Source organism: Ranitomeya imitator, chromosome 6 (genome assembly GCF_032444005.1).
Source record: "Ranitomeya imitator isolate aRanImi1 chromosome 6, aRanImi1.pri, whole genome shotgun sequence".
Lineage (NCBI taxonomy): Eukaryota > Metazoa > Chordata > Amphibia > Anura > Dendrobatidae > Ranitomeya > Ranitomeya imitator.
Window position 1 is genome coordinate 483,363,271 of NC_091287.1, and position 126,422 is coordinate 483,489,692.

A 126,422-nucleotide genomic window follows, 5' to 3' on the forward strand; every position below is an offset into this window, starting at 1 on the left:
GGAGAGGCTGGGGAATAGCGGGGAGACAGGTAGATTAGTCGGGCAGCAGAGTGTAGGATGGATTGGAGCGGTGCCAGAGTGCTAGAGGGGAGTCCAGAGAGTAGGAGGTTGCAGTAGTCGAGGCGGGAGATGATAAGGGCATGCACTAGCGTTTTTGCGGTGTCGCGGTCAAGGAAAGCACGGGAAATATTTTTGAGTTTGAGACGGCAGGAGGAGGCAAGGGCTTGGATATGTGGCTTGAAAGAGAGGGCAGAGTCGAGGATCACCCCGAGGCACCGGGCGTGTGGGACTGGGGAAAGTGAGCAGCCATTGACATTGATGGATAGGTCTGGTGGAAGGGTAGAGTGAGATGGGGGAAAGATGATGAATTCTGTTTTGTCCATGTTCAGTTGTAGAAAGCGTAATGCCCACTATGTGCCTGCATACATTAATAACGCCAACTATGTGCCTCCATACATTAATAATGCCCACTATGTGCGTGCATGCATTAATAATGCCCACTATGTGCCTCCATACATTAATAATGCCCACTATGTGATTCCATACATTAATAACGCCAGCTATGTGCCTCCATACATTAATAATGCCCACTATGTGCCTCCATACATTAATAATGCCCACTATGTGCCTCCATACATTAATAATGCCCACTATGTGCCTCCATACACTAATAATGCCCACTATGTGCCTCCATATTAGTGCCCCCTTTGTTCTATATAATAATACTCTTCCTCTCCTAGTGATTTCATGCCTCGTCTAAGTCAGTACTCACATTCCCACGATGAGGGACGGAGTACTTTCTGCAGTTTGTGGCTCGGCATAGGTGGCACGATGAAGTCCTGTGTCGTCTTCCATACACCCCTCACCCCTCGTAGGCCACAAGTCATAAGTAGCTTTTAACTTACCAGAGTAAGTAGTGGAGCGAGAAAACAGAGGCTCTGCTCGGCCACAGGCTTCAGCTGTATCTGCATCCTTAGGACCCATCTCAAGATGTATATACCGTTTGGGTAACCGGACTGGCCCCGTCTCCTCCAGTTACACTCACAGCCATACACTCAATGGCTGTGACTTTATTACACTTCTTGGTACTATAGTACAATGTTTTGTACACATTTATGAAGGAATAACCCCCAGAATGGTTTAATATCCCAAAATCTACAGGCAGAATGGTGGCTCCCTAGAGCAGCTCGTATTAAAAGATGGAATGTTTTCAGTTCTATGACTTATTTATTCTTCCCGTAGGCCTGCTAGACGAAGACAACCAGTGGATGACCCAGATAAACAGACTTCAGAAACTAATTGACAGACTGGAGAAGAAGGTATTGAAATACAATGCTGAGCTTTTCTTCCTCTAAAATGTGGTTACCTTTTCTAGTTCCTAGTACCTTGCCCATTCCCTTCCCGATGCCCTACTGTTCCCGAGCTTTGTGCCTAGCATCACACTGATACTAAAGATTCTGTCTGAAAGGAACTACAGATAATATGGGACAACACCTCTCCTTTGTCTGCAATGGGAGAAGGTAATCTCATATAATATGGTTCCTTCCATTATAAACCTTGGCCGGTGTGTAGACTAAAGGATAAGAGACAGTGACATTGCTGGTATCCGCCACTAGGGGCACCTGCCCTATTGCCTAGGTAATTGCCACATTGATTTGTATCTCCACACCAGGTCTAAGGGGTAAGGTTTCTCCTTGTGGAGAGTGACATACCAGCTTTGGCTTGTCAAGGTAAGGAGGCTTATTCGCCGTGCAATGCTCCTCTGGGAAATTTAATATGCAAATTGCATCTTCAGAGAAAAAGAGGACTTAAACTCTATAGCGCCACCTGTTGGAAGTAGCGATCCTACAAGTCACAATCAAGCCTTTAACGAGTCGTGCAATATGACTTAGGATAAAAGCCAAATCAGTATCTCAATTCGCAGACACGGTGTTTCTCTGCGAATTGAGATACTGATTTGGCTCTGATCCTAAGTCATATTGCACGACTCGTTAAAGGGTTGATTGTGACGTGTAGGATCGCTACTTCCAATAGGTGGAGCTATAGAGTTCAAGTCCTCTTTTTCTCTGAAGAGGCAATTTGCATATTATATCTCCATACAAGTGATCCAAGTATCTTCAGTGTCCACCTACACCCCTGATTAGATCTATCACATGGGTGATTCAACTTGGTGAACACAGATCTGATATATCACCTGCATCGTGTCTATTTATTGCAAATATCTACCAAAACTAATATGACCCTAAAGGGGGTAACAGTTATGATTTGTCTTTTGCACCTTTGTATTTATGAAAATATTAATATTCCAGTGCTTCTTTATATCTTCTAAATCCAGAGGTCAATTTACATGCAGCAGATTTGGTATAACAATTTTTGTCACTGTTCTGTTCCTCTGAATTCGTCTCGCAGAAATCTGTGAACCCCATACGGATAAATGGAACAGACATTTCTCCAACAAGTCTGCCTCTGCCATGTGTGAATAAACATTTATGGGGAGGACAGAAGCTTTGGGGCTGCCAACACCCTTCATAAGATAATTAAAGGGTTCGTCAACTACTCGGACAACCCCTTCTCAATCTGTAGGTTTCCTCCTATTAAAATACCAACACTTATACTCACCTCCGGTGTCGGCACCGTTTCACCAGTGTCAGCACTGGCTCTCTCAGTGATTGTGTAACATTGTGACGTCATGCAAACTCTGAGGCCTGTCAGCATCTGCTTCACTCTCCCCGCTTCCTGCTTTAAACGCATCACATACATCTGGAGGAAGAGAGAACAGCTTCCTTCAGATGTAAGCAATTTGTCTGAAGGCGGGGAGAGTGAATCGGCTGCTGACTGGCAGCAGGGTTTGCGTAACGTCACAATGTTACACAATCACTGAGAGAGCCAGTGCTGACTGCTCACACTGGTGAAATGGTGCCGCCACCGGAAGAGAGTATATGTGCTGTTATTTTTAAAGGAGGAAACATTCAGATTGAGAAGTGTTTGTCCAAGTAGAGGACAACCCCTTTTAAAAAACCCTAATGATCTCTTCTCTGCGTGAATACTCAGGGCCCTAGAATGGCAATTCTATTAGAACACTATATGGCACCATAACCAGGACAAAAGTATCCAGTGTTTGCTCTTATTTTATTCCCACTGCTCCCCTTAGTATTGTTTATTTATTTTTTAATATTTAATCTGCTATACGGTTTTATTTTGTCCTAATTTTTTTGGTATTTCCTAAGGGGGCGTGGCTCACAGTGTAATAATACAAAGCAGCCTAAAGACACGCCCCCAGAGAATTATGTAAGCCACGCCTCCCTTGGAAAACACCATTGAAATTAGTACTAAATAAAAAGGCCCCATATCTCTGGAACCGTATGGCGGATTTAACAAATAAAAAAAAATCAAGCGGAATAACGCAAAATGGAATACTCCAGGGAAAAGCCGGAATGAAATAAAACTAAAACTTGCCACTTTTGATCTCGTGACAGGCCATCTTTACAGGACACCTGAGTGTAGAATATATCCCCCCAATCTCTGTCCTTAGGGACATCACCAGTCAATATATGTATGTGATGCATACGCCTGTAATCTCTCACTTTAGTCGTGGTTCTCTCTTTTGCTTGTAATGGAGTTCACCTATCCCAGATACATGCTAAATTTAAGTGAATTTCATAAGAAATCATATAAACTGTATTTAAGATTTATCCACACTAGCGCAGGGATAAATAGAGATCTTACCTATAGCTACCAATTACGTTCCTGTTCTTATTTTTCAAAGAACCATTAAAAAATAAGAGCTGGAATCTGATTGGTTACAGAGGGTACCATTAGAAAATAAGAGCTGGAATCTGATTGGTTACAGAGGGTGCCTGCTCCACTTTTACCTTGCCCTCATTTTGATACATGGTCACCTCCCCACCATTATATACCTAATAGTGTTCTGTTACCTGTACCTTTCTAAAACTATTTCTGTATTTTGCTGTTTTATTAAGGATTTAAAACTGGAACCCCTGGAAGAAGAAATCTTAGAGGGAAGCACAAAATCGGTAAGAAATTCAATGATATTTGTTTTCACAGCAGAGTGCTCAGCATCAAACGGGAAAAGCTTCTAAATGTGACATTTTCAACAATCGACAGCAAGTTTTACCATTATAAAAAAGTTTTTGTTTTTTTTCACTTTTCTGCAAAATTTATCTAAAAGTACACTTTCTTTTTTGTCACTAGGAAACTAAAGGGAAGGAATTAAAATATATATATATAAATGCTAATCTGCAAAATTGTAGCTGTGACACTAACCTTGAGTGTCAGATGTAATATGTCAGCATGTAAGGGCTCGTGCAGACGACCACATTATATAGTTTAAACCAGAAGTTTGCATATATAAAAAGACACATCTGCATGTTTTTCTCAATATCTGACATGAAATCAGAATAAACCTTTCCAGTTTTAGGTCAATTAGGATTACCATAATTATTAATATTTGCCAAATTCCAGAATAATGAGAGAGAGAGAATGTATTAAGGCACTTTTATTACTTACTGCAAAAGTTTACATACACTATGATTACTATGCCTTTAAACAATTCTGGACTGCCCATATGATGATGTCATGTGTTTGGAAGCTTCTGATATTTTTTTTGGCAACATCTGAGTTAATTAGTGACACACTTTTGGATGTATTTCAATGCACACCTGAAACACACTGCTTCTTTATGTAGTATCATGGGAAAGTCTAAAGAAATCAGCCAAGATATCAGCAAGAGAATTGTGGACTTGCAAAAGTCTAGCTCATCCGTGGGTACATTTTCAAGATACCTGAATGTGCCTCTTTCCTCTTTACAGTTATATGCAAGAACAAACAAAATGGGAATACCCAACCATCATACTGGTCAGGAAGGAGATGGGTTCTGTGTCCCAGAGATGAATGTGCTTTGGTCTGACAGGTGCATATCAACCCAAGGACAACAGCAAAAGACCTTGTGAATATGATGGCAGACGCTGGTAAGATTGCGTCAATATCCACAGTGAAACGAGTACTGTACCAACATGGGCTGAAAGGCCACTCTGCCAGGAAGAAGTCGTTACTCCAAAAGAAACATTAAAAAGCCAGATTAATGCACACAGGAAAAAAGACCTTAATTTTTGGAGACATGTTGTGTGGTCTGCTGAAACTAAAATTGAAATTTGTGGGCATAATGACCATCGTTACGTTTGGAGGAAAAAGAGAGAAACTAGAAGCCTAAGAAAACCATCCCAACTGAGAAACACGGGGGGTGGCAGCATCATGTTGTTGGGTTGTTTTGCTGCACTAGAGACTGGTGCACTTCACAAAATAGATGGTATCATGAGAAAAGAAGATTATGTGGCAAATACTGAAGAAACATCTCAAGATATCAGACAGGAAGTTAAAGCTTGGGCGGAAATGAATCTTCCAAATTGACAATGACCTGAAGCATACTGCCAAAATGGTAGCAAAGTGGCTTAAGGATAACAAAGTGAATGTTCTGGAGTGGCCATCACAAAGCCCTGATCTGAAAAGGCAGATGCGAGTAATGTGATCTACACACCTGGATCAGTTACACCAGTGTTGTCAGGAGGAATGGGCCCAACTTACGACCAACTATTGAGAGAAGCTTGTGGAAGAACATCCCAAACGTGTGACCCAAGTCATTCAGTTTAAGGGCAATGGTACCAAATACTAATGAAATGTACAGTGGGGCAAAAAAGTATTTAGTCAGTCAGCAATAGTGCAAGTTCCACCACTTAAAAAGATGAGAGGCGTCTGTAATTTACATCATAGGTAGACCTCAACTCTGGGAGACAAACTGAGATAAAAAAATCCAGAAAATCACATTGTCTGTTTTTTTAACATTTTATTTGCATATTATGGTGGAAAATAAGTATTTGGTCAGAAACAAACAATCAAGATTTCTGGCTCTCACAGACCTGTAACTTCTTCTTTAGGAGTCTCCTCTTTCCTCCACTCATTACCTGTAGTAATGGCACCTGTTTAAACTTGTTATCAGTATAAATAGACACCTGTGCACACCCTCAAACAGTCTGACTCCAAACTCCACTATGGTGAAGACCAAAGAGCTGTCAAAGGACACCAGAAACAAAATTGTAGCCCTGCACCAGGCTGGGAAGACTGAATCTGCAATAGCCAACCAGCTTGGAGTGAAGAAATCAACAGTGGGAGCAATAATTAGAAAATGGAAGACATACAAGACCACTGATAATCTCCCTCGATCTGGGGCTCCACGCAAAATCCCACCCCGTGGGGTCAGAATGATCACAAGAACGGTGAGCAAAAATCCCAGAACCACGCGGGGGGACCTAGTGAATGAACTGCAGAGAACTGGGACCAATGTAACAAGGCCTACCATAAGTAACACACTACGCCACCATGGACTCAGATCCTGCAGTGCCAGACGTGTCCCACTGCTTAAGCCAGTACATGTCCAGGCCCGTCTGAAGTTTGCTAGAGAGCATTTGGATGATCCAGAGGAGTTTTGGGAGAATGTCCTATGGTCTGATGAAACCAAACTGGAACTGTTTGGTAGAAACACAACTTGTCGTGTTTGGAGGAAAAAGAATACTGAGTTGCATCCATCAAACACCATACCTACTGTAAAGCATGGTGGTGGAAACATCATGCTTTGGGGCTGTTTCTCTGCAAAGGGGTCAGGACGACTGATCCGGGTACATGAAAGAATGAATGGGGCCATGTATCGTGAGATTTTGAGTGCAAACCTCCTTCCATCAGCAAGGGCATTGAAGATGAAACGTGGCTGGGTCTTTCAACATGACAATGATCCAAAGCACACCGCCAGGGCAACGAAGGAGTGGCTTCGTAAGAAGCATTTCAAGGTCCTTGAGTGGCCTAGCCAGTCTCCAGATCTCAACCCTATAGAAAACCTTTGGAGGGAGTTGAAAGTCCGTGTTGCCAAGCGAAAAGCCAAAAACATCACTGCTCTAGAGGAGATCTGCATGGAGGAATGGGCCAACATACCAACAACAGTGTGTGGCAACCTTGTGAAGACTTACAGAAAACGTTTGACCTCTGTCATTGCCAACAAAGGATATATTACAAAGTATTGAGATGAAATTTTGTTTCTGACCAAATACTTATTTTCCACCATAATGTGCAAATAAAATGTTAAAAAAACAGACAATGTGATTTTCTGGATTTTTTTTTCTCAGTTTGTCTCCCATAGTTGAGGTCTACCTATGATGTAAATTACAGACGCCTCTCATCTTTTTAAGTGGTGGAACTTGCACTATTGCTGACTGACTAAATACTTTTTTGCCCCACTGTATCTAAACTTTTGACTTTGCAGTAAGTAATAAAAATGCTTTAAAACATTTTCTCTCTCGTTATTCTGGCATTTGGAAAATATTAATAATTATTAATTAATCCTAATTGATCTAAAATGGGAAAGGTTTATTCTGATTTCATGTCAGATATTGAGAAAAACATGCAGATGTGTCTTTTTATATAGTGTATGGAAACAAATGGTTTCTACTGTAGGTCTGAGAAAACATGATATCGCCTTCGGACCAATGTTATTCTATGGGGCTTTGCACATTTCCAATTTTTTTTACTCAGACAGAGCTAGAATCTGTGCGGAGAAAAAAATTGCAGCATGTCAGAGTTTGATCTGATATTCGGACTGCACTCTGCCATGCAAGTCAATGAGTCCATGGGAAAAATAAGACGGCGCTCGGATGACACCTGAGTGCTCCATGGAGTGAAAGAATGGAGGAGATGGAGACTTTTTTTGTCCATCTTCTCCTTATCTGAGAGAAGAGGATAACACTATGATCACACTTTCTGTGTTTTTGGACAAACTGAAGATTCAGTAACATGGTGGGGACACTGGCTCGCAGTGTAGAATATATGGGGTATTCCATGGTAAGAGGGGTATGATACAGATAACATTAGTTAGGCTTATAGACCAAGTTTTTTTTTAGAAAAAGTTTTAATGTATAAACCATGGGTGTAAGGGAGGGATGGGTAGGCTTTTATTAAAGGGAGTCTGTCACCCCCAAAATGCCTTTTAGACTACAGTAACTATACAATTAAGTAGAGGACTTCATTTTTTCTAACCTAAACAAGACCAACTTTTCCAACCTTTCATCATATCGGAGGTCTATTCACATTACCTATTACAACGTGCTGGAAAACAGGAGAAAAATGATGGGAAACAAAAAACTTTATCTTGACATTATTTTTTGAGCTTTGAATTTATGGTCTAAAAAAAGTGACCTAGTAACACCGACCTGTAATTTATTAGCCCCCTTTGGGCTAAATTCAGATGTCCGAATGCAGTTGGATTTTCACAGACTGTCAAAGTGGAGAAACTTTTTTTTAGTCGCGAAAAAATTGATGCACTTGAAGTCTGACCAAATAATAGGGACATTTTTCTCATACGTGAGAAAATCAGACGTCAGAATGAGCCATTAGGGGACATGAAACACCTGTGATTGTTCTATATGCCACAATATAGTATTAATGCAGCATATAGAGATAATGGCATTCTCCTATAAAGCCTAGAAGCCTAGTAACAGACTGGGCTTCCTATGAGGACTAAGATGGCAGCCATGGAGGCCTTCCACAGTACCTCACATGTCAGAACTAGGGATAAGTGGACCCGTGGATGTTCGGGTTTGGACGTACTTTAGTCCAAAGTTCGGTTTGGGTACAAGAACTTGACCTGAACCCCAGAGAAGTCAATAGTGACCCAAACTTTTGTGGCGTAAAATGGCTATAGTAAGGGCTAGGGGGCTGCAAAAGAAAGCAATATGTGGGTAAGAGCAGGACAATTGCCCTGCAGACAAATATTCAAAGGAAAATGACTTAAAATAACATAGAATAAAAAATAATAATCTGGAACCAAGAAGTCCAAGTGGAGCAGTGCCTCGTGTTTCGTACACTGTACTTGCTAATGAATAAATAAATGATGTGGGGTCCCCCCAATTTTTAATATCCGCTAAGGCAAAGCAGACAGCTGTGGGCTGACATTAATAGACCGGGAAGGTTCATGGATATTGGCCCCTTCCCAGCTTAATAAGTCCTCAGCCACCTTAGAAAAGGAGCATCCATTAGATATGCCAATTCTGATGCTTCGTTACAGCTATTCCCAGTTGCCCTGGTGCTTTGGCAATCAGGGCAATGGTTTTGGGGTTGATGTCAGCAGCTGGCGCTGACGTCAAGCCTAGGGGTTAGTAAATTTGAGGCGTCTATCAAAGTTGCAAGAAGTGGGCCTGTGTGATTTCACATGCCAAGGATGAATTCTGGTCCCAGTCCGGACCTGCTGCAATCTCTCCATATGTAGTATCAGATCGAGAGGAAGAGCACAGCTGGGGGGACCCCAATGCCTCGGACTCATACGGCCATTTTTGTGTGTTCATATAAACCAAACGTATCAGAAGCAGGCTTTCTTAACAGTCCTGGGGCATCTGCCATGCATGAACGGCTGATGTGCCCACTATGTGTATGGATGAGGCTTAGGAGAGGACAGCGATCCATACCCTACATTGACAGACCTGCTTTAATGGGTTAACATGAATGTGTTGCAGCCTTTGGAGAGTAATTCAGCTGAAAAATACCCAAAGCTGCCAAGACTGAGAAACCTGCACCGTGCTGACACAGAAACAACATAAGATACCACTGCCATACACGAAACCGTGGTCAGTTCTGCAGAAGCTCTGATCAACGGAAGTTTAACCCTCTGGATGCCTCCATGGCAGTCCCCCTCCCTCCATGACAAAATCACTGCAGGTTCTGGTCCTCGAGAGAGAAAAAAAATGAAAACTCATCCCACACAAAAGAAAATAATAATGTCAAAACAAACTTTTGGTTATTTTGCCTTCCCAACAAAATGATCAGATGATCCCAACTATAGCACCAATAAAAACTACATCTCATATCATAAAAAAAAAACGACAAGCCCTTGTACAGCTTCATCAATGGAAAATTAAAGATTAAAAGGGGTTTTCCACTGTCAGGATAGTTGTGTTTCCAGGTGCAGTTCATTGAAGGAAAAAAAAAAGAGTTTTCTCCCCTCATCCTCCGCCGCCGCTGCTCCAAGTGTCCATCATTGTCTTCTTTGCATGTTGTACATGGTTTCTTAGATAAACGCTTTGAAACACCTTTTCTAGGGTTCTCTCATTATTTTTCCTCTTTCCACCATGTCTTGAAATTTCCATGAATAACCAAATTGTTTATAATATTTCAAACTTTTCCCGTGGTCTTTGGAGATAATTTTGAGCAGTTTTAGACTGCTTGTGCTTGGTGATAAAAGCATTTCCAGTCTGCTGGGAAAGCAATCTTGACTTTGCCATTGTGGACAAGGAACATGAACTAAAACATATCTTCTTAAGCGTTAAAGCCACCATTCATAGTCTATTTAAAGTAATGTGAGCACTGACAAGGTGGGGACACACGAGTCTCATTTTTTAGAATTCACACGTTAGTTTGATTGTTACTTCAAACTGAACAAATGGTGACATTGTGTCCTGACATTGTTTCCAATTTTGTATTCTTTTTTTTTTCTGCCAAGTTTGTATTGTGTCATTTTTGTGTTTTTCTGAACACATGAGTTTATATACAATACATGGTAAAAAAAAGTTTTGTTTTCTTTTAGTTTGCTGCCTCGCTGCGGTCTTCAGTCCTGGTTATAGATACAAGTATAACCATACTGTATGTAGTTTCACCAAACGTGCACTCATATGGCTAATCAAGGGTTTCCTAACAGATCTAATCTATGAATCAAAACACTGGACTTTTTTTTTTTGCTGTGGTCTTTGTGTGCAAGAGATGAAAAGTCAGGGGCAGAGGCAAGAAGTAGAAACCTCCAGAGGATGAATAGTTGCAGGAGATCCGTGACCTTTTCAGAATTTGTGCTGGAGTTGTTCTCTCTGCTTCACCTTTGATGTTTTGTTCTTTAAATGTATTATGTTCAAATGTCAACTTATTTCTCCTTCACATATAAGAAAAACCATTATGTTTAGTATTCTGCACAACCAATCCCCAGAAATTCAACATTATTTGGACATGGAAATCACTTTCTCAGGCTGGTTTCACGCATTCTGATATTTATGGTACCGGAAAAAACAGTAGCGGAGATAAGTGTCTGTGTGTGTGTAATAATTGCGGCACATGTGTGGCAACCATGTGCCACATCAGTACCACACGTACTGGTGCCAGGGGAACAGTGGTACAGTTAGCGATGTTCCTCGGCGCCGGGTGCTGAAGACAGCTTGCATCATTCTCCCCTGCTCTTCCAGCGATCAGAGGAGAATGATGAGAGTTATATTCAATGGATAACAGCTAGAGCAGGAGGTGGCTAATAGGACTATTACTCCCATCAGCCTATACCTGCTGCCACAAATAACAGTGAAAGCAGGCATGGCTGATGGGAGTATTCATCAGCTGCATGGGCAATAAATATATAAATAAATTACAAAAATGGGGTGGGTTCCCCTGTATTTTTACAGCTGCTATTTTTAGGCTGTGGTGGGGCACGATCCATGGGCCTCTTACCAGCCTGAGAATACTAGCCCCCACCTGTCTGCTTTAGCAAGACTGGTTGTCAAAAATGGGGGAGACCCCATGCTGTTTCTTTAAATAATTTATTTAAATAAAAAAAAGCTTGGGGGCCCCTCTGTTATTTATAAACAGCCTTGCTAACACTGACAGCCAAAGGTCACAGTCCGCAGCTGTCAGTTTTGCCTGGCTGGTTATAAAATTACAGGGGAACCTATGCAGATTTATTTATTTATACTCCCATCAGCCTCCGCTTGCTCTCACTGTTATTAGTGGCAGCAGGTGTAGGCTAATGGGAGTAGTAGTCTCATCAGCCGCCGCCTGCTCTCACTGTTATTAGTGGCAGCAGGTGTAGGCTAATGGGAGTAGTAGTTTCATCAGCCGGCCCCTGTTCTCGCTGTTATCAGTTGCCGCCTGTTCTCGATGTCATCAGTTGATTATTACTCTCAACATTCTCCCCTTCTCATGCTGATCACTGGCAGAGCAGGGGAAAATGAAGAGAGCCGTCTTCGGCACCTGGCCCAGGGGAACAGTGCTTACTGTATCACTGCTTCCCAGGTGTCGGTATGTTTCACACTGATGACACACGGATGTCACATGTGTGTAGGTGTGCGGGACGTTTTGCATCCTGCGCTGTTAAAAAACGGACATGTGAGCATGTTTTTGCCCATGGATACACGGTCCGTGGAAACACACTGACATGTGCACAGATCCTTTCCCTTGAATGGGTCTATGCGTGTAACTGTCTCCGGTACTTGTGAAAACTGTCACCCCACATACTGGACATAGTGACGTCTGAAAGGGTTCTTAAGGTGATTAGTTTTTCTTATTTTAGAACTCTTCTTGTACAAGGGGTACCAGCTCACAACATGACCTATTGTTTAAATCATGTTTTTATAAATATACTGTATGTATAAACATTCTTGATAATCTTTTTTTTTTCATATCACCATCTTGCAATTTTCAAACTAAGGCTAATATTATCCTCCTACTTCCTGCTCTTTTCAGCAACTCCTTAGATGCAAGCATTAGACTTTAGACCCTATTGAGTTGCATTGAATTACAAACAGAGGTAATTGTGCAGGGAGGGTGAGGAGGTGAGCTGTAACCATCACCAATTGTGAGTGGTGTTATGTACTACATATAGAAATGTTACCTTTCATTGTAATCTGTCTATGATGGTAATGAGACTCCTGAAAAAAATTCCTGAAAAATCTCCTGAAAAACATATTAGTCTAATATGTCTAGGAGACTTTGTGTTTTTCCCTTTCATTTTTTTCTTCTCCTTCTTCCAAAAGCGATAACTTTTTTTATTTTTCTATCCACATAGACAGTATTGGAGCATACAGTACATTGAAAAAGACATTTCCTATGAAGTCCACCCACATGACTGAGCTTCATAGGAGGACAACGATGGGGGCGACAGAGGTGGCCCGACTTCCACAAAAACCCATCAGTTCTCTGCAATCCTACACATGATAGGCTATGCTGTTCACATGCCTTTTTTATTTTTTATTTGCAAACGGAGTGGTCTGCCCCAAAACACAGTGATAAGTCTATGGGTCCATGAAAAAATTACACAGCGCACGGACGCCATCTTATTTGCATCTTAATACCGTGCGACATTCATATTTGTTCCATAGAAGATGCTTCAGAAACCTTTTCACGTGCTATAAAAATAGATGAAACTGCTGGTAAAAATGAACCAAACGCTGATGAAAATTTCAACCATAACACTCAGTATCAGTCTTCTTTGTGAACGAGCAAAATCACCGACTGATTGAATCGTAAGACAGTCATCAGTGACCATTATCTGAGACACCAACACTATATTATTACAGAGACCTCCCAGGATTAGAAAAAGGTGTCTACTACTTCCAGCAACAGCGCCCCTTTTGTCAGTGGGTTGTGCTCGGTATTGCAGCTCATCCCCGTTTACGTGCATAGCCTTTAGATCTATTTCCAATCTAGAACAAAACTTCTGAACATTAGAATTGTCCTATATTATTCAGTCCCTAATAGACATGTCAGTGTCAGAACAATCATCCTCCTCTTTCTCATTTGTGAGTGAACTGTGAAAAAGATATAAAAATATATCAAATAAACGGAGTAGCGCCCAGTCTTATAACAAACGATCATTTAAAATTTAAGAGAACCTAGCGGATTTTTCATGCTCCAAAGAATTTCCGACATCAGATGTCCATGTGTCGGCGAGGCACATGGAATTTATCCTCCGATCCCTTTGCCCTGTGTGATTAGCGGCTCGTTCTTTATATGATTGTGAAATGATGTCAATCTTTTTCCAATTCCTTAGCACATAATGATTGTTCAGCGGCAGCTCTCTGTGATAACCGAGGAGCTGGAAGAATTCCGTCTTTCCCTAAAACACTATGTGGAGTCTGTTAACAGTGAGACAGGATGTTTGCAGTTAAGTATTGTGCGTCTGTCACCTGTGATCTTAGCATCTGTATAATGAATTTCCACCATTACCAGTAATTAAATTGGGATAGAACGAAGGTTTTAAAGGGAATCTGTCAGTAGGTTTTTGATACGTACACTGAGAGCAGCAAAATGTAGGGGCAGAGACTCTGATTTTAGTCATGTGTCACTTACTAAGCTGTTTCAGTAAAATTAGTGTTTTATCAGCAGGAGATTATCAATACAGGACTAGCTGCCTGGTGCCACCTAGTCCTTCTTCTCTGGATAACCCTGCCCACACCACTTATTAGCAGCTGTCAATGTACATGGAAAGCTGCCATTCAGTGGTGTGAATTGGGTTTTACAGGCCTTGGTTGGTGTGCCTTATACACATCACTGGAATCAGGGTCTCAGCACCTATATCATGCTGTTCTCAGAATACGTAGCAAAAACCTGTTGACAGATTTCCTTTAGGTAATGTAGGACGACGATGTTTTTAAGACCAGTTGAACCTTTTACTATAAAGTATTTAGAAACTCAATAGCTTTTTATAGTACTAGTAAGATAAAGTGGCAGCACCATGAAAAGGTGCATCTATGCTGACACCACATAAACTGCGGGACAATCACGGTACTTTTGAAAACCAGGGATAGCCACAGTGTCCTCCATAAAATTGCAACCATAGTAACCCCTCATAACATTAATAGCTACAGTGCCCTCCATAAAATTGCAACCATAGTAAGCCCTCATAACATTGATAGCCACAGTGCCCTCCATAAAATTGCAACCATAGTAAGCCCTCATAACATTGATAGCCACAGTGCCCTCCATAAAATTACAACCATAGTAAGCCCTCATAACATTGATAGCCACAGTGCCCTCCATAAAATTGCAACCATAGTAACCCCTCATAACATTGATAGCCACAGTGCCCTCCATAAAATTGCAACCATAGTAACCCCTCATAACATTAATAGCTACAGTGCCCTCCATAAAATTGCAACCATAGTAAGCCCTCATAACATTGATAGCCACAGTGCCCTCCATAAAATTGCAACCATAGTAAGCCCTCATAACATTGATAGCCACAGTGCCCTCCATAAAATTGCAACCATAGTAACCCCTCATAACATTGATAGCCACAGTGCCCTCCATAAAATTACAACCATAGTAACCCCTCATAACATTGATAGCCACAGTGTCCTCCATAAAATTGCAACCATAGTAAGCCCTCATAACATTGATAGCCACAGTGCCCTCCATAAAATTGCAACCATAGTAACCCCTCATAACATTAATAGCTACAGTGCCCTCCATAAAATTGCAACCATAGTAAGCCCTCATAACATTGATAGCCACAGTGCCCTCCATAAAATTGCAACCATAGTAAGCCCTCATAACATTGATAGCCACAGTGCCCTCCATAAAATTACAACCATAGTAAGCCCTCATAACATTGATAGCCACAGTGCCCTCCATAAAATTGCAACCATAGTAACCCCTCATAACATTGATAGCCACAGTGCCCTCCATAAAATTACAACCATAGTAAGCCCTCATGACATTAATAGCTACAGTGCCCTCCATAAAATTGCAACCATAGTAAGCCCTCATAACATTGATAGCCACAGTGCCCTCCATAAAATTGCAACCATAGTAAGCCCTCATAACATTGATAGCCACAGTGCCCTCCATAAAATTGCAACCATAGTAACCCCTCATAACATTGATAGCCACAGTGCCCTCCATAAAATTACAACCATAGTAACCCCTCATAACATTGATAGCCACAGTGTCCTCCATAAAATTGCAACCATAGTAAGCCCTCATAACATTGATAGCCACAGTGCCCTCCATAAAATTGCAACCATAGTAACCCCTCATAACATTAATAGCTACAGTGCCCTCCATAAAATTGCAACCATAGTAAGCCCTCATAACATTGATAGCCACAGTGCCCTCCATAAAATTGCAACCATAGTAAGCCCTCATAACATTGATAGCCACAGTGCCCTCCATAAAATTGCAACCATAGTAACCCCTCATAACATTGATAGCCACAGTGCCCTCCATAAAATTGCAACCATAGTAACCCCTCATAACATTGATAGCCACAGTGCCCTCCATAAAATTACAACCATAGTAAGCCCTCATAACATTGATAGCCACAGTGCCCTCCATAAAATTGCAACCATAGTAACCCCTCATAACATTGATAGCCACAGTGCCCTCCATAAAATTACAACCATAGTAAGCCCTCATAACATTGATAGCCACAGTGCCCTCCATAAAATTGCAACCATAGTAAGCCCTCATAACATTGATAGCCACAGTGCCCTCCATAAAATTGCAACCATAGTAACCCCTCATAACATTGATAGCCACAGTGCCCTCCATAAAATTACAACCATAGTAACCCCTCATAACATTGATAGCCACAGTGCCCTCCATAAAATTACAACCATAGTAAGCCCTCATAAGACATTGATAGCCACAGTGCCCTCCATAAAATTACAACCATAGTAAGCCCTCATGACATTGATAGCCACAGTGCCCTCCATAAAATTAGAACTGTCTTGCGTAGTGTCTGTTGGCCACAAAGTTTCTAAAGATGGAAATTCATTAAAAAAAAGTTTCCGAAATAAAAATCATGCAATGCAAATTCTCCAGACATCTACAGTAAATTGCAGGCAGTTTTCCCCACGCTGCACAATTACCCATGTGAACCCAGCCCTAAACGCTATGTCCTTACCATGTATAGACAAGGGCTGGCGGTCAGTGAATGTGTTCCCCTTCTGTAAGTCAGAGTACGTACATGGGAAGCAGTCATAAACTATTGATCTGCATGAGCGACATCCAGGTATACAGGACTAAACATCCCTTTCTATCCTACAGTGTTTCCATTCAGAGGCTTTCCAACGAGTCTCGTTTTATCATCTATGAATTTTGGGAAAGCAGTAACACATGGAAGAAGTAAGTGAAGCAAGTTACTCCTATTGATATGTATGATGTGTGACATGTGGAAACGGTTGGCAAAATTCCTGTCCATCGGCCAGATCAGTGGTCTCGGACTGCTGGGCAAGAGGCTTCCATATCTCTTACCTTTTCAAAATTCCCAGCGCGGCTTTTGATTAGCCCGACTGGTGTGATGACACTGCGGTGCAACGCACACACGATGTAGTTCCAACTCCGCTGATCAAAAGCCGCAATGGGGATCCCAAAAGTTGTAAGATTCACAAGCTCCTGCCCAAGAGTCAGAGACTCTGATCCTGGAGGATGGACTGGAGGTTCGAGAATTGATCCACCCGTATCTAGTATTATAGCGTAGAGGTAATTTTAAGACTGAGCAACACAGGCCATTTTCATGGAAGTTTCATGGAAACTTGGGCTGAAAGGTGGCAGATGAGGTTTAACAATGATAAATGTAAGGTTATACACATGGGAAGAAGGAATCAATGTCACCATTACACACTGAACGGGAAACCACTGGGTAAATCTGACAGGGAGAAGGACTTGGGGATCCTAGTTAATGATAAACTTACCTGGAGCAGCCAGTGCCAGGCAGCAGCTGCCAAGGCAAACAGGATCATGGGGTGCATTAAAAGAGGTCTGGATACACATGATGAGAGCATTATACTGCCTCTGTACAAATCCCTAGTTAGACCGCACATGGAGTACTGTGTCCAGTTTTGGGCACCGGTGCTCAGGAAGGATATAATGGAACTAGAGAGAGTACAAAGGAGGGCAACAAAATTAATAAAGGGGATGGGAGAACTACAATACCCAGATAGATTAGCGAAATTAGGATTATTTAGTCTAGAAAAAAGACGACTGAGGGGCGATCTAATAACCATGTATAAGTATATAAGGGGACAATACAAATATCTCGCTGAGGATCTGTTTATACCAAGGAAGGTGACGGGCACAAGGGGGCATTCTTTGCGTCTGGAGGAGAGAAGGTTTTTCCACCAACATAGAAGAGGATTCTTTACTGTTAGGGCAGTGAGAATCTGGAATTGCTTGCCTGAGGAGGTGGTGATGGCGAACTCAGTCGAGGGGTTCAAGAGAGGCCTGGATGTCTTCCTGGAGCAGAACAATATTGTATCATACAATTAGGTTCTGTAGAAGGACGTAGATCTGAGGATTTATTATGATGGAATATAGGCTGAACTGGATGGACAAATGTCTTTTTTCGGCCTTACTAACTATGTTACTATGTTACTATGTATTAGCTTACAGTATACCTCAGGTTGTAGGATTTGTTCACACATGCATTACTGTTGCAGACGTCCCTCAGTGGAAATACCGTAGCGAAATCTGCAGTGGAAATAAATGGAAACAATCTGCATATATTTAGCACTTCCAACAAAGTAGACACTCCAGCTTATTAATCCAAAGTGGCAATAAAAGCAGAAAAATTCCTTACAAGTGGACCAGACAGGTGATTGTAAGAAAACGGCTACGCGTTTCGACCTATAGCGGTCATGAGTAAGACCGCTATAGGTCGAAACGCGTAGCCGTTTTCTTACAATCACCTGTCTGGTCCACTTGTTGTAAGGAATTTTTCTGCTTTTATTGCCACTTTCGATTAATAAAATTTGCAACTTTTTATCCATCTTGCTGGAGCTGGAGTGTCTACTTTGTTGGAAGTGCTGCTGCTGGACGTCTGGATCAGGACGGGCTCCCGTGCTCCGCTTTCGATGGTCTGGTTGGTGAGCTGGCTGCGACTTTTTTGTCGCTTTTTTTTCTTGTTGCTGTATCTGCATATATTTACATGTGGTAGTAATGGTTTACTTATACCCAATGAAATTGCCATCTTTTCTTGAAGAGATCCCATGTGCCAATTATTAGAAATCTAGAAAACACATGGAAATCAGGCAGGAAGTGCACAGGGGGAGTGTCATTGCACTTGGAAGTAAATTAAAGTGGCACACCCCCAGTGCACTTCTGGCTTGATTCGCATATGGCTGCTACACTACATTTCTCATGACTGACAAGTCAGTTCTCTGGAAAAAAGTTATTATTTTTATTCAAGGCCATTTAATATGCAAATTGGGTCCTCAGAGAAGAAGAGGACTCTATAGCGCCAACTGTTGGAAGCAGCAATCCTATCAGTCATTATTGACCTTTCACGAGTCTTCCAATATGACTTCCAAATCAGAATCTCAATTTGCAGACACGGTGTTTCGGGGTATGGACCCCTCGTCAGTGCAAAGTATGAGAACTGGTTTGGCTAGGTGAGAGGCTCATTACTTCTACATGTTAAAAAGTGCTGACTGTTCCCTTTAATGTGATCAACAAAGTCAGACAGACATCTGTCTGAGATGGTTTAGTGACTCCTACATTGAGCAGCGGCTTGGATGCGATGACCCTGGAGGTCCCTTACAACTCCAACGTTCTATGACCAAAATGCAGATTAGGTGGGAGCTAAATTGCCTATAATAAGAGTTTCATGTTTACACAGCCACCTCCAAGCCAATTACAGCAAGACATTTCAGAGGAGCAATGTTGATTTCCTGGAAACCCCAGAACTGATAACAACGATGCTGGTACCTGGTAGGTATAATTATCATCACTGCATTCGTAGATGGCAAACTCTACCACAACCCAGCTCGCTCGAGACCACCTGACTCAGAGCGGAGACCAGTTTCCTTCATTTTACTGGAAACCCTACGGAAGTTCTCTATATGAAGTTTTCTTACCTCCATTAGATGGATTGTGTGGTCAGGAAGCTACGTTCTGCACATCACAATATTATATCAAACATGGTAAAAAAAAAAAGTAGATTTTGGAATTTTCCATATTATTACTATTATTTACATAAAAAATGATGAAAACAAAGTTTTCATTGCGATTTATAAAAACAGACTATTTTCTATTGGGTAGACATTACTTTTCATCATCATCACAGGCAGGATTATAACGCAAGTTTTCCCCCCTTGGTATGTTTCCTATGTTGTAGCATTATACCCTCGAATTAAAAGAGTTGGGGGGATTTTTTTTTTACCTTCAAAGATGTAGCCATGATGTATGATTCAAAGGTGCAAAGCATTTCTTTACGGTGACACAATAAAAAACGGAGACCTTTATTGTGCATAAATATTCAACCCCCGAAAGTCAATACTGCGTGGAACCACCTTTGTTGTGTGAAATTCAGATGTACGCTTACCGAGGTATGTCTCTATATGCTTCACTGTGGGAATGGTGCTCTTGGGGTGATGGAGAATATTGGGTTTGTGCCATAGACAACATTTCCTGTGATGATCAAACAGTTCAGGTTTAGCTTCCTCTGACCAGAGGGCCTTCATCCATGTATTTGGAGAGTCTGCCATATGCGGTTTGGCAAAATCCAAATGCTTTCTTCTTACTTTCTTTAAGCAATGTTTTATCTCTGTCCACTCTTCTCTGTAGAGTGTATAGAGGCCCTGTGGACAGACACTTCCATCTCAGCTGTGGATCCTTTCAGTTACTTCAGTGTCTTAGGTGTCTTTGATGTATCCTAGGTTAATCCTTCCCTTGATTTTGGTGGGTGGACGCCTTTTGTCAGGTCATAGTTGTACCATATTCTTTCCATTCCGTTTATATTGCATTTCACGGTGCTCCATGGGATGTTCAAAGCTTGGAATATTTTATTACCCAACCATGATCTATATTTCTCCACCACTTTGTCTCTGACTTATAGAGGACTTCTTTGACTTTTGGAGGCCTTCTTGGTCTTCATATTACTTGCTTAGTGGTGTTACAGACTCCAGGACCTTTCAGAACAGGAGAATTTATAGGGACGTGATGTGCCGCTGACTGCACATGGGGGACTTTATTCAGCTAATTATGTTCCTTCTAAATAAAAATGCTTTGACCAAATCTTACTTAAAGGTTTCAAAGCAAAACTTTAACTCCTACGCTCTCATAATGTTTAGGTTGTTTTTTTTACAATATCTATAATATACATTTTTTAAAGGGAACCTGTCACCCCGTTTTTTCAAGAAGAGCTAAAAATAGCGTTAAATAGGGGCAGAGCTGTGCTTTACATTAGTGTATTTTGGAGCCTTTATTCCCCACCTATGCTGCCAAAATACCTTTGTAAAGTCGCCGTTTTGGGCTGTCACTCACGCTGGTCAGGTCATATGGGCGTGGTGACAGCGCTGTTTCTCCCCCATATCTCCATTGGTGGCGTAGTGGTGTGCACATGTCCAAGTGGCGAATCCACTGCGCAGCTTGAAGGAAAATAGCGCGATCTGCGCTATTCAGCCGCTTATCGGTGGGCGCGGCCATCTTTGCGAGGCCGCGCGTGTGCAGATGGTTCTTCTCGGCTTCCCGGGGCTTCAGGAAAATGGCCGCGGGATGCCGCGCGTGCGCAGATGGCGATCGCGGCGGCCATTTTCCTGCAGCCGAGATGCGAACACGGAGATCTGGGGGAGAAACAGCGCTGTCACCACGCCCATATGACCTGACCAGCGTGAGTGACAGCCCAAAACGGCGACTTTACAAAGGTATTTCGGCAGCATAGGTGGGGAATAAAGGCTCCAAAATATACTAATGTAAAGCACAGCTCTGCCCCTATTTAACGCTATTTTTAGCTCTTCTTGAAAAAACGGGGTGACAGGTTCCCTTTAACCTTATTCTTTAATTCCACTGTAAAAAAAAAAGACTATTTTGTCAGGACCATCTGCCATGTCCGGTCTTATTGAGCCATTAGCTCTATCCTTAGGACTCTCTTGTTTTAAGGGATTTACATGTTTGTTTGTAACCTGATTTTTGTCTCCCCTTCTTTACAGCTTCTTGGTGGGTCCTCAATAATAATTAGAGGTGCACAGCGTCCCACAGACGAGCGGTGAGGAGGACATACCCTGACATCATATATCAAGAAACCTGTACTATTGTATCTCCCCCTCTGTATCGTTTAGACAAATTACATATGTTACATACAGAAATTTGGATTAGTTCTGCATTGGTTGGATCTGCTTAAAGTATCAGGTGTTGCTTTACTCACTTCCAGAAAAAACGTAGAAACACGGTGTAAAAAAAAGTTTTGAGAGAAGTAGGAGAAGTGCAACTGAAGGCTGAGCACAAATTTTGTGAAATTTGGTGTTCTCAAGTCATTTTCACCAAGCTCCGACAAAGTGGGCAAGGCTGGGGCGTGATAGGGGCATGGCGACTGCCGCTTGATGATGAAAGGTGGCATTCATTACTCCAGCAGGGACCATGGTGAAGCGCACACTGAGGTGTACACCGCTTGTTAGATACCCCAGATTCATCAAGAGGTGTGCACTATCTCCCGTCCAATCATCAAGATCGGCGTGAAGATAAACGGTCTTGATGAATCTGGTTAATAGTTTCCTGGCGAAGTTCAACTAAGTCTTCGACAGCCAACGGCTAAGGCTTAGTCCATCAGTCCAGGTAATGTGTGGATTCTGCTTGACAAAACTATGGCAATTTGCAGTACAAGTGGATGGGGTAGTCAAAATCCCATGTACTGGACAATATCTGGATAGAAAATATAGCAAGAAATATAAAGTGTGAAATCTGCACCAAAATCTGCATATAACACATGCAGAATTTGTGGATTCCGAAAAAAAAATAGACCGCACACAGTAATGTACAACCTATGTGTGAATGCAACCTAAAGGTACAATAAAATTTTTAGTAGCTCCAGTGGCCATGTTGGTACTCTGTGGCCGCTGAACCAAAGCCCTGAAAACCTTCTCTGTCGTTATTGCAGTGCAAAGTATGCATAACATTGCTTTGGACTTACAAATTAGGCTATGTTCCCACGACGAGCTTTTTGTGAATTTTTAATATTGCAGATTATTTGCACCATTTCTGCACATTACGTAAAATATTTTACTTGCATTTATTTCAAAATAAGCAGCTTAAAAAACTCATCATGGGAACATAGCCTTACAGGATTCCGCAGGTAGTAAGAGGTTCATAGGGCTATGGTACGGGTCCTGTGGTTCTTTTTGCTCAACTTTTTAGCTCTTTAGTTTTTTTGGGAGGAGTGAGAGCGGCAGGCCACAGGATTTCATATTACTTAGGATTTTCGTTAGGACTGCTACTATAGCTTGATTGCTAAGAATCAATCAATATTTCTACAAAAAGTCTTAAGCTCCGCTTTCATGGACCGACCACCAGCACATTACGACCACCGGCACGATACGACCACAGGCACGATACGACCACCGGCACGATATGACTGCTATCGGCATATTACCGTATTATTAATCAGTGGTTGTTAGAATGGACAGGCAGATCAAAGAGGATGAAGCATATTGCTCAGGGCACCTAGGCTGCCATAGTTCTCACCAGCTGCTTGCAGGATGACATGGCACCGAGAACAATCTTTAAGGGCTCATGCAGACGTCTGTGCAACATGGCCTTAGCACAGACCTCAATGCACATGCTGGCCAAGGGACTCCTGACCCGAGTGGATTCGTATAATTCTACGAGGCTGTCACACTTCGGTCAGGAGATTTGGGGCCAGTCTGTGCATTGATGTCCGTGCTCAGGCCATGTTGCGCAGACATCGGCATGAGCCCTGATGCTGCACAAAAGATCATTCCATCCGATGAACGAGCAAGCATGTCTACATGGCAAGATAAATGTGAAACAAGCGTTTTTAACAATGCTTGCTCATGATTATCTTGCATTGAAAATGCCTTATATTACTGTGATATTGTCCATTACTGCCAGTAATATTACCACTTATGGGAAGCACATAAAATAACATCTCGCATGTGTTCCATTATAATAGATTTACACACCAGTCCTCTGAACGCTTGGCGATAAGCACTATGGGGGCAATGGCTGCCACATGTGGTCATCACCCTGCTTCACACTTACCAATGTTAAGAGATTCAGGAATGGTCAACCACAAAATCAAGCCCCAACAAGGATTTCCATAGGCATTTTCACATGTTAGGAGAAATTCTCTATAACATGAAATATCTAGTATCACAGGGTGCTGGGCAAGGTTTGTGTTATCATGTACCACAGATTACCTTCTATACAGGTCTGTGCGTTGCTAAGACATGGGGGGTGCAGATCTGACCAAAGTAGTAACCACCGCCGGTCCAGATCCGTCATTTGTGAGACTGTCGTCATATATGTTATTATATGAAAAGTTTAACAACTCGAATATCCGCTGCTGTAACTTCACTGTCATTGTGACAAGTACCCGTCGTACTGACCAACCACGGCTGACAAGTTGTTCTTCATCTTAAAGTTGTACCTTAGATCGTACAAGAGTAAACCTTCACATAATTTAGATTTAGATGTCAAATTTTAATAAAGCATTTCTTATGTTCGGTGCTTTGTAGTAATTTCTCTCGCTGTATTGTGTCATTTATTTGTAATTTGTAAAAGAAAAGGAACCAAATATTGACATGGGCCAAGTCTACCAACCGTCTTTACATCACCATTTTTTTTTTTTTGCATACTTTCTACCCAAACTTTTTGTTTGTTAGCGCCTCCCCCATTTCATATAAACTTTAGCAAGACTCTGAAAGTATGCCATAATAAATGTCATACATGACATGGAGGAAAGTTTCTTCTGATGTATTTCACATAGTAATTCTCCACCACATGCTCTAAATTCAAGGCAATAATGGAACAAAAAATAAATGAATTGCAATTTTAAAAAAAATCACACGCATGGCCACTTCTCCAGTAGGTGTCTCCAAGGGTGAAGGAGCAGCATTATCCCAATACATCACTACATGTCAGGTATACTCCTTCTTTTAGACACCAACGTACCAGTTGATTTCTCCAAGGCAAAGATGCTTCAGGAAACCCCTGGTGGTGTTTTACCTGGGAGCTCTTTTTCGAGTGGGTTCCAGGCAAAATCCACCTGAAAGACGTCATGTTCAAATACCTACAGGCTGGAATCACACGTTTCTCATGCAGTTCTTGGAGTGAGAGCGAAAATGGTTCCTGCCTTAAACCCACTCTGGACATCAAGTTGGGAGTAGGTGTATGGATCGGCCTCACACCCTGAGCCCGCATGGTACTTATCAGATAACGGCTGCCTGTCACAGCCAGGATCTGCCTCTAAGAGCCGTGGGTGAATCTGAACTGCACTCATGACTGGTATGATAACAGCATGCCGTCATGGCACCAACATGATCGCAGGCGCTGATGGTTTGTTATGGTAGCCAAAGGTATGCTGGAGACCCCTGTGCATGCCATCACATAACTCCATTGAAATCCAGCCATAATATTGGTTTTTATGGTTGTCACAACGTCACCACACGTGATCAAAATATCACATCCATCCCAAATTGATATCAATAGAAACATCTGCTCACTTTGCAAAAGATGAACCCTCTCATAGCTCTATCAACTGAAAAATGTAAATATTGAAGGTAATGGAAAATACAGATTTTCTTGATTTCTTTTGGTGTTTATTAAAGCCAGAAAGTTGTCATTTGAAATGACTGTAGTTTTGTGCCATGTCTGTGATCTGCTTTTTTTTTAATAAAAAATAAACAACTGAATGAACATCCTCCAAGGCTGGTGATTCCATAATTTTTGCCAGGGGTTGTACTAGCCTCAATAGTCTCCATGGAAGACAAGAAGCTTCGATCTTCTGATCGATTGTGCTACACACCGCAGAGGTCAGCCCTGCTCCTTGTAGCAGAAATGCTCACTTGCTAGGAGCATCAGCCACTGGGCGGCGCTTAAAGATATCCGGCACTGACAACCACAAGGGTCTCCTGCAGACCCCGGGTTGTCATGCCAAGGGGTGTGGTTTGTGACACGTGATCATGTTAAATGCAGCTGTCAGACAATTTAACACGATTCCACCCTCAGCTGTTAGGGGCACATGTCAGCTGATGAAATGAGCTGACATGTGCCTGAAAAGTTGTGGTCTCATTGCCTTGGCCCACAGCAAACAGGGAGAAGGACTTTGGATGTACCTATATGTCCAAGGTGCTAAAAAGGTTAGTGGTTTTCGAGATGTTCTTTTCCTGAAATTGTGTCCTTTTTTCTCCACTAATCCGCTTTATCATTGTGGCCAAAGAGTTCTATTTTAGCTTCATCGGTCCACAGGACTTGTTTCCAAAATGCATCAGGCTTGTTTAGATGTTCTTTTACATACTTCTAAAGATGAATTTTATGGTGAGGATACAGGAGAGGTTTTCTTCTGATGTCTCTTCCATGAAGGTCATATTTGTGCAGGTGTCTCTGGACAGTAGATCAATGTACCACAATTCAAGTCTGCTAAATCTTTCTGAAGGTCTTTTGCAGTCAAGCGGGAGTTCCGATTTGCCTCTAGCAATCCTCCTAGCAGCTCCCACTGAAATTTTGGCCTTCCAGACATTATCTTGACCTAAACTCTTCCTATTAACTGGCATTTCTTAATTACTTTTCAAACAGACGAAAAGGCAACTTGAAAACACTTTGCCATCTTGCTATAGCCGTCTTCTGCTTTGTGGGCCTCCACCATTTTCAGAGTGCTAGGCAGCTGCTTAGAAGAATCCATTGCTGTGATTTTTTGGCACAAGGTTAGAGGAGGATGGGTTTTTATAAATGTGCATGACCTGGCCTTTCTTAGCAATGATGATGAACAAGCCCTAATCCTAACAGGCTAATTAAGGTCTGAAACCGTGGTCAAAGTTATCTTAGCACACAAATCTCTAAGGGTGTCAAAAACTTTTGCATAGGCCTATTTTCCTTTTTAAAATTAAAAAAATGCAAAAAATTACAATATAGATTTTTTCCCCCTAAAATACAAAATAAATACTTTAGGCCTTTTAGAGATCATTTAATCTTCAACTTGCTTAACTGTTCACAATAAGTAATTTTGACCTGGGGTGTCCAAATTTTTACATGTCACTGTAATCACAGTCTTCTCTGCTGCAGATGTAGCAGTTATGTGAATGCTGCTCTGTATAACCCCGCTCACACCACTGATTGGCAGCTTTCTGTGTACACTGTGCATAGGCAGAAAGATGCTAATCACTGGTGGGGGCAGAGTTACACAGAACAGGAGGCACCTAGTCCTGTAGTGATGATAATCTCCTGTTGTTAAAACACTGATTTTATTGAAATTACAGCACAGATTAGTAAGTGATACATCATTGTTATCCACGTCTCTGACTCTATATCATGCTGCTCTGATTAAAAAGCAAAATCCTGCTGACAGATTCCTTAAAAAAAGTGCAACACCAGCAGGGTATATACAGAGCCTATTGGACAGCCCTGATGGAAGGCATCACAGGGTCAAAGATGGACTTTAGTTCTTACAAACACAAGGCACAGTGCACTAAGATGTATGTATATATTGAATATATGAATTTTCAACTGCATTATTGCTATAGACTATACAAATACATTTGAGGTTCTTTGTGCACTTTCTAAAGGGAATATGTCAAGACATTTTGGTGTGTAATCTGACAGCAGCATAATGTAGAGGCTGAGATCTTGATCCCAGCAGTGTACCACTTAGTATACAGGGTGCAACAGTTGTGATAGAATCAGTTATATCCCTGGTAGTCTTGTGTTATTCACGAGAGTGCAGCAGCCCATCAGGGGCCAGGGTGCGCGTCCGTCCGCTCTGGCCGGATGTAACTGACAACTACAGTAGGGAGACGCTAAGGCCATTATTTAGTGGTGAATTGTCATGGCAAACATCAGGATCAGATAATCATGATCTCAGGGTGCTCGTGGGGTTAACTAGAGTCCTCACATTCTAATCACTATTTCGGGGTCGACGTCGATTGTGACTGATGCATCTGACGTATTTTGACACATCGGAGGATGCTGGTCACATATCTCAAGTCAGTATTAAGAAGTATTGGTGGTCAATGTTTTTATTCATTGTTCAATAAAGTTTATTTTTGCATTGATTTATGGCTTTCACATCAAAATTGCAACACCCAGAATGAAAAAAAAGTGATGGGATTATGGAAATCACAGGACGGATAGACGTGTTAATGACAACAGTTTTCAAAACATCTTCACTATCGAGTAAGAGTATGAAATCCTCGCACTAACACGCCTTGGTTGTCATCAAGGAGGTTATTAATATATGTCTGAGGAATGCTTTGCCACGTTGACTGCATGCTGCCTGGGCATTTCCCAAAGAATCTCATTCCAGATGGGAGACACGTCTGGAGATGCTGCAGGCCACGGTAGCACTTTAAATCAGTCAATGATCCAAACATCATGTGCTTGACAACCATCCGTCCGTTACACTATAATCCCTCCATCATGGGGGAGTGAACAGAATAAGCACTAATAGAAAAAAGGTTTTAATATCAATAAACTTTTATTTATTTTTTTTAAAATACAGAACCAGAAATTTAAAAACAATCTAATGACCTCCGATGTGAGAGACATTCATTGCTAAAAACTCCATGAAACACATCAAAATTGAAAAATGTACTATAGTATATTAATGTGCAATACTGTTTAATAGAAGAGGAAAAAAACACCTATTCCTATTAAATCATGCTGTGTGCAACTTCATGCTGCATGAAAAGTGTCTAGGCCAAATGGATAAGGGCTGTGTATCTACATCTTTCATAGACCACCACCTGGCAACTCTGATAGCCTGTAATAGACCTGAATTAAGAGCAACAAACATCAATAAAAGCAAAGGACCGCAAATTGCAGCATGTGGAAAGTAAGCATAAAATCTCTCAATTGTACTTTCATGATGTTGTGGATTCAGTGCCGTGTCCCTTCACCCCGACGCGCGTTTCGTCCACACTTCTACAGGGGAAGTGTCGGGGAAGAGGGATAGTGGACCTTATAAATCCCTTGGGACCAATCAAAACACCACAAAGCGCCTCACGTGAGCAATTGAAACTACCTTGGAAACGCAACACGCCAAGTTCCTCAGCCACTCCCCTGGAAAGGACTCAACTCCAGTAGTTGAGCCAAAAACAAGCAGGCTGCCATGGTAACGGTTGCTATGCGCGTCAGCAAGCTCCAGTATACCGGGGACAGACAAGTCCAGAAGCAAGCAGATCAAACCAGCGCATTCTATTCCAGGCAGAATCAACTTATAGAACGGGCAAGAATAATGGCATGGTGTAAGATTTAGTAAGCAGTTTGAAAAATTAGAAAAAATAAAGTGCCCAGTGTCTATGTGCATAAATTTAAATGTGCTAAAGCAAATGTATACCAATTGTATAATGTGCAAAAGCTAAGATAACAAAACTAAGGAACATATTACTACTAATATGTCTAATTGTGATATTTGATGCTAAATATGCTAATATTGAATAAATTAAGACTACGGGATATATATAGTAACTGTAATGTGTGTAAATAATTTAGTTTTAGAGTGCTAAATGTGCTAATGCCCTAGCAATAAGACTAAAGGGGGAGCATGTATTATTACTAATGGGTTACATATTACTAATGGGTTACATAATAGAAATAATAGAAAATAACAGAATAACAGAAAAAAGCTGTACTGCCTACCCAATCTATTATATAATTGTCTAAGGGTCACTTCCGTCTTTCTGTCTGTCACGGATATTCATTGGTCGCGGCCTCTGTCTGTCAAGGAAATCCAAGTCGCTGATTGGTCGCGGCAAAACAGCCATGACCAATCAGCGACGGGCACAGTCTGGAAGAAAATGGCCACTCCTTACTCCCCGCAGTCACTGCCTGGCGCCCGCATACTCCCGTCCAGCCACCGCAAACACAGGGTTAATGCCGGCGGTAATGGACCGCGTTATGCTGCGGGTAACGCACTCCGTTACCGTCGCTATGCGGCATCAATAGTAAAAAAATGTAATGTTGACAATAATAAAAAAAACAAAAAACCTGCTATACTCACCCTCCGTAGTCCGCCGAGCCGCTCGCGCCTGCCGCCATCTTCCGTTCCAAGAGATGCATTGCGAAATTACCCAGAAGACTTAGCGGTCTCACGAGACCGCTAAGTCTTCTGGGTAATTTCGCAATGCATCCGGGAACGGAAGATGGCGGCAGCCGTGCGCCCATCGCCACAGCGCCGTTGGATCCCAGGGGTGAGTATGTAACTATTTATTTTAATTCTTTGTTTTTTTAACAGGAATATGTGCCCACACTGCTAAATACTGCGTGGGCTACATGGCTGCTATATACTACGTGGGCAGTACTATATTCTACATGGCTGCTATATACGACGTGGGCAGTACTATATACTACATGGCTACTATATACTACGTGGGCAGTACTATACACTACATGGCTGCTATATAATACGTGGACAGTACTATATACTACATGGCTGCTATATACTACGTGGACAGTACTATATACTACATGGCTACTATATACTACGTGGGCAGTACTATACACTACATGGCTGCTATATACTACGTGGACAGTATTATATACTACATGGCTGCTATATACTATGTGGATATCCAAAGGAGGAGGGAGTACCAACCAAATAATATATAGATTTTTTTATTGATAACAATTAAAATGAAATAGTACAAGACATACATATAAAGGAGTGGGAACAAGGCAGAGTGACCCTCGAGCAATCCAAGTATAGGTTAAATAACCAGGTACATAAATATCAAGTACGTTATGTCCAGTGAATCATACTAGTATACATCTCAACAGGTACAAATTGTCACAGTAGTTAGTGCAAAATTGCAGATAAGGTCCATATACCTATGTGTATGCCTAAATAGAGCTCAAAGAAATGTATATGTCGATAGTTACATAGATACTGAAAGATCTAATAGAGTGTGTTAATGTCAGCACTACAGGGGAAAAGACTACAGAAAGTGTCAGTACACTATGGGTTAAGGTAATAGTATTGAATTAATATAAAGTGCCAATGTATATAAAAATAGTAATAAACGACTTAGGCAGCAAGTTAAAGGCAGCACTATAAGAGTGGAGACTACAAAAGTGTCAGTGCACTGTAGACTAAAGTGGCGATATGCATGTGCAAAATATGAGGCTAGTGCAGCAAGACATAGGGTAGGGGAACGAGCTATAGGTATAAAGAGGCACTAGGTATTGATACCTGGAGATGAAGGGAACGCTGGAGAGAGGAAAACCCCCTGACGCGCGTTTCGCACCGTAGCTTCTTCCTGGGGGTTGCGGTAATGTGGGGGACACAGTGCGGACCTTATATATGCGGCGGTTGTCTAGGCGCTAGCGTCCATAGAGCACGGACCAGGAAGCGGCAGATCCGGCGTCCCACGTCACCAAGTCCCGCCCATCTCCGACGCGTCAGAGAGGAGGGGAACAGGGCGACGCTACGGGACACGTTACCACGGCAACCTGATGCGGCCGACGGGCGCAAGCGCACTGCGCTGCAAATAGGGAGCACCGATGGACGGTTGCAAGAAAGCATATGTGAGAACAATAATGCAGATGCGATGTGTATGTACGTGGTGACATGTAGCTAGGGACTATAGGAATGGTGCTGGGAGGTAAAAGGTGTATAGGGAAGGTGATAAATGAAGGGGATAAACAAAGACGGGAGATAAGTGTCAAGTCAATATTAGACAAAAGCAGATGGTACGAAATATACCTATAATAATCTATAAAAGTGCAGTGCCAGACCAAAGCATGTGTAGGCACAAAGATAATATATAAGCAATATGTGTATAGAAGATGGGGTGAGATATCAGAAGGAGAGAAAGAAAAAGAATAATTATGAGAATAACACAATAAAAAACAACATAGTGTACTGTAAACAAACAGGATTGTTAAAATATATAAATATTTTATAGGTGACGAGATTCTTCTCCCGTGCATAACGAAAGCCTGGACGGACGACACCACACAAAGGAAAGGGAGAGGGTAAGGGGCAGCAACTGGTCACATCGCATTCGCATGAATAGGATAAAGCATACTGAAAAAGAGGAACAACACACAATATTAATAACACATATATAAAAAAATATATATATAAACATGCAAAAGTTGGTTAAAAAGAGCATACAACATAAACGTCTGTATGAAAAATCACACAGACGTCTATGTGCATGAGATAATAGATATACAATTAAAACAGCACTATGAAATTAATTCATTAAAGAAAAGGAGCAAAGCTTATGACTTCATTGAGACCTTTTGGTTGAAGTGAGCCTATCCTTGAGATCCATTTGGTCTCGAGCTGAGCCAGTCTGGTTTTGAAGTTTCCACCTCTAGAGTCCTTCAATATCCTGTCAATGCCTATTACCCTCAATGCACTAGGGTCGCAGTTGTGAGCTGATCGGAAGTGTCGTGGAATCGGATTCAGGAGTGTCAGATCAGTCACCTCACGAGCATTGGTTATATCCCGGACATGTTCTCGAGTCCGTACTCTCAATTGTCTGGAGGTCATTCCAATATATATGAGATGGCACGGGCACGTGGCATAATATATCACACAGTCCGTGCCACATGTGATGTTATGTGTGATATGGAAAATCCTACCTTGGGTGTCTTTAAATTCATGGGCTCGATCCATGTTTCTGCACGCCAAACATTTCTTACAGGGAAAGAAACCCCAACTTGGTCCTCTGGAATTAAAGGCATTACGAGTGGTAGTCCCCTTGTATTGGCTGTGAACCAGCATATCCTTGAGATTCTGTGATCTCCTGTACGTGATCGTTGGTACATCAGGGACACTTTTCGCCAGTAGTGGGTCACTCTTAATGATGGGCCAGAATTTAGAAAGGGCTTGCCTCATAGGTTTCCACTTTTCGTTGTAGTTTGAGATAAATCTTACCACGTTTGGTGTATCTAAGGACTCTCTCGGTTTCTGTTTTAACAAATCACTTCTTGTCTTGTTGTTGGCTTTAGACCAACCCCGATGGATTGTCTGATTTGAGTATCCCCTTTGTAAGAATCGCTGTGCCAATTCAGAGGACTGAGATTGAAACGAGGACTCTGTGGAACAGATTCTCCTAGTCCTTAAAAACTGTCCATATGGTATACTGTCCTTGAGAGGTCTGGGGTGTGATGAGGTGGCGTGCAGCACTGAGTTTACAGAGGTTTCCTTTCTGAATACTTCAGTGTGTAAGAACCCATCCTCTCCTTTGTAGATCCTGGTGTCCAAAAAATCAATACATGATTGACTATATTTGCAGGTCAGCTTGATGTTTAGTGTGTTGTTGTTAAGGAGCTGAATGAAGGAAATAAGGTCCTCCTCAGAACCCTGCCAGATGACAAAAATGTCGTCTATAAAGCGTACCCAGGTACATACCTTCTCAATCAAAGGGATGACATCAGTTATGAAGATAGTACGCTCCCAAGACCCCATGAATAGGTTTGCGTAAGAGGGCGCAAATGCAGCCCCCATAGCAGTCCCCTGCAATTGGAGGTAGAGGACTTCCTTAAACATGAAAAAGTTATGACTCAGGGCATACTCCAGTAATGTGAGGAGAAATTCAATCAGATCGTTATCATTACTTGACATGTGAAGAAAGCTTCTTACAGCCTCAATCCCGTCATCATGGCGAATGGAAGTATATAATGATTCTACGTCGAAGGTTACCAACCACATATCATCCTCTAGTGGAATATCCATCAACTTACGAAGTACGTCACCTGTGTCCTGAATGTACGACGGGAGATTCTCCACCATCGGTTTTAAATGAAAGTGAAGGAATTTATTGACCTGTTCACAGAGTCCTCCCCCCCCCTGAGACAATGGGCCGTCCTGGGGGGTTAGTGGTGGATTTGTGCACTTTGGGGAGTAAATATAGACAAGGTGTACGCAGTGTCTCCGGGATCAACCCATGCATGATGTCTTTGGATATGGTGCCGTTATAGAATGCTTGTTCCACCAGATCCCTTAACTGATTGAGATAGACAATGGTGGGATTAAACGTCAGACGTTTATAGCAATTTGAATCATTCAACTGTCTAAATGCTTCCTTCTCATACAGTAGAGAAGGCCACAGTACAATATTTCCCCCTTTGTCAGAGGGTTTGATGACAACATTGTCAAGGGATTTCAACTCCTTAAGGGCCTTCCTCTGTTGTCTCATTAGGTTATCATGTTGTATCCCAGTAGGGATATGGCGGAATTCCTCAGAGACCAGACGCACAAATAACTCGATGTCAGGGTAGAGGCTCAGGGGTGGGAACTTTTTAGATTTTAAAGCCGGGAATTTACTCACGGTAGAGGATGTTGGTGTTTCATCACTCAACTCTTCAAGTATGGCGATGGTTTCTTGTTCCTGGGAGGACCACTCACTCACGGTCGATGTCTTATCATGTAGTTTTTTAAGGACCAGCTTTCTAGCAAATAAGTGTAGGTCCTTTACGGCTGTAAAGTAATCAAAAGACGCCACAGGAGAAAATGTTAAACCCATACTGAGAACATCTATTTGATCCGTGGATAACTCAATATCAGACAGGTTTATTACCTGGAGTTTAGATGGTTTATTGGAAGATCTCAGATTCCTGTGTTGGTAGGGGCTGAATCTATGGCCACCTCCACGCCTACTCTTATTACCAGAACCTCCTTTGAAGGAATGAGATCCGGATGCACTCTCAACAGAAGACAGTGATGAACTGGATGGAGCCCTCTGGAGTGAGCGTGATTGCTGCCACCTGTACACGTTGTTACTCTGAAAGTCATTAAGGTCACGCTGGAACTTCTTTGTTTTCATATCCTGGATTTCTTTAACCCAGGTCGTCAGAAGTTTGTCAATCTCACTTTTAAATAACTCCATCTCAGTGGCAGGTAAGGTACTGGTTAATTTCACTTGGAGGGCCTCAATTTCCCCTTCCAGAGTTTCTAAGGTTTTCTTGTTCATGCCAATGAGAATCTCCATAAGCGATCTAGAGCAAGTAGTGCATGCATCTTCCCACCTATTACGAAAGAATGCATCTTCTACGGGGAATGAGGGTAAAATCCTGACTCTCAGACCCCGAGGTATCAGACTTTTTATTAAGTAATTTTCGAGCGAGGCCTTATTCCACCAGACTCGGGCTCTTTTCTTGATAAGAAATTTAAATCAATTTTTTAATTCAACAATGCTCCCATTTTCATTATCCATACTCTGCACATGTTCACCCTTGAAAATTGTATCAATGTTGGAGAGCCATAACTGATCTCTAGCTTTAATGTCCATGGTCAAGCAGCTGTGAAAACACAGAAAATCAATCAATTTACCCAAAATTAGACCAATAAATACAAACGGTGTACTACCAGAAAATCGCAAATATCCAATATCCAATGGAGGTTTTCCTCTCTCCAGCGTTCCCTTCATCTCCAGGTATCAATACCTAGTGCCTCTTTATACCTATAGCTCGTTCCCCTACCCTATGTCTTGCTGCACTAGCCTCATATTTTGCACATGCATATCGCCACTTTAGTCTACAGTGCACTGACACTTTTGTAGTCTCCACTCTTATAGTGCTGCCTTTAACTTGCTGCCTAAGTCGTTTATTACTATTTTTATATACATTGGCACTTTATATTAATTCAATACTATTACCTTAACCCACAGTGTACTGACACTTTCTGTAGTCTTTTCCCCTGTAGTGCTGACATTAACACACTCTATTAGATCTTTCAGTATCTATGTAACTATCGACATATACATTTCTTTGAGCTCTATTTAAGCATACACATAGGTATATGGACCTTATCTGCAATTTTGCACTAACTACTGTGACAATTTGTACCTGTTGAGATGTATACTAGTATGATTCACTGGACATAACGTACTTGATATTTATGTACCTGGTTATTTAACCTATACTTGGATTGCTCGAGGGTCACTCTGCCTTGTTCCCACTCCTTTATATGTATGTCTTGTACTATTTCATTTTAATTGTTATCAATAAAATATCTATATTTTATTTGGTTGGTACTCCCTCCTCCTTTGGATATTTGCGATTTTCTGGTAGTACACCGTTTGTATTTATTGGTCTAATTTTGGGTAAATATATACTATGTGGGCAGTACTATATACTACATGGCTGCTATATACTACGTGGGCAGTACTATATAATACATGGCTGCTATATACTACCTGGGCAGTACTATATACTACATGGCTGCTATATACTACATGGGAAGTACTATATACTACATGGCTGCTATATACTACGTAGGCAGTACTATATACTACATGGCTGCTATATACTACGTGGGCAGTACTATATACTACATGGCTGCTATACACTACGTGGACAGTACTATATACTACATAGCTGCTATATACTACGTGGGCAGTACTATATACTACATGGCTGCTATATACTACGTGGGACTGGCCAATATACGTCCAACAAAAAAAGCAAATGGCTGACAGCACATTAAGGTACCGTCACATTTAGCGACGCTGCAGCGATCTAGACAACGATCCCGATCGCTGCAGCGTCGCTGTGTGGTCGCTGGAGAGCTGTCACACAGACAGCTCTCCAGCGACCAACGATGCCGGTCCCCGGGTAACCAGGGTAAACATCGGGTTACTAAGCGCAGGGCCGCATTTAGTAACCCGATGTTTACCCTGGTTACCAGCGTAAACGTAAAAAAAAAAAACACTACATACTTACATTCCGGTGTCTGTCCCCCGGCGCTGTGCTTCTCTGCACTGACTGTGAGCGCCAGCCGGAAAGCACAGCGGTGACGTCACCGCTGTGCTTTCCGGCTGGCCGGCGCTCACAGTGCAGAGAAGCACAGCGCCGGAGGACAGACACCGGAATGTAAGTATGTAGTGTTTTTTTTTTTTTACGTTTACACTGGTAACCAGGGTAAACATCGGGTTGAAACTGATGACTGAAACTGCTTTAAATCCAGAAATGGGTGAACTGGATGTTGCAGCTACTTTTTCTTATATGGAGGACGATGCCATAAGGATAATCTCAGGCGCACAGACTAGTGCTGCGTTTTTGAGTACTCCTTCAACTGACATATTAAGGTGGAAATATGAGAATGAAAAGAGGAGATTAATCTCGTTTGAGTTGCATACAACAACACTGATCGAGTATTATAAAGCACGGAGGATACCCCAGGGGTTGCGACCTCATTTGCGCCCTACATTGATGGCGGACAACACGCAATTCTGCACTAAATTTGAGTCTATAACCAACAAGTTCTGTTTTGATTTAATGCTTCTCAATATTGAATATCTACAATTGGAAGCAGAGACTATTAAGAAAAATATTGGCGATTTAGAACAGCAGTTAGCTGCGCAGGTGATGGCACAGGATTTGAGTTCCTGTAAAACTGCGTTGGAAGATACCCTATTGAAATTCTGAAGACATTGAGGGCACAAAGAGGACCAAATGGTTCCGTGACACCGAGGACTACAAAAATGGCCGAGTCTTTTCCTGGCAGATAGGACAGCAACCATCTTCCTTTTTTTTAGGGAGGGGCGTGTCGAAAGTGCTATCCAGAGAGGAGCCGGAGAGGAGGCAGGAAGCACAAAAGGAAAAAGACCACCACAGAACCAGAGGTTGACACGCAACACTGCAATGAAGATGAGGAATACAGAGGAGAAACGGGGGACCAGCAACTAACTGAAAAGACATTGGTGGTAAATATCTCATCTACTGTACTGACTGAACTAGAATTAAGAGTGTTGGAGAAGGGACTGTCGTTTTGTCCAACCAATTTACCTGATTGGTTTGATTTGGAAATTGACTTATTTTCTTTCTTTAGGAGGTGTCGTCTCACTTCATTTTTTTCTGATAAAAAATATGGTGACAATGAGGTTGATAATTCTGTGACAGGTTTCTCCCTGCAGGGGGTGGGCCTGTTTAACAAGAGCAGTTTTCAACCTCCTATCAAAAACCACTTTGTAGAGGCATATATACAGTTGGTTGAAAGGGATTTTGGAAATCTTAAAAAGAAGTTTAATAATCGTGACCGATATAATCTGACACCTGATGATAAAAAAGCAGTGGACGGCCTCTCTAAGAACACTGCCATTACTATCAAGGCCGCCGACAAAGGTGGGACAGTGGTAGTGATGGACAGCGATAAGTACAGAGCGGAAATTATACGACAACTTACTGATGAGGAGGTATACTGTAAATTGTCTAGTGACCCTACGGCCCGTTTTCAGAAGGAGTTGTAGTCTCTGGTCAATGATGCCCTTCTTTAAGGCCTCATTGACTCAAAACTTTCTGAGTTTCTTGTGGTGAAGTGCCCGGTGAGAACTTTAACATATGTATTGCCTAAAATCCACAAGGATTATTTTAACCCGCCGGGGCGCCCGATTGTGTCCGGTAGGGGTTCCATTTTCAACAAAGTGGCTATTTTCTTAGACAGGGTCCTACGTGAATTTGCTATATCTGCCAAGTCCTATGTGAAGGACACGAATGATTTCCTGGGTAAGATTGAGCAATTGTCTGTGACTTCTAATACCATACTGGCGTCTTTTGATGTCGTCTCGCTCTATACTTCTATTGAGCATGCCAGGGGCCTGGAGGCCGTTGATGTGGCGCTATCGGGCTCGGACTTGGGGCAGGGCTGTGCACGGCTGGTCCTCACGCTGCTGGAGTTCAACCTCAGGAGGAATTATTTCCTCTTTGGGGATGATTACTACCTGCAGCGTAGGTGTACCGCCATGGGGTCCAATGTGGCACCCACTTATGCTAACATCTATATGGCAGTACTCGAGGACCGGCATGTGTACAGTTCCAAATTTTTCGTGCCATGTCCGGGCCTGGTGGCGCTACATCGACGACATTTTTGTTGTGTGGGATGGTAATGAGAGCGAGTTAGTTGAATTCCAGCGAGAGCTTAATGGAATTTTTCCTGAATTGGACTTTACTCTGACATATTCACCAGAGCGGGTTCAATTTTTGGACACGATGGTATACAAAGAAGGGTCTGTATTGAGGACGGATCTGTTCGTCAAAGAAACGGACAGGAATAGTCTGCTGTGCTTTGATAGCCATCACCCGAGGAAAATGGTCGAGTCCTTACCTTGGAGTCAGATGGTAGGGTAAGAAGGATAGTGTCAGATGAATCTTTACTTGATCCCAGATTAGACGATATGTGTAGGAAGTTTACGGATAGGGGTTACCCTAGTAAAGATGTGATGGTTTATAAAAATAGAGTTAAGGAGGTGACACAACATGAGTTTAGAAATAAGAGAACTAAGAATGCTGATAGACGTATACCCTGTTTCCACATTCAGTACCGCCAGTAGCCAGGTCAGTGGGATTTTCAGGAAGCACTGGCATATACTAAGCAAAGGTCTTCCCAATATAGCCGAATTCTCACAAACTCCTATTTGTTCGTACAAACGTGGACGTAACCTTAAGGACAGGCTAGTACACTCTGATATAGGCCCCGGCAAGGTCTCTGTGCAGAGAACCCTGGGCCCTCCGAGACAGGGGAATTTCCCCTGTCTCGGATGTGCCTGCTGTAGCAACATGTTAAATGGGGACGTTTTCTATCACCCCCATACAGGGAAGGAGATAGCCATTAGAGACAGATATACTTGTATGTCTAATTTTGTCATATATATGATAGTGTGCCCTTGTGGGCTAGTTTATGTCGGTGAGACAACAATGGAGGTTAAGACACGCATTGGTAAACACAAGAATACGATTAGAAATAAAATGTTGGAGTTACCTGTTCCTAAACACTTTTGCGAAAATAAACATACCGTGAGTCAGCTGAGATTTAGGGTGATTGATGGGGTACCACCACTCCAAAGAGGTGGAGATCGAACTAAGTTGAAGCAAAAAGAATTGAGATGGATCTCCAGGTTAGGTTCTCTGCAACCTGGGGGTCTGAATATTGAGTATAATCTTCAAATTTGTGTATCGTGATTATTTTTGAGATTATTCTGTGGCTTAGCTTAAGTATAGGAATGTTTTTAATTGGTTTTAAACATAAATTTAGTCTTTCTTATCTTTTTTTTAGGTTTATATACATAGATGGTCATGGTATAAGAAGATTTAAAGTCTGGTGGTCTTTGCGGGTGTAATGTTCTTGTTTACACACTGTATAGTATGTATATTATATTCTTCCCCCTTTGGTCTCATTATGGAACCTTATGTCAACATGTGATTGAATATCCGTAGGTCCACCAGCCCCTTTAGGGTCGAGTGCCCAGTGCTATGAATGTTCATAGTAATTAAGTTTTGAGAGCTAATGATTGATGGCCTTCTGTATGGATTTGAATATTGGACCTACATTGCCAAGTCAATATGGATGGGTGTGCCGATTTCGTGTATATGGTATGATAACTGTGATATCATGTAGTGGATATTTTTATATAGAGGGCCTTATTTATTTATATATAGAATCCTCTGTCAGGTGGGCTAGGGGGCGTTCTCCCTTTGAGGTGTCACTCTATAGCGTTACATTTGCTGTGTGGCCTTGTACATCGATGCGCCTGCGTGGTGAGAATAGGTGCTGTATACTTTGTTCTCTCACAGAGTGAGTCTATGACTCTGTGTTGGTACCGTGACAGGAGGCCAGTGCGCATGCGCGGTGGTGCGGCTGTGGGTGTACATTGTCTCCCTCACTAGGTCGCGTCATCGGTGATGATGTTACGGTGGGCGGAGCTTTGTGGGCCCGCACGCAGACATGGAGCACCGGCCACCTATGAGGTAGATGTATCGATCCAGACACATGTGGCTGACCAGCGCCCTTGTAGCGCAGTTCATCTATTGGTACAGCGATTTGTTTTGTAAACATTACTGGGTCATGTGGAGCGATTGGTGGGTCTGAGACATGAGGCATTCTGGGTGCTGAGGGTGATTGGTGTGCACATGAGATGCGTATTGGTGGAATAAACACGTGTTGTAATAGGATACTAAATTAGATCTGATAGGCAGGGTAGTAATGTGTTGGATGTAACATACCCAGCTATTGGTGCCTTGTTGCTATGGACACCTGGACAGGATCGCAGCCAGTTTGTTTGGAGCATTTTCTATATTATAATGTTATTTGTGAAGTGATTTTTTCCATTTTGCCCCGATAGTTGATATGTATATAAAATGTATTATGTGTATATATATTGATGTGTTGTTTTAAAAGATATTTACTATGTAGGTGGTTACTTTATGGGGATTGGTGGATGGTAATCCACTTCCTATAAAAACCCACCATTACCAATGTATTTTATGCTTGAAAAAGACCCATGTGGGTTGAAACGTTGCACTTTGGCAAATAAAGGAATCCGTGTTTGAACACTTTTACCTGGATTGGATGCTGTCCTTCATTGTTTACTTGGCCAATATACGTATCTGTGCTGTATACTACGTGGCTCTGTGTTGTATACTATGTCGCTGTGCAATATACTACGTTGCTGGGCAATATACTACGTGACTGGGCAATATACTACGTGGCTGGGCAATATACTACGTGGACATGCATATTCTAGAATACCCAATGCGTTAGAATCGGACCACCATCTAGTAATCAATAATTACCATGACTTAAATAATGCATTAGTACACAAAAATTAGTGAACTGTTGCCAATTAAAGTGCCAACTGTGTATATAATATACATACTAAAAATTATTATTGACCCCAATATAACAAACTACTGTAATCACTGCAATAATCTAATTTCTAATACTGGAAACTGAACGAGTGAAAATTCTAAACGCAGTTATTAATGTCCAGAATCGTCAGTAATGAACTCCATTCCCTTTTATCCAACGTGAAGAACATCAATGGCCTCAATGCAGGAGGGGTACCAGATCGATGGCACAGAGATCTTAAGATAGCTAAAACAACAAAAATTAAAATATCCTATTAAAAACCATAATCCCTCTGAATAACCCTAATCCCCTAAAAATGGTAATGATGAAATGATACCATTATAAAAAAGCACTGAAACCAAAATTTTCATTGAGCCCATAAGGGGCCTATACTCCCCAACCTATACATCCATTCGCTTTCTAATTTAGCTAAATTCTTGGCAAAATCACCCCCTCTGGATCCCATTTGGACAACATCTATAGCCATCACTTCAAGTAGACTAGAGTCATTGTTATGTCTAGGTATGGTTTTTAAAAGTGATGGATCCTCAATGGTCCATCCTTTCTCTATGTCCCTCACATGTTCTCTTGTGCGTGTACGAAGTTCACACGTTGTGAGTCTAATGTACAGTCTCCCACATGGGCATTGTGCGCTATAAATTACTCGTCTTGTGGAGCACGTGATGAAATGTCTGATGGAAAAAGTGCGGGTGCCTGCCGCATTGGAAAATACTTCACTTTTTGTCATGTTGGCACATCCCTTGCAATGTCCACATGAGTAAAAACCTAGAGTCTCCAACCAAGTGTTGCTTCTTACCATCGGTGGTTCGTAGTGACTGTACTAGAATATCCTTGAGATTTTTTGATCTTCTCGCTGTGATGAGTGGAGAGGTTGGCAGACATTTGCCAAGAATCAGATCCGATAATAGAATTGGCCAATGTTTTTGGATGATTTTGCAAAATTCAGGCCATTGACTATTATATGTAGCCATCAGGCGGACATTGTTGTCCGAGTCCCCCATTTTAGATTTGTTCTTATAAAGAAGTTCATTTCTCATGGTATTTTTTGCTCTATGATATCTGCTTCTAATCATTTGCCTATTGTAACCCCTATCCTGGAATCTTCTTAACTCATGAGAATGCTGTTAAAGCGCCTGTTCATCCGAACAAATCCGCTTGATTTTAAGAAATTGACCCGTCGGTATTCCCCTGATGGTGGATGTGAAGACGTAGCATGTAGAAGGGTGGTGGTTGCGGTCTGCTTCCTATAAACTTCCGCTGTAAAATTTCCACTGGGTATTGATTTGCAGGTCTAAAAAAAAAATCCAAATTCCTACTAGCCTTATATGTCAATTTGATGTTTAAGTTATTTTTATTTAGATTAGTCATGAGAGAATCCAAATCCTGTCTTGAGCCCTCCCAGATGAACCACACATCATCTATATAGCGCATCCACTGGTGTGTGTTCTCTATGCCCAGGACAGGATTACGGATGAATATCTCTCTCTCCCATGCACCTAAAAATAAATTGGTATAACAGGGTGCACAGGAGGCCCCCATGGCGGTACCGTTTCAGTAGATAGATTTTTTTGTTGAAAATGAAAGTGTTATGGGTTAAAATGAATTACAGCAGAAATAGCAGGAGGTCCACCAAAAACGGATCAAGATTGCTAGTCTTTAAATACCACGAGGCAGCCACCAAACCATCATTGTGCCTGATAGATGTATATAAAGACTCCACGTCTGCTTTAACCATCATCATGTTACCTGATAGATGCATATTGTCCAATCTTTGCAATGCATGATGGAGGGATTATAGTGTAACGGACGGATTGTTGTAGGCCACGGTAGCACGACTGATCCACGCAGGCTGCTCACAGCAGCACGAACAACATGGGGTCTGTCATTGGTGTGCTGAAAAAACGTCTCCTGGCACACTTTGGAGAAATGGCTGTACTACTGGTTCCACAACCAAATCAATGTAACACCGAGCTGTTAGAGTACCTAGAATGAGGATTAGAGGCGTCCGACTACTGTATATTATGCCCCTCCATACCATAATATTGGGAGTAGGACTGGTGTGACATTCCCTCGCCATCTCTAGACCAATCTCTAGCCATCATGACTGTTGTGAATTCTGTGGCAGAGCTCCCTCCTGTGGTCACAAGTGGTACTTCGGCTGATTCTCTCTGGGAGCTTCCGTTTGTGGAGGAAAGTGGTACTGCGGCTTCTGAGTTTCCTCCCTCAGGTGATCTGGTGAGGTCGTTAGGTGCTTCTCTACTTAACTCCACCTAATGCTTTGATCCATGCTTCCTGTCAATGTTCCAGTGTTGGACTTGTTTTTCCCTGGATCATTCCTGTGGCCTGCTGCTCTGCATAGCTAAGTTCTTCTTTGCTTTTTGTTTGCTATTTTTTCTGTCCAGCTTGTCTAATTGTTTTGCTGGAAGCTCTGGGACGCAAAGGGTGTACCTCCGTGCCGTTAGTTCGGTACGGAGGGTCTTTTTGCCCCCTTTGCGTGGTTTTATTTAGGGTTTTGTGTAGACCGCAAAGTTATCTTTCCTATCCTCGCCCTGTTAAGAAAGTCGGGCCTCACTTTGCTGAATCTATTTCATCCCTACGTTTGTCTTTTCATCTTCACTCACAGTCATTATATGTGGGGGGCTGCCTTTTCCTTTGGGGTATTTCTCTGAGGCAAGGTAGGCTTATTTTCTATCTTCAGGCTAGTTAGTTTCTCAGGCTGTGCCGAGTTGCATAGGTAGAGTTAGGCGCAATCCACGGCTGCCTCTAGTGTTGTTTGGAAAGGATTAGGGATTGCGGTCTGCAGAGTTCCCACGTCTCAGAGCTCGTTCTATTATTTTGGGTTATTGTCAGATCACTGTATGTGCTCTGACCGCTATGTCCATTGTGATACTGAATTGCCTATCACAACAGTACAGGAAGCCAAAAGTGCTAATGATTCTCAATAGAGGGAAAAAAGAAGTTCTGAGACCATTTTTTTTTCTTTGCACTGTGTTTTGCCTTTTTTTTCCCCTAGACATTTGGGTGGTTCAGGACACAGGTGTAGCAATGGACATTAAAGGTCTGTCTTCATGTGTGGATCAGCTCACGGCAAGAGTTCAAAATATTCAAGATTTTGTGGTTCAGAATTCTTTGTTTGAACCGAGAATTCCTATTCCAGATTTGTTTTTTGGAGATAGAACTAAATTTCTGAGTTTCAAAAATAATTGTAAACTATTTCTGGCTTTGAAACCTCGCTCCTCTGGTGACCCAGTTCAACAGGTTAGGATCGTCATTTCTTTTTTGTGTGGCGACCCTCAGGACAGGGCATTTTCTCTTGCATCAGGAGATCCTGCATTAAGTAATATCGATGCGTTTTTCCTGGCGCTTGGATTGCTGTACGATGAGCCTAATTCAGTGGATTAGGCAGAAAAAAATTTGCTGGCTCTTTGTCAGGCTCAGGATGAGATAGAGGTATATTGCCAGAAATTTAGAAAGTGGTCCGTGCTCACTCAATGGAATGAATCTGCGCTGGCAGCTATATTCAGAAAGGGTCTCTCTGAAGCCCTTAAGGATGTCATGGTGGGATTTCCTATGCCTGCTGGTTTGAATGAGTCTATGTCTTTGGCCATTCAGATCGGTCGACGCTTGCGTGAGCGTAAATCTGTGCACCATTTGGCGGTATTACCTGAGATTAAACCTGAGCCTATGCAGTACGATAGGACTATGACCAGAGTTGAACGGCAAGAACACAGACGTCTGAATGGGCTGTGTTTCTACTGTGGTGATTCCACTCATGCTATCTCTGATTGTCCTAAGCGCACTAAGCGGTTCGCTAGGTCTGCCACCATTGGTACTGTACAGTCAAAATTTCTTCTGTCCGTTACCTTGATCTGCTCTTTGTCATCGTATTCTGTCATGGCGTTTGTGGATTCAGGCGCTGCCCTGTTGTGAGTTCTGTTTTTGGGCTCCCTCTGGTGGTTACTGATGGTACTGGGTGACTTGTCTTTCCTGGGTCTCTGGGTTCCACCTGTTCCATCAGGATATGGGAGTTTCCTATTTAACCTGGCTTTGCTGGCATTTCCTCGCCGGTTATCAATGTATCCAGTGTGTCTTGTTACCTCTGCTCCCTGCTCCTAGAACCTTCTGGTCAAGCTAAGTTTGGATTTTCCTGTTTTGGTGTTTTGCTTTATTTGGTTTTTAGTCCAGCCTGCAGATATGTGATTCTTGCTGCTGGTTGCTCTAGTGGGCTGAAATTGCTCCTCATGTACCATGAGTTGGCACATGAGTTCAAGTAATTTCAGGATGGTTTTTTGAAGGGTTTTTCGCTGACCGCGCAGTTCACTTTTGTATCCTCTGCTATCTAGCTTTAGCGGGCCTCATTTTGCTGAAACTGTTTTCATACTGCGTATGTGCTTTCCTCTCATTTCACCGTCATTATATGTGGGGGGCTGCTATTTCTGTGGAGGATTTCTCTGGAGGCAAGAGAGGTCTGTGTTTCTTCTAATAGGGGAAGTTAGATCTTCGGCTGGAGCGAGACGTCTAGGATCATCGTAGGCACGTTCCCCGGCTACTTTTATTTGTGCGTTAGGTTCAGGGTCGCGGTCAGCTCAGGTTTCATCGCCCTAGAGCTTGTTTGTATCTGTGCTTGTCCTTTAGTGATCCCCTGCCATTGGGATTATGACACTGCCCTGAATTTGATGGACTTGGAATATGCTAAGCGTTGTGGGTTTTTCTTGGAGCCCTTGCAGTGTCCTATTCCATTGAGAGGAATTGATGCTACGCCTTTGGCCAAGAATAAGCCTCAATACTGGACCCAGCTGACCATGTGCATGGCTCCTGCACATCAGGAGGTTATTTGCTTTCTGGTGTTGCATAATCTGCTTGATGTGGTCGTGTTGGGGTTGCCATGGCTACAAGCCCATAATCCAGTATTGGATTGGAAATCCATGTCAGTGTCCAGCTGGGGTTGTCAGGGGGTACATGGTGATGTTCCATTTCTGTCAATTTCGTCATCCACCCCTTCTGAGGTTCCAGAGTTCTTGTCTGATTACCGGGATGTATTTGATGAGCCCAAGTCCGATGCCCTACCTCCGCATAGGGATTGTGATTGTGCTATCAATTTGATTCTTGGTAGTAAATTCCCAAAAGGTCGACTGTTTAATTTATCCGTGCCTGAGCACACCGCTATGCGCAGTTATGTGAAGGAATCTCTGGAGAAGGGGCATATTCGCCCGTCATCGTCGCCATTAGGAGCAGGGTTCTTTTTCGTAGCCAAGAAGGATGGTTCGCTGAGACCTTGTATAGATTACCGCCTTCTTAATAAGATCACTGTTAAATTTCAGTACCCTGTGCCATTGTTATCTGATTTGTTTGCTCGGATTAAGGGGGCTAGTTGGTTCACCAAGATAGATCTTCGTGGTGCGTATAATCTGGTGCGTATCAGGCGAGGCGATGAATGGAAAACTGCATTTAATACGCCCGAGGGTCATTTTGAGTATCTAGTGATGCCATTCGGACTTGCCAATGCTCCATAAGTGTTTCAGTCCTTTATGCATGACATCTTCCGAGAGTACCTGGATAAATTCCTGATTGTGTACTTGGATGACATTTTGATCTTCTCGGATGATTGGGAGTCTCATGTGAAGCAGGTCAGAACGGTTTTTCAGGTCCTGCGTGCTAATTCTTTGTTTGTGAAGGGATCAAAGTGTCTCTTTGGTGTGCAGAAGGTTTCATTTTTGGGGTTCATCTTTTCCCCTTGTACTATCGAGATGGATCCTGTTAAGGTCCAAGCCATCCATGATTGGACTCAGCCGACATCTCTGAAAAGTCTGCAAAAGTTCCTGGGCTTTGCTAATTTTTATCGTCGCTTCATCTGCAATTTTTCTAGTATTGCCAAACCATTGACCGATTTGACCAAGAAGGGTGCTGATTTGGTCAATTGTTCTTCTGCTGCTGTGGAAGCTTTTCAAGAGTTGAAGCGTCGTTTTTCTTCTGCCCCTGTGTTGTGTTAACCAGATGTTTCTCTTCCGTTCCAGGTCGAGGTTGATGCTTCTGAGATTGGAGCAGGGGCTGTTTTGTCGCAGAGAGGTTCTGATTGCTCAGTGATGAAACCATGCGCTTTTTTTTCCAGGAAGTTTTCGCCTGCTGAGCGAAATTATGATGTGGGCAACCGAGAGTTGCTGGCCATGAAGTGGGCATTCGAGGAGTGGCGTCATTGGCTTGAAGGAGCAAAGTATCGCGTGGTGGTATTGACTGATCATAAGAACTTGACTTATCTCGAGTCTGCTAAGCGGTTGAATCCTAGACAGGCTCGTTGGTCGCTGTTTTTTGCTCGTTTTGACTTTGTGATTTCGTACCTTCCGGGCTCTAAAAATGTGAAGGCAGATGCTCTGTCTAGGAGTTTTGTGCCCGACTCTCCGGGTTTATCTGAGCCGGCGGCTATCCTCAAGGAAGGAGTAATTGTGTCTGCCATCTCCCCTGATTTGCGGCGAGTGCTGCAAAAATTTCAGGCTAATTAACCTGATCGTTGTCCAGCGGAGAAACTGTTTGTCCCTGATAGGTGGACGAATAAAGTTATCTCTGAGGTTCATTGTTCGGTGTTGGCTGGTCATCCTGGAATCTTTGGTACCAGAGAGTTAGTAGCTAGATCCTTTTGGTGGCCATCTCTGTCGCGGGATGTGCGTACTTTTGTGCAGTCCTGTGGGATTTGTGCTCGGGCTAAGCCCTGCTGTTCTCGTGCCAGTGGGTTGCTTTTGCCCTTGCCGGTCCCGAAGAGGCCTTGGACACATATCTCTATGGATTTTATTTCAGATCTTCCCGTTTCTCAAAAGATGTCAATCATTTGGGTGGTCTGTGATCGCTTTTCTAAGATGGTCCATCTGGTACCCTTGTCTAAATTACCTTCCTCCTCTGATTTGGTGCCATTGTTCTTCCAGCATGTGGTTCGTTTGCATGGCATTCCAGAGAATATCGTTTCTGACAGAGGTTCCCAGTTTGTTTCGAGGTTTTGGCGAGCCTTTTGTGGTAGGATGGGCATTGACTTGTCTTTTTCCTCGGCTTTCCATCCTCAGACTAATGGCCAGACCGAACGAACCAATCAGACCTTGGAAACCTATCTGAGATGCTTTGTTTCTGCCAATCAGGATGACTGGGTGTCCTTTTTGCCTTTGGCTGAGTTCGCCCTTAATAATCGGGCCAGCTCGGCTACCTTGGTTTCGCCATTTTTCTGCAATTCTGGGTTCCATCCTCGTTTCTCTTCAGGACAGGTTGAGTCTTCGGACTGTCCTGGTGTGGATACTGTGGTGGACAGGTTGCAGCAGATTTGGACTCATGTAGTGGACAATTTGACCTTGTCCCAGGAGAAGGCTCAACGTTTCGCTAATCGCAGACGCCGTGTGGGTCCCCGACTTAGTGTTGGGGATCTGGTTTGGTTATCTTCTCGTCATATTCCCATGAAGGTTTCCTCTCCTAAGTTTAAACCTCGTTTCATTGGTCCGTATAGGATTTCTGAGGTTCTTAATCCTGTGTCTTTTCGTCTGACTCTCCCAGATTCTTTTTCCATACATAACGTATTCCATAGGTCATTGTTGCGGAGATACGTGGCACCTATGGTTCCATCTGTTGACCCTCCTGCCCCGGTTTTGGTGGAGGGGGAGTTGGAGTATATTGTGGAAAAGATTTTGGATTCTCGTGTTTCTAGACGGAAACTCCAGTATCTGGTTAAATGGAAGGGTTATGCTCAGGAAGATAATTCCTGGGTTTTTGCCTCTGATGTCCATGCTCCCGATCTTGTTTGTGCCTTTCATGTGGCTCATCCTGGTCGGCCTGGGGGCTCTGGTGAGGGTTCGGTGACCCCTCAAGGGGGGGGGGTACTGTTGTGAATTCTGTGGCAGAGCTCCCTCCTGTGGTCACAAGTGGTACTTCGGCTGATTCTCTCTGGGAGCTTCCGTTTGTGGAGGAAAGTGGTACTGCGGCTTCTGAGTTTCTTCCCTCAGGTGATCTGGTGAGGTCGTTAGGTGCTTCTCTACTTAACTCCACCTAATGCTTTGATCCATGCTTCCTGTCAATGTTCCAGTGTTGGACTTGTTTTTCCCTGGATCATTCCTGTGGCCTGCTGCTCTGCATAGCTAAGTTCTTCTTTGCTTTTTGTTTGCTATTTTTTCTGTCCAGCTTGTCTAATTGTTTTGCTGGAAGCTCTGGGACGCAAAGGGTGTACCTCCGTGCCGTTAGTTCGGTACGGAGGGTCTTTTTGCCCCCTTTGCGTGGTTTTATTTAGGGTTTTGTGTAGACCGCAAAGTTATCTTTCCTATCCTCGCTCGGTTAAGAAAGTCGGGCCTCACTTTGCTGAATCTATTTCATCCCTACGTTTGTCTTTTCATCTTAACTCACAGTCATTATATGTGGGGGGCTGCCTTTTCCTTTGGGGTATTTCTCTGAGGCAAGGTAGGCTTATTTTCTATCTTCAGGCTAGTTAGTTTCTCAGGCTGTGCCGAGTTGCATAGGTAGAGTTAGGCGCAATCCACGGCTGCCTCTAGTGTTGTTTGGAGAGGATTAGGGATTGCGGTCTGCAGAGTTCCCACGTCTCAGAGTTTGTTCTATTATTTTGGGTTATTGTCAGATCACTGTATGTGCTCTGACCGCTATGTCCATTGTGATACTGAATTGCCTATCACAACACTTGACGTCCAACACAAAAGTGTGACTCATCGGTGAAGAGGATAAACCTCCATTCCAGCCTTCATTGGAATCTCAGTTTGCCCCATGATAGCGTTTGATAGAGTTGGCTTGGTGCTAAAGAAGAGGCCTTCCCAAGGAACGTCATGTTATGTCTTCTGACATTTCCCAGGAGCCGCCCTCTCTTATTCGCATATTAAAAAAAACAAAATTCTAAGTGCCAATTAGCAATCACTTAGTAACACGTACGTTTTAATTTGTTTTGTAACTGAGGTAATACGTCTTGCCTTTGGGCAATTGGTATTGTATTTTGCGCATCAGACTTGGCAATTAATGTCTATTGGGAGGCATTAAAACACAGAAGACATCCTTCGTACTACTGTTTTCCTAGCGAGTTTCAGCTTAAGTATTTTACATGGTTAGAAAACCGGAAATAGATTTGGGAACTTAGCCCAACCTTCTAATCGACAGAACGGAATTTACAGTATAAACTCGTGTATAAAAGTCGACCTGAGTATAAGACGAGGAATCTAATTTTGTCTTGAAAAACTGGGAAAACGTATTGACTCGAGTATAAGCCGGGTATGCATGGTCTCCTAATCCCTATTCTGGTATGCACGGCTCCTTATCCCCATCCTTGTATGCATCTCGTTCTGGCTTCCAGCAGCTCCTGCAGCTAGCCAATCACGTGTCCCTGCTAATTAAGGTAATGAATATTCACCTCTCTCCACGTCTATGGGAGTGGATAGAGGTGAATATTCATTATCTTAATGAGCGGGCAGCCAGCGAGAGCCCGGCAGCTGTTGGAAGCCGGCGGCTGCAACTGTGCGCACGCTAAAAAAGAAATGAATATTCATTGCCAGTTTAGTAAATATCAATTTCTCTTTAGCAGCGGGCACAGGCTGTAGCCTCCTGCCTCCTGTGGCCCACCGCTCCACCTTCCCCGCAGTAAACTGGGACAATGACTCGTGTATAAGCCGAGAGGGAGGCATTTTCAGCACACAAGTGCTGAAAAACTAGGCTTAGACAAGAGTATATACAGTAATCAAAATGTTCCCAAGGATGTATAGCTGTACTCTATATAGCAGTAACGCAGAGGTTTGATGTTTGCACACAGATGAGCGCACACCGCTTGCTGGTGTATGTGTGTTGTGTCACTGTATTACTGCCTCAGTAACTTGCACTTCGCTGGGATATCTGATCCATTTCCTTTGTATGGAGATGACTGGTCCCACCTGAAATGCATGAACAAACATCAACAAACACAGGACGTCGCGCATCATGTAGACTTAGATATACGCCCAAGTATAAAGAATGGGTTGTTGTGCAGATTTCTTGTTTAATGAGCATCCAAGTGGTTCTTGCCCTGGAAGGTGTAGGAAACGGAGATCTTTGCTGAGAAATCCATTTAGCACTGACTAATGCCATTTTTTTTTAATTCCCTTTGCACACTACTAGTGACCGTACCGGTAGGAGTTTGCACAAAGGCCAAACACCGATACACACAGCATCTGCCATGACCTGCAGGTCCGGTCTATGGCCCGATGAAGGTGCTGCATCTCACAAATGCCACAAATGACACTGAAGCTTTCTTACATTCATCACTACAAAGCTGAGGTCATATAGTCAGTCCTATGGTGAAAGCACCGCAACCCTTCTCATGTACAGCACCATGGAATCAATGGTGCTATATAAATAAATAATAATAATAACCCTACATCAGGATATAGGGGGGGTCCAAGCCTGACGGGGCACACAAGATCTTTATCCTGCGCTCCCTCCAATCTGCCCTGCTTACACTGGATTTCTATTCTGATCTACTGTAGGAAGCGCAGACGTGGAGGAAACTTTCTGTATTAAAAATAATAAAACCGTAGCACGACTTAAAATGAGGAAAGTTTTCTGCCGTGTTTTTTTTTATTTTTTATAAATTTTGTTTCAAACACAAGAATGATCATTGAAATCCCGAAACAAACTACGGCATTCAAACCCTTCTCAAAATAACTTTATCCAGCAAAGTAAAAAACTAAAAGGGATTTTTCATCATCACAAATGTGGGAATGGACTTTTACTTTTCAACAGATTAAAAAAAGAAAGAAAAAAAAAAGACTCATGTCGCTTAGACAGATCTAAGGTAAAACAGACATATAAAGTAATCGAACCAAAGCAGCCAAGGTTATTAAAAATCAACACAAAGTATGTACAAAAGGAACAAAATAAATATCTTCACCGTACAGTAACAGAACAGACACAGAAATCCTATTTTATTATCAAAGTCTGATGAAATGAGCTGGCGGACAACGAGCCGATCGCCGTCATCCACTCACGGATGGTAGACGGCATGCTGGAGTCTGGTCGGGGGATGGGTGTTCTCTAGGCAAGCCGGCACAGAGGGGTCCGTGGCATGTTGGAGGCTGGAGACCTGGGAACAGCACATTACATGGTAGATGAGAAATAAGGAGAACTGCATAAGAAGAACGGCACTAAGCTTTACCATCTAAGCAGGATGTTCTCTGCACCAGACCCCACATGTGATAAGACATCTTTATCTACTGCTAACCTTTAAAAGCGGGATGTTTAACATGCAGGACATTTTTAGTCTAAACATATGAAGAGTTAAAAGCTCCCACCTCGTCTCAACTCAGGGATCACTGGATTACCTCAGATCTTTGGGGATCCCAGGCAGCTCCTTCTGTAAGCCAACCTCTGAAAGTGCAGACCATGGGGCGCCGTATAGACCACTGGTCGCAGCTTGGAGCACCGTGTAGACCACTGAGCGTCACTTGGGGGCCATGCAGACCACTGGGCGTCACTTGGGGGCCATGCAGACCACTGGGCGCAGCTTGTTGACTTCCTGCTTTATAGAGAGCCTGTCAGCATGATTTAGCAGTGTAAAGTAAAGGCATGGCCATAATGGCGCTGTTATACAGACTAATTTCATACCTTTAAGCTATGTTCCGATCATGACTTAATCGTAACAAAAAAATCTGCAACATCTAAATGTATAAGGGTAGGTTTCCACAGTCAGTAAACGCTGCAGGTTTGACGTGACGTTCATCCGCAGCAGCCAGATGTTACAGCATAGTGGATGGGATTTGCAGAAATCCGATCTCCACTATGCGTGCAGACTAGTGATGATCGAATATATCCGTTACTAGAGATTTCCCGAGCACGCTCGGGTGTCCTCCGAGTATTTTTTCAGTGCTCGGAGTTTTAATTTTTTAGCGCCGCAGCTGAATGATTTACACCTGTTAGCCAGCATAAGTACATGTGGGGGTTGCCCGGTTGCTAGGGAATCCCCACATGTACTTATGCTGGCAAACAGATGTAAATCATTCAGCTGCGGCAATAAAAACTAAATTTAAGAGCACTAAAAAAATACTCGGATGACATCCGAGCGTGCTCGAGAAATCTAGAGTAACGAGTATATTCGCTAATCACTAGTGCAGAAGCCTCCGGCGGCCCTGCATAAAGAGACATGCGGCCAGTGTTTCCAGACCGCAGCATGTCTATTTATCTTGTGGAGACGCTCAGTCTCCGCAGGACAAATATCACAAGTCCAATGTATAGGATGCGGTGATTCCACACAGTTTAATGATCACATGCGGAATCATGCGTTCAAAAGCCGGCAGCACTTTGGACGGAGCGGACGTGTGCTGTATCCAAAGCGCTGCCGGTTTCTGCCAGTGGAAACATACACTAAAATAGTGAAAACACAGACAGCCGTCAGTCACTGATAGGAACGCCCACTGGACCAAAATGTTGGAACGAGCAGACACGTAAAATGATTAAGACACAGGTTCAATGGAATCAATCTACTCAGAATCTCCTCCTCTACAACATGGTGCCTGCAGATTCATCTGCATTTTCATGGTAACAAGTTTTAAAGTTTATTTACAAAATTCTGAGCATGCTAAATTTTACAATTCTGGCCACGGTCACCTTGAGGTTATCACTCTGGAACGTATCCCAAAGATTCGGAGACTGTTTTTTCGTGACATATTGTACTTCATGATAGTGGTAAAAATTCTTCGATATGACTTGTGTTTATTTTTGGAAAAATAGAAATTTGGTAAAACTTAATTTTTATGCCCTTAAATCAGAGTCATGTCACACAAAATAGTTAATAAATAAAATTTTCCACATATCTACTTTACATCAGCAAAATTTTTGGGAAAAAAAAAAAAAAATTATATATTTATATATTGTTAGGACGCTATAAAAGGGTTAAAAGTTAACCAGCGATTTCTTATTTTTCCAACAACATTTACATAACCATTTTTTTTAAGGGACCACCTCACATTTCAAGTGACTGAGGGATCTAGATGACAGAAAACACCCAAAAGTGACACCATTCTAAAAACTACACCCCTCAAGGTGCGCAAAACCACATTCAAGAAGATTATTAATAGTGTCGAGCCCCAGTGTTCGAGTTTGGTTCGGTTCTTCAAATTGGGGCGTGTTCGACGATTGTACGCATAGAAAACGCATAGAAAACACCTTAAAAGGTGTCCAAAAGCTGACAAACTGCTCAGAAGACACAAACAAGCACATGGAAAAGTCACAAGTACATATAGTCATGCAAAAAAAAAAAAAAGAGGTGGAGGAGTAAAAGGAGGAGGAGACACAGATATAGGCATGTCATGCCCTTCTAAAAATCAAGAAAGGCTGGAGTAAAAATCTACCAACACCCAGACGTCGTGACAAAAATTTTTTAAAAAGAAATATCTTTAGGTAGAATGGTAGCGGGCTTTATTTTTATTTTTTTTAACCCCTTCAAGTCGCGGCCCTTTTTCGTTTTTGCGTTTTCATTTTTCACTTCCCTCCTTCCCAGAGCCATAACTTTTTTATTTTTCCGTCAATATGGTCATGTGAGGGCTTTTTTTTTTGCGGGACGAGTTGTACTTTTGAACAACACCATTGGTTTTACCATGTCTTTTACTAGAAACCGGGAAAAAAAATAGTCCAAGTGCGGTGAAATTGCAAAAAAAAGTGCAATCCCACACTTGTTTTTTGCTTGGTTTTTTTGCTAGGTTCATTAAATTCTAAAACTAACCTACCATTGTGATTCTCTAGGTCATTACGAGTTCATAGACATCTAACATGTCTAGGTTATTTTTTATCCAAGTGGTGAAAAAAAATTCAAAACTTTGCTTAAAAAAAAAAAGTGCCATTTTCCGATACCCGAAGCGTCTCCATTTTTCGTGATCTGGGGTCGGGTGAGGGCTTATTTTTTGCGTGCCGAGCTGACGTTTTTAATGATACCATTTCGGTGCAGATACGTTCTTTTGATCGCCCATTATTGCATTTTAATGCAATGTCACGGCGACCAAAAAAACGTAATTCTGGCGCTTCAGATTTTTTTCTCGCTACGCTGTTTAGCGATCAGGTGAATGCTTTTTTTTTTTTTATTGATAGACCGGGCGATTCTGAACGCGGCGATACCAAATATGTGTAGGTTTTTTTTTTTTTTTATTTAGGATGGGGCGAAAGGGGAGAGATTTAAACTTTTATATTTTTTATATTTTTTTCATTTTTTTTTTTTTTTTTAATTTTTTTTAGTTGTGCCATTCTTCAATAGCCTCCATGGGAGGCTAGAAGCTGGCATAGCCTAATTGGCTCTGCTACATAGCAGTGATCATCAGATCGCTGCTATGTAGCTGAAATGCAGGTGTGCTGTGAGCGCCGACCACAGGGGGGCGCTCACAGCAGGCCGGCATCAGTAACCATAGAGGTCTCAAGGACCTCTATGGTTACCTTCCTGATGCATCGCCGACCCCCGATCATGTGACGGGGGTCCGCGATGACATCATTTCTGTCTGCGTTTGACAGCGGCATTTAACAGGTTAATAGCGGCGGGTGAATAGCGATTTCACCCGCCGCTATTGCGCGCACATGTCAGCTGTACAAAACAGCTGACATGTCGCGACTTTGATGTGGGCTCACCGCCGGAGCCTGCATCAAAGGGGGTGACACGGCATGTGCAGTACTAGTACGGCGCATGTCGTGAAGGGGTTAAATCAAATAGATTTTTATTAAAATTAACATTACATTTTACATGTGACATCCTTGTTTACATTTCAAATTTTTAACAGTGTCAAACCCCATTATCCCCAACTTATCCCCCCCCTTCCAGTAGACAGCTCACATCTTTTATTACCGCTTTCTCAAGCGAGACATAATATATCTTATCACAATTAAGACAGCATATATAGTATTTCTTCCATCCACAGGCCCTCAACCTCCTTGCCCCCTTTACCCAGCTTCAGCCCATTTCAAGCCACAAAGACCACAGTTTGTCAAACATTTCCCCTTTCCCTCTTTTCTTATAGACCCCTTTTTCCAATGCCAGACCCTGCTTCACATATTGAAGGTATTCGCCTCTTGTGGGCGGTTCCTCCTTTATCCAATTTCTCACTATTACCTTTTGGGCCATATACAACAATCTGGCAAATGCCATCTTCAGGGTGTTGTCCACTAAGATCTCATATACATAACCCAACAAACACCACCGGTTCCCTTGGTATCGAGCATCTATACGCTCCTTCAACACAACTCAGAACCACCAACCAAAAAGCAGCCAATCTCGGACATGTTCACATCATGTGAAATATTCTGGCATTTTCATTCTTACACCTCGGGCATTCAGAATTAGCTTGCAACTCTGCTCTATGCAATACTTCCGGAGATTTGTACACTATGTGTATTATATAAAGCTGCGACAGCCTATACGGTTCACTCAGTGACAGCCTTGGAACCCAATCCAGCACAGACTCCCACGTTATATCCTCCAGGGGGCCAGCTCCCTTTCCCACCTAATTCTCGCATTTATCAGGAATCCCAATAGGTACGTATGTAGCAAATCTTTATATAAAGTGTAAATGACCCCCCTCCCATTCAGAACACTTTCCTTAGAAGACGTAGTGGTACCCCCGTTGGGATTTGTGCCAAAAAAGGAACCCAATGCATTCAGACTAATCCATTTGTCATATCCAAGGGGCAGGTCAGTAAACGACAACATCGACGCGGAACCAAGTACAGTACGATATACTGTACCTACTTTGACGAGGCAATCAGGCGGCTCAAGAAGTTGGGAAGGTGCACCCTAATGGCCAAAACAGACATTAAGGGGGCGTTCCGGTTACTACCTGTGCCTCCGAATTGTGTTCACCTATTGGGCTGCTTCTGTGAAGGAGCATACTACATAGATCGCTGTTTGGCCATGGGGTGCTCCATATCCTGCTCACTATTTGAGGTGTTTAGTTGCTTCCTCGAATGGGTCGTCATGGACGTTTCTAAGGGGGAACATATTATCCATTTCCTTGACGACTTCTTATGCCTGGGCCCAAAAGATTCGCCACAGTGTGAATATACGCGGTAGTCCACCTGTGAGGAGAGAGCTGGAGGGAGAGCGGACACCCCAGAGCCAAGGGGTTAGATTGAGAAAGGAAGAAGGCGGTGTAGCTTGCTTCATGGGTGGGGTATTCTGCTGAGTAGCACCACTTAAGTGGCATCAATTTTGCCAGAGTTTCTTAAAATAGTTGGTGAGGTGATTTTCTAAAAATCATCAAGCTTTTAGTCTCCCCAGGATGACACAGGGGTAGAAAAGACCTTGCGGATCCAAAATTTGTTCATCTTGATGAACGTTAGTCTGTCTACATTGTCAGTGGACAGCCGTGTGCGCTTATCTGTCAGCACACCACCAGCAGCGTTCAGAGAGAACGCTAGCTGTGGGGCACGACAAGATCTCCAAGGCGTGAGTGGCGAGCTCAGGCCATTTTTCCAGACTGGAAGCCCAAAATGAGCAACGGTCCAGTTTCACAGTCATGGCATCGATGCTAACTTGGAGATACTCTTGTACCATCCTCTCTAGGTATTGGCTGTGCGTCAGACTTCTTGTCTCCTGTGGCCTTGCAAAGGATGGTCTAAAAAAATTCTTGAAAGGATTGGAAAAAATTGCTGTTACCACCAGATACGATGTTACTGTTAAGCTACATGCACACATTCAGGATTTCTTGCAGAAATTTCCTGAGCAAAACAGGACATTTTCTGCAAGAAATCCGCATGCGTTTTTCTCACGTTTTACCGAGTTTTTGGTGCGTTTTTTTTTTTTGCGGAGGTCCCCAATGCAATAATATAGTGGGAAATCCGCTAAAAATCCGCAAAATTATTGAACATGCTGCGGTTTTTACCGCGATGCGTTTTTTTCATGTGCACAAAAGTTGCGGAATGCATTCTAAATGATGGGATGCATGATGTATGCGTTTTTTTCGCGAAAAAACGTGAAAAATCTTCAACGTGTGCACACAGCCTTACGGTTTGAGTGATGACTCGACAGTCCCACGGTTGGCAAGTTAGAACTCAGATTCACTACGTGCTCCACTGGTGTTTTGTAGAAAAGCAGATGTAAGATTCTGTAACAGTCTCTGCTGATACTCCTGCATGCGTGAATCCTTTTCTATGGCAGGAATTATTTCGCCAAATTTACTTTTGTACCAGGGATCCAAGAGTGTGGCAACCCAGTAGTCGGCATTACTTCGGATTCTGACAATCCGAGGGTCATGTTGCAGGTAGTGCAGCAAAAAGGCACTCATGTGTCTTGCGCATCCAGGAGGACCAAGTCATTGTTGTCTTGGTGGCGGCGAGGTGAGAATCATGCTTCCTTCCTCTGCCCTCTCCCCCCAACCTCACACAACAGGAATTTGATCAAGGTCTCCCTCATCTGATGAGTCTTCCATGCCCAGCGCCAGTTCGTCCTCCACTTCTTCCTCGCCTCCTGCACTTTCCTCAACAGTTTGGCTGCTACCATGCGCCCTCCGTAATCCCTCTCCCCACCCTACCAATGCAAGCCGCATTGGTGCTGCCGACCGTCTGGACCTTGGAGATATTATCCCTTCCGCATAAGACTCTCCTCTTCCTCCTCCTCCTCTTCTTGTTCCACCACCTGACTCCGAATACTGTTTAAGGTGTGCTCCAGCATGTAAATGACCGGAATAGTCATGCTGATAATGGCATAGACAGCACTAAACCTCTTCGTCGCTATTTCAAAACTATGCAGAAGGGTGCATAGGTCCCTGATCTGAGATCACTCCTGCAGCGTGATTTGCCCCACCTCTGGATCTCGTTGGCGCAGGCTATAAGTCATAACGTATTCCACAGGGCTCGTCGGTGCTGCCAGTGTCGCTGCAACATATGCAGAGTTGAATTCCACCGTGTGGGCACATCGCATTTCAGCCGGTGAACTGGCAGGCCCAACGACTTCTGTAGAGATGTAAGTCATTGAGCTGTGGGATGCGAACGGCGGAAGTGAGCACACAGCAACCATGCCCTCTGCAGAAGCCCATCTAGTCCAGGATAGTTAGATAAAAATTGCTGGACAACCAGGTTCAAAACGTGAGCCATACAAGGCACGTGTGTGACATTGCCCTGGCGAAGGGCCGCACCCAGGTTTACAGTATTGTCGCACACGGCCTTCCCTGGCTGCAGGTTCAGTGGATACTACCATTGATGGAACTCTGTCTCCAGAGCTGACCAGAACTCCTCAGCTGTGTGACTCACATTTCCCAGACATTTCAAGGTAAACATCGCCTGATGCCGTTGAGCCCTGGTAACAGCATAGTGAGGAGGTGTGCAGGATTCCTTCTGCGCAGTTAGAACGCGGGTGGCATTACCAGACAGGCTTTGGGTGCAGGTGGAGGACAAAGGCAGAAGCAGAGGAGGAACTTCTAGATACAGAGGATGGACGAGCAACTCGTGGGGACGGCAAGACTTGGACAGCAGCCCCTTCTCCTGACAGCAGCATTTCTGTAGCCAACAGCTTGCAGATGGTGAAATTCAACCTCTTAGCTTCGTCATGGCTAGGAGGAAATGGTCTTTTACTTGTACATATCTGAGGGACCGAGGGCTGGCTGCCGTGCTTAGACGGGATTGAGTAGGGTGTCCGCGGCAAACTGCTGGACTGTGAGGAAGGTGCAGGCGGAGATATTATGTTGCCTTGATCAAAATGTGGTCTCGATGTCGGAGAGCACTCAACACCAGTAGGTGTTTCCACTTGCAAATGTCCTGACGACCTGCCAATCACACTGGCTGTTGCGGGTAAAGAGGTGGGAGGTCTGCGTCCAAAACCATGTGCAACTGCTGTCCCCACAGTCACAGAGGATGAAGAGGCCGCGGATGCACTTAATGGGGCAGACAGTGGTTGGCCCGGCCCACTAGACCGCATTGCAGCACAGTGAGCTTCCCACTGCAACTTATGCCTCATATCCATGTGACGGTTCATGCATGAAGTACTCAAACTATTCATTTTCTGGCCTCTACTGAGATTTTGGTGACAAATCTTACAGACAACATGAGTTGGGTCATCCTTTGCAATCTCAAAAAATGCCCAGGCTATGCAAAGCTTAGCGCCCATGTGACCTCAAGAGCCACCACGACTTGTGCTCAGAGGCACAGATGTGGTTGAGGATGCAGTTACTGACGTGCTTCCAGTACTCCGTCTCTGTCCAGAAGGCGCAACCTAACCTCATCGTCACTAGAATCCTCCTCCACCTCCTCTGCTGACCTCATGGACTAGCGGACCATGGGTTGACAGTAAGTGGGGTTTCCAACCTCTTCCTGCCCTGACCGAAAAGTCAAGTTTTCGTTCTAATCAGGTATCTCAGTCTCATCATCTTCCTCATTGTCTCAGTTTGGGACCGAGGGTCTACATTATGCTCAGAACCTTCTTCATCTGGGCCTGGATCCGACTCAAAGGGATTCTGGGCATCAGTGCAGATCATTTCCTCATCTGGATTCACAGAAGCTCTGGAACAGACTTTTGATTCCCAGGCTATAGTATGAGTAAACAGCTCTGCAGACTCAACCATCTGTGTTACCCCATACTCAGACGGATGGCTGGAGACTTGGGAGCTGTGAGGAAGCAAGTGCGATTGGGGTGACACCTCGGAGGACTGGAGTATTTGTGATGTTGAAGTTGAGGTCGAGGACAGCCCACTTGAACGAGCACTTGATATCCGTTCAAGCACAGGCTGTTTTTGTGCCTCATCTGGAATTTTTGGCGATGCTTGTAGCGATGGTTGTAAGAAAGGGATCATATCAGATTGTCCACGAAAAGAAGTAGACATCTTACTTTGGCTCGAAGACAGTCTTTCTTCTGCAGATGTTACCGTTGCTTTACCACCTACCCCACGGACACAACCTTTTTTTCCCCTTTCCAACACGCCTATTCCCCTTTCCACCAGCAGCAAGCCTTTTACCACTCATTTTGGTGCTTTACTAATTGGCAACTCTATCTGTAGTTGTTGGCACAAAAAAAGATGGATGGAAACCGAGCAGAGCTGAGTGGCCAAACTGTGCTCCTAGGCCCAAAACGATTTACTGGGTTAGATGCAGTACAAGTCTGGATACACAGGCGGTGTAGTTAGCTTCACAGGCGGGCTACTCCGAGGACATGCAGACACTGCTACTAAGCCCAAAAGATTTACTTGGTTAGATGCAGTAAAAATTTTGATACTCAGGCGGTGTAGTTAGCTTCACAGGCGGGCTACTCAGATGACTACCAGACAATGCTACTAGCCCAAAAGGATTGGCTGAGCTAGATGACACCAAGTGCTGTGACAAACACTTGCACAGCACTGGCACAGACCTGCCTGGCAAAAAGTGCTATGAACTGCTGTTGAAAGATAGGAGACAAAAAAAGCGCAAATAGGGTCTTATCCCCAGGATTGTTCTTAATCAATTGTGAGAGAACTGCTCACCTGGTAGTACACAGTACAAGCGTATAGTTGTCAGCTGCTGCAGATCCACAGGTCGGCGTTGCGACCTCTCAGAACCGTTATAATAAATGAAATGTGGATTACATCTGCGCTGCTGCGACAAATAATAGATCCAGATATACTGTTAGGGTGTTCGGGTGGTTTATTCAACGCGTTTCGAAGCTCAAAGGCAGTGGTCCCCAACTCCAGGCCTCGAGGGCCGCCAACAGTGCAGGTTTTCAGGATTTCCTTAGTATTGCACAGGAGTTGGAATCATCACCTGTGCAGATGATCACATTATCACCGATGCAATACTAAGGAAATCCTGAAAACCTGCACTGTTGGCGGCCCTCGAGGCCTGGAGTTGGGGACCCCTGCTCAAAGGCTTCTTCTTCAGGAAGTTTCCACACAAAGATATCTGCTGTAACCTGAAAAAGGCTGATATTACAACTAGTCCCGACTCCCTAACCCATCTCACAGAAAATTCGCTCCCAAAAAAGACTTAGTCTGTGTAGCGCCCACAGGTATTGAAGCCCTTCCAAAACCACCTCCTTGGCAATCCAATTTAAATAGGGACGAAAATATGGCCTTATAAGATCTTCAAACCTTTACAGATGTAGTATATAAACCAGCAGACAAAGGGGGTAATTTGGTAATCTGGCCAGTGGATCAATATGAAAAACAGGCCTACAAGATGTTACATGTTCCAGGGTGTTATAAAAAACCTGACTCATAACTCTCTACCGGCACACCAAATGGAATTACTGAACATTCTTGAAAGAGCCTTAGATGAAGGCATCATTACTAAAAAAAATTGGTAGATTATATCCGCAACCTCCATCCAAAATTACCAACCATGTACCTCATACCCAAGTTGCACAAAAACGCATTAGACCCCCCCTGGAAGGCCTATCATTTCAGGAAATGGAAGCCTGTGGGAAGTTATTTCAAATTTCATAGACCATTATTTAAAACCTTTAGTAGGCACATTGCCCTCATATATACAGGACACTACCTTTGCTTTTCAACAATTAAATCACATATGTTTGGACAAACACATGGTCATGGTTGCAGCAGATGTAGAAGCCCTGTATACATCTATTAGACATGAAGACGGTCTGAGGGCAGTAGCCTGGTACTTGCATACCAGTAACTTAGACCCCTCTTTAATTGATTTTATTTTGACACTCCTTGCGTTTATACTTGAGCACAACATCTTTACATTCAACAAGGATGTATATTTGCAAACACAAGGTACAGCTATGGGGGCTTCATGTGCCCCCTCATATGCTAACCTTTTCCTTGGGGCCTGGGAAAGGGACATCTTCCAGGACGACACTTTCAGTGAAATCAAGTGGGTACAGGGGTGGATGCGGTACATTGACGATGTGTGGTTTATATGGGAAGGCTCTGAGGACAACCTACACATCTTGATGGATAAATTGAATAACAATACTCTCAACATCAAACTGACGTATAAATTTGGTAGAAACTTGGATTTCTTGGACCTTAGAATAGATGTGTCCCACGAAGGGGAGGTTCATACGGATTTATATAGAAAACCAACAGCTACCAATTCCTTGCTGCATGCTAAATCCTCACACTTACCATCAACTATAAAAGGTATTCCTACGGGCCAATTTTTGAGGGTAAAAAGGATCTGCTCAAATAATAGCTCCTTTGAAAATCAGGCAGCAGATCTGGCACAAAGTTTTAGGAGTAGGAGTAGAGGCTACAGCAAGTGCTGTATCAAACGTGGGTACAAGCGAGCAAAAAAGTTTAAAGGGAACAACTGGTATATCCGTCTCCGAAAATTTCCACACAATCGGATGGACTGTAGGCTGTGTCCACCAGGTCTTGGTTTTAAGGTTCTTATTATGGTTTTTAATTGTTTTTACATTTTTCTCCCCCCCTTTACTTATCTGGGTGCTATGTACTAACTTATGATTCTCTTTGTTAATTCATTTAGCGGACATCTCATGCGAGTGTGGCGTTTTCCCTGTTCTGCTGACGTTTATTTTGTGGCGGTCCTCCATTGGGACGTTATCTTGGATTTTCTGGACTAGTTCTGGAATTTACTGTGACGTTATGAAGGTTTTGATTGCAGCAGTCTTCATATTGTGGTGCACATATTAATATTATATAATATTATTATTGTATTATTCCTATATTATTCATTCTTTCCCTCCCCCCTTCCGCTCCCCTCCCTATATATTTTTATATATGTTTTATATATGTTTTATATATGTTGCACTTTATGCACATGATATTTGTAGCCTTTAAAATGATAATCCCTAATTTATTGTATTTCATGCAAGCAATGTCTTTTTATCATGCTTATTTTATTATGATTATTATTGTCACTTTTAATCTTGTAGGGTTATCCCTAGTACACACAATTCATATATTTTTCACTGGCCTGAGGGCCTAATTTTTAAATAATTTTTTAAATATATATTTATATTTACTACCATACTCACCCATCACTTTTTCCCCATTCACTTCACTTAAAACAGGTTCCTTTTTATTTGCACCGGGTCCCCCTTTTTTTCAATCTGGCAGCATTTCTATTTTTATTAAATATTATCATATTGTTATTATCTTTACTCTGCCGAGCACCTGCCCTAAACTCGGTAGTCTATTGTTTGTTTCCAGCCTGGGTGGCTCATGCGCCTTATTTGGCACCCTTTTTTCTTGTGTACCGCCCTTCTGTGCTCTAGCAAGTCTCTTGCCTTTGTCCGCTCTCCCTAAGTCCTTGCGAATGCGCCGAGTCACCCTCCCCTGACTTCCGGAAGCGCTCCTCACGTGACCGCAGTGCGTTCCACTGCGTGTCACTTGAGCGCTGTCTCGGAAGTCCCTTTAGCAGGGAGGATGCTCTTCCGGCTTCATGCGCAATCACGGTCGCTCGGACAGCTGACACTACCATACGCCACCAGCCCCACTTAGCTTCTGGCACTCAGGTATTTACCATATACCCCTTGCACCTTAACTCCCTCACGCCCCCTTGGAAGAAGCAATTATTGCGAAACGGCGCTCGTCTGGCGTGGGGCAGGACGCTTCACCTTTCTCTGACCTGCACCACCAGGCAGCAACTATACACCCTGAGCAGGTAACAATTTCATACCATAGTACTTTACAGTGACTGAGGGCTTTATGTATATAATAGATGGTGGCCCGATTCTAGCGCATCGGGTATTCTAGAATATGCATGTCCACGTAGTATATTGCCCAGTCACGTAGTATATTGCCCAGCCACGTAGTATATTGCCCAGTCACGTAGTATATTGCCCAGTCACGTAGTATATTGCTCAGCCACGTAGTATATTGCTCAACCACGTAGTATATTGCCCAGCCACGTAGTATATTGCCCAGCCACGTAGTATATTGCCCAGCCACGTAGTATATTGCCCAGCCACGTAGTATATTGCCCAGCCACGTAGTATATAGCAGAACCATGTAGCATATTGCCCAGTTACGGAGTATATTGTCCAGCCACATAGTATATTGCCCAGCACAGAGCCACGTAGTATAGAGACGTAAAAAAATAAAATAAACATATACTCACCTTCCAAAAGCCCGTTGGAAGTCATGCTATACTTACCATCCGCCGCCTTTGCCGCTCCTCGCCACGCTCCCGAGACCGCTCCATTGCAAGCGGCAAGGTCCTTGTCGTGCAGGACCTGCCGTGACGTCGTGGTCACATGACCGTGTAGCGGTCACATGACCGTGACGTCACGGCAGGTCCTTTTCGCGCAGGTGCACAGGACTTGTGATGACGTCGCGGTCACATGACCGTGACGTCATGGCAGGTCCTTCTGCCACACCATCCGTGCGACCGGAACGTGCCGGTTGCATCGCGAGGAGCGGGAAAGGCGGCGTAGGTGAGTATATAATCATTTTTTATTTTTTTTTTTTATTTTTAACATTCAATGTTTTTACTATTGGCGCTGCATAGGCTGCGTCAATAGTAAAAAACTTGGTCACACAGGGTTAATAGCAGCGGTAACGGACTGCATTACACCGCTGCATAACGCGGTCCGTTACTGCTGCCATTAACCCTGTGTGAGGGCAGACTGGAGGGGTGTATGCGGGTGCCGGGCAGTGAGTGCAGGGAGTAAGGAGCGGCCATTTTCTTCCGGACTGTGCGCGTCGCTGATTGGTCGCGGCAGCCATGACAGGCAGCTGCCGCGACCAATCAGCGAACGAATAACCGTTACAGACAGACAGAAGGACAGACGGAAGTACCCCTTAGACAATTATATAGTAACATAGTAACATAGTTAGTAAGGCCGAAAAAAGACATTTGTCCATCCAGTTCAGCCTATATTCCATCATAATAAATCCCCAGATTTACGTCCTTCTACAGAACCTAATAATTGTATGATACAATACTGTTCTGCTCCAGGAAGACATCCAGGCCTCTCTTGAACCCCTCGACTGAGTTCGCCATCACCACCTCCTCAGGCAAGCAATTCCAGATTCTCACTGCCCTAACAGTAAAGAATCCTCTTCTATGTTGGTGGAAAAACCTTCTCTCCTCCAGACGCAAAGAATGCCCCCTTGTGCCCGTCACCTTCCTTGGTATAAACAAATCCTCAGCGAGATATTTGCATTGTCCCCTTATATACTTATACATGGTTATTAGATCGTCCCTCAGTCGTCTTTTTTCTAGACTAAATAATCCTGATTTCGCTGATCTATCTAGGTATCGTAGTTCTCTATTGTAGTTGCTGCATGGAGAATATATATATATATATATATATATATATATATATATATATATATATATATATATATATATATATATATATATATATATATATATATATATATATATATATATATATATATATATATATATATATATACGCTCTGATCCAGGAGAATGTCAATTAGGCTATATATGGAATGTCACTAGTCCCCACACCTCCTCTGGTTGTTGATATATCTTCTTGGATCTTACATAGTTTTTGATCTTATATTTTTTACCAATAAGGAGGTTTTATCTTGGACGCATAAGGTTTATTATTCCTTCCCTACATCCCTTCTTGGGACTTTTGTCATTTCACAGCCATTTGCCTGTCGTATATTTCATGACATTCATTTTTTCTCCAAAACGTGTTTCATCTTGGTGCAGGTTTCTTTTCATGTGTTGTCTCCTTCCCCGTTTTTTTCTTGGAGGTTACCCCTAATTCCCCTGCCTTTTTACATTATGTTCTTACATGTTTTTTACATTGTAATTAAATAAAAGATATACATTTTACCCACTTTATTTGGTCTTTCGTCACTTCCTACTGTTATGGTTTATCACATATCAGTGTTGTATATACCGTAAGTAGTTCACTGAAGTGCTTTTTGGCCTAGTGTATTTAGGACTATTTGCTTAAGCTGCTTGTTCGACGAACAACTCGATCACCGCCCAAAACAGCTCAAATTTGAAATTGGAGAACAGTTCGACTCGAACACCGCTCATCTCTATTTATTAACCCTTCAGGTGCTCAGGAGAACTGAAGCAATGTGGAAGGAAAAAAATGAACATTTAATTTTTCACAAAAAATGGGGGTAAATCTATTGTTTTGGTGCACGGCAGGGCTCGTGTTGTGAATTCTGTTGTCGAACTCCCTCCTGTGGTCGTGAATGGTACTTCGGTGAGTTCTGTCCATGGACTCCCTCTGGTGGCTGTGAGTGGAGCTGCTGCTTCTGAGGTTCCTTACACAGGTGACGTGGTTTATCCTTTGGCTGGCTGCTCTAGTTAACTCCACTTAGATCGTTACTCCAGGCCAGCTGTCAATGTTTCTGCATTTGGTTCAGTTCGCTCTTGGATCTTTCTGGTGACCTGTCTACTCCAGCAGAAGCTAAGTTCCTGATAGTATCTAATTCGTTCATTGTTTTCTTGTCCAGCTGGATATCATGATTTTGTCTTGCTAGCTGGAAGCTCTGGGATGCAGAGTGGCGTCTCCGCACCGTTAGTTGGTGCGGAGGTCTTTTTGCACACTCAGCGTGGTCTTTTGTAGTTTTTTGTGCTGATCGCAAAGTTACCTTTCCTATCCTCTGTCTATTTAGTAAGTCTGGCCTCCTTTGCTGAAACCTGTTTCATTTCTGCGTTTGTGACTTTCATCTTTACTCGCAGTCAATATATGTGGGGGGCTGCCTTTTCCTTTGGGGAATTTCTCTGAGGCAAGGTAGGCTTTATTTTCTATCTCTAGGGCTAGCTAGCTCTTAGGCTGTGACGTGGCGCCTAGGTAGAGTCAGGAGCGCTCCACGGCTATTTCTAGTGTTTGTGATAGGATTAGGGGTTGCGGTCAGCAGAGCTCCCACATCCCAGAGCTTGTCCTGTGTGAGTTTTAAACTATCAGGTCATTCCGGGTGCTCCTAACCACCAGGTCATAACAGGCTCGGAAGGGAAGGAGCACCATTTATCTTTTTGAATGTAAAATTTGCTGGAATAATTAGCGGATGCCATGTCGCTTTTAGGCTAAGTGCACACGTTGCAGAATTTCCGCTGCAATTCTGCAACTCCTGCCACGGGTCTTTATCTACTGCTAACCTTTAAAAGGGGGACGTTTAACATGCAGGACCTTTTTAGTCTAAGCATATGAAGAGTTAAAAGCTCCCACCTCGTCTCAACTCAGGGATCACTGGATTACCTCAGATCTTGGGGGATCACATCCTTCTGTAAGCCAACCTCTGAAAGTGCAGACTATGGGGCGCCGTATAGACCACTGGTCGCAGCTTGGGGTGCCATGCAGACCACTGGGCGTCACTTGGGGGCCATGCAGACCACTGTTGTGAATTCTGTGGCAGAGCTCCCTCCTGTGGTCACAAGTGGTACTTCGGCTGATTCTCTCTGTGAGCTTCCGTTGGTGGAGGAGAGTGGTACTGCGGCTTCTGAGTTTCCTTCCTCAGGTGATGTGGTGAAGTCGTTAGGTGCTGCTCTATTTAACTCCACCTAGTGCTTTGATCCTGGCCTCCAGTACTGTTATGATGAGGTAATTCAGTACCACAATGGAAATAGAAGTCAGAGCACATACAGTGATATGACAATAACCCAAAAACATAGAACGAGCTCTGAGACGTAGGAACTCTGCTGACCGCAATCCCTAATCCTCTCCAACCACACTAGAGGCAGCCGTGTATTGCGCCCAACGCTCCCTATGCAACTCGGCACAACCTGAGAAACTAGCTAGCCTGAAGATAGAAAATAAGCCTACCTTGCCTCAGAGAAATACCCCAAAGGAAAAGGCAGCCCCCACATATAATGACTGAGTTAAGATGAAAAGACAAACGTAGAGATGAAATAGATTTAGCAAAGTGAGGCCCGACTTACTAAACAGAGCGAGGATAGGAAAGGTAAATTTGCGGTCAACACAAAACCCTACAAACAACCACGCAAAGGGGGCAAAAAGACCCTCCGTACCGAACTAACGGCACGGAGGTACACCCTCTGCATCCCAGAGCTTCCAGCAAGCAAGAAAAACAAATAGACAAGCTGGACAGAAAAAAACAGCAAACAAAATAGCAAAGAGGAACTTAGCTATGCAGAGCAGCAGGCCACAGGAACGATCCAGGAGGAAACAGGTCCAATACTAGAACATTGACTGGAGGCCAGGATCAAAGCACTCGGTGGAGTTAAATAGAGCAGCACCTAACGACTTCACCACATCACCTGAGGAAGGAAACTCAGAAGCCGCAGTACCACTCTCCTCCACCAAAGGAAGCTCACAGAGAGAATCAGCCGAAGTACCACTTGTGACCACAGGAGGGAGCTCTGCCACAGAATTCACAACAGTACCCCCCCCCTTGAGGAGGGGTCACCGAACCCTCACCAGAGCCCCCAGGACGACCAGGATGAGCCATATGAAAGGCACGAACAAGATCGGGAGCATGGACATCAGAGGCAAAGACCCAGGAATTATCTTCCTGAGCATAACCCTTCCACTTAACCAGATACTGGAGTTTCCGTCTTGAAACACGAGAATCCAAAATCTTCTCCACAATATACTCCAATTCCCCCTCCACCAAAACCGGGGCAGGAGGATCAACAGATGGAACCATAGGTGCCACGTATCTCCGCAACAATGACCTATGGAATACGTTATGTATGGAAAAAGAATCTGGAAGGGTCAGACGAAAAGACACAGGATTAAGAACCTCAGAAATCCTATACGGACCAATGAAACGAGGTTTAAACTTAGGAGAGGAAACCTTCATGGGAATATGACGAGAAGATAACCAAACCAAATCCCCAACACGAAGTCGGGGACCCACACAGCGTCTGCGATTAGCGAAACGTTGAGCCTTCTCCTGGGACAAGGTCAAATTGTCCACTACATGAGTCCAAATCTGCTGCAACCTGTCCACCACAGTATTCACACCAGGACAGTCCGAAGACTCAACCTGTCCTGAAGAGAAACGAGGATGGAACCCAGAGTTGCAGAAAAACGGCGAAACCAAGGTAGCCGAGCTGGCCCGATTATTAAGGGCGAACTCAGCCAAAGGCAAAAAGGACACCCAGTCATCCTGATCAGCAGAAACAAAGCATCTCATATGTTTCCAAGGTCTGATTGGTTCGTTCGGTCTGGCCATTAGTCTGAGGATGGAAAGCCGAGGAAAAAGACAAGTCAATGCCCATCCTACCACAAAAGGCTCGCCAAAACCTCGAAACAAACTGGGAACCTCTGTCAGAAACGATATTCTCTGGAATGCCATGTAAACGAACCACATGCTGGAAGAACAATGGCACCAAATCAGAGGAGGAAGGTAATTTAGACAAGGGTACCAAATGGACCATCTTAGAGAAGCGATCACAGACCACCCAAATGACTGACATCTTTTGAGAGACGGGAAGATCTGAAATAAAATCCATAGAGATGTGTCCAAGACCTCTTCGGGACCGGCAAGGGCAAAAGCAACCCACTGGCACGAGAACAGCAGGGCTTAGCCCGAGCACAAATCCCACAGGACTGCACAAAAGAACGCACATCCCGCGACAGAGATGGCCACCAAAAGGATCTAGCCACCAACTCTCTGGTACCAAAGATTCCAGGATGACCAGCCAACACCGAACAATGAACCTCAGAGATAACTTTATTCGTCCACCTATCAGGGACAAACAGTTTCTCCGCTGGGCAAAGATCAGGTTTATTAGCCTGAAATTTTTGCAGCACCCGCCGCAAATCAGGGGATATGGCAGACACAATTACTCCCTCTTTGAGGATACCCGCCGGCTCAGATAAACCCGGAGAGTCGGGCACAAAACTCCTAGACAGAGCATCCGCCTTCACATTTTTAGAGCCCGGAAGGTACGAAATCACAAAGTCAAAACGGGCAAAAAACAGCGACCAACGAGCCTGTCTAGGATTCAACCGCTTGGCAGACTCGAGATAAGTCAAGTTCTTATGATCAGTCAAGACCACCACGCGATGCTTAGCTCCTTCAAGCCAATGACGCCACTCCTCGAATGCCCACTTCATGGCCAGCAACTCTCGATTGCCCACATCATAATTTCGCTCAGCAGGCGAAAACTTCCTGGAAAAGAAGGCGCATGGTTTCATCACCGAGCAATCAACTTCTCTGCGACAAAACAGCCCCTGCTCCAATCTCAGAAGCATCAACCTCGACCTGGAACGGAAGCGAAACATCTGGTTGACACAACACAGGGGCAGAAGAAAAACGACGCTTCAACTCTTGAAAAGCTTCCACAGCAGCAGAAGACCAATTGACCACATCAGCACCCTTCTTGGTCAAATCGGTCAATGGTTTAGCAATACTAGAAAAATTGCAGATGAAGCGACGATAAAAATTAGCAAAGCCCAGGAACTTTTGCAGACTTTTCAGAGATGTCGGCTGAGTCCAATCATGGATGGCTTGGACCTTAACAGGATCCATCTCGATAGTAGAAGGGGAAAAGATGAACCCCAAAAATGAAACCTTCTGCACACCAAAGAGACACTTTGATCCCTTCACAAACAAAGAATTAGCATGAAGGACCTGAAACACCGTTCTGACCTGCTTCACATGAGACTCCCAATCATCCGAGAAGATCAAAATGTCATCCAAGTACACAATCAGGAATTTATCCAGGTACTCTCGGAAGATGTCATGCATAAAGGACTGAAACACTGATGGAGCATTGGCAAGTCCGAATGGCATTACTAGATACTCTAAATGGCCCTCGGGCGTATTAAATGCAGTTTTCCATTCATCGCCTCGCTTAATACGCACAAGATTATACGCACCACGAAGATCTATCTTGGTGAACCAACTAGCCCCCTTAATCCGAGCAAACAAATCAGATAACAACGGCAAAGGGTACTGAAATTTAACCGTGATCTTATTTAGAAGGCGGTAATCTATACAAGGTCTCAGTGAACCATCCTTCTTGGCCACAAAAAAGGACCATGCTCCTAATGGCGACGATGACGGGCGAATATGCCCCTTCTCCAAGGACTCCTTCACATAACTCCGCATAGCGGCGTGCTCAGGCACAGATAAATTAAACAGTCGACCTTTTGGAAATTTACTACCAGGAATCAAATCGATAGCACAATCACAATCCCTATGCGGAGGTAGGGTATCGGACTTGGGCTCATCAAATACATCCCGGTAATCAGACAAGAACTCTGGAACCTCAGAAGGGGTGGATGACGAAATAGTCAGAAATGGGACATCACCATGTAACCCCTGACAACCCCAGCTGGACACAGACATGGATTTCCAATCTAATACTGGATTATGGACTTGTAGCCATGGCAACCCCAACACGACCACATCATGCAGATTATGCAACACCAAAAAGCGAATAACCTTCTGATGTGCAGGAGCCATGCACATGGTCAGCTGGGTCCAATACTGAGGCTTATTCTTGGCCAAAGGCGTAGCATCAATTCCTCTCAATGGAATAGGAAACTGCAAGGGCTCCAAGAAAAACCCACAACGCCTAGCATACTCCAAGTCCATCAAATTCAGGGCAGCGCCTGAATCCACAAATGCCATGACAGAATACGATGACAAAGAGCAGATCAAGGTAACGGACAGAAGAAATTTTGACTGTACCGTACCAATGGTGGCAGACCTAGCGAACCGCTTAGTGCGCTTAGGACAATCAGAGATAGCATGAGTGGAATCACGACAGTAGAAACCCAGCCCATTCAGACGTCTGTGTTCTTGCCGTTCAACTCTGGCCAAAGTTCTATCGCACTGCATAGGCTCAGATTTAAGCTCAGGTGATACCGCCAAATGGTGCACAGATTTACGCTCACGCAAGCGTCGACCGATCTGAATGGCCAAAGACATAGACTCATTCAGACCAGCAGGCATAGGAAATCCCACCATGACATCCTTAAGGGCTTCAGAGAGACCTTTTCTGAAAATAGCTGCGAGCGCACCTTCATTCCACTGAGTGAGCACGGACGACTTTCTAAATTTCTGACAATATACCTCTATCTCATCCTGACCCTGACACAGAGCCAGCAAATTTTTCTCTGCCTGATCCACTGAATTAGGTTCATCGTACAGCAATCCGAGCGCCAGGAAAAACGCATCGATATTACTTAATGCAGGATCTCCTGACGCAAGAGAAAATGCCCAGTCCTGAGGGTCGCCACGTAAAAAAGAAATAATGATCCTAACTTGTTGAACTGGGTCACCAGAGGAGTGAGGTTTCAAAGCCAGAAATTGTAAACTATTATTTTTGAAACTCAGAAATTTAGTTCTATCTCCAAAAAACAAATCAGGAATAGGAATTCTCGGTTCTAACATAGAATTCTGAACCACAAAGTCTTGAATATTTTGTACTCTTGCCGTGAGCTGATCCACAAATGAAGACAGACCCTTAATATCCTTCGCTACACCTGTGTCCTGAAACACCCAAATGTCTAGGGGAAAAAAAAAGGCAAAACAGTGCAGAGAAAAAAAAAATGGTCTCAGAACTTCTTTTTTCCCTCTATTGAGAATCATAGTACTTTAGGCCTCCAGTACTGTCATGATAAGGTGATTCAGTACCACAATGGACATTGAGGTCAGAGCACATACAGTGACCTGACAATAACCCAAAAACATAGAACGAGCTCTGAGACGTGGAAACTCTGCTGACCGCAATCCCTAATCCTCTCCAACACACTAAAGGCAGCCGTGGATTGCGCCTAACGCTCCCTATGCAACTCGACACAGCCTGAGAAACTAGCTAGCCTGAAGATAGAAAATAAGCCTACCTTGCCTCAGAGAAATACCCCAAAGGAAAAGGCAGCCCCCACATATAATGACTGTGAGTTAAGATGAAAAGACAAACGTAGAGATGAAATAGATTTAGCAAAGTGAGGCCCGACTTTCTAAACAGAGCGAGGATAGAAAGGTAACTTTGCGGTCAACACAAAACCCTACAAAAACCACGCAAAGGGGGCAAAAAGACCCTCCGTACCGAACTAACGGCACGGAGGTACACCCTCTGCGTCCCAAAGCTCCCAGCAAGCAGGAAAAAACAAAGACAAGCTGGACAGAAAAAAACAGCAAACAAAATAGCAAAGCGGAACTTAGCTATGCAGAGCAGCAGGCCACAGGAACGATCCAGGAGGAAACAGGTCCAATACTAGAACATTGACTGGAGGCCAGGATCAAAGCACAAGGTGGAGTTAAATAGAGCAGCACCTAACGACTTCACCACATCACCTGAGGAAGGAAACTCAGAAGCCGCAGTACCACTTTCCTCCACCAACGGAAGCTCACAGAGAGAATCAGCCGAAGTACCACTTGTGACCACAGGAGGGAGCTCTGCCACAGAATTCACAACACCCTGTGTAGCGAGGTGATTGCCATCAGGAAAAAAACACCTTCTGGAATAGAAGGCAGAGCGGGACCTCCTTAAGGGGTTTGAAGGGTGGTTCCTGCAATGCTGTCAGGACCAGGTTGAGGTCCCACGTTTCTAGTGGTCGTCTGTAGGGGGGAACCAATTGGGAAACCCCCTGAAGAAAAGTCCTTACTTGCGGCTTGGTAGCAATGCGCCTTTGAAAAAAAAGCACTGAGAGGGCTGACACCTGTCTCTTAAGCGAGCCCAGGGACAGCCTGGCCTCCAGACCAGATTGGAGAAAACCAAGTACTTTGGGTAAGAATAAGGGAGTGGAGTCTGGCCACGAGATTCGCACCAGGTAAAGAAAGCTTTCCAGGTACGGTAATAGATCTTGGCAGAGGCTGGCGTCCATGCCCTGATCATGTTTCCAATGACGTCCGTCGAGAGCCCAGACTGGGTTAGAACCTAGGTTTCAAGGGCCACGCCGTCAAAATGAGAGCCCCTGAATTCTGGTGGTAGAACGGGCCTTGTGATCCAAGATCCGGGAGGTCGGGGAGGCGCCAGGTGGCGTCTGCTGTAAGTTTTACGATGTCAGCGTACCATGTATGTCTGGGCCAGACCGGTGCGATTAAGATGCTTGCTTGATTTTCCTCACCACTCTGGATAACAGGGGGAGAGGTGGAAAAAAAGTACAGAAGCTGGAACTGGGTCCAGTCCTGAACCAGAGCATCTGCTCCGAGCGACCACGGATCGTGTGTTCTAGCCATGAAGTTGGAGACCTTGGCATTGAAGTGGGATGCTATTAGGTCCACATCTGGGGTCCCCTAGCGATGTCAGATCTGGCGAAAAATTTAGGAATGGAGAGAACACTGTCCCGAATCTATTCTTTGTCGTCTGAGGAAGACTGCTTCCCAGTTGTGGACCGCCGAGAGAACCGAGCCTGTGTCTTCCACCTAGTGGAGGATGTGCGACACTTCTCGCATCGCCTGGGTACTGCGGGTCCCCCCTTGGTGATTCACATATGCCACAGTTGTGACATTGTCCGATTATACTCGGATGTGAGAGGCTGTCAGTAAGTGATGGAAGGCCCTCAATGCCAGGAGGATGGCACGAATTTTGTTGATGGGCATGGTCGCTTCCACTGGGGACCGCTTGCCCTGTGTTGTAGGTGCACTGCACCCCAACCAGTCAGGCTTGCGTCGGTGGTCAGAACCTTCCATTGACCTGTGAGAAAGGATTTTTCCTTTGCTAGCAAGGTTGGCTTGAGCAGCCAGTGCAGGGACCTCCTGGTTGACGACATTAGCTGGAATTCCCTGTCGAGAGGAAACAGGATTCCTGTCCCATCCCAGGACTTGAGAATGGCTAGTTGGAGAGGCCCGAGGTGAAACTGGGCCAAATGGGACCGCTTTATTGCTGCCCCCATCCTGCCAGGGACTCTCATAGCAAACCGGAGAGATCGGAGGGGTTTGCGGAGGAGGATGCGAACTTCTAGGCGGAGAGCCAGTGCCTTGTCCCTGGGAAAGGGCACTAGACCCCTGGAGGTGTTGTCTAGCATTCCCAGGAAGGTCAGAGACTGACTCAGGGTTGGTGATGACCTTTGTAGGTTGACTAACCAGCCCATGCGACTCAGAGTGTCGTTTGTGATTGAGACGCTGAGCTCGCAGTCATTGAAGGCAGGAGCCTTGATGAGTAGATCGTCCGGGTATGGAACGAGTACTATGCCTCTGGAGTGCAGGACGTCCATGGTGGCTGCCATGACCTTGGTAAACACTCTGGGAGCCGTGGCGAGTCCGAACGGGAAAGCCACGAACTGGTAGTGGTCCTGGTCGATTGCGAACCTGAGAAACCTCTGATGGGCCGGTGCAATCGGTATATGCAGGTATGCGTCTTTTATGTCCATGGAGGCGAGATATTCTCCCTTCTCCATGGACGCAATGATGGACTGAAGAGACTCCGTGCGGAAGTGACGGACCCGTACATATTTGTTGAGATGTTTTAGGTCCAGTATGGGCCGCACACTGCCTCCTTTCTTGGGTACTATGAATAGATTGGAGTAGAACCCTCGGAAGTGCTCGGCCGTGGGGACCGGTGCTATGACTCCTGCTTGAAGAAGCGAGGAAACCGCTTGGTGGAAGGCACGAGCCTTGGCTGACGGTTTCGGGGGAATAGGGGCCGAGAGGAAGAATCGGTTCGCGGTTGGAAGTTGTACACTATATCTTGTATCCGGAAGACACTAGTTCCCCGATCCACCTGTCTTCAGTAGTAGGCATACAGACTTGCGGAAAGGAGCAAAGTTGCCTACGGGTGGGATGTCTTCCGGGGTCCCTGAGTCATGAGGAGGAAAAAAAAGTCTGAAGTTTTCCTCCTTTGGTCTTTGACTGGCCTGCTTTTAACTGCCAGGTCTTGTCCAACCTTTGCGTCGACCGTGAGTTGTCCCTGTGTGGGGAACGGTTGCGTGCTGGACGCAAGACGGACCAGCCCGAGGAATTCCGAAAGAATCGGAATCGGGTTTGTTACACTTTTTGTCAGTGCGTATAGGTTTCAGTTGAGGGAGAGAAATACTCCTACCCCCAGTGGCGTTGGATATCACGGTGTCCAACCTTTCACCAAAAAAGGTCACCCACTGAGATACGGGAAGTGTGTGAGGGACTTCTTTGAGGCTGTGTCCGCAGCCAGAGGATACGCCGAGTCGTGATGGCGTTTGATGCTATCCTCGTTACGCCCCTTGCTGAATCCAGAGCTGCATGAAGCATGTAATCTGCTACAACTGCTATTTAAACCGCTTGGTCCGACAGCTCAGGGGCAGATGCTTGGAGGCCAGCTTGTAAATTTTTGGCCCAAGCCAGGATGGCCTTGGCGGCCCAAACTGAAACGAACGCGGGAGCCAGGGAGGCCCCTGCCGCCTCGAAAAATTGAACGAGCCATGCGTTCTACCTGCCGGTCTGCTGCGTCCCTGAGGGTTGAGCTATCTGGCAGTGAAGAGAGGATCTGTGCTGCTGGTCTAGAGACTGGGGGGGTCCACTTCGGGTGGATCTGTCCATTCCTTGGTGTGGAAAAAGGTACTTTGCCTGCAGATATTTGCGATTAGCAAATTTTTTGTCAGGCTGTGAGAGCTGCTTTTTAACCCTAGAATGCGTGACCATAGAAATCTACACTATTACGTACCTGGGGCCTTTGAGGCCTGTTTTCAAATAACATGGAATAACTCAAAAAAAATTTTTTTTCAAAGTTATTTGAAAGTAAGCATGCATTCCCACTAGCTCTGGGGTCCGCCTGGACGGGATTTCGTAATGGATCTGACCTCCTGGTGACCCCGGCTAAGGCTGGTAGAACGTGTACCTGGGGCCTCGCAGGCCTGTCAGGTTACTTTTTTATTATTTTCTGTAAAACTACTTTAGTTACAATTTTGAAACTCTAGGTATTCCTCAGCTATATAGTTGTTAGTAATTTCCAGTTGTTCGTATATTTTTATGTTATAGGCATTTCGTATAGCAACGCTTTTTTTGTGACTACCCCATATTCACGTACCTGGGGCCTTTTAGGCCTGTGTGCAAATAACATGGAATAACTCAAATAAAAATACTTTTCAAAGTTTATTTTAAATTTGCAAAGTAAGGATGCATTCCCACTAGCGCTGGGGTCCACCAGGAGGGGATCCGTAATGGATCTGACCTCCTGGTGACCTCAGCTAAGGCTGGTGGAATCCCGGCATTCCATCAGCCTTAGCTGGAGTTACCAGGAGGTCAGATCCATTATGGATCCCATTCTGGTGAACCCCAGCGCTACTTGGAACATAGCCTAAGATGTGTATAATTCCAAAAAAAATAAATTATGTACATAAAACAACAAAAATGTAACTAAACGGGCACGCCCAATATATTCACTCAGTACAATTTTTTATGATGGATACATTTTTTCTTATAAAAAGTTTTTACATAAAGTCTGTAGCAAACTTGGTGCAGGAATATTTATTTTCCACTTTACATATTCCCCCGACAATTCTTGCATATTATTTTTTCTTCAGAATGTTCCCTGCATACATTTTGTCCGCAAGTAGAACAGAAACGCTCCGATTTTCTTTCTTTCTTTGCTGGACAAATATAGCAGCGCTTTCTTTTTTTTTCTCTTTGCTCTGGCTGTTCCTGAAAGCATATTCCACATCGGATGATTGCCTCTGTAATTTGCCTTGATAAGCATTTTGTACTGCTTCTCTCTAGCATAGTAGGCATCAAAAGTTCATAACAAAGTTCTGTCAAAAATAGACGTCTCTTGTCATTCCTGTTGGCATGGAATTCTGGATTAGTTTGACAATAAACAATGTAGCTATTGAGGGATGACACATCAAGGATATTGGAAAAAAGGGCAACAGGCCAACGTTTAGTCTGCCTTTTACACGAATATTCAGTAATCATTTCGTCCATATTGTCGACACCTCCTTTTGTCTTATTATAATGAAGTATAATTTCAGGTTTTTGTTTCCTGTCATTGGTGTCAATACTTTCATCGTGATGCATTGTGCTCAGTAATATCACAGATTTTTCTTTCTTGGCTTTATAGGACACCATTGTTGCCTCATTGCAGAAACCGAATACACTCTCGTAGATTGGTCGCTGTGCATTGTGCTTCATTATTGGTGGAATTTCGCGGCGGTTTGGTCTCATTGTACCAACAAGTGTTAGTTGTTTCTGAAGCAAAAAATTGGCCAGTTCTAAATTAGTAAAATAATTATCCATAGTGATATTTTTTCCAGAATGGAAAATTGGTAAAGCTAGTGTTTTCACTATGTTGGAACATAGATCTTTCTGGACTGAAGCGTCAGCTTCTTTTCCACAGTAAATCATACCATTCATCCCATAATAAGTTGCTGAATCGCACATCCAGAAAATTTTTATGCCGTATTTAGCTGGCTTACTGGGCATATATTGGATAAATTTGCAACGTTCCCTAAAGGCAAGAAGTTGTTCGTCCACTGTCACATATTCGCTAGAATTGTAAAGTTTGTAACAGTTCTTGATAAAAAGATTCCATATATAGCTAATAGGCGCTAATTTATCGGTTGCCAACCTCACAGGCCGAGTTCTCTTTTCATCAAAACGAATGCATCTCCAAATAGCCTCAAATCTATCTACGGACATAGTGGCTTTGTAATGTGGATCTGCAAATGGGTTCAGAAATAACTCTCTGATTGGCACATCATATGATTTAGTCGACCCTGCCAGAAGAGTAAGGCCAATATAGGCATATAGTTCCTCTTTAGTTAAATTTTTCCAAGTTTTTTTTTTTCCGAAGCAATACGTTTACCTTCCACATTCGTACACAAAACTACCTCATCTGCAATATCATCTGAAACAAATTTACTGAAAACATCTTTTTTGGACATGAATTGGGAAATTCCGACAGCTCCTTGAGGAACTCTAATAATGTTATGTGATGGGGTGCGTGCATGAGCCACAGCAGTACTGTTCCAAAAAACATTTGTTTTAGATGTTCTACTTGCACATTCTGCTGGATCCATTACTTCTTCATCATCTGAGGAATCGCTGGACGATGAAGTTGATACATTAGCTGGTGGAATATACTCTTCATCCGACAAAGAAATGTCATTGTCTTCATCACTATTGAAAATAATCGCCTCAATTTCTTGGACAGTCAATCCCCTTGATGTAGACTGTGCCATTGTAATCTTAGATGTGAGTAAACTAAAATGAAAAGTAAAAAATAAAGATTACAATCAGGCTTGTGCACTATACACTGTGTGTGCTAAGACCTTGTTAGTCTAAGTTCACATTTGCGTTGTGCGCCGCAGCGTCGTCGCCGCAACGCACAACGCAAACAAAAACGCAGCAAAACGTATGCACATGCGGCCCCATGCGGCGCCTATGTTAAAGATAGGGCCGCACGACGCATGCGTTTTTTAAAAGGTCGGCGCCGCACAAAAAATCCAACATGTTGCGTTTGCCGCGCCCAGACAGGTGCGCCCTAACGCCGCATGCGGCGTAAAACGCAACACAACGCATGCACATGCGGCCCCATGCGGCGCCAATGTTAAAGATAGGGCCGCACGACGCATGCGTTTTGTTGCGGCGGCGACGCTGCGGCGCAAACCGCAAATGTGAACGTACCCTTAGTGTTTGTGTGCTTAGGGTAAAGTACAGCCCCCCTACTCTTACCTTCAATAGATCACTTTCTTGTAAGTGCAGTAGAAGCCTCTGGTTTTGGAGCTCAGAAAGGTTCTTTGTTACAGACCAAAGAAAGCTGACTTCTTCCTCCAAAGTCTCTCCAGCAACTAGGATTTAGGACTAAAGGACCTGTACTGACATCATAATCACGTTACTTTGTGAGGGGAAACTCCCTTCCAGGATCACATTACCATGTCAGGCAGAATCCACACTCTTCCCAGCAACAGCCATCGACCAATAGTCATAAAGACTGAGTCATAAGTTCTTCCCCAACAACAGTACAGACAAAAAGACTGAGGAGTACATGTAAACCAAAGCAGGCCTCAAAGGCCCCAGGTACGTGAATCTGGGGTAGTCACAAAAAAGCGTTGCTATACGAGATGCCTATAACATAAAAATATATGAACAACTGGATATTACTAACAACTATATACCTGAGGATTACCTGGAGTTTCAAAATTCTAACTAATGTAGTTTTACAGATAATAGAAAACAAGTAACCTAGCAGGCCTGCGAGGCCCCAGGTACGCGTTCTAGAGTTAAGGATCGCTTTAAACTCTGGGTGGTTAGAGAAAACCTTAGGCAGCCTCAGAGGTCCTTCAAAGGAGATCTTGGGGTCTCTGGTGGCAGATTAGAAATGTCCAGCACCCGATGGATGGAAGAGGTTATGTCCATGACTAGCGCTGTATTGTTAGGAGGGGATTGGGATCAGAGACCCCTCCGTTTCCCTGTCTGAGTCGGAGTCACAGACGCCTTCCGAATCCTGTGTATCGCTGAGGCGTCCCCTGCTGGCGAGCTGGGGAGGAAGCCTTCACTGGTCGGGGATTACGGAGATCTGCATTGTCTGCCCCTGGAAGGGGACGGTCTAGATGACCTGGAACTACGGTGTCTCTCCCTATAAGGGGATGACCGTGCTATAGGATGACGCAGATGGACTTTACCTATGGGTCCGCTTGTGTCCTGACCTAGACGTGGATGTGCCAGGTCGTTCTGTTCCTGAGTCAAGCTCTCCCTTTGCTTGGTAACGGTCATAGCCGAGGCATGACGCTGCAGAGCCTGAAGCAATGTGAAGGTTTGTTATCTATAGACTGCGTCATAGATTGCGACCTCTGAGTGACCCATTCCGGCGTGACATTAGACACCGAGGCATTGGCAGGGGCTTCTTGGGGCTCTGACACATTAATTTGTATGCAGTTCTGGCAATGCGGGTACGTGCTGCCACTGGGCAGAGCGGTCCCGCAGGCTGTGCAGAATGCATAATAGCAGTCCTGCCTGGTTCTCCTGGACCTTGAGCCCGGCATAGTGCACAGAGTGCAGAAGGGCTGCCGGCAGATGACCTTACAGGGGTAGAGAAAACCTATAGGGGAGCCTTATAGGTAATATGAATTCACAGCTGAGTAAAGAACCCAGCTGTGATCTTACCCCACCAGTGTGCCCCCAGGTCCAGCGCCGAAGATCCACAGTCCTGTGCCCCCCGGAGACTGGCTGCCTGGTCCTGGTCTACAGACCGGGAGATGCAGGGTTAATCTGCAGCAGAAAATGGCTGCTGAGAAGGAGAGGAAGGAGGAGAAGGGGGCGGAGAGCTGGAAAAAGGTGGCAAGGCTGTGTAAAAACGCGCCCTTTCTGTCTCGATCCACCCCCTCTATGACACTGTAGTGTGTCATATTTGTCATCCGGGGGGCAGGGAGGAGGCGGCAGTTTCAGCTAGGCCAAAGCCGGGGCCTAAATTAGATGCCTGAGGCCCAGAAGGGCTCCAGGCCGGCGCGAAAGTCCAGGAGGGGGTCGGATCAGAACCGAACCCCCACCGGATTTAAAGGCAGGATGGCGGTGGGACTATAAGCGGAAGGGGGAGCCTGGTTGGGGTCTCCCTGGGCCAGTAAAGAGCTGATGCTGCCGCAGAGACAGGGGTGCAGGGAGCCCCGTGTCTGTCTGTGCCATGACTGCCTGCACTCCCCCCGGCCCCAACAGGAGCCCGCAGCTGGGCTGGGGTCCCTGGATGCAGGCGCAGTGTGCTGGCCCATTGCTGGGAGCTGTAGAGTGCTGCCTGTACAGGCCCTACCTGAGGTGTCTCAACCTAATATCCCCAGAGGGGGATTAGGGAGGGTGCTGTTGTCACACCTTCAGGGGCCTTTATCCTCACCTTGACCTCAACCCAGAAACCAAAAGGAATTGGGGAAGAAGGGGGGTCTCGACTTCGAACCAGCACCCGAGGGACTGGGGAAGGAGCAACATGGGGAATATCCATCTCTACTTCAACTGGGCACCCCGTAATAGGGGGCCGAGGAAGGAGCCATGCAGGGAGTCTCACAGGAGACCCTCTTTTTCATCTGTAATCCGTTGGAAAAAAAAAAACGGAGTAAAAAAAAAAAAAAAATCTTAGGTGTGCCTCATATGTGACACTAAGCAAAAACTGGAGAACGCTGACGCCGCCCAGGGGTGTATACTGCAGAGGAGGAGCCACAGTTAATCTTTTTCAGATTATGCATAGTGTCGCCTCCTAGTGGACAGCAGCATAACACCCATAGTCCTGTGTCCCCCAATGAGGCGACAGAGTAAATAACCTAGACATGTTAGGTGTCTATGAACTCTTAATGACCTGGAGAAGTGTGTGATTGCACTTGTTTTGCAATTTCACCACACTTGGAATTTTTTTTCCCGTTTTCTAGTACAAGACATGGTAAAACCAATGGTGTGGTTCAAAAGTACAACTTGTCCTGCAAAAAAAATAAGCCCTCACATGGCCATATTGAGGGAAAAATAAAAAAATAAAAAGTTATGGCTCTGGGAAGGAGGGGAGCGAAAAACGAAAACTCAAAAACGAAAAAGGGCCGCGGCATGAAGTGGTTAAAGTTTATTGACAAAATTCTGAGCATGCTACATTTTACAATTCTGGCCACTGTCACCTTGAGGTTATCACTCTGGAACGCTTCAACGTATCCCAAAGATTCTGAGACTGTTTTTTCGCAACATATTGTACTTCATGATAGTGTTAAAAATTCTTTGATAGGACTTGTGTTTATTTTTGGAAAAATAGAAATTTGGCAAAAATTTTCAAACTTAATTTTGATGCCCTTAAATCAGAGTCATGTCACATAAAATAGTTAATAAATAACATTTCCCACATGTCCTCTTTATGTCAGCAACATTTTTGAAAAAAAATAAAAAATTTGTTCGGAAGTTATAAGGGTTAAAAGTTGACCAGCGATTTCTCATTTTTCCAACAAAATTTACATAACCATTTTTATTATTTTTTTTTTTTAGGGACCACCTCACATTTCAAGCGACTGAGGGATCTAGATCAGGGGTCCCCAACTCCAGTCCTCAAGGCCCACCAACAGGTCATGTTTTCAGGATTTCCTTTGCATTGCACAGGTGATGCAATTATTACCTGGGCAAGACTAAAGGTACCGTCACACTAGACGATATCGCTAGCGATCCGTGACGTTGCAGCGTCCTCACTAGCGATATCGTCCAGTGTGACAGGCAGCAGCGATCAGGCCCCTGCTGTGCTGTCGCTGGTCGGGGAAGAAAGTCCAGAACTTTATTTCGTCGCTGGACTCCCCGTAGACATCGCTGAATCGGCGTGTGTGACACCGATTCAGCGATGTCTTCGCTGGTAACCAGGGTAAACATCGGGTTACTAAGAGCAGGGCCGCGCTTAGTAACCCGATGTTTACCCTGGTTACCATCGTTAAAGTAAAAAAAAACAACCGCTACATACTTACCTACCGCTGTCTGTCCTCGGCGCTCTGCTTCTCTGGTCTGGCTGTGAGCACAGCGGCCGGAAAGCAGAGTGGTGACGTCACCGCTCTGCTTTCCGGCTGCCCGGCGCTCACAGCCAGACCAGAGAAGCAGAGCGCCGAGGACAGACAGCGGTAGGTAAGTATGTAGCGTTTGTTTTTTTACTTTTAGGATGGTAACCAGGGTAAACATCGGGTTACTAAGCGCGGCCCTGCGCTTAGTAACCCGATGTTTACCCTGGTTACCGGGGACCTCGGGATCGTTGGTCGCTGGAGAGCTGTCTGTGTGACAGCTCTCCAGCGACCAAACAGCGACGCTGCAGCGATCCGGATCGTTGTCGGTATCGCTGCAGAGTCGCTTAGTGTGACGGTACCTTAAGGAAATCCTGAAAACATGACCTGTTGGTGGGCCTTGAGGACTGGAGTTGGGGACCCCTGATCTAGATGACAGAAAATACCCAAAAGTGACACCATTCTAACATTATAACATTATTAGAACATTCAAGAAGTTTATTAACCCTTCAGGTGCTCAGGAGGACTGAAGCAATGTGGAAGGAAAAAAATGAACATTAAATTTTTCACAAAAAATTTACTTTTGACCCAAACTTTATTTTCACTAGGGTAACAGGAGAAAATGGACCCCAAAATGTGTTGGCGTATTCAGGAGAAATTGTAAGATAACTTATTTGTGGGGGTAAATCTATTCTTTGGGCGCACGGCAGGTCTCAGAAGGCAAGGAGAGCCATTTAACTTTTTGAATGTAAAATTTGCTGGAATAATTAGCGGATGCCATGTCGCTTTTAGGCCAAGTGCACACGTTGCAGAATTGCCGCAGAAATGTCCGCAGCAATTCTGCAACTCCTGCCGCGGGTATATCGCATGCGGAATTGGCATGTGGATTCCCGCTAAACACTAGCGTTTTGCAAGCGTAATTAGCTTGCAGAATGCTAGCGTTTTCCAAGTGATCTGTAGCATCGCTTGGAAAACTGATTGACAGGTTGGTCACACTTGTCAAACAGTGTTTGAAAAGTGTGACCAACTTTTTATTATTGATGCTGCCTATGCAGCATCAATAGTAAAAAGATATGTTAAAAATAAAAAATAAAACAATCGTGATATTCTCACCTTCCAGCGTCCCCCGCAGCCTTCCCGCTCCTCGTGATGCTCCCATTCCCATCCACCCTGGGTACCAACCGCACATGATCCGCTTACTTCCCGGATGGTGGGCATAGCCACATGTGGGAAGTAAACGGATCAATGCATTCCTATGTGTGCAGAATCCCCGCGATTCCGCACAAAGAATGAACATGCTGCGTTTTTTTCCAGAATGCGATTTCGCCGCGGAAAAAAACATGTGCACAAAAATTGCGGATTGCATTTTAATAAATAAGATGCTTAATGTAAGTGGGTTTTTTTAGCGAAAAAACATGAACATGTGCACATAGCCTTAGAGAGCCCCTGATGTGTCTAAACCCCTCACCAGTGACCCCATTTCAGAAATGCTCCTCAGGGAGTTTATCCAGCGGTATAAAGTGAGCATTTTGAACCCACAGGTACGACACAGAATTTGAGAACATTAGGTTGTCACATTGAATATGTTGTCATTAGTGTTGGGCACAAGTGCTTACTACTCCAGTTTGCATCGGGTGCTTGGGTGTGCACCAAATATCGCGGGTGCTCAAGTGACATGCTCGAGACCCTAATCCACGATGCTCTGTGCATACCCAGTAGCGAACACTTGCGCTCAACACTAGCCCTCATATTGTCATTTTTGTTCTATTACTTTTTTAAAAAAAAACTATTCTAACTCCAACTCTAACCTCAACTGCAAAGAATGGAGAAAAAAAAAAAATAGTATTTTATCATTTTTTATCCAACTAAGGGGGGTTTTAGTTACTATTTTCTTTTCTTTTGATCAGGCCAGTCTCACACGACCAGATAATTCCGGTACCGGAAAAATCGGTACCGGAATTATCCGTGTCCGTGCGTTTATGTGGCACATCAGTGTGGCACACGTGCGGCATCCGTGTGCCGACTGAGGACCACACGCACCGTGCAGGACACAGCGCTACAGTTAAGCGCTGTCCTCTGCATCTGGTGCTGAAGCCCCATTCATTTCCTCTCTCCAGCATCGTTCGCTGGAGAGAAGATATGAAAAATCTTTTTTTTTTTTTTTTTTTGTTGTTGTTTAAAAAAAACAGATCCCTGTCCCCAACCCCCTGTGCGCCCCCCCCCCCCCCCACTTTCCCCCCTGCTGTTAATAAAATACTTACCCGGCTCCCTCGCTGCTTCCTGTCCTCGCCGCAGCTTCTCCTGTATGAGCGGTCACGTGGTGCCGCCTATTAGGCCGCCGTCACACATGCGAGTTTTACGGACGTAAGAGCGCAGAATCTACGTCCGTAAAACTCGCAAAAAATACGGCACAATTATTCTCTATGCCCCTGCTCCTATTTGCCGTATTTTACTGATCAGTATTATACGGCTTTCTAAGGCCGTACAAAATCGCAGCATGCTGCGTTTGTCACCGTACTGCGCAAGAAATACGCCAATGAAAGTCTATGGAAGCGTGAAAAATACGGATTACACACGGACAAGCAGTGTGACTTGCGAGAAATACGCAGCGCTGTTAGAGAGAAAAGCCGGTAATTCAGTGCGGTGTACAGTAAAATCACACTGACAGCTTACAGTAGAATAGGTAGAATAAATGTGTACACATAGAATAGGTATATATATATATATGTCAGTGAGACACATATATGTATATATATTAATATTTATTCCAGCGCTAGACAGCTTGAAAGCCGGTAATTCAATTACCGGCTTTTTCCTTCTCCTTCCTAAAACCCGACATGATTTGAGACATGGTTTACATACAGTAAACCATGTCTTCTCTCCATTTTTTTTGCAGATTCCACACTACTAATGTCAGTAGTGTGTAACTGCAAAATTTGGCCGTTCTAGCTCTTAAAATAAAGGGTTAAATGGCGGAAAAAATTGGCGTGGGCTCCCGCGCAATTTTCTCCGCCAGAGTAGTAAAGCCAGTGACTGAGGGCAGATATTAATAGCCTGGAGAGGGTCCACGGTTATTGGCCCCCCCCTGGCTAAAAATATCTGCCCCCAGCCACCCCAGAAAAGGCACATCTGGAAGATGCGCCTATTCTGGTACTTGGCCACTCTCTTCCCATTCCCGTGTAGCGGTGGGATATGGGGTAATGAAGGGTTAATGCCACCTTGCTATTGTAAGGTGACATTAAGCCTAATTAATAATGGAGAGGCGTCAATTATGACACCTATCCATTATTAATCCAATACTAGTAAAGGGTTAAATAAAACACAAACACATTTTTTAAAATTATTTTAATGAAATAAAAACAATGGTTGTTGCAGTATTTTATTCAACGCCCAATCCAGTCACTGAAGACCCTCGCTCTGTGAGTAAAAAAACATAATAAACCAACAATATACTTACCCTCCGCAGATCTGTAACGTCCAACGATGTAAATCCTTCTGAAGGGGTTAAAACATTTTGCAGCAAGGAGCTGTGCTAATGCACGCTGCTCCTCGCTGCAAAACCCCAGGGAATGAGGCTAAAAATAGATCAATGATCTATATTTAGCTTCATTTGCGGTGAGGCGCCCTCTGCTGGCTGTTCATAGATCGTGGGAAATTACCTAGAAAGCTCCCTGGCTTACATTTACATCGTTGGACGTTACAGATCTGCAGAGGGTAAGTATATTGTTGGTTTATTATGTTTTTTTACTCACAGAACGAGGGTCTTCAGTGACTGGATTGGGCGTTGAATAAAATACTGCAACAACCATTGTTTTTATTTCATTAAAATAATTTTAAAAAATGTGTTTGTGTTTTATTTAACCCTTTACTAGTATTGGATTAATAATGGATAGGTGTCATAATTGACGCCTCTCCATTATTAATTAGGCTTAATGTCACCTTACAATAGCAAGGTGGCATTAACCCTTCATTACCCCATATCCCACCGCTACACGGGAATGGGAAGAGAGTGGCCAAGTGCCAGAATAGGCGCATCTTCCAGATGTGCCTTTTCTGGGGTGGCTGGGGGCAGATATTTTTAGCCAGGGGGGGGCCAATAACCGTGGACCCTCTCCAGGCTATTAATATCTGCCCTCAGTCACTGGCTTTACTACTCTGGCGGAGAAAATTGCGCGGGAGCCCACGCCAATTTTTTCCGCCATTTAACCCTTTATTTTAAGAGCTAGAACGGCCAAATTTTGCAGATACACACTACTGACATTAGTAGTGTGGAATCTGCAAAAAAAATGGAGAGAAGACATGGTTTACTGTATGTAAACCATGTCTCAAATCATGTCGGGTTTTAGGAAGGAGAAGGAAAAAGCCGGTAATTGAAATACCGGCTTTCAAGCTGTCTAGCGCTGGAATAAATATTAATATATATACATATATGTGTCTCACTGACATATATATATATATATATATATATATATATATACCTATTCTATGTGTACACATTTATTCTACCTATTCTACTGTAAGCTGTCAGTGTGATTTTACTGTACACCGCACTGAATTACCGGCTTTTCTCTCTAATATATGTGTCTACTGACATTATATATATATATATATATATATATATATATATATATATATATATATATAGACAGTATATATATATTTTCTTTTCTTTTTGGGACACATGGATCACTTCTATAGCGGTATGTTGGTTTTGCTAGCCTGCGAGAAAACCACGCAGTACGGATGCCATACGGATTACATACGGAGGATGCCATGCGCAAAAAACGCTGACACACCCTGCCTACGGAGGAGCTACGGACCACTTTTTTCGGGACTTTTCAGCGTATTACGGCCGTAATATAAGGACCGTATTGTTTTACGCTGTGTGTGACGCCGGCCTTACAGTGATGAATATGCAGCTCCACCTCCCATAGGGGTGGAGCCGCATATTCATCACTGTAATGGGCGGCACCACATGACCGCTCATACAGGAAAAGCTGCGGCGAGGACAGGAAGCAGCGCCAGTGAAGGAGCCGGGTAAGTATTTTATTAACAGCTGGGGGGACGCACAGGGGGTGGGAGGGGGTTGGGGACAGGGATCTGTTTTTTAAACAACAACAAAAAAAAAAAAAAAAAAAAAAAGATTTTTCATATCTTCTCTCCAGCGAACGATGCTGGAGAGAAGAAATGAATGGGGCTTCAGCACCACGCTAGGGGGACAGCGCTTACTGTAGTGCTGTCTCCTGCACAGCACACGGACTGCACACGTGTGCGGTACGTGTTTTACACGGACCCATTGACTTTAATGAGTCCGTGTAATACGTGCGCTCCCACGATCACTGACATGTCTCCGTGTTTTCCAAACGGACACACGGTCCGTGAAAACACGCTGACATGTGCAGAGACACATTGATTTTAATGTGTCTACGTGAGTCAGTGTCTCCGGTACGTGAGGAAACTGTCACCTCACGTACCGGAGCCGCTGACGTGTGAAACCGGCCTCAATGCGATAGTCTATTACTGTGAAAAAAAAAAATAGGAAAAAATTCCTAGTGTTGCTGGGTACAGTTTGGCAGATCTCAGCGGGCGTACTGTGCATGCACCCGCCATTTTCTGTTCCAGGAAGAGGACACCGGGCTGGGGGACAGATCAGGAGGATCCAAAGATGGCAGAGGTATCGGGATGGTCTCGGGGGGCATCATTTATCTCTTTTCTGTATATCATGTCAGAAGAGAGAAATCATTTTAACAGAGGGTAAAAAAAAAATAATAATAATTGAGATCGCCATTATTCACTGAATAACGGTGATCACATGATTGAGTGCCTCAGCTAACCCCGGTAGCAAGACCCCCGGAGATTTTCCAACTCGAGGGGGTCATCTGACCGCTCATGTGACCGCGACATCATCGAAGGTCCTTTACTCACTGCATTCTAAGGAACAGAGGGAGACGCTTGCACCGCTGTGATCCAGGGCCTGTCCGAGGGTGAGTATATCCATGTTTTTTATTTTTATTCTTTATTTTTAACATGAATATGGATCCCAGGGCCTGAAGGAGAGTCTCCTCTCCTCCAGACCCTGGGAACCACATGCCGTATAAGATGACCCCCGTCTTATACGGCGGGCATATCCCAAATTCCATATTTTACATGGAAAAGTTGGGGGTCGTCTTATACGCCCAGTCGTCATACGCCAGAAAATACGGTAAGCGCAGCAGCCCAAAATCGGCCTATGAGTATAATGTCTCGCGAGCCCCAGCACCTCTGAAATGGTGCCAACGTGGGAGGAGCGCAGGTGTTATTTTTATTTCACGGGAAAGAACACTTGAAAATATAAATAAATAAGTAGTCGAGGTTGTGGACAACTTTTTTAAAAAGGTATGATCATCTCAGCCATGACCAAGATGATATAAATATATAGAATCTGTGTATTCTCTATTCGTCGGCCACAGGAGGTTGGGGACTCAAACAATAATAATAATAATTTTATTTATATAGCGCCAACATATTCCGCAGCGCTTTACAAATTATAACAATGGAGTGAAGCGCAGTAGCACAGCGCGCTCCGAATAGTGGATGGGAGTTAGGCTATGTGCACACGTTGCAGATTTCCTGAGGATCTGCTGCGTTTTTTCCTACGCAGATCAGTAAGGGATTTACAGTACAATGTAAATCAATGGGAAAAAAAAACGCTGTGCTAATGGTGCAGAAAAAAAAAACCTACAAAATCCACAAAAGAAACGTACAAAATCAACAAAAAAAAAGGGACACGGATTTTGCCCTGTGCTTTCTGCCAATAAATGCAGAATCTGCACAGAACATTCCACAGTCTAATCTGCAACGTGTGCACATAGCCTCATGGAAACATGAGTGCCGTCCTTCTGGCCGGTTAAAGATCGCCAGCTGATTGCTGGACGACAAGTATGCAGACATTCCTGCCTCAGTCATTAATGGTGGAGCTAGAAAATCCCCTTTAAAGAAGACATGTCACGGCTTTATTTAAACAGAGTGCTTCATCCAATTGCTGCTGTTTTGCCAATTCTGGAAGTGAATTTTATTTTTCTTGTGCGCCCCTACGCTTCAAAGTTATGACCCCAGAGATAATATAAGAAGGAAAAAAGAAAAAAAAAACAAAAAAAAAACCACACATTTTCCTTCAAATCAATTGGATGCATATGGGAGAACTTCTGTGGGCGTTTCCTTTTTCTCTTCTGAAGAAGCTGGCCAATCAAAACACGGCGCACCCACAGACGTTCTATGGTATACGCCCAGTTAATTACGCAAAAAAAAAAAAATTTTTAAAAAGCAAGAAGATTTTATATGGATCATCAAGTAGAATCCGATTTGTACGGATACAATGCCATTACCAACATAGGAATCTGTATTTGATCATATACATTTTATACAGGTGATGTACAGATACAAATGTCGATATGGATGTAAGTCATTATTTATTTTTTTTTTTAAATGACAATTGGATGATTTTTCTTACGCTTGTCTAAACCCAGCCTAAGGGCTCATTCACACTGGCGAGTAACCAGCGTGTAACTTGGACAAGTGCTATCCGATGCTTTATCGGATAGCACTAGCTCCAATAAATTATCGCTGCATGCTGTGATTGGCAGTGTATATCGGGCAGTGAGCACCAATACAAGTCTATGGATGCATGGCAAACATCAGACTGCACTCCTTTGTCGTCCGAGTGCAGTCTAATATACGTCGTCTCACAGACAGAATGGAGAAATTAAGCGCTTGGCTGTCCCATGGACAACAAATGGAGGAAAGGTCACGCATTTAAACCTCCAAATCATTCGGAACGGGACAGCAGAACTCCATTCTTATAGTCCCAGGGAATAACACTTCTTGAAAATAACCTTTAAAATGTCTATGGACACCGTCGCACAGATTTTATTTTTTTTTTATTATTGTTCATTTGCTTTCACTTTGTGCTGCAGAGCATCTGTAAGTCCCTATATTTAGCAAAGTCATCTGCAACAACGTTATAAATGAGTCAGATGTCTTTGCGGTCCACCTCCCTTTCCTCAGTGTAAGGGCTCATTCACACAACCATATTTTTGGCCGGTATGCGGTCCATGAAAAGGAGACCCTCGGACAAGTGTTAGGAGGGAAAGCACACGAGGCGCAGAAGAGAAGCTGTGCCGATATACAAATTATTTAAGCCAGCAGCATTTTGGAGACCCCATAGCATCAGCCTCTACAGAGAGTGGAAAATGATAGAGAAAATGGTTCAAGGCACCAGAAAATGACCAAAATACATACTGGACCTGGTGAAGTTGGCGGACAGGCAAAACATCCAATCATGGTCTTTCTTTATTGGCAGGAGCAGTCTGAGACTTGTGGTGAACAGAACATTTCCTGTATACCGACCAGTACCAGGATTATACACTAGTCCTAGAACTTACCGGGTCCTGAACAATAATGGGAAGATCCGGCAAATACTTTGGCTTCGTTTTGCTCACAGACAAGTTCGATATTTGCATCAAGATGTCTCTGCTGTATGTGATTCTGCCTGCACATAGAAAGACACGGGTGGGTAAGAAACGGAGAATAAATTCCCATTGCTAACAAACCCAATTTGCAATGGGGGCTGAATAATTTTGATTTCGGCTGTACGTCTCCCGCTGGGAAATCTCATTTGGGCCTTCCGGACCGTTGCTAAAGCCTTCGCATAAGCAGCACATTACCTTTAATGCCATCTTTGCATTGATCGGTAAGTTTAGCTTGCGAGGTCAACGCGAGTATGGCACCTGCAAAACAAACACTGAAAGTCGCGTTATCATATCTATGCTTCCTCAATCGTGGACCCCCGTGCTGTGATGTTCAGTGGGTCCAGGACCCTGGATAATGAAGCCTCCATCTGCCCTTCTCAGACATATCAGCAGAGCCTCAGGGTAAGAGCACTGAATGGTGCTGTACCCACGGCTCAATTCCTACAGGGCGTCAGACCCCGTGCTCTGGATCACTAGGACCCCCACATCTACCCTGTGTAGAGGCGATAACCATTTACATTATATAAAATGACTGATTGGAGGAAGACAAGTGTACGAGTACTCACCCTTGTCAGGAATGGTGCGACGAATCGGTCTTGCTGGCTGAAGAGGCCTACGGCTCAGTCTTCCAACTTCCATGTTATTTCTCAGCAGCACCTCACAACCTGACAAAATAATGTTACAGTCACTACATGGGGAAGTCATTCAGGTGATAGCCTGTCGGAATAAAATGACTGTTCAAACCAAGCACTCAGTGCATCCTTGCATTTGCTACACAGATCAGCGCACCTACCCACCTGTTTTCCATCTATCGTCGCCTTTTTCTGGCTCCTGTAAAGTCAGAGCTGTCTATAAAAGGAAAAGGCAGCAGAAATAAATGAGATGGTGCACTGGTCAGTCTGGCCACACCGAGGGTGCACAGTCTGTGCCTGGATGAGATGGTGCATTGTTCAGTCTGGCCACACCGAGGGTGCACAGTCTGTCCCTGGATGAGATGGTGCACTGTTCAGTCTGGCCACACCGAAGGTGCACAGTCTGTGCCTGGATGAGATGGTGCACTGTTCAGTCTGGTCACAATGAGGGTGCACAGTCTGCGCCTGGATGAGATGGTGCACTGTTCAATCTGGCCACACCGAGGGTGCACAGTCTGCGCCTGGATGAGATGGTGCATTGTTCAGTCTGGCCACACAGAGGGTGCACAGTCTGTGCCTGGATGAGATGGTGCACTGTTCAGTCTGGTCACACCGAGGGTGCACAGTCTGTGCCTGGATGAGATGGTGCACTGTTCAATCTGGCCACACCGAGGGTGCACAGTCTGTGCCTGGATGAGATGGTGCACTGTTCAGTCTGCCCACACCGAGGGTGCACAGTCTGTCCCTGGATGAGATGGTGCACTGTTCAGTCTGGCCACACCGAGGGTGCACAGTCTGTGCCTGGTTTGAACAGTCAATTTGTGTTGACAGATACTGCAATTTTCTAAACTTATCAAAACTATACATTTTGGTATCACCGTAATCGTACTGACCTGAAGAGTCAAACGGTCCGGTCAATACCCCCACACAAAAAAATCCATTGTGGAATTGAAATTTGCCAAACTTACATTTTTTTCCCTACATATTTCACTACATCACATGATAAAATGGATGGGGTCATTGAAAAGTACAACTCGTCCTGCAAACACAGGCCCGTAAATGCCTTGGTGGACGGAAAAGATTACCTACCGAGAATTGGGATGTCCCAAAACAAGAAAGCACCGTATGGAGAGCATTTGCAACCAGGAAATCAACAAAATAAAAAAAGCGAAACCTCTCCATGCACCTCAGAGTGTCTACAGAGCATAAGAGATCACCACACAGCACTGCACGGAGAGACTAATCTAGAAGAAACCCCTAGGGAGAGACCACCGCAGAAAGAGCCCTTCTTCCAAAGGAAAGATCAGAGTATCCCAGGTCTAACCCATAGTATTTAAAGAGGGAGAGGACCAGAAAGCAGCTTAGCAAATCTGATCAGCCGAAGCATTAGTCCTCTCTGCCCAAGAGGTAGCCATGGCTCTAGAATCAGCCTTAATCTCCAGAGGGGGATTGTGACCTGATGCTGAACAAGCTAAGGTTATGGCTGTTCTAACTCGCCGAGATATGGTGAATTCAGTAGCCCCCTTACCTTTATTCGGACCATGACACAATGCAAACACTGACGAGGACTTATGCCAGGGGCTCGTGACTGCAAGGTACCATATTTAAGCAGACACCTCCTGATGTCCAAAGAAGGAAAAACTAACTAGTCCTAATATTTTGGACTCTCACAGATAGTTCAGTCTATTTCCTTTTACAAAAGAATTGAAAAGTTGAGTGGGCTCCCACATAATGTTTATAACCAGAAGAGGGAAAGCCGACAGCTGATGCTAATATTCTGGAAGATGCCAATAGCCATAAAGGTTCACAGGATATTAATATCAGCTCACAGCTGTTTGCTTAGCCTTTCCTGGCTAGTTTACAGGAGAACCCCAGAAGAAAAAATGACATAGGGTCCCCCTATAAAATCTAACCAGCAAAGGCTAGGCAAACATTGCAGGCTATTATTAATAGCCTAGAAAGGCGCCATGGATATTGGCCCCCTCCCAGCCAAAAAACAACAACAAAAAAACGAACAACAACTCTCAGCCGCCCCAGAAAAGGTACATCTTTAACATGCAATGTAACGGTTTGGGGGGGGTTGGTGTCACCTTTGTACTGTCAGGTGACATCAAGCCCACAAGTTAATAATTTACTGTACCCATAGTGATATTATAAGTAAAAAAAAACACCCAGAGTAAAGTCCTTTATTTGAAATGACAGTCCTTTATTGAACCTAATTTAAACAATACTCACCGAACGCCTAATCAACTGAAGCGGTCTCCTGTAACAAAAATAAAATAAACCACAATATTCCTCACCAGGCCGCCAAGAAGATAATAATCGATAATGTCCCACGAAGATTCTGATAACTGTGTTAAATAAATTACAGCAGGTCCAATACCACTCCATAGAGAGAGAGAATTTTAGTCTAGGAAGAGGTTTCACATGTACCCATTCAGATGGAGACGTTTATTCTCAGCGAGGTAAGGCAAGCGTAGGACCTGGTATAAGAGAGATGCCGTAAAGTGGCTACCAGGTACACATAAAATTGGCCATTTTTATGCGCTAAACGCTCTCATTTTTCATATTTCTAGTGCAGTAATGCAGTTCAAATTTCGTATTTCAAGTTTGTATGTTCTAGCGCTGCAGTGTGCTGCCCTATTTATTTAACTATATACGAGTTGGCGACTCTAGGTTCAGCACCTGTTCACACTTAGTCTATGTTTGGATGTGCAGGTCAGGTTTTTGAAATGTTTTTGAAATCTGATAACTGTGTGTCTCTGTGTGTGTGTGCGGATCTGTGTAGGCAGGCATCGCCTGATGGGACTACTGCTCCCATCCAACTATGTCTGCTGTCACATATAACAGTGACAGCATTAGCCAATGATGGGGCAGTCTCCCTGCACAGTGGTGGTTCCCCGGCCATCACTTCATACTGACAGGAGGTAATCCTCCACAGTGTATTCCTCCACGGCCGGGAGAGAGGTCACCAGAGTTCATGCCGTCACCGGCAACGCTGTGTAAGAAAATTCTCACGCAGTGGAGCCGTAAAGTGAGAGCACAAACTCCGGTGACCTTCAGTGATGCCCTGCAGGAGCGATTATCTCCTGTCAGTGCATCGCCGGAGGCCCTGTAGAACAGTGACATCTCCTTATGTGACAGCTCTATAGGGGAGATCGTCGTGGGACACTCGTTATTAAATGGATTACATCGGAACAGGGAGTATGTGTTGGTTTATTTATTTTTAATTTTGCATTAGAACGGGGGCGTCACGTGGATTAGCTGTGTAATAAATATGGGAAACTGTAGTGTTATTTCATTAAAATACTTTATTCTGGCTGTGTCTTTATTTAAACCTATAACCACTATAGGATTAGTAATGGCTAGGTGTTTTATTGACACATCTCCATTAGTAAGCCGTGGGCTTGATGTCACCTTACAATACAAAGGTGACATCAACCCCAAAACTATTACCCCACTTGCCACCATTATAGGGCAAGTGGGAAGAGAGAGGCTAAGTGCCGGAATTGGCGCCTTTTAGAGATGTGCCATTTCTGGAGCAGATGAGAGCTGGTGTTTGCTGCCGGAGGGGGTTTCCATGGCCCCTTCCTAGGCTATTAATATCAGCCTACAGCTGTCTGCATCTAGCCTTTTGTTTATTAATTATAGGGGGACCCCACGTCATTTTTGGGAGGGCCTCCCCTATTTTAATATCAAGTAAAGGCTAAATATACAGCGGTGAGAGATGATCTTAATAGCCTGGGAAGATCCATAGGTATTACTCCCTACCCAGGCTATAAACATCTGCCCCCAGTCGCTTGTTTTGGTTTGGAAAATTGCGTGGGAGCCCACACCATTTTTAAAAAAAAATTAAATAGATATTGCGTTTAAGGCCGGGGTCACACTTGCGAGAAACTCGCATGAGTCTCGCACCTCAATTCCCGGCACTCGGGACCAGAGTGTGTGGCTGCAAGTATTTCTATGCAGCTGAATGCTCCGATCCGAGTGCCGACGGCAGTGCCGGGCATTGAGGTGCGAGACTCGTGCTAGTTTCTCGCAAGTGTGACCCCGGCCTAACGCAGATTTTGTGTGTCTTTATTTAACTCTATGTACCATTTTATTATGTTTATTACTAAACATCGGGCTTTGTATTATCTACCTACCTATAGATATATCTATCTGTGCATAAACATTCTTCAATGGAGTATGTAAAAGAAGAGGTTAGACAATTTTTTTTGTTAATAATTTAGCTTCTAAAAACACATACAAATCCACATGAAAAAAACGCATGAAAATCCGCATGAAAAACGTGCCGAGAGGAAGATTGCGCAGAAAATTCCATAGGCAAATCCGCAATGTGTGCACATACACTAAAGGTTTTCAACAGCACACCCTGTTCACACAGGGCGATGTGCTGCAGAGAACGATGATTTCATATGTGCATAAAAATCAAATTACTTGACAACATTTCGCCCATTTACGCTTGCAGTTAATCTCATGGATTAGATGGGTCCCTGACCTGTCTGCCTAGTGTGAACACTTACCTCTGGCTAATAACATGGTAATGCCTGCATTTATAGGAAGGTCGGAACCAACTGTGTTTAGATGGAATTAAAATCACAACATGGTGAAGGGCGAAGCGTTCAAGTCAGAAAAATAGTACATAGCAAATATAGGTAAACTGACTGAACAACAAGGGATCCATGAGATTACCTTGACGATGGTGGATGGGCTCACATTTTTTGGCCAAATCTTGTGCTGAGCATCTCATGTGTTTTTTCATAGATTTCACAAGCCATTATGCTATTCACATTTCATGTATCGCACATTCCCTTGATTTAGTATAGTTGAGTGCAGCCATTGATCCATTTGCTTTCCCCTAAACACACCGCCGCGATCTCCATCTGCGCACGCGCGGCATCCCGCGGCCATTTTCCTGAAGCTCCGGGCAGCAGAGGACTCCATATGCGCACGCGCGGCCTCAGGAAGATGGCCGCCCCCACCGATCACCAGGGAAATAGCGCCGATCGCGCGTTTTTTCTTCGCCTGCGCAGTGGATTCAGAAGTTGGGCATGCGCAAACCACTACGCCACCAACGAAAATGTATGCAAGATCTGGGGGAAGAAACAGCGATGTCACCACGCCCATCTGACCAGACCAGCCTGATTGACAGGCGAAAATGGCGACTTTGGTAAGTTATTTCGGCAGCATAGGTGGGGAATCAGGGTACACAAAATACACTATAGTAACGCACAGCTCAGGCCCTATTTAACAGTATTTTTATCTCATACTGAAAAAACGGGGTGACAGGTTCCCTTTAACCAGGCTTAATGTCACCTTACAATAGCAAGGTGACATTAACCCCTTATTATCCCATATGCCAATGCCACAAGGCAATGGGAAGAGAGAGGCTAAGTCCCAGAATGGGCACCTTTTCTGGGGTGGCTGGGGCAATAACCATGGTCCCTCTCTAGGCTATTAATATCTGCCCTCAGTCACTGGCTTTCCCTCTCTGCCGGAGAAAATTGCACGGGAGCCCATGCCAATTTTTTCTGTGAATTAATCCTTTAATATAACACCTAGAGCTCTCAAATTTCACACACACTACTAATATTATTAGTGAGGGACATATAAAAATCTAACTGTTCTGCAATGGATTACTGTATGTAAACCATGTGTCAAATCCTGTCGGGTTCTGCAATGATTTTACAGAACCCGACAATTGAATTATCAGCTATTCTGCCATCTAACTCTGTATGAGATATATATATACCTATTCTATGTGTAGACATTTATTCTATTTTAACCTGTCAGTGTGATTTTACATTACACTGCACTGAATTACCGCCTTTTCTAAAGGACACCGGTGCGTATTTCTCGCAAGTCATACGTGTGGTCCGTGTGGTGTGCGAGTTTTTCCTCGCACCCATAGACTTTCATTGGCGAGTCTTGGCCGATACATGGTGCAAATCGCAGCATGCTGAGATTTCTCTCGCACGTATAATACGGCCAAGAAAACAAGGGATGATTGGAGCTGCCTCATAGATTAACATAGGTCCGAGTGCTATGCGATTTTTTTTATCGCACAGTACTCGTCCGTATTACGGTCTAGTGTGACTCTGGCTTATGGATGAGACTTGGGAGATGACCCAGATCCATACATTACATTGACAGACCTGCTTTAATGGGTTAACAAGAACGTGTTGGGGCCTTTGGAGTGTAATTCAGCAGAAACATACCCAAAGCTGACAAGACTGAGAAATCTGCACCGTGCCGACTCAGAAACAACATAAGATATCACTGCCATACATGAAACCGTGGTCAGTTATCAACGGCAGTTTTAGGCTATGTGCACACGTTGTGGATTCCCCGCTGACTTAGGCTATGTGCACACGTTGTGGATTCCCCGCTGACTTAGGCTATGTGCACACGTTGTGGATTCCCCGCTGACTTAGGCTATGTGCACACGTTGTGGAATCCCCACGGATTTAGGCTATGTGCACACGTTGCAGATTTGCCCGTGGATCCGCAACGTTTTTTACGCTGTGGATCAGCAGCAGTTTTCCACACAGTGTACAGTACCATGTAAACGTATGGAAAACCAAATCCGTTGTGCATATGCTGCGGGAAAAATACGGGCGGAAACGCAGCGTTGTTTTTTCTGCAGCATGTCAATTCTTTGTGCGGATCTGTAGCGTTTCTGCACCCAATGACTTGCATTGATTCGGGCACATCCACAGCAAAACCGCAGATGTAAAAAAGATCTGCGGGTTTGGTGCGAATGAAACGCTGCAGATTGAGAAGAGGGAAGTGTGTGGGCGGAGACGTGTGTGTAGGCATAGTCCGATGGGACAGTATTAGTCCCATCATCCGGCTAATGTGTTGAATGTAAAAAACAAACGAAAAAAAAAAAACACACATATACAGCACATACAAGTTTTATATACTGTATGTAGTGTATGTTGTAGGATACAACACACAATACATACAACACACAATACATACAACACACACACAGTACATATTACATACAGTGCATGCAGCGCATACAACATGCAGCGCATACTCACCAATCACCTTGATCCCAAAGCCATCGATCACCTGTAAAAAATATTAAAATAACAAACATACTCCCTGATCTGCAGAAATCCAATTAATGCGAGTGTCCCACGACGATCTCCCGTGGAGAGCTGCCACATCAGCTGATGTGACCGGGCTCCAGGATACAATGACGGAAGGTATCCCTCTGCTGCTGGGAGTATAGTTCATACTCGCACTGCTGCGTTGGAAATTTCCCTTCAGCATTGCCATAAAGCGAGAGAGTGAACTACAGTAACCTCTTCAGTGATGCACAGCAGGAGCCATTGTTTAACCCCTTCCCGACCTGTGACAGCGTATGCGTCATGAAAGTCGGTGCCAATCCGACCTGTGACGCATATGCTGTGTCACAGAAAGATCGCGTCCCTGCAGGCCGGGTGAAAGGGTTAACTCCAATTTCACCCGGCCTGCAGGGACAGGGGGAGTGGTAGTTTAGACCAGGGGGGGTGGCTTCACCCCCCCCCCCTGTGGCTACGATCGCTCTGATTGGCTGTTGAAAGTGAAACTGCCAATCAGAGCGATTTGTAATATTTCACCTAAAAAACTGGTGAAATATTACAATCCAGCCATGGCCGATGCTGCAATATCATCGGCCATGGCTGGAAACACTTATGTGCCCCCACCCCACCGATCGCCCCCCCAGCCCCCCGATCTGTGGTCCGCTCCCCTCCGTCCTGTGCTCCGCTCCCCCGTCCTCCTGTCCGCTCCCCCCGTGCTCCAATCACACCCCCCGTGCTCTAGTCAAACCCCCCGCACTCCGATCCCCCCCCCGCACAGCGATCCCCCCCCGTGCTCCGATCCCCCCCCCTGCACAGCGATCCCCCACCCCGTGCTCCAATCCACCCCCCCGTGTTCCGATCCACCCCCCCGTGCCCTGATCCCCCCCCCCCCCTTATACTTACCTGGCCTCCCGGGATCCGTCCATCTTCTTTCCTGGGCGCCGCCATCTTCCAAAATGGCGGGCGCATGTGCAGTGCGCCCGCCGAATCTCCCGGCCGGCAGATTCGTTCCAGAGTGAGTTTTGATCACTGAGATATAACCTATCTCAGTGATCAAAATAAAAAAAATAGTAAATGCCCCCCCCCCTTTGTCACCCCCATAGGTAGGGACAATAAAAAAATTATAATATTTTTTTTTTCCACTAAGGTTGGGGTAAGGGTTAGGGCTAGGGTTAGGGCTAGGGGTAGGGTTAGGGCTAGGGTTTCGGTATGTGCACACGTATTCTGTTCCTCTGCGGATTTGATAAATCCGCAGTGCTAAACCGCTGTGGATTTATCGCGGATTTACCGCGGTTTTTCTGCGCATTTCGCTGCGGTTTTACAACTGCAGTTTACTATTGGAGCAGTTGTAAAACCGCTGCGGAATCCGCAGAAAGAAGTGACATGCTGCGGAATGTAAACCGCTGCGTTTCCGTGCAGTTTTTCCGCAGCATGTGTACAGCGATTTTTGTTTCCCATAGGTTTACATTGAACTGTAAACTCATGGGAAACTGCTGCGGATCCGCAGCATTTTCCGCAGCGTGTGCACATACCTTTAGAATTAGGCTATGTGCACACGGTGCGGATTTGGTTGCGGATCCGCAGCGGATTGGCCGTTGCGGATCCGCAGCAGTGTTCCATCAGGTTTACAGTACCATGTAAACCTATGGAAAACCAAATCCGCTGTGCCCATGGTGCGGAAAATACCACGCGGAAATGCTGCGTTGTATTTTCTGCAGCATGTCAATTCTTTGTGCGGATTCCGCAGCGTTTTACACCTGTTCCTCAATAGGAATCCACAGGTGAAATCCGCACAAAAAACACTGGAAATCCACGGTAAATCCGCAGGTAAAACGCAGTGCCCTTTACCCGCGGATTTTTCAAAAATGATGCTGAAAAATCTCACACGAATCCGCAACGTGGGCACATAGCCTTAGGGTTGGAATTAGGGTTGTGATTAGGTTTATGGCTACAGTTGGGATTAGGCATAGGGGTGTGTTGGGGTTAGTGCTGGAGGTAGAATTGAGGGGTTACCACTGTTTAGGCACATCAGGGGTCTCCAAACGCAACATGGCGCCACCATTGATTCCAGCCAATCTTGTATTCATAAAGTCAAATGGTGCTCCCTCACTTCCGAGCCCCGATGTGTGCCCAAACAGTGGTTTACCCCCACATATGGGGTACCAGCATACTCAGGACAAACTGCGCAACAATTACTGGGGTCCAATTTCTCCTGTTACCCTTGTGAAAATAAAAAAATGCTTGCTAAAACATAATTTTTGAGGAAAGAAAAATTATTTTTTATTTTCACGGCTCTGCGTTGTAAACGTCTGTGAAGCACTTGGGGGTTCAAAGTGCTCACCACATATCTAGATAAGTTCCTTTGGGGGTCTAGTTTCTAAAATGGGGTCACTTGTGGGGGGTTTCTACTGTTTAGGCACACCAGGGGCTCTGCAAACGCAACGTGACGTCCGCAGACCATTCCATCAAAGTCTGCATTTCAAAAGTCACTACTTCCCTTCTGAGCCCCGACGTGTGCCCAAACAGTGGTTTATCCCCACACATGGGGTATCAGCGTACTCAGGAGAAACTGGACAACAACTTTTGGGGTCCAATTTCTCCTGTAACCCTTGGGAAAATAAAAAATTGCAGGCTAAAAGATCATTTTTGAGAAAATAATTTTTTAATTTTATTTTCATGGCTCTGCGTTATAAACTTCTGTGAAGCACTTGGGGGTTCAAAGTCCTCACCACACATATAGATTAGTTCCTTTGGGGGTCTAGTTTCCAAAATGGGGTCATTTGTGCGGGATCTCCAATGTTTAGGCATACAGGGGCTCTCCAAACGTGACATGGTGTCCGCTAATGATTGGAGCTAATTTTCCATTTAAAAAGCCAAATGGCGTGCCTTCCCTTCCGAGCCCTGCCGTGCGCCCAAACAGTGGTTTACCCCCACATATGGGGTATCAGCGTACTCAGGACAAACTGGACAAGAACATTTGGGGTCCAATTTCTCCTATTACCCTTGGCAAAATAGGAAATTCCAGGCTAAAAAATCATTTTTGAGGAAAGAAAAATTATTTTTTATTTTCATGGCTCTGCGTTATAAACTTCTGTGAAGCACCTGGGGGTTTAAAGTGCTCAATATGCATCTAGATAAGTTCCTTGGGGGGTCTAGTTTCCAAAATGGGGTCACTTGTGGGGGAGCTCCAATGTTTAGGCACACAGGGGCTCTCCAAACGCGACATGGTGTCCGCTAACGATGGAGATTATTTTTCATTCAAAAAGTCAAATGGCACTCCTTCCCTTCCGAGCCTTACCATGTGCCCAAACAGTGGTTTACCCCCACATATGAGGTATCGGCGTACTCGGGAGAAATTACCCAACAAATTTTATGATCCATTTTATCCTATTGCCCATGTGAAAATGAAAAAAATTGAGGCAAATATAATTTTTTTGTGAAAAAAAAAGTACTTTTTTATTTTTACAGATCAATTTGTGAAGCACCTGAGGGTTTAAAGTGCTCACTATGCATCTAGATAAGTTCCTTGGGGCGTCTAGTTTCCAAAATGGGGGTCACTTGTGGGGGAGCTCCAATGTTTAGGCACACAGGGGCTCTCCAAACGCGACATGGTGTCCGCTAAAGAGTAGAGCCAATTTTTCATTCAAAAAGTCAAATGGCGCTCCTTCCCTTCCAAGCCCTGCCGTGCACCCAAACAGTGGTTTACCCCCACATATGAGGTATCAGCGTACTCAGGACAAATTGGACAACAACTTTCGTTGTTCAGTTTCTCCTTTTACCATTGGGAAAATAAAAAAATTGTTGCTAAAAGAATTTTTGTGACTAAAAAGTTAAATGTTCATTTTTTCCTTCCATGTTGCTTCTGCTGCTGTGAAGTACCTGAAGGGTTAACAAACTTCTTGAATGTGGTTTTGAGTACCTTGAGGGGTGCAGTTTTTAGAATGGTGTCACTTTTGGGTATTTTCAGCCATATAGACCCCTCAAACTGACTTCAAATGTGAGGTGGTCCCTAAAAAAAATGGTTTTGTAAATTTCGTTGTAAAAATGAGAAATCGCTGGTCAAATTTTAACCCTTATAACTTCCTAGCAAAAAAAAATTTTGTTTCCAAAATTGTTCTGATGTAAAGTATACATGTGGGAAATGTTATTTATTAACTATTTTGTGTCACATAACTCTGTGGTTTAACAGAATAAAAATTCAAAATGTGAAAATTGCGAAATTTTCAAAATTTTCGCCAAATTTCCGTTTTTATCACAAATAAACGCTGAATTTATTGACCTAAATTTACCACTAACATGAAGCCCAATATGTCACGAAAAAACAATCTCAGAACCGCTAGGATCCGTTGAAGCGTTCCTGAGTTATTACCTCATAAAAGGACACTGGTCAGAATTGCAAAAAACGGCAAGGTCTTTAAGGTCAAAATAGGCTGGGTCATGAAGGGGTTAATTGGACTGCGTCGGACAGGGAGTATACGGTTGGTTTATTTTTTTGCAGACGATCGAGGGCGCCGCAGGAATTAGGCGTGTTTGTAAGTATGGTGAAATTAAGAATATTAAAATACTTTATTCTGGCTGTGTCTTTTTTTTTTTTTTTTTAAACTCTTTCACTACTATAGGATTAATAATGGATAGGCGTCTTATTGACGCCTCTCCATTACTAAACGGGCTTAATATGTCACCTTACAATACAAAGGTGACATAAACCCCTTATTACCCCATATCCCACAGCTACACGGAAGTGGGAAGAGAGAGGCTAAGTGCCGGAATTAGTACATCTTACAGATGCGCCACTTCTGGGTCGGCTGAGGCTATGGTATTTGTAGCCGGGGGGAGGGGCAAATATCCATGGCCCCTCTCTAAGCTATGAATATCAGCCCACAGCTGTCTGCATAGCCTTTCTGGCTAAAAAATACAGGGGGACCCCACGTCATTTTTTGTGGGGAGTCTCCCTATTTTGATAGCCAGTAAAGGTTATTCAGACAGCTGCAGGCTGATATTCATAGCCTGGGAAGGAGCCATGGGTATTACCCCTTTCCCAGGCTACAAATATTGGCCCCTGGCTTTCCCCCTCTGGAGCAGAAAATTCAGCAGGAGCCCACACCATTTTTTTCACAAATTAAACATATTGTTCATCAGGGCCGGACTGGCAATCTGGCTATTCTGACAAATTCCAGAAGTGCCTGTATGGTCGTGGGCTGCTTGTTGACATTGTTAACAGAATCTGTGTTCTCAACACACCCATACTGTTTAGAGTTGTGACGGAACACAAAGTCGCCGACTCCATCACTTACCCCAGCAGGCCACAGGTATCATTGGGAATATTGGTCTGGTGTGGAAGTAAATCTTACCTTCCTCCAGCCAGGGCAATATTAGTAATATATCTCATCTGGTGCTTGGGGACGGGGCAGCATGGGCCGGTGTAATTTCAACTGCCAGGGCTGAATATCACCCCCAGTCCGTACCTGTTGTTCATTTATAAACATCGGCCTTGCTATTATATATTTATGGATATATCTATAGAGATATATATATATATATATATATATATATATATATATATAGATCTATCCATCTGTCTGTGTGTAATGGAGTGTGGGTTGCACAAATGTAAAAGAGGTTGGACAAGAAATGACATCACAAATCTTTTTTTTGTTCAATAAGAGATCTTTATTAAGCTTCCAAAACGCATACAAATCCGTATCAAAAAAAGCACCAAAAACGCACCTGCGTTTTCTGCCAAGAGGTGCGGAAAAATCCGTAGGCAAATGCGCAACGCGTGCGGATTCCTATTATGGAACAGGTGTAAAACGCTGCGGAATCCACACAAAGAACTGACGTGCTGCAGAAAACAAACCGCAGCGTTTCACACGCTTTTTCCGCAGCATGTGCACTGCGGATTTGGTTTTCCATAGGTTTACATGGTACTGTACACTGGATGGAAAACTGCTGTGGATCCGCAGCAAAATCCGCAACGTGTGCACATAGCCTAACCCTCTGGATGCCTCCATCGCAGTCTCCCCCTCCCTCCGCCAGGATATTACAATACACTGCAATATGAAGGTATCTGTACAGTCACTGTAGGTTCTAGTCTTCCAGGGAGAAAAAGAAAAACATATCACTTTCGTCACCCCCAATGAAATGATCAGATAATTGCATCCCAAATATAGCACCAATATAAACTACATCTCATCCCATAAAGACAGACAAGCCCAGCACATCGCTGGTAGATGAAGGATTTTCCGCTGTCAGGAATGTTGGGTCTCCGGGCGCAGTTTCCCCACATCCTCCGGCACCGCCGCTCCCAGTGTCCGTTATTGTCTGCAGCGCTGACATTATTAAGGCGGCAATCCGGAGCGCTGCAGACAATCAGGGGCACAGGGAGCAGAGACGCCGCGCAGACCTGGGGATGGTGACTAGAGCACAGATCCAGCCTGGATCATCCAGGGGGGTTTGCAATTAAGAGCCCCTGGGGACACAACTTTCCAGAGAACAACCTGTAAGGCTCTAAGAATATCACAACACAAGGAAAAATACTATTTTTTTCGTTTTTCTTCTTTTTGATTTATATTTATAAAACAGATTTATTTTTTGAATAGAATAATTTGGCATGAGCATACACCGTGCACCTAAGGCGTAGGGACAATATGTCCTCAGTGCCTGTCCGACACCGGCCCCCACAGATCAGCCCCATCACACGCCGTCACCACAAATAACACTGAGGGGAAATGTGGGGGCAAATATACGAGGGGCCACACTCCTAGCCCACTACTTCACCATGGAAACAAGCCAATGATGGGACCCCAGTTAGGCTGGCACCCAGAGGCCAGGACTCCCCAGTCACCACCAGGGGCGCTGCGGCTCCGCACCAGCGGGAGATGAAGGGGAAACGCCCCGTAGCTGGCTGTGATGCACGGCTGAGGGCTGACGACGCCGAGAGAAGCCGAGGAGCCGCTCGCACGCATCATGTGTGTACGGTGTAATGTGAGGAGACCGGGGGGAGCAGCGCAGCCGAGATTTTATAGCCCCCTCTTTACCTGCCACAGATCCCTCCGCGCCGCTCGCTGTCACGTGATCTCTCAGTAACGACCATGTAACCGTCCGCCTCCGCGTGTGACAGAAGTAGTGCGCGCGACCGGCCGCTACCGCGGTCCGCACTGCCTGGCCTGCGGGGGGCTATGTGTGTGTGCTGGGCGTGGTGGGAGCAGACAGCACAGCGGCTTTACCTCCTCTGTTGTGTGTCATGGCCTCCCTATATCGCGACATGTCTAGCTCGGAGTCTCCTCAGGCCGGCAGAGCACCCACTGCAGGGAGCCAATAAAGCAATTAAAGCATCGCTCAAATGCGGGACACGCCTGTCAATCATGTGGTAGGCGTGGCCCCATGGGTCAATCACACGGTGGGCGGGGCAGCTACATTTCGGTCACGTGGGGGACGTGGCTCTTGCATTTAATCTATGAGGTGGGCGTGGCTCCTAAATGCCAGTCACTCAATCACAGGGTAGGCGGGGCCCTTCCAGATCATTTCCCGGAAGGGCGTGGTCACACTATGTCAGTCATTGGTTGGGCGTGGTCCCACGTGGCCATCACAGGGTGGGCGGTGCACGTGCGGTGGGCGTGGCCCTTTCAGACCATTGTAGAAAATCTGCAGCCCCGGAAACTCCTCTTGGGAACATCTTGGCACAATCATCTTTCAGGCATGGTAGCAGCACTTAGGGTATGTGCACACGTTGCAGATTCGCCTCCAGACTCTTCTGTGCCTCTTGGCAGAAAACGCAGGCAAAAATCTGCTCGTCTTTTATGCGTTTTTTCATGCAGATTTGTCTGCATTTTTATAACCTAAATAAAGATCCATTATCTAAAAAAAAAAAAAAGAATTGTGATCTCATTTCTTTGTCCAAACTCTAATTTTTACACACTCCATGGAAGACTAGTGTGTACACACACACACACACACACACACACACACACACACACACACACACACACACACACACACACACACACACACACACACACACACACACACACACACTTCCAGCACTTAGACTCTCTTCCCACTGCCTTTTAGCAGTGGCATATGGGGTAACAAGGGGTTAATGTCACCTTTGATTGTAAGGTGACATTAAGCCTGGTTAATAATGGAGAGGTGTCAATAAGACGCCTAGCCGTTATTAATGGATTAAAAAAAAAAAGACACAGCCAGAAAAAAGTAATGAAATAAAACACTACATTTTTTCATAATTTTTATTCCACGCACAATGCAATCGAAGCCATCGATCACCTGCAAAAAATGTAAAAATAAAAACCCAAATACTCCCTGTTCCGACGTAGTCCCTCTTTATTAACGAGTGTCCCACAACGATCTCACCTATAGACCCATCAGCAGATGTGACCACTCTATAAGGCCTCCGATGACACACTGACCAGAGATAACCCTCCCGCAGTGTATCATCGGAGTTCACTTTAGGGCACTACAGCCGTGAGAAAATTCTCATGCTGTATTGCCGCAAGTGACAGGTGAACTCAGGTGACCTGTCGGCCGCGGAGTGATAGAATGTGGAGGATTATCTTCGTCATTGTATCACAGGAGCCCCTGGAGAGCGGTCGTATCTGCTGATGTGACAGCTCTCCACGGCAGATCGTCATGGGACAATCGTTATTAATTGGATTACATCAGACACAGGGAGTATATTGTTTGTTTATTATTTTAATTTTATTTACAGATGATCGATGGCTTCGGGGATTAGGTGTGTATGGTAAGTATGTACTGTATGTTTGTTTTTTTAACATTCAACACATTAGCTGGATGATGGGACTACTTCTCCATCATTGGTTAATGTTGTCACTGTAGCAGGCATAGCCGGCACATCCGCAGCAAATCCGCAGATCTTTTTTACATCTGCGGTTTTGCTGCGGATGTGCCTGACTCAGTGGAACGCAATGGGTGCAGAAACACTGCAGATCCGCAAAAAGAATTGACATGCTGCGGAAAATAAAACGCTGCGTTTCTTCATGGATTTTTCCGCAGCATTTCCCAAAGATTCACATTGGCTGTGCACTGCACTGCGGATTTGATGCGAATCCATTTGGCCGAAAAAGCTGCGCATCCGCATCTAAATCTGCAACATGTGCACATAGCCTAACACTACAAGTCAGTGTGGAGGATAAAAAAAGTCACCCAGAAGGCGATTGAGCGATAAAAGTGTAAAAAAAAAAATGCCGGCATCAAAAATCACTGGAAAAAACAGAATACAGCAAAAAAAGGAAAAACAGACTTCAGTTATTAAACGTGTGAATATATCCCAAGAGGCTTAGACTACACACTTCACTGACAACACACAGTTTTCCAGCTATATTCTGCGTTTTTTGTTTTTTTTGCAGCCCCCCCCCCCAAAAAAAAAAAAAAAGTCAATTGAAAGGTCAACATGTGAACATTTAAAAAAAAAAAAATCTGAAATTTGTAAGGAAAACATATTTAAAGTTTTTTTTTATAATAATGATGTGTATCAATATTGTGTGGTTTTGTGTAAATCACATTTTTTGCTCATTTTTATTTTGATTTTGATTTTTTGCAGTGGAAACGTGCCATAAATTACACAGCATTAAGTTGCACATATTTGTCAAAAACTTGGAGGGCACCACCACTAATATATCAAATCAAAAATATGTCTCGAATCTACCTCAACATAAGAAAACCTCAAACAAAATCACATAGAAAAAGACATGTATTGAGATCAACGAGAACAATATTTATATTTGGTAATTTTTTTTTCTATTAGAAAAGGATAAGCAAACAACAACATTAAAAACAATTAAGGCTACTTTCACACTGGCGTTTTTTTTAATACGTCGCAATGCGTCGTTTAGGGGAAAAAACGCATCCTGCAAAGTTGTTTGCAGGATGCGTTTTTGCCCCATAGAGTTACATTACCGACGTATTGCGACGTATTGACACACATTGCAACCGTCTTGCGACGGTTGCGCCGGGTTGTGGCGGACCGCCGGGAGCAAAAAACGTTAAATGTAACGTTTTTTGCAGCCGACGGACCGCTTGCTCCGACCGCACATGCGCGGCCGGAACTCCGCCCCCACCTCCCCGCACCTCACAATGGGGCAGCGGATGCGCCGGAGAAATGCATCCGCTGCACCCGTTGTGCGGCACAACAAACGCTAGCGTCGGAATCTCGGCCCGACGCAATGCGACGGGCCGAATCAGATGCTAGTGTGAAAGTAGCCTAAAAGGCAAGAAAATACCCACAGTGACAAAAAAAGAGCATATCCCACGGACTGAGATGTAATTTGGCACCTGAGAAGGCTGGGTAGGGGAATCAAAGAAAAAAATGATGATGGTTACTAAACGTTTATTAAGAAACAATCTTTTAGGCCGGCCTCACACTCAGCGTTGAAAAATACGGTCCGTATTTTACGGCCGTAATACGCTCCAAAATTAGAAATACGGTGGTCCGTAAGAACTCCGTAGGTAAGGTGTGGTCGCGTATTTTGCGCATGTAATGTTGCGTATGTAATCCGTATGCCCACCGTAATGCGTATTTTTCACGCAACCTGACAAAATGGACATATAACGGTTTTGGCGGCTGAAATTGATTTAAATTACCCTCATCAACCCTATTTAAGGCCTCTACAACAGGTGGCTCACTCCCATATGGTCATTTTGTGGTTTTGCAACTGTTGGAGTGTTGTTGTAACATTTGGACCATGTCTGACCACCTGCAGTTCACCCCAACACAGCGTGTTTTGTTTAACTGGCTATTGTCTCGTCGGTTTGGGCACCCATACCCTGTGATTGTGGATCCGCGAAGGAGGAGCAGAAGAATGTGGGTGCATCCTCTTCTGACTAAACGCCTCACTAAAGGCCATTTTCATCGGCTATATACAGCTCTGCGGGAACATCCAGACAAGTTTTATCTCTACTGTCGCATGTCTATACAAACATTTGACAGATTGTTGGAGATATTACGCCCAGGAATAACATTTCAGGACACAAGGCTGCGCAAAGCCATCTCTGCTGAGGAGCGTCTTCTCCTCACGTTACGGTATGTATTCTCCATCCTCACATACTGTATGTTGATGATGTTTTTTTTTCAAAATTTTTCTTATTTGTTAAATTTTTACCCATAATATGTGTACATTAAGGCCAAAGCAGATGTGACAACGTGACGTAACTGTTATATTTCAGCCCCTTAAGGCCATTTTTCCCTTTTCAGTGTTAATTTAGTAGCTCACAAATGCAAATATGATTGTGCTTATTCATGTTTTGTGTGCACTCTAGAAACATACCTAATTTTTTTTGTTTGTTTCACTTACACATTTCTGTCCACTGGATTGTCCTTTGCGGGTCTCCACCTTGAATTTTTGATTGGCCGCTCCACCATTTCTGGCATTGTGCGGTTAACCTGTCGCCAAATATGGGATAGACTTAAGGACCTTGTGATGCCTGAGCCCAAACAGGCTGATTGGCTCCAAATAGCCCGTGGGTTCAAGGTCAATTGTGACTTCCCAAACTGCATTGGAGCGGTGGATGGGAAACATATCAGGGTACATAAGCCGCCGAACTCTGTAGTTCTGTTAGCTGTAGTTGACAGTAACTACAGGTTTATAATTGTAGACATTGGGGCCTATGGACGAACTGGAGACTCTAGGGTCTTTAATTCGTCTATAATGGGTCGGCGGCTACAAGAAAACCAGTTAGACCTCCCACCACCACAACAACTCCCAGGCTCCACTGCAGAAGCACTGCCTTTTTTTTTGGTTGGAGATGAGGCCTTCCAACTCACCAGACACGTCATGAGGCCTTATCCCCGGCGCAACCTGGACCACCGTCGGAGAATATTTAATTTGCGCCTTTCTAGGGCGCGCAGACTGGTGGAGTGCGCCTTTGGTATTCTGGTGGCCAAATGGCGTGTCCTACACACTGCCATGCAGCTCAGTGAGGCTACAGTGAATGAAGTAATCAAAGCATCAGTTATTTTGCACAACTATACCCGCATACATGATTGCTTCTCAGATGGTAATGATGAACACATGTTGCGTAGTGTCATTAGTCCAACACCACATGGCCCTCCTCCGCACCGTCCCCTTTCTGGCATCAAAGTTAGGGATGTATTGACCAATTATTTTGTTTCTCCTCAGGGTTCTACTCCCTGGCAAGATTATGCTGTTTTTCAGTTGTGATTGTTTTTTTTTTTTTAAAGATATGTTTTTTTAATATACTATTATCAACCACTGAAAACGTACTGTGTGTGTTTTTTTACTTAATGACCATATGTTTCTGTTTTCTGAATATGTGTGTGATGCAAAAATGATTAGTCTACAAACATCAATTGGCTTTTTTGAAAACTTTTTACTTTGCAACCCTTTTTTTTGTTTTTTAACACCATATTTTAGCCATATGGTTTTTATAAGCCTTTTTTATGGGTTGCTTTATACCAAGGATCCACAGCAAAGTGGAAATGTTTAGAAAACACAACATTAACATGGTAGCCAACTACCAAAACAAAAACCAAAAAACAGAAAAAAATTACAGATCCCTGTAAGTTGGTGGGGGAGATGTTGCCAGCTCTGGGTCCTGGTCTGGGGGCCTTTGTTGGGCCGATGGCAGTTCATCCTGTGAGGATGCAGTGGCTTGTGGCCCAGAATACTGGCCTTGTCCATATTGGCCAGATGTATGTTGACCATAAGCCATTTGCCTCTGTGCATCATGCTGAGGTACAGATTGCCTTGCATCATACCCCAACCCAAAATGGCCATGTTGTCCAAACCCAGGTTGGGACCAGCCAACATCACTGGGTCTGGAGAAGTGGCCATATTGGGATTGGGGGTTGAAGCCTGCCATTTGGTACTCTAATGGCCTTTGAAGATTTTGGGATGGGAGGGGTTGAAGGGGAGGCATACGTGGAGTAGGTGCAGCAAATCCTGATTGATTTGGCTCCTGTTGAGGGAATTGAAGGCGCAAGAGGTTGGTTTGGCCAAGCTGCCTTCGCTCCAGGTATTCAAAAACCTCATAGGGGTTATTTGGAGGGGTGCTTAAATCAATCAGGATTTGCATACACCCTCTCACACGTAACCTCACCTCACGGGGAAGGGGTCTAAGGTATCGGGCAAGGCTGCGGGCAAAGGCCTCCTCGCCATCATCTGTGGCTGCCCTGGCCAAATAGTTGAGGACCCCAGCATCAACATCACTTCTTCTGGCTTCAAGCTCTCTCCTTCGCCGGGATCTCCGTAAAGGCCCAGCTGCCTGTGGGGATGACACCAGTGGGCCTGTAGGGCTGCTGCTGTGGCCATGTTCCTCCAGCCTTGCTACATCATGTGCTGCTGAGGGTGGTGGTGCAGCATCTTCATCACTTGCTGCTGCCTGCAGTGATGATGCTGCTGATGGGTCCTCAATGATGGATGCTGATGCTGCCACAGATGGTCCTGCAACCTCTTCCTCCACACTTACAGGATCAATGATACGGTCAGATTCTGATCCGGTTTCCCTCTCTGTGAGGTTTGACTGTGTTCTGTTAAGAAAACAATAAAAGGAAATTATTCTTTTGACATTGTTTAATTAGACATCGGTGTGCAATATTAACACAAAAAAAAAAAAAAATCAGAGCAGCACAACATCTCCTTCTCTACTCCCCTATTATCTCATATTCACACAAGAATATACAAGATTTGTCTTGGAGAGCCCCACAAATGTAACAAACACTATCACGACACATCATAATGTGGCATACCATTTCAAGCTACACAAAAACCAGGCACAACCACCTCTTCAAACAATAAGATACCATGCAGTAACAACCCATCCCACAAAACACTGCCTGAACATCTCTAAACTCGCATACTACATTCTCACCCATCCCTTGTTGAATCTTGGGATGCTTGGCGGCCAGGGTCCTCTCTCCTCCAGGACCCTTTTGGAATTTATGCTTGTTTACATTATTGTTTGCACTATATTGACACATCATTACATGGAACTTGCAATGTCATAACCCTAATCCACAAAAAAGACTAAGATTTAGTTTCATTACAAATGTGTAGAGTGGTTTTTACTTACTGCCTAAGATCCATACTGGCATCCAAAAAGGAAAGACGGTCGTAATATATATACTTCCTCTTCTTCAGTGGGGCTGCTGACCCACTCCTAGCCCGCTGCTGTCTTTCCCGCCGGTATTGGTCCCGGATGCTGCGCCATCGTGTCATAACATCATCCACTGCAATTACAAGGGCACAAATAATGTTCTATATCATTCTGAACATAGCTTAGTCCAGTTGTCAGACATATTTGTAATTTTTAAGCAAAAAGTTGCTATAGCACAATAATTTCCATGGTGAGTCAGATGATAAAGGGGTTACATGCAGAGGGCTATATATCGCCCAAAGGTAATAACTTGACAGTATCAGACTGGTAGAGAGGGGAGAGAACCCTGTTCTTGCAAACATACATTAGGTAAGATAGGATAGGATAGGAAAGGAAAATGACTTGTGCTATAATGAGAATAATGATCGAAATTATGTAAAAAAAAGACAAGGGACAACAACCCTCTGGACGGGGTATGAGGCCAAGAAAATATTTAGCAGGGCAAGATGAACATGAACTATGTCCAGAAACACTTTGGCATGTTCCTCAGCTTTAGAAAATGACAAATAAGGCCATAAATGACATATAAAGATAAAAAGGATTGCTCAAGTAATCATGTAGGGAAAGCATCTTTTAAAGTTAAATCTTGTGAATACATGAGTGTACTTACATAGACTTGTCTGCTCCGCACGTGGTCGTTGGGCATAATCAGGGAATAGGAGCCCACAGATGGCCCTCCAAGCTGCCTCTTTCCTGGCCCGGTTGGAGTAGTTGGGATCCCGCTGGTCCCATATTTCAGGCCTTTCTTGGACCAGGATGAGGAGCATATCCACGTTAATGATGGATGCCATGCTGCTTGGAACTCTGTGGAGGCGAGCACCAGACTTCCGGCATGTCTGTGTGGCTTTTTGAGCTAATTAGCATGTCTGAGTTTCATGATTGAGGGCTTGGCTCAATTCCTTGCACCTGGCGATGTCTGGCGTATTTAACGCAAGTCACACTGTTGGTCCGTGTGTAATCCGTATATTTCTCGCACCCATAGACTTTCATTGGCGAATTTTTTGCGCAGTACGGTGACAAACGCAGCATGCTGCGATTTTCTACGGCCGTAGGCGGCCGTATAATACAGATCCGTAAAATACGGCAGATAGAAGCTTGGCCATAGAGATGCATTGTACCGTGTGCAATCCGTATTTTCTGCACCTCTCTTACGTCCGTAAAACTCGCTAGTGTGAGGCTGGCCTTAGTGTTTGTAGTGGAGGAGGGTCCCCACCATAACAAATCTTCAGGACATAATAAAAAAGGGATCATCCAACCACAATAAATATGGAGTACTAGATGGTGGCCCGATTCTAACACATCGGGTATTCTAGAACAGGGGTCCCCAACTCCAGTCCTCAAGACCCACCAACATGTCATGTTTTCAGGATTTCCTTAGTCTTGCCCAGGTAATAATTGCATCACCTGTGCAATGCAGAGGAAATCCTGAAAACATGACCTGTTGGTGGGCCTTGAGGACTGGAGTTGGGGACCCCTATTCTAGAATATGCATGTCCATGTAGTATATTGCCCAGCCACATAGTATATTGCCCAGCCACGTAGTATATTGCCCAGCCACATAGTATATTGCCCAGCCACGTAGTATATTGCCCAGCCACGTAGTATATTGCCCAGCCGCGTAGTACATTGCCCAGCCGCGTAGTATATTGCCCAGCCGCGTAGTATATTGCCCAGCCACGTAGTACATTGCCCAGCCGCGTAGTATATTGCCATGTTGCAGTGTATTTTTCCCAGTTGCGTAGTATATTGCCCAGTTGCGTAGTATATTGCCCAGTTACGTAGTATATTGCCCAGTTACGAAGTATATTGCCCAGCCACATAGTATATTACGTAGCCACATAGTATATTGCACAGCGACGTAGTATGCAGCACAGAACCACATAGTATATTGCTCAGCCACGTAGTATATTGCCCAGCCACATAGTATATTGCCCAGCCACATGACATAGTATATTGCCCAGCCACATAGCATATTGCACAGCCCACGTAGTATATTGCCCAGTCATGTAGTATATTGCCCAGCCACGTAGTATATTGGCCAGTCACGTAGTATATTGCTCAGCCCACGTAGTATATTGCACAGCGACGTAGTATACAGCATAGAACCACATAGTATATTGCCCAGCTATGTATGTCACAGGTTAAAAATAAACATACTCACCTTCCGATCCGAGGGCCCCTTGTAGTTCTGTCACCGCGTGGCAGCTTCCGGTCCCAGGGCGTGATGACATTGCGGTCATATGACCGTGACGTCATGGCAGGTTCTTGTCGCATACCATCATTGCCACCAGAACCTGCCGGTTGCATGGAGCGGTCACCGGAGCGTCGCGAGGAGCGGGAAAGGCGGCGGAATGTGAGTATATGATGATTTTTTATTTTTTTTATTATTTTTTAACATTAGATGTTTTTACTATTGACGCTGCATAGGCAGCATCAATAGTAAAAACTTAGTCACACAGGGTTAATAGTGGCGGTAACGGAGTGCGTTACCCGCGGCATAACGCGGTCCGTTACCGCTGGCATTAACCCTGTGTGAGCGGTGACTGGAGGGGAGTATGCGGGCGCCGGGCAGTGACTGCGGGAGGAAGGAGCGGCCATTTTCTTCCGGACTGTGCCCGTCGCTGATTGGTCGTGGCTGTTTTGCCGCGACCAATCAGCGACTTGGATTTCATGACAGACAGAGGCCGCAACCAATGAATATCCGTGACAGACAGAAAGACAGACAGAAGGACAGAAAGATGGAAGTGACCCTTAGACAATTCTATAGTAGATAAACGGTTAATCAAAAAATAATAATAATGATGATCTTCAGTGTTTGTAGTACAGGAGAATCCCCACCATAACAAATACCTTCAGGACATAATAAAGGAGTTACCAACATGTGAGCAAAGAGATCGCCCACCTACTATACATATGGAGTCATATACCCCCTGAATCGCCTTATTCCCAAAGAGGCTATAATAAGCTGCAGAAAGGAACATAATCAAGCACCCATACTGATCAAATTATCACAGCCAGGCATTCATATCACAAGGAGCTCCATACTCATATGTAACAATCAGATATGCGGTTCGCCAGGTCCAAAGAAGGCGTCATAAGTAGAGAAAGAAAGTGCAGTCCGTCCTGTCAGAATGCCAAGAGGTCCGTGGGGCTATGATGCCCTACGCGTGTCGCCACACAAGGTAGCTTCGTCAGGGGCATTAATTCGTCAGGGGAAGAAAATAAATTACACAACATTGATACGCCCCCATATCATAATTTAAAAAAAAGCATGGAAATTCATAAAAGATGCAAATCATTCCTTTATCTCGGGTGGGGAACCTCAGGCCCCAGGGTCATTTACGGCCCTCGATGACCTTTTATCAGGCCCCCGGGCAGATTCTCAGGCATCGCATTCTTGGGCAGGGAGGTGTATTTTAATTACAACCAGCTCATTAATTTCTTCTTGCTCTGTTAGTTCGCGCGCACACACACACACACACACACACACACACACACACACACACACACTTCACTACTGAACACTGAAGGGCATGCAATGAAAGATTACGTCCTGAAACCAGTGCCAGAGTTGGCATGTACTTTGTGGGCGGAGTTTGTACGGCCCCCGAAGGATGGTATAAATATCCAAATGGCCCTTGGCAGAAAAAAAGATTCCCCACCCCTGCTCTATCTTATTGGGAAAAAAAATGCCCCCCTATCCTGATATACTATATATATCTATCCAAAAAAATAAAAAAAAGTAAGAGCAGCAATAGTAATCACAAGTCGGGTGCAAAGCCCCCCAGGTAAACACTAAACCTTAAGTAGATATTCAGAGATTGGAGGCAGCCAGGGGCGGATTATAATAGGGTCAGTGGTGTGGGGGGGCCCTGGGCTACCGCTCAGATTGCCCGCCGCCATAAGGGCATTATTGCCCTGACTGGCGTATGGGCCCGGTGGGCAGAGGGAGCCTGCATCGGGCCCCGTCTCAACTGCTTACTGGGCCCCTACTGGCGCTGCGGCAGTTTAACGCTATTGACGTGCGGGCGCGCGCCTGCATGTTAATAGTTAACAGCTGCCAGCCAATCGGAGGCTGGCAGCTGACATCAGCCGCAGTGGGCACGTCACCGGCGTCTGACGTCATTGTTAGTCGCCGATGAGTGCGCGCTTCAGCTGCAAGGAGAGAGCTTCACCGAAGGAGCGCGGACAGGTAAGGAGAACTTTTTTTTTATTATTGCGAACGGCAATCTGGGGGGGCCGGGCCAGTATGCTGGAAACTGGGTGCAGAGATGCTGAACACACTGGGGGCAATATGCTGAACACACTGGGGGCAATATGCTGGAGACAATGAGGCAGAATGCTGGACAAACTGGGGGCAATATGCTGGACACACTGGGGGCAGAGATGCTGGAGACACTGGGGCAGAATGCTGGACACACTGGGGGCAATATGCTGGATACACTGGGGCAGAATGCTGAAGACACTGGGGCAGAATGCTGGACACACTGGGGGCAATATGCTGGACACACTGGGCAATATGCTGGACACACTAGGGCAGAATGCTGGAGACACTGGGGGCAGTATGCTGGACACACTGGAGGCAGGATGCTGGACACGGGGCAATATGCTGGAGATACTGGGGGCAGAATGCAGGACACACTGGGGGCAATATGCTGTAGACACTGGGGCAGAGATGCAGGACACATTTAGGGCAGAGATGCTGGACACATTGGGGGCAGAGATGCTGGACACATTGGGGGCAGAGATGCTGGACACATTGGGGGCAGAGATGCTGGACACATTGGGGGCAGAGATGCTGGACACATTGGGGGCAGAGATGCTGGACACATTGGGGGCAGAGATGCTGGACACATTGGGGGCAGAGATGCTGGACACATTGGGGGCAGAGATGCTGGACATATTGGGGGCTGAGATGCTGGTCACACTGGGGGCAGGACTGGAGACAGATGGGGCAGGATTGGAGACATGGGCAGAATGTAGATGCGGGGCATGATTGGAGACACGGGGCAGAATGAAAGACATGGGGCATGATTGGAGACAGATCGTGCAGGATCATGGGGCAGGATGGATACGATGGAGACTGATGGGTCAGGATGGGGAGATCATATGGGGCAGAATGGATATGCATGAGGGCAGGATGGGAGAACATATGGCTAGAGCCAGGAATGAGGTACACGGGGCCAGGATGAGGGATATTATTATTACCATAGAGGCTAATTAAGGGATATTATTACTGCAGTGATGTATTTATTTTATTAGTATACTGTTTTAAATGGGGGGGGGGCGGTCCTGTTACTGTGTAGAGTGACACTATGTCGCCTCTTTTTCTTCATGTGGTGTAATGTAGAAGTTGGGAAAAATTAATTAATGTGTTCTGCAAGCGGAGCTCGAGATAACTGTGTTATTTCCTGCAGAAACGAGTCCTGGCTGGATGAAGTGATGGCGGTCTGTGCTGGATGAAAGATGAAGGACTTCACCTAGAGACATCACTAGTGAGTCAGTGTTACCTATACACTGACACTATACACTGTATACTATATACAGAGGCCCTGTGTACAATGTCACCGGTGATCACTATTACCTCTACACAGACAATGTATACTAAGTACAGATCTCCTGTGAATACTGCACTTATGGTGATAGTATTGGTTTTTTTTTTCTTCCTAACTGAAGGGTAAATTGACTAGATCAATGGATGTTTGACAGGTTATAGTTTCACACAGCAACTATTTTTCTGGAATAATCTGGTTCAGGTATATGATGACCCCGTCACATGACCGGGGGGCCTACAGTGTCTGAACAGCCCGGGGCCCTGGCTACCCTTAATCCACCCCCGGAGGCAGCATACCATTCAGAGTGAAAAAAGGACTTCTGTTTAATGGCCCAACATGGCAACATGTTTGTTCATTCGTGAGAACCTTTCTCAAGCCCTATGTCCTTATCCAGGTATACACCCTCCTGGTATGCATGGGCCCCCTATTCACCATCCTAGTATACATGGCCCTCCATCCACCATCATGGTATACATGGCCACCATCCCCCATCTTGGTATCCATGGCCCCTCATCCACCATCCTGGTATACATGCCCCCCTATCCATCCACCATCCTGGTATACATGGCCCCCATAATGCTGCACACATTTAAAAAAAAATCTACTTACCTTCCCTCCATTCAATTGGAGCTGCATCTTGTTCTGATGCCAGCATCTGATTTCAGCGTGTAACATCTTATGACATCATTATCATGTGCCCTCACATGCTGAGGTCAGCTGCCGGAATACTCACTATTCCCCACACCCTGGGACTATCCCCTTCACGACATGCGCCATACATGTACAGTGCATGGCCTGTCTCCCCCTTTGATGTGGGCTACGGCGGTGAGCCCACATCTTTCACGGGACATGTCAGCTGTTTTGAACAGCTGACATGTGCCTGGAACAGCCACCGGTGGAATCGTGATCCACTCTTGGCAATTAACCCGTTAAATGCAGTGTCAAACTCTGACAGCGGCATTTAACGTGCGCTTTCGGCCATCGGGCCGTAAATCTGCCCATCGGTGACCCCCGTCATGTAATCGCGGGTCACCAGTGGATTGGCATGACAAGTAGAGGTCTCCTACAGACCTCTATGGCTGTCATTGCCGAGTTGCCATGAGCGCCACCTGGTGGTTGGCGAAAATAGCAAGTCATCAATTCTGCTACATACAAGTGATTTATCATCGCTTGTATGTAGCAGAGCTGATCACGTTATGGCAGCTTCTAGTCTCCCATGTAGACTATTGAAGCATGCCAAAAGTAAAAAAAAATGTTTTTAAAAATATTTTTAAAAAGTTCAAATCACTCCCCTTGCAAAATAAAACAAAAAAAAAACCTCAAACATACACATATTTGGTATCGCTGTGTTTAGAATCGCCCAATCTATCAACATAAAAAATAATTAACCTGATCGCTAAACGACATAACGAGAAAAAAGTCAAAACGCCAGAATTATACGTTTTTTTTTGTCACCACCATTAAAATGCAATAACGGGCAATCAAAAGATCATATCTGCACCAAAATAGTATCAATAAAAATGCAATTTTTTTTTTTTTATTTTTTTTTTTTAACTAACTTTGGATTTGCATTTTTTTTTCCCATTTAAATAAAAAGAACCTAGACATGTTTGGTATCTATGAACTCGTAATGACCTGGAGATTCAAAATGGCAGGTCAGTTTTAGCATTTGGTGAACATGAGGCGGCTGGGTGATCAAGTGTCACCTATTAAAAGAGAGTGAATATTCACTGCTCTCCACTCCCATGGGCGTGGAGAGCATTGAATATGTATTCTCTTTAAGAGCGGACACACGTGATTGCACAGCCCAGCTGCAGGAAGCCGGCGGCTGCGGCTAAGGCCAGTCTCACACGTCCAAATGTTTCCAGTAGCGGAAAAAACAGTACCGTATGTGTACTACGTGCGGCACACGAGTGGCAACCGTGTGCCACCTGTGTGTCGCATCAGTACCACACGGACGGCCGCTGGAGAAGAAGCGCTACAGTAAGCGCTGTTCCCCAGTGGCTGGTGCTGAAGCCAGCTCTCATCATTCTCTCCTGCTCTGCTGGCGATCGGCGCGAGCAGAGGAGAATGATGTCCAAACAATGACAGCAGACTCTTACCCCCATCATCCGACACCTGCTGCCACTAATAACAGAAACAGCAGGAGTGGATGATCGGGGTATTCCTCACACGCCACCTGCGATCTAACTAAATAAATGAATCATCGAGGCCGGGTTGAACTGCGGTGACCTCAGGACCGTGGGAAAATGTCGGTGATTATGTCACCGCTGGTGAATGATGCTGAGCTCTCAGTAGCTCGTTCACCTGTGGTTTTCAGCCGGGACAGTTGGATCTTGGCACCGTCCAGGTTGAAAACTATTTAGCCCCCAAACATGGATTACAGCGTGGGACGACGGACAGATATGGTATATTGTTGCTTTTTTATTTTATTTTTATTACAGGAGATCGAGGGCATCGGTGAATTAGGCATTGCAGTAAGTAAGTATTCAGAATATTAAAGGAGTCTGTGTAATTTTTTCAAATAAAGGATTTTATCCTTCAACACTTAACTCCCTCCTCTGCCCACCACTACCCCCTCCGACTTCTTTAATCTCTGCAGAGGACATTGCCACACACTTCAAAAATAAGATCGACCTAACAAGGCAAGTCTTCATTGTTCAACCACCACAACCCTTTGTTTACCAGACCAATGCCCAAACCCCATAACCTCCCTCTCCAAAATTACTGAAGGGAAGCTTGCTCATCTTCTCTCCAAATCACACCTCACCACTTGTGCGCTTGACCCCATCCCATCCCACCTCCTCCCCAACCTCACCACCACACTAATCCCATTCCTAACCCATCTCTTCAGCCTATCACTAACTTCTGGTACCTTCCCCTCTGCTTTCAAACATGCCACAATCACACCTATCCTCAAAAAGCCTTCCCTTGATCCAAGCGCTATGTCCAGCTATCGCCCCATATCTTTGCTCCTATTTGCTTCCAAACTCCTTGAGCAGCACATCCATGCTGAACTTTCCTCTCACCTTGCATCTAACTCTCTCTTCGATAACCTACAATCTGGCTTCAGTTCCCACCATTCCACTGAGACTACCCTGACCAAAATGACTAACAACTTACTTACAGCCAAAGCTAACAGACAATTCTTTATACTCTTCCTTCTAGACCTGTCCTCTGCCTTCGACACAGTTGACCACTGCCTCCTTCTACAGATCCTCTCTTCCTTTGGTGTCAAAGACCTTGCCCTTTCTTGGATCTCCTCATACCTTACCAACCGAACATTTAGCGTTTCCTACTCCCATACTACCTCTTCATCTCGCCCCCTCTCTGTTGGTGTCCCTCAAGGCTCTGTCCTAGGACCCCTTCTCTTCTCAATCTATGCCCTTGGCCTGGGACAACTCATAAAGTCCTATGGCTTCCAGTACCATCTATATGCTGATGACACTCACATCTACTTCTCTGGCCCAGATGTCACCTCTCTGCTCTCCAGAATCCCAGAGTGTCTATCAGCCATATCCTCCTTCTCCTCTCACTTCCTCAAGCTCAATGTGGTGGAAAAATCTGAACTAATTATCTTTCCTCCATTTCGCACATCTTCCCTACCTGATCTATCTATCAAAATGAATGAAATCACACTTTTCCCCTGTCCCCAAAATCCGCTGCCTCTGAGTAACCCTTGACTCTGCCCTGTCCTTCAAGCTGCACATCCAAGCTCTCGCCACCTCCTGTCGCCTCCAGCTCAAAAATATTTCCAGAATCCGTCCTTTCCTCAACCTTCACCCTACCAAAATGCTTGTGCATGACCTAATCATCTCCCGCCTCGACTACTGCAACATCCTCCTCTGTGGCCTATCTTCTAACACTCTCGCATCCCTCCAGTCTGTCCTTAACTCTGCTGCCCGACTAATTAATCTCTCTCGCTACACTCCTGCTTCCACTCTTTGCAAATCCCTTCACTGGCTCCCAATTTCCAGCGTATCCAGTTTAAACTATTAACACTGACCTACAAAGCCATCCATAACCTGTCTCCTCTGCACATTTCCAAACTAATCTCTCAATAACTTCCCTCACGTAATGTCCGGTCCTCCCAAGACCTCCTTCTCTCCTCCACGCTTATTCGCTCCTCACCCAATCGCCTCCAAGACTTCTCCCGAATATCCCCCATCCTCTGGAATTCTGTGCCCCAACACATGCGGTTATCCACCACATTTGGATCCTTCAAAAGAAACCTGAAAACCCATTTCTTCAAAGAAGCTTACAACCTGTAATGACCACACAGCCACCTCAACACCATCGGAGCTACTGCCGCCCTCGACCTACTGTCTCCTTCCCCACCATCCTGTAGAATGTAAGCCCGCAAGGGCAGGGTCCTCGCCCCTCTGTACCAGTGTAAAACAAAATATGGAACAGCATCCAGTCCAGGTGAAAGATTGGAAAAAACTTTTTTCCGCCATCATACAACGTTTTGACCCAATGGTCTTTATACTTGACGTTGTATGATGGCGGAATAAAGTTTTTTCAAATCTTTCACCTGGACTGGATGCTGTGCCATATTTTATTTTGGAGTTACTACGTCCAATTGGGTCTGTGGACTTGGACTGTGCATCTTTTTTTCTGATGTGCTGTCATCTGTCTTTTTTTCCTCTGTACCAGTCTGTTGTTAGTTTGTTTACTGTAAGTGATATTTGTATTTTGATGTAACCCTGTTATGTACAGCACCATGGAATTAATGGTGCTATATAAATAAATAATAATCCTTAAGTGCTGTGCTCATGATCAGCCATTTTCCTTTGAGTACTTGCAGTGTGTTTTATTCTGCAGCATGTCAATTCTTTGTGCGGATCTTTAGCGCTTTTCACCCATTGACTTCAATTAAGTCAGTCAAATCTGCAGCAAAAATTAAGGTATATAAATGTTTGTGGAGTTTTTGCTTGCTGTTTTACAGACTTCCTATGGTGTTTCCAACACTGTTATCTGTGTGAGAAACACCAGCGCAGCGGTTCTGATCGGCGTTAGCGTAACAGTCAGAGCGCTATGGGGTCACACTGTCAGATGTCAGTGTGATCCCGCAGCTGTGACTGTGACCTGCAATAAAAACCTTATCGCAGGTCAGCTGGCGTTGGCTGAGACTACTATTCCCATCAGGCTACGTCTGTGGTCACGGATTACAGTGATAGCAAGCGACACAGGTGGGAGAAGTAGTCTGTTGTCAGGCAGCACTTGTGCTCAAACTTTAAAAAAATATATACCATATATATTTAAAATAATGAAATACTGTATTTTCTGGCGTATAAGACTACTTTTTAACCCCTGAAAATCTCAAAAGTCGGGTATCGTCTTATACGCCAGGTGTCGTCTTATAGGGCAGGTGCAGAGTAATCTGCGGTCGCCGCATATTGTGGGGGGAGCGACCCCAATGACGAGGTGAGGGGGCACCTCACCGGGAAGGTGTAAGTGAAGCAGAGGCAGAGAAGGAGATAATGGGATACAAGGGCGAGCCAGATGAGTGAAAGAGGAGTGTTTTTCTAGGCACAGCATCGCTCTCTCTCTCTTTTTTTGCATACCCCTGGCATCCCAGACGCTGACAGTTTGCTTCACTTACACCTTCCTGGTGAGGCGCTCCCTCACCTCGTCATCGGGACCACTCCCCCCCACTATATACGTCCCCCCCACTACGTCGACCGCAAATTGCTCTGCCCCCACCCTATAAGACGACACCCGGCATATAAGACAACCCCCAACTTTTGAGAAGATTTTATATTTTAACTGGAAAAGTTGGGGGTTGTCTTATATGCCCAGTCGTCTTATACGCCGGAAAATACGGTACATTCCAATAAAAAACACATTATACTCACCTAACACCAAATTCCCAATGCTATTGTCTCCAATAAGAATTTTGAAATAAAATAACGGCATATACTCACCTTAACGCCCAATACCCGATGCCCATGCCCCCTGTAAACACTCAAAAATAATAACCAACCATATACTCTCCTGTCCGCCGTAGTCCACATAATCCAGAGTGTCTCACGGC

General features: G+C 44.4%; 2 protein-coding genes across 3 annotated transcripts in view; one reads left to right on the plus strand and one right to left on the minus strand.

Moving 5' to 3' along the window:
• The window catches only part of NECAB1 (N-terminal EF-hand calcium binding protein 1), a 342,508-nt gene extending 317,052 nt beyond the window's left edge, over positions 1–25,456 (plus strand). Inside the window, exons 8-13 of the mRNA XM_069731596.1 lie at positions 1,243–1,319; positions 3,981–4,034; positions 13,853–13,965; positions 16,852–16,929; positions 19,421–19,512; positions 21,732–25,456. Coding sequence (XP_069587697.1) covers positions 1,243–1,319; positions 3,981–4,034; positions 13,853–13,965; positions 16,852–16,929; positions 19,421–19,512; positions 21,732–21,760 — 443 coding nt within the window. The 3' untranslated portion in view covers positions 21,761–25,456. The remainder of the gene's footprint in view (positions 1–1,242; positions 1,320–3,980; positions 4,035–13,852; positions 13,966–16,851; positions 16,930–19,420; positions 19,513–21,731) is intronic.
• Positions 25,457–51,881: 26,425 nt separating this feature from the next.
• On the minus strand, positions 51,882–108,046 carry C6H8orf88 (chromosome 6 C8orf88 homolog). Of its 2 annotated transcripts, XM_069731592.1 has the most exons (6): positions 107,909–108,046; positions 93,538–93,636; positions 93,167–93,229; positions 92,885–92,991; positions 52,657–52,866; positions 51,882–52,418 (listed from the first exon to the last, which is right to left on the minus strand). In XM_069731592.1, exons 1-6 carry the CDS (start codon positions 107,946–107,948, stop codon positions 52,320–52,322), a joined length of 618 nt encoding a protein of 205 aa, XP_069587693.1. In that variant the 5' UTR covers positions 107,949–108,046; the 3' UTR covers positions 51,882–52,319. The 2 variants fall into 2 exon arrangements, with proteins under 2 accessions (XP_069587693.1, XP_069587694.1); XM_069731593.1 differs by lacking the exon at positions 93,167–93,229 and having other exon boundaries at positions 52,184–52,418; positions 107,909–108,023.
• Positions 108,047–126,422: the final 18,376 nt, after the last annotated feature.

What these genes read in the sequence shown, in the direction of transcription:
- C6H8orf88 (XM_069731592.1), bottom strand. Translation starts at nt 107,948, where the DNA reads ATGTCGCGATATAGGGAGGCCATGACACACAACAGAGGAG. An exon ending in CATGACACACAACAGAGGAG is followed by an intron (nt 93,637 to 107,908) that starts GTAAAGCCGCTG and finishes TTATTTTGTCAG; the next exon opens with GTTGTGAGGTGCTGCTGAGA. An exon ending in GGGATCCCCAAAGATCTGAG is followed by an intron (nt 52,419 to 52,656) that starts GTAATCCAGTGA and finishes TGCTGTTCCCAG; the next exon opens with GTCTCCAGCCTCCAACATGC.